The following is a 144,179-nucleotide window of genomic DNA, read 5'->3' as shown; positions in this document are numbered from 1 at the left end:
CACATATGATAACTCCACGGAAGCTCCTTGTTAAAAGTAAACTGGACATTTGTGATGATCAAGTGTCCAATAAATGCGTGAATTGTCCTTGTTGCGGTTTTTCATATTAGACCAACAATAATCGGAGAACAGTGGTGTCATTGCTACAGTGTTATTTCTCTCCATCACACACTTGGAGGACCACTCTGGTATGCATTATTTGTTTTGTACTTCTCTGAGACGTTCATAAAGTCATATTATGCAAAAGGGTAATATGCCAATGGATAATGATTCTGTAGTGTGCAGCAGGTCTTGAGTAAAAATAAATAAATTGAACATCGCGATAAGTAAAATCGTGGGGAAAAGATAGCAGCTTATGGCGAGGTTAATCGAGGTAATCTTTGTTTCTTGCTTTCATGGCTTTATTCGGGGGAGAGGTGAGGTGAGTTCTAATTTCCATGTGTTTTTCCATGTATCGATACAGTATCGCGTTCTACTTACAAAGAGACCACTGGCTTTCACCGGAAGCGGTGCTAGACTTGAGCTAGGAAAGAACAAAGAGAAATACCGCCTCATTTTACGAGTAAAATGCGGGCGTCATAGTCATTTAGTATTATTTATGTGCTCCGATCCCAGAGGCTACCCGTGTGTGAATCGACCGGTGGAAAATATTTCACATTCGACCTTCTCGCCGATAAATGAGCGTCGTTTGCTGTCGCACAAACGTCCGCATGACAAAACAGAGGAGCAATCTTTATACTGAGGAAAATATTTGAATAGAGTCCTGTTTTCTCTATGGATGGCAGGGTGCTCGCCAGCCAGGAAGAAAGTACAGGGCTGCCCTAAATGACGCAAGGACAGATCAATGAGATAGGTCATAGCTGCCGCATTTCCCTACTATAAACCATACAGTGCACCAGCGTCCAGGGCCGTCTTAAACGGTGATTCTGGCTCTAAAGCACCTCACAGTGCTGCCGAAAAGGTAGCTAACATCCCGGGGCACGTTGCAAATTATTGCTAGGCGTATTTTCCAACTGTAAACGGTAGAGTGCACCAACGTCTCGTTAGTCTGAAAAAATCTTAAACGGTGATGTTGGCTTTATAAAGCCCTTCAAAATGCTACCAAATAAGGAATAAACACTTTGGGTTAAGCTGTAAATTATTTGCTAGACAGTAATTGCAGTAATTGTTGCTTGCAAGAAAAAAAAAAGATGTGCAACAATATTTTTTGGCCGGATGAAGGAGCAATTTTTGCTTAAAATTATCTGAGAAAGCAACCTAGAAAGCAACGCCTGTCCTAATACATCATTGTATGAATCGCCAACGAACTGAGTGGAGCAAATTAAAAAGGGAAAGCGAGTTATAAAGTGCAAGCGAGTGACATTCGAATTTCGAACTACTGTCATAAGCGTTCAAATGCAGAGCCTCAGACGGTTGCTTCACCGAAGCTATCTTTTTAAACATGTCATTTATCATATTAAAGCAATGCTCCACCGAAGCAATGGTGACCGGGTTCTGATTATGTTATTATATATACTTTCTCGCACACTATGTTTTTTCTCTCTAGGTATAGCGCAGTTGACATATGGCGGAGTTACCACGACGACAAAATGACGTCAGGACCTTTCTTTTCATTTTTTTTTAACTTACACTACAAACAATCCAGGAGAAGACGTACTCGCAGTTCACAAGTCGTCGTCAGCTCATTGGGTACGGAGCAGCGCGAAAACAGGATGAACTACAAAAGACGAAGGCACACATAGAAGAGCGCTGCATCTTCATCCTCAAGAGAGTCAGTCTTCGTCTCTAGCTTAATGCTTGTGCGTGAATTCTAGCGGTGGAATACTTCGCTTAATTAGCGTTATTTGGTCTCTAGACATTTCATGCTCTCGTATACATAGGAGCATTGTCGGTCCGAAGTCAGCGCCATTGCCACACAGACGTCTTCTCAGCGCCCAGACGCGTGCTCGACAGGGCGTAATTCGGAGACTAGAATGGCTCGCTAACAAGCATACGTAACCGCGTCACGCATCACGTCCGTTGATCAGCGCAATTTTCTTTTATACGCCCTCTGCATTTTCGTTCTTCCCGCTTTTTTTTTTTTTTTTTTTTTTTTTTTGTTCACCAAGCGCCCGTTATCTTCTCTCCGCGCATGTCACGCGCTCACCCCGACACGAGAAAACATCACGCGCGCTGAATGCGAAGAGGAACCGCGTCTCGCCTAAGACGTCCGACACACATGCATATTTCTGAGAGAACGAGTCGCACGCGTTCCGAATGCTGCGGGCGACCAACAAAAAAAGCGCGCGGAGGCAGGTCTGCAAAGGGCCGCAGCAAGTTGGCGCACGCTACAATAGTGCGCTGACTGCGTCGGCTTTGCGCCAAGTTTAAGTAACCCAATTCCGTATTTTTTTGCTCTCATATTTTCATCGTAGCACATATTATTTGCTCCCGGAGTTCGGTAGCGGAGTCTTGTACCTAGCAAAGTTCTTGTGCCAAGTTAGGTATTGTTGTCCTATGATTTGCCCCACTAACCTGGTTTCATATGAGGATGCACTTGACAAGTGATGTACCGCCGCAACAGTAGTTGGCACTGCACCGCTGTAAACTATCTACGCGAAGAAAGGCATGGGATGAAAACTCGCTTATTTGAACTTCCGGTCAATATGAATTCATGCTTTGGTGCCGTGAACGTTAAAGTAAGCCCAAACTGACAATGCCGGGAGAGACGGCTGTAAAGCGTGCATGCACGGCACGTATAGAAACCACACCGCACTGCGGCACCGTAACCGTGCATACCTACAATCTCACCGCTCCCTTAGCGACGGGACCACATCTGACGCGTTTGTTCGTCTGTTTGCCGCGATATTGGGCCGCGGTAATGAGATGTGAGCCAAGCTCTTGAGTAGTTGTAGGCAGAAAACGTGGATGCGGTTAAAAGAATTCGACTTCTCTCGAGGCAAGCGTCTCAGAGGTCTACTTTGCTGATTTAGATGAGTTCATAATACGAGGTGCCTAGCTGCAATATACTGGCTAATGCAGTTGTAAAAAAAAGAAAGTATTGAAACCGCACTGATGAACTAATTTAACCTCGTCCAGCAGGGAGAAGCGAAGTTAAGCTGTGTCTGTGAAGCGAAGTGAAGCCATGTTTGATGCCAAACACTAGGAAATCGAGATAACAAGGCAAAATTCATGCCCAAGATTAGGGGAAAAAATACCGAGGTAAATTGCTGATGTCAAACACTAGGCAAACCGAATACCGATACAAATATAGATTTGCAGTAAAACCGAGAATTGAGCTGGTGTTGCAATATTCTTAAAAATATAACGCAACGGACAATGGACAAGCGAGTAGACGGGACACGCGCTAGTCACAAGGAATAGGAATGTACTAGAAATGAACTAAAGTAAAACAGAGGTCAGCAAGTTGGTGTGACATTCCTAAAAACGACAGCTCAACGGACAAAGGACGGTGCTGTTCCTGTCTACTCGATTGTCCATTGTGCTATGTTTTTAAGAAAGCTATTTCATGTCAAACAATAGGGAACCGATACCAATGTAGAGCTGGCTAGCAAATGCTACAGTGAATGCTGCTCTTGTGACGCAGCTATGGAAGAAACATAGGAATTCAGATTCGAAGCCGTCTCATTTAACTGGCACTGTAACAACGGAGGCGTCGTTCGAGGGGGCGGACTTCAACCGCCTGGAAACCCGAGCTAAGAACTTCCCCGCGTGACTGAGCCGTCGATGCAGAGGCACGAGGGTGAAGAATGTGACGCCGTCGGCAGCTACGCGAGGCGTCGGCTGTTTAACAATTGCCCTTCGAGAGCGATTCACAGGCAGTGCAGATATTAAAAGTATCTGAGTGTAAGAATACCGTAGCGATCTGGGTGCGTGGATTATTCATGATGGAAATGTACAGCGCAAAGAAAGACGAGGACAAAATGAAGACACATGGGACACACGCGAGCGCTGACTTGAAACAGTTTATTTGGATCCTTGGAGCCGTATATATATATATATATATATATATATATATATATATATATATATCTGAAAAAAGCCAACATCACACATGCCTACTGTGCATGTGTGATGTTGGCTTTTTTCAGCTATATATACAGCAAGAAATTTCCTTGATTGGTCGAGAGCTCGCTGACGTGGATAGGACAAGCGACCTGATCGAGCGCTGATTGGCCGCCGTACGTGGAGTCTGACGTCATGAGACCTCTTTCGACCAATCAGGAAACTTCCTGACAAAGGTCGCCAGTGTTTTGCTATGGTGACAACTCTAATTCTATCGCATTATTATGTGTGTTCGGACATCTATATTGTCCAATAAAGTACCTACATTTTTTCCCCGCAATCTTTCTCACCCTTTGCAGGGGCTTAGTGGTTACGGCGCTATATGGTGCCAAGCGCGCAATATGACGGAACGAATTCCTTCCGCAGCGGCAGCATTCCGATCGACACGAAACGCAAACGAATAGATGTCCTGCCTCATGCAAGTTCGTGATAAAGAGCCCCACCCGACTCAAAAGGAGTCCGGAACTTCCACAACGCAGAACGTCTCTCGTAGCCCTACGTGCAGCTTCGGCCTGTTGTACGCACATGTCATACCGGTAAAGCCGATTTATGGGCAAGTTGGTGACTTGTGTGTCCGTCCTCTCCTTGTCGATCTGTGCGCTAGTCCTTATATTTCGCACTGTTGACCTTCTTTATTTAGAAGGTTCTGTGTGCTGCGTGCTTTCTCAGGGCGAGCCGTTAGAGCAGTGATATTATGGACACTCCATGAGGACGTGTACACCCCGCTCCCTTTTTTTTTACGCAATCCGCTCGTACTGCCGAAAGCCGTTGCCATAATCTTAAAAAGAAAGGTAATATAAGCTGGCCATTGTTTCAAACGTGTCGGAAACAATACGCACATATTTTCGTACAAATTTGTGACACAACCATTCTTTGTTCAGCGTTCAGAATGATGTTACAGCATTCCATTTATCATCCATCTTCAAGTTGGAGGCTAGTTTGCGATAAGGATTCCAACCGACGACGTACGCCCCTCCAATTGCATGCTACTGATTATGACTGCAGGTGTCCACCGTGAAGGGAGACGGATCCTCCGCTTCTCCTTTCCCAAACCATATAAATAGGTTAACACTGTCCAACTTTGTGCTAGTCTCTCAATGCCAAACCGCCAATCGCCCCGCCTTGGTGGCACAGTGGTTAAGGTGCTCAACTGCTATACCCAAGGACGTGTGGGATCGAATCTCGGCCACGGCTACTGTTTTTAAATGGAGGTGAAAAGCAAGGCGACTATGTGCTGTGCGATGTCAGTGCACGTTAAAGAACCCCAGGTGGTCGAAATTTCCGGAGCGCTCCACAACGGCGTCTCTCCATAGCTTGGGTAGCCGCCAATCGTCATTCGGCAAATGTGTCAAAAAACAAGCGCGCTCTCGCGTTAACTCTTAGGCGGTGCATAATCACCTCCCAATATCTTTTTTTCTGAAGGCATACCTCCTTAATTCATAGCGAATCTACTTTTTTCTCCTCTCTTATTATTATTATTATTATTATTATTATTATTATTATTATTATTATTATTATTATTATTATTATTATTATTATTATTATTATTATTATTATTATTATTATTATTATTATTATTATTATTATCATTATTATTATTATTATTATTATTATTATTATTATTATTATTATTTTTACGCTGGCCAGATATGACTACTGCTTCTCTACGCTAAAAATCCCCCTCTCCCCCCTTTTCAATTCTTGGGCAAACCCAAGCATTGAAAAAGGCGAGAGAGGGGGATGCTTAGAGTAGAGAGGAAGCACTGGCCAAACATGACACTGACCAAACATGACTACTGCTTCTCCTGTACGTGAACATCCCAGCCCCCTCCCCCTTTTTCAATTCTTGGGCAAACCCACGATCATCGCTTAGCGCGTAGCGCGAACCCTGCATGAGGCTCTAGGTGTATTTCAGCTGTGGGCACAGCTAGAGCTTCGCTATATGCGCATGCGCACTGACGGCCCTTGGTGTGCGGTAAGTGGTGGTGGTATACGCTACGCTAAAGATCGCTATTAGGGGCTTAAAGCAGCGACAGCCTCAGGTAGTCAAGAGGAAGACACGGCACTACGCGTTTGCAGCGAATCAAGGACGCTTGCTGCCGAGGTCTTGTGCGGTCTTTGCGCGCGTGCCGAGCGGTGGCGGGTGACCCGCGACGTAATCCGCCCTGCGGCAATTAGGGGCCTCGACGCGTCGCCGTCATCGCGGAAGAGAAGAGATGGAGATCCCCTTTGAAAGCATTGTCCTCTCCCTTTTCTCTTCCGATTTTTCTTCCATTCATCACCTCTTTAAACTTTCGTACTATACGTTCTTTCGCTCCGGCAGTGGCCCAAGTATGGAATCTTCTCCGAGGCTTCAGGTTTTCGGGGCCGAAATGTCGCCGTAGCCGCACGCATATGTTGAGCAATATATACACTGCAGTGAATGCAAAAATGAGAACTGAACTGGGAGCGGTGACGGATATAGACTGACCTTCCGCTTGCCTTTTTTCGGCTGAAAAAAGCGAAACGAGCTGGCTTTGTCGCTACAACGCGGCGGCAGTGCCAAACTGCTTCTTTCTTCATACTACAGAGTAACGAGTAACGAACGATATGGGAAATGTTATACGGCAAAGTAGGGCTTGCACAGATGCCTCACAAGGCACTCGATGCATGGTATTTCCAGGACGGTACAGTTACCTCAGGTCTTTCTTTGTTAGGACCGTGTTATTTAAGAAACGAGAGAGCAAAGGCGTGACTGCGACTGCGTGAGCGCTGTGCAGGCGCTCACGCAGTCGCCAGCTAAACATACCGAGAAATGTTTGTCACTTTCTGTGAAATAATTTCTGAACGTAATTTTTTGACACGTTGTTTAATACCTCGATAACAAACGATATATCAGTCATATCGATATAGTAGGCGTTCGGTTTATATGCTTCATTGTTTTTTCAGAAACGCGCCCCTTGGCTTTCTCGGCAGTCTGACTTAATTGTTGCAGCAGCAGGACAAAGTTCAGAAGCAAACCTTTGCTATGCATCGGAGGATCAGACCTTTTCTATCGATATGTACATAAAAAAAAAAAAAAATCTACAAAGGCCCTCAAGAGTTCTAACGTGTAAGAAGGCGAAAACTTTGCAATGACTATGAGTCATGGCGATGCGTAATGTTGTACACCCGGCCAATTCTGTAACAGTGCTGCGCAACCGTCCACTGCCCAGCACTACTGCAATGAGCCTCGTCTGCTAGGCTGTTCTGACGTGTGCGAAGCAGTCTCTGCCACAATCGGCTGGTATAGGCATCGGTACCCGAAGAAGCTGCCACTACTTGTTGTTGTACTAATAATATCTGCAAAGAACACACATTTGCTATAAATACTTTGACACGCCCAATAACTATCTGCAATCATTTTTTTCGAAAAAAAAATATTGTCGAGGACATTGAAATATGAGAACATTGATTACCTCAGAAAGAAACCCCCTTGAGACAGTACTCGCAAATAGAACCGTGGAGGGGATGGGGGGAGCGTAATACTTGGGACGTTAGAAGTTTGCACCAATCAAAGCCCCAAGCGTACATCACTGAGCGGGCGTGAGTGTGAGCGAGTGGATGTGATTGTGAGCGGACATGACGAGTGCGAGTGTGAGTGAATGTGAGCGCACGGCGATGAGTGTGAGTGCGAGTGAGCACCTCCTCATGGTTTCGACCCATGCATAGAAGTTAGAACAAGCGCTCTCAGAACTAGGACCTGAAACTCGATTCGAGGGGCTTGCTTCCGACGGATCAGAACAGCCAAGCAGAAGACACTCGCTCAAGCAGCATTATTACGCAGGCTGGGCCGACTGGGGGTGAAAAGTAGGGTCAGCGCCCATAGGAATACATGGAACCGAAAGATTTCAAAGCAGTTTTCTCATTTCACGGGGCACCTATGATGTCGTTATTCAGCACAGAGCAACCATAAACATCCCAGAACAGATCGTGAAAGTATGAAATCTCATTACTGAGGCGAAGTATTTTTAAAGCACCGTGCAATGTATGGGGGTGCGAGTTGGGAGGGCGGCCCATAGAAACAAATGTAAACACAACTTACCGCAGCATTTTTCTCGTTTCTCAGAGTACCAGAAGTGGTGGACGGTAGTTAAACGGTGGCCATCGTTTTGAAAAAGTGTGCGACAAAGTATGCGGGGTCATTGTGGAGTAGCGAGTCTTTGAGATGAAGGATGGAACGGTAAATTTTGTGAAAAGGATATGCTTCCTCCCTATCCATGCGCCTGGTATCGATAGCAGCTGATGTAGCACGCACGCCCCTAAATACTTGCAGGCACGCCAGTAATTGTGCAAGACTGCGTGTAAGAAATTTAATCATGCGCACTCACACGCGCTATACTTCAGCTACCGGCTGCACAGCATGCATGAAGATGGGATCGTACAGTTATTAGTGTCAGGAGGCTATGGATATTTTTCTCTTGAGTGTCCAGTGAGGAATAGGCGTATACCTTGGCTGGACTACGTTACATTATTTGGCGCTCATGACAGATAATTTTCAACACGAAACATTCGCAGGTCGATAATACAAGCTGCAGAATCTCATGCCTGAATTCTTTGTTTACTTACTTGTTCACATGAAAGTCGTGGAACGTTATTACATGAGAGACCGGGATGTACAAGGTTGGAACTGGTAAGCGAGACAATCCGTATAAAGCGGTTGCGTGAATAAGTCGGCATCTTCATTAGTTCAGCTCATTTTGAATTGCGGGGCCTCTATTCGTCATGGTTTATTGATTTATTAGCACTGTAATATGCGCACGGATCATTCTCGTGAAAGCCCACCTGGAAGTCAAAGGTTTGTTGGTCACTTTCTTCTTGCATTGGTGCTCGTTACGCTGCACTGACAGTTTTTCATCACGTCGAAGCACGAAGCTTGTTATTCTCGGGCGTCTTTTCCTTTTGTCGCTTTATCGGCGCTGGAGCAGCAAGTCTCGCATGAACCAGGGCCCCGGAAAAATCTGCGAGTGAGTCCAACAACTGCGGGAGAGATATGGACTCCGTTTGGGAGCAAACACATGCCTGCTTTCGGGCAGCCAACGTACACAGTCACAAATGACTTCTCAACCGTTTCGGAACGAATGGAAAGTCAGACACGTGGCTGGAATTTCGCAGATAACGGGCCTAAGGCCTTATCGGTACTTCGACTCAACTGCTTGTCCGACGAAGCTGACATTTAAAGAGAAAGTAATAGAAGAAAACATTTCAGGGCATCATAAAGCTCCAGCCCTGCTTTATTTTATTTAAATGCAGTTGGGGGGCCACCTTCAAAGTACAGAGCTGCCGAACCTTCATTAGTGCTTGCAGCGAGGCGTACCGGCTGCCCGGCGAAAAGGCGCACGAGAGAGCTGATCGCGCACTGCTTGCCTCTACAGGTGGGCGTTATCGCGGATGCGTAATGGACGCGGATCGCAATCAGACGATCGAAAAAAAAAAGCGAAAAAAAAAAAAAAAAAAAGACGAGGAGCTAAGCGAACACTTTGATGTTAGCTTTCCCTGCGGCGCTCACAGAAGAGAAATGGGAGCAGAAGAAGGGGGGGGGGGGGGGGGGGGGGGAGGGGGCTTAGTGCTTCGTTTACAACGGCGAGAATTATGGTGCCCATAAATGCGAACATTCGGGCGGGCAGGTTTCAAGACAACCTATAGTTGTTATCAGTGATACCAGAGCGCGTTGAGAGCTATAATGATCGCGATACTTCGCCCGAAGTTTCCTACACAGACTACAAGGAGCTTTAGCGTCTGGAGAGAGTAACGGAGTGTTAGGACTGCTATAGCTAGAGGACGCTTTAGTTTAATAAGCCCGAAAGCAGACCTAAGGCGCGCAGCTTATTATTTGCTTATTTAGAATGAAAATATGCAATTTAGGCACAAGTTCTACCCTTTCCTTCTGCTTTTTTGTGTGTTATACCAAGAAGAAATGAATTAGGTGAGCTCTGCGGACATGCGCGCATTGGAAATGAGATACGTTGCATACAACATTGGGTCCTCCGACAGACAAGGCGCCGCGGTGCGGTTGAGCTGAGCGGCACAAAACGCTCCCTTACATAGTTTAGCAGAAGTTTCACGATCAGGAGGAAATTACCAATAGAGCTCAAGGATATACTGTTATTTTCGCTGCTTCGTAGCCACGAATGCCCAGTAGGCGTACCTGATGGGCACTGACTGCTGAATCCGAGCCCGGCGGTGGTCGTGAACGATGGGCGGGACGAAGCCAGGGGTTTGGATTTAATGTTCCATGCTTCCTGTGTGCTGCCTGTCATAGCGTACTTCATTGCTACAAACAGCGCTAGGGTTACGAACACCTTGCTGGCGTCCTCCTCAACGCGAGTGTATGCTGACACACATGCACCTATAGCTTAAGCATGCATGCCACCGGAACTTGTCACGATACCGCACGATCCAATGCTTATTTAGTATGGGTTAACGATCGGCTATGCACGCAATAATAGATTTGTCTTTTAAATGTGCTTGATTTGCAACTGCTCCATGGCGCGCACTGAGTGTAACCAAGTGACGCAAAGTTGGAATGGCGTAAGCTGCCTTATAACGTCCCCCGCGTGAGATAAGCTATCGTTTCCGACGCACTTCGCTCGTACTGACGCGCGACAACACGAATCAGCGCAGCTTGGAAGCATTTCACGAACTGAATCGTGATCAGGTCTCGTCAGAGCCGTGGTATTTACAGGACGTAGTTTGGACCTCGCCAGTCTTGCATATCACTCGCTCGCTTTGCAATAAAACGCGTCCTTATTCGGCCACCTTTAATCGGGTTCCCGTCGGGGACAAAAAACAAGCTGCTCGAAATGCTTAGATTCGAAGGGAAGGCGGAGAAAAACGAATACGCATAGTTTTTAATTTTGCTTGCCGGGAGTCACTGCTCGCGAACATCATTTTAAGACTTTAGACCGGTAGGAGAGTGCTGCTTACTTTTTCGTATCTAGGAGTAGTTATGTAGTACTTGCCTGATCGAGACAGATAAGCGAGAACGGGTTCTCGATCAGCTTCACTCTCAGCGACCCCATATGCATATCGGCCCGAATGACCCCGAGTATCTCAACGCGTATGCAGCTTTCAGCCCCGGTCATAAAAACAGCCGCCTGAGCATTACGCTACCCGCATACAGGGTGAAACCTGGCGACTACAAGATAAGAGACTAGACTGGTTCTTACGGTAAAAAAAGGAGAAAAAGCATTGATGTCGCGGTGAGAAAGTATTCGATGGAGACGCAATATGAGGGGGAGATGATATAAGAAAAAACATCCCTGAGCACGCTTTAGCCGCGCGGAGCTTTTTCGTCCTTATCGTATACGTTCTCAATTACGCACAGTGCCAAAGTTAAAACAATCCCGTGTTTCTTTCAGCCTGACAATGATGTTAACTGAAAGCACATCAAGATTAGAAAAATGCCCGCAACCAGTATTTCCCTGCTGCGACATTTTCGCTAACGCCTATGCGTAAGCTTTGACGAATGACTTGCTTGAAGTGAGAAATATAGGCACTTAATTGAGTGATAAGCCGAATGGATGTATTATTGTACCATAATAATCGTCCGTCCGTACGTACAGATGGACAGACAACATCTTCCTCGACACCCAAGCTCTACATCAATCTCAAGGAGGAAGTATTGTTTCAGTGCGAAGGAGGACGTTGGGGTCTCTGTTCACTTTAATAGTTGGTACTGTGCACCTGTGTCGTGTATTGTGTTCGATGCGCCGCTGTTCTATAGGTATCATGCATGAACTAGTCTCACAATCTGTTATCTTCAGGAACACCCATTTGCGCTGTCATGAGACAAAAGCCGGAGGCTCCGATACAACCGGCGCAACGCCCTGTCGCTTCCTCGTGGCCACCGTCACACTGCAGCCAACCTTGTCCTGCCAACGTCTATAATCTTGGATAGGAAGTCCCGGTTTAAGCAGGCTGTACGGACGTGCCTGAGTAGCCTATAGGAGTAGCCTGTCTGACTCGTGGTTCCAAGGATCCTGGTGTGTTCGATTTCCATCTGAAATGAGCTGCTATAGTTGGCAGCTCCTGCGAGTTCAACCATGACGCGTGGTCTCGTGACGTCGCACAATCCGCCGACCAATTCCTGGCCGGCTATGCCACCTGCCAACTACCACCTGCCAGATGCATGCTTGTAAGGAGGACCGGACGGGAGGACGGACGACGACTTTCTGGCGGAGTGGTATAGGCCTGATGCTAGTGCGCGAAAAATAATTCCCACTCGCACCCTAAATAGAGGTAACGAGGTGTGATATTTGATTCCGCCCTGTTTCGAGTCATGCCATGCAGTAGACGCCGACTTTCATAATTCTCTTCGAGTTCTCGTTTTCAAAAGTGAGATGCCGTAACTTCCGCAACAGCCTAAATAATCCCGATAACGTTTATTTCCAGGACGCTTATGATAACTGTCCGAAGAGAAAAGGTATAGGGCGGGTAATTAGACCGATCGGTGACTTTCCTCAGCAGCTCCTCCTCCCCCTTTTATTTTCATTTGTTCTCATTTATTTTTAAAGACTGCGTTAACCCTTGGCCGTCCATGTGCACAAACAGCGTGGGAAACAAGTCGTGGGAAAGAATGTGTTTCGAATTGGCATTTAGAAAAGCCGCGAAATTTTCCGAATTCGCATTCTTTTCGAAAGCGTTTACATGCATGTACCACTCTTTAGGGCAGCTGCCTTGTAGTTTACAGATTCACTGACTCCCCGCGTTAATTTGCTGCGTATAGTTCAATGCACTCTCAGTAGTATGCTCCTTCAGTGCAGAACAGGTTGGCACACAAGACATAATCGTAGTCGGTGAAAAGCTTTGAGAAGCATCATCTGTGCACGCTGACACGAGCAGCATGTGCGCTAATAGCATGCGGTGTTCACTTCGCATCACTTCAGTTGCCGACATGGCAGGCAATAACCTCCTGGCCCTGAAACTTAGGAAGCGCTCGTGCAGCAACTTATCAGATAGAGTTCATACTATCCCAGTTTGCCGCAAAAAATTCCGCGTGGTGGCTCTGAAGTTAGGGCGCTCAACTAGTGAAGCAGGAAGACCCGGTTTCGATCCCACCCGCGGCGGCCGCTTTTCGATGGAGGCGAAGCGCAAGATGCCCGAGCGCTGTACGATTGCCAGTGCACGTCAAAGAGCCCCAGGCAATTGTCTGGAGTTTTCCACCACGGCGTCCCTCTCAGCCTGGGTCGATTTTGGACTTTAGACCCCATTAAACCAATCCGTTTTATCTAAAAGCAAATTCAAAGGCGCTTGAACGAGAGCCGAAAGTAATTTGACAGATAGCCTTTAGTAACACCTCAGCAGTTCCAACTGAGATTAAAATACCCTTTAATGCTCTTCAGTGCACTTTGATAAATGCCCATTAGTTTTAACCGCGGACAAACAAGCTGCTACATGCGACAATTAGTGAAATAATTTTGATCATGCGCTCTCATAAATATACGTTAAAGGCATTAATTAACAAGTTGATATTGCTATTTGCCTGGCACGAAACAGTTGCGCAAGATCTATATCATAACGCGAATTAGTGCATATGGAACCAAGTTGCATATGGAGCAACTTAATGTTAGGGCACCGGGCAACTGTGTCACCGATCTCGCCCTCCTTTTGCGACGCTTCTGCAGCGTTTAGTTGACGCACTTCGCACTAACGGTTACTGCGACGCCCAGGGTATAATGGGCCGCCGAAGATTGGCCGCCGACAAATGCGGCCGACTTTCTGCGGTAAGGAGTGTTAGTGCGGCCTATAAATGGAAGGTAGGCATTAGAGGTGGCGTTATCGAGGGTGCCGGATTTCCAGCCGCAGGACTGAAAGCCCCTGGTGGCGAGGTTGGATAGACGCGCGGAGGGGGCGCCGAAGGAGGCAATTTCCGAACGCGGAAATTGTGATTATGTGAACGAGCCGAGAAAGACAGCCGTGGCACTCGCCCCTCCGGTGACTTATTTTGCTTGCCACCCGGCAGCCCACGGCTATATATATTGCAAGCCTTGATGTCTCTCTATTCTATATAGGCTGTCGATGGTGCGAGACGATGAAAATGCTGCACCATTGCTGCTGAAAGGACGGCTATTTTTCTTGCTGGCGAAATATATGCCGACCACCGTAATATCTATTGTCAGGCACGTACTGAGTGGCACGTGTGTGTGTACGCATGCGTGAAAGAAGGGGAAAGTTGGCATAGAAAGGGACAACATCGACCCGAGTCGCAGTTTCCCGCGCCGAACAAGAAATGACGTTGATGCAAAGACATCGCGAGGTTTCAAAGCATAATTTGGGTGCGGAAGAGATGACAACCAGGAAGACATTGCAATGCCCTCAAATCAAAACTTTCGCCACCATTATGGGTGATCGATTCTGTACTATTTACAACTGTATTAATTGATTACTTTGCATCACCAGTGATTATGCTAGCTCTTAATGTTCTTCATACTGACGTATGTACCGTGCTTTTTTTTTATATTTCGAGTACTGTGGCGTAGTTGTGTCATATTTTGTCGAGCTGTGTGGCGTCAGTGCACGTGGTTTTCTCATATTTATGCCATGAAGTAGCCGGCGCTGCTACGAGGCACCAACCGCCCCTTACTGTAAAAGTAATTTCCGCGAAGGGTAGCTGAGGAGAAGACTTTTACGGAAGAAACGTCGCACTTTGTAAAGAGAAAGCAAGAGAATGACTGGTCACAGACTGGTTTATTCGTGTGCGGTGATTAATGCAGCCCGTGTAGCTCACACCTAGCACGGGCGCGCGCGCAAGAATGATTTGTTTGCGAAAGAGGCACACCGGTCGTCCCGCGCTGTTCCACGCACGTGGACTGCCATCCGTCTTCGAGCGATCGCTCGGCAACGCAGCCGGTTCTCAAGCTAGATGCAGCTCTACAGGACCAAAAGAGTCGGGTGGAAAAGGGCGCTTCTATGTGCACGCAATATAAACAGGCAGGGTATTCACTACGCGCACATTGGCGCCCATACATATATACATGCACCAGCGGTGCAGGCGCTGCTCGCGAGTGGGGACTCCGTGGCTTCGCGCTGTCCGCCGCATCATGGAGCCGCGTGCTCTACGCCGCATTGGGAACCGGGTGCGCGGCCCAAATTTCTTCCGGCGTCACTTCCTCGCACGTTCCGGCGTCGGCCGTGCACCTTAACCGCGAGATGCTACACCCTTCCTCTCACCCACTGGGATTTTCTGCGTCGCCCTCTCCATCCCCGTCTAGTTGCCTCCGCATCACGCAGGGCCCCTTCTCCGCAGGCCGAGCGCATAGTTACAGGCGGGCGGCGGGCCCAACCGCACGCACGTCGGAGACGCGAACCGAGGTCACCGCGTTTCCTCTCGGCATGATAGCCCCGATTCGCGGCTGCGACGTCGGTGCCCGAGAAACGGCGAAGCTAATCGTTCGCTTCTTCCTGGGGAAGGACAACAACGCGCCGGTACACGCACAGCGGAAGGTGCATCGCACCATCAGAGCCTCGGTTTATGGCCATCATTTGCTGCAAAATGGATGAGCTACGGATCCGCCCGTCCTCAAAGCAGTGCACGCTGTTCCGTTGGTTCTAGGCGTCCGCATGGCCTCCCGATTCGATGGGCCAGACCACTTCGTGAAAGGCTGCCTATTCAAGATGATCGAGTTTCACGTTTTCTCATTCAGCAGGGCCAGTTTCTCAGGACGAGTTACTGAGAGGCAGTCGCAGGAACTTCAAACAAATGTCCCAGAGGAACGGAAGCGTGTTAACCAGGGATGCAAGCTGTCCCCTCTTTTTTACGCACCAGTAGAACCTGGCGCATAATCAGCAGCAGCAAACAGAGAGAGAGAAAAAAAAAGACGGCACTAATAACTTAATGGTAACATTTACCTTACAGCTGCAGGGCTTCATCCAGAGAATCAAAGTAGGTGCCGGAAAGGACGCTCCTCTCCCCGTGAGTGAATCACGTCGTAACGAACAAATGAGGCAAAAGCGCCTGCTTTGGCGCTCACATCGGAAATGCATGGACCGAAACACGCATGCGCGCGAGTGTTGATGGGCCGCCTTCGGCAACTAAATATCAGCGAACACCTCGCGGTGCTCCCTATAGCTGCCACACGAAGTATCGGGCTGAGTTGAACCATATACGCTTTATTGAAGCCTTAACATACGAGGCGCATACCCTCGTCCATGCATACGGAAAGGGTGTAGACGGAAATTATTCTAGTGCTCATTCGTACGCGAGATTCACTGGTCTTCCATTTGAAATTATTCCACAATATCATTATTTCCAAAGCACGTACATATCATCACGTCTAAATTACATAAGCAAGGTCCAGGAAACATACTGCTGGAGAGATCTATTGAAAACATAATTTTTTTCCCCGAACTACCAGGAAATGGAATCGACTTGATTGTGCAATTGCAGCTGTCGTATGGAATGATTCATTTGTTTCTATGCTGAATTCATTCATCTGAGTATATTCCAATTGTTCTATAATCCACCTGAACTATATATTTCTACCTCGCATTATTCTACCACCCTCCCTCACTGCAACATCGTACTGGCGCTCTGGGTGTTCTGATAAACAAATCAATAAATGCGGCATATATACGCGTCTTAGCGTTCTAGAGCCTGTAGCACGATTACGATATCGCCAAGGTAAATAAACTCGAGAAGCATTCGTTTCTGAATCATTTATTGTGGTGGGGGAAAATGATTTCAGGTGACCTAGATCACATGGGATGTCTAGTAGCCGTCGAACTTTTGGGTGAAGGTTTCGAGCCATCATGCATATGCGATCAGAATCAAAGGCATGGTCGTCATTTTACGCGGCTGCGAGCTTCAAGCGAGGAACAACGGGGGCTGCACGTGTCCTGCAGGTGTTCTCGATTCCCATTTCGACTTTTCACACGAAAGCAACAACCGTAGTTGGCAGCAACTTCCGACTCAAAAATGCCACCTGGCCTCGTGACGTCACACGCCCCGCCAACCAATCACTTCCCGGACACATCACTTTCTAACACACATCACCTGCCAGATGCATGGCCATCATTTTTCGACTAGGCTGAATGGTCGACGCCGCCGGCAACAAAATACATCGGGGCAATGTTGGAAATTATCTTTTCCGCTGATGCAAATTAAGAAAACAACAACACATGACAATTAAGACAGCTTACGTGTCAAAATGCGGAACCATTATAACGACTATGCGCCATGACTATGCATAATGTGTTTACATACACTGAACCTTACAGTAGGTTACTTGTGAAGTGCTGAGTAATGCTACGTAGCACAATGTATGCTATGACTTCATACCTTACGTTTCATTGTTTATCACTACAGAAGTTCTCTTACGTGCGGACATACGGAGCACGCTTTTCAATTCCAATTAAAATCACGCCTTCTACACTGGAGATAAGAAAACAGTATTTGTCCAAGTGAACCGGCACTGGCAACTACTACCGGTCCACACATACTCCGACTGCCAGTTTCGCGTGATAAATTTTTAGAAGCGAATAGCGTGCTTCGCTTACTCTTGTCCGCACCGGTATACGATGCGGCGCCATTCACCGATGGATGACGTCATCCGAATTTCGTGCCATGCACGCCGCCGCAGCCGGCTTTTTTTGACATCGGGATGTAAAATGACCATACATGTTGCCTCACATTAAAGGAACAGCGCTTGCACGAACCTTTCTAGTTTAGGGTAACACAAGTACATTGTGACAGGTGCTTGTCGACAGGTGGCCCTAGGACGTCGGTTTTGGAAGGACGCGGATTTCGCACCTTGTGGGACTCGCGATATATTTCGCATCACATTATTCAACTCATTGTGGCATTGGCTGCTTATGACGGACTCTGAAGGACTCCAGCTTTTTTTTTTTTTTTTTTTTTTTGTAATAAGATTTTAATGCTTTCGTATTATATTGATTCAACTGACAGCGGCAGGTGACTGTTGGCGTGTGGTTTTATGACGTAATTTTTAGTTCACTGGACTAGGGCTTTCACTCCGCCGAAAAACCGCTGCCTGTCCAGTCCTGCTCACCAGAACGCCTCTACAGGCAGGTGATATGACCACCTCCGTGCCTGCAATCCTTGTCAGCGCAGAACACCACTCTAGAGGCAAGCATGTAATTTTCAAGCTGTGGGCGGCGCAGCCGGCTTTTATTCTTATGGGACATATATTGATTTCGCATTAGTTAAGAACAACGGTTGCAAACGCAAGCATGGAACAAACGTACAACGTGGGTGCACTTGCGTACAACTGTGTAAAAACACACTATGGTATGAACCGTTACGTAGAGCAGTGTTTACTCTTGAGGTCGTGATCATAAATACCCCTCTTGTAAATACAAAGGAAAGTTGCTCTCGCGATCACGGAGTCATCCTAAATGCCGCGTGGAGGGACGTTTCTTTTTCTGCTAGGCAATGAGCGGAGCGTCTGCACGAGGGGCTTTAGTCTGCACAACCACGCCTGGCACATGCGTCGTCTGCGGTCCCTGTAATCTGCTTCGTTAAGTGATTCCTATCAGCCGTTAAGGGCCATGAAGTAAGAGAAATGAATGCTTAGATGTCCATGAACTCATCCGTAAGTACTTCTGCTGTTCCCGGTCATCCACAGGAGCAGTATTATAGAGGATGCAAATCGCCGGGAAGCGCAAGATCTGCGTTTAACCGTCTCCCCCCTCTTTTTTTTTTTTGTATATATATAGAAGCGCCTGCACAATGACGATCCGCGAGTGCATGCTGTTTCGATCTCGGAGTATCAAGCGCTCAGCTCATTTTGCTTCGTGCTTAGCGTTCATAGAGGCGCAGTAACAGAAACAGACTTCCTAGTTCGGCTATGAACTAATTTATAACACACGTTTTCAACACGCCGTACCATCAGAGTCATGCAGGGCAATGGAATCCCCAGCCGCCGTAAGGCCTCGCCTCCAATCGTTGACTCGACACAGCTGTAGTGAAGAAATTGTTGTTGTACCTTGCAAGCGCGCGACACCGCGTTATAACGAATTCCAGTTGATTAGAGGATAGTTCGTTGCAACTGTACCTGACAGGTGCGCGACACTGCAGGTACTAGCGGTGTTTTATTTTCTACAGAGTACCATGACTAACTTCTCCAGTGATCATTAAAGTGTGCCTCCTCCCATTCCGTCGCCGACAAAGCTCGGCGCATCATTGGTTGACGCCGGTTTTAGTAGCCTCAACAGCGATGCCGACAATAAAGTAAAAGAGAAGAGGAGCTTGCTTATACAGTTCGTGTCTGCTTTACAAAATGCTTACAACCTTCCCAACGTCGGGTAGCTCATGAGAACGCTTTCCCTGGAAAAAAGGCTCGTCTCAGTCAAGGTGCTGACTTGAACACGGTTCCACGCTCGATTCCCGCAGAGAGTTCTTATTCCCATTGCGAACGGTATGGCGACTAATTTATACGTCACAGCATTCTGTGAAAGCGGAGACGATGCTGCCTGTGTGCAATGTTAATTCACTAAATAAAGTTGAGGCTCGATAGCTGTTTTCTCATGCGCCGTACATTTGTAATGCTGATGGAAACATAGCGGGTGGTGGGGGCGAACGAGTTACTTCGATCGCGCTCTCGCAATGCACGCTGAGACGACGGCGCACAAAATGCTAGCTACGCGCTGCACAGTCTTTGCCAAAGCTTTAGAGCACAGAAGGCGTGCTTCTGAGCCATGCCATGTGGCTCGTAATGCATTCCCAGTATTCCAAATTTCCTGGAAGCGAGATTATTTTTTTTTTCCTACGTACTCTCTCCAACGGAAAGGGCTTCCATGATTGCCAAAGGAGAACTACTGCACGTCTCAGAAGCAGATCACCAGAGCTATGAAATTTTGACAAATACTGTACGCACGTTTGCTCCATAATAACCGCACGGCAGCCAAATTTCCCGTTCTTTTTGCACGTGCAAATGAGCGGACGCTTTACAATATTCGGCCTGCTCATGCCCCACGGTAAGCGCCTGTCAGCACTGGCAATAATGTGTAGCAAGCAGGAAGAAGATAAGCGGTCAGGAAAAAGTCTGTAGCAGTCCTTACTGGAAGTTTCATACCGTAATCTCTTGCCTTCTATTACAAAACCGCTGCGGATATAGCGAAGAAACGACAACCACTCTCATTAAAATCCATGAAAATAAAGTTTGTCACGTTAACATTGGAACGTTAACAGGAAGGGAGCTTCACGTCGCTTGTTCAAGCTGGTCGGCGGGTTGAGGCTGCTCTTTAGCCAGGTGATATGTCAGCAGAGTACAGCAGAGTACGAGTTCGATGCAATAAATACTTATTGAAGGACGTTCTCTTTTATCGGGTCGTGTTGTTGTGGGCGTGCCTCTCGTTCCTAGTCCGGCGGGCAGGTAATTTAAGGGGAGGCGGACTAGAACAATGGGGAGCAAGGCTAACAATGCACCAGGACTTAATCATTGCGCCCACTCAAGCAACCGAATAACTCGAGGCGGTTGTATCCCCTACAGTCTTCTTCTCTTTTTTTTTTTTTTTTTTTTTTTTTTTTCTCGCCGTTTCGGTTCAGACGACTTGGAGCGCACTTTCCGCGATATTTACTGGAGCGGAGCTCATGCACCCTCAGCAACCCTGCAACTCAGGCTCCGCCTCCTCGCCTGCGAAGGAAATATCATCGCTCGCTTTCCTTAACTACATGTCTTCACGCTCACCCGAGACAAAAGCGCGGAAAACAATTACCGCTTCCAGAAAGAGCTCGATGTATACCTCGCCAACCTCCGGACAAAACTGTTGCGTGCAATTGGAATGCAGAAATCAAAATAACCAAAGTAAATATTAAACCGCGAACGAAATAACATATAATGGGAGACATACTATATAAAGTGAGCCAAGGAAAACACTCTAGGAAGACAGAGAAATAGTAGAACAGAAGAAAACCACGAGAAAACAATGCCTTTCAGAAAGTAGAAAAGAACCAGCAGCTTAGGATAGGCGCATAGGAGGAGGCAAAAAATCGGCGCGCAGTCAGGAAGACGGATGGCAGGTACATTGCCGCAAAGCACGCCACGTGCTCGCCTTTACCTGTCTTCCCGTCTGAGGAGAAGAAGCCAGTGGAGCCCAGGTCTGGCCGACACGCGCTGTTCTAATCCGACGCGATCAGCTGCTTCCTCCTCTGAAGCCTGACGACGCTGCTTGTGCGGCGCTGTGGAAGACGCGCCAGGAAGCAGAACTGGGCGATCAGCTCGTGCCGCCCCGTAGAGTGCGGAGGAGGCTCCTTCAATGCTGGCAGCAGCACGCTGTAACGGGACCGGCTCCGACAATGCAGCCGCCGCTCTCTTCCTAGTCGGCCCGCTGAATCAGTCGGCCAATTTGGACATCGCGGCCGCGATGTCTGGCGTGGTCCTTACGCAGCTCTTCTGAATGTCGTGTCAGGCCGTTGTCTTGACGGCTTCGCGGTTGGAAGGTAAGCGCAGGCGTTCAGACAGCCGTAGTGGATAAGTGCTGGAATTTGGTGTGCAGCGGAGGCGTTTCTCCGATCGCCGGGTTACCAGATTGTTTCTTAGGTCGGCTTCTGTTCTTCGTCAGGTGTTGTTTTTCAGCGGCAATCACGATAAATAAGCTCGCAGACACCTAGTGCAGGGACTGTTACAGCCTAAATTAGTTTGTATAAGCTGTCTCTTATCAAGTCTTCTTGAGTTTGATCTTCTTTCGAACCATATAGCTCAAATGCGAGGCCTGTCGTTCAAGTGTATCGCGCTAATTATGGTTGGTAGTTGTCGGTACTATTAGTCCGTCGACGGCACACCGCATCGATCGGCGTGCAAAGTTGAAGTTGAGCGACGATTTGTTCAATAATCGTGCGAGCGGGTTCCTGCAACCTTTCCTTACTTCAAGGCACCCTTACTAGTTCTCGGAACGATACCTCACAGCGCGCCACTGAAGTTGTAGCAGCTGAGTGTGAAGAACACTACACCAACAGTCCACAACACCAGCACAGTACGGTAGACCCCCTCTGTTTGCGGCAATCACTCGTCTGCGCTCCCGGAGAGATCACCTCCGCTGAAAAGTGTTCTATCAAGCGGGCACGGGCAGGAACAGGAGCCCCCAGCGACGAGCAGGGACAGAGCGGGAGTCCTCTCTCTCTGCAGGTGTTATGCGACGAATCATTCAAGGATGGTCGCGCTGAACTACTTCGCCGGCCGAACAGGTGTAGATGGGTGGGCGCGCCTGCAATTCACGAGGCGCCTCTGTGCACTCTTGAAGGAACCACCACCTGCTCCGCAGTGAAGAGCGCGTTGGGATACACAAATCACGCACAGTCACCCTCGAGTCGCGACGTGTCCTCGGGGCGCAAGAGACGATGAGGTGGCCGTATCGGCTGTTCGGCGTGACCTAACTGTGTGGCTGCTCGGAGCGGCGTGCGAGCGAGACCTGCCGTAGACCTGCTGCCCGGCTGACTGGCACTGGGGGCACGAGCGCGTAACCGAAAGGAACGAGTGCACGCCGCGATGGACCGGAGGAGAGGAGGCTAGGGGAGAAGAGCGCCGGTCGCCGCCACCAGCGAGGGACGCTGCTTCTGCTCTTGCTTCTGCAGCTACACGGCCGCGCTGTGTTTGTCTGCAGTAGTCTTTCTTTGTCTTGCTATTTTCTTTCTGGCGCCGGCAAGGAGAGGGGATGCGCCAGACGACCGGCCTCGCACCGGCGCGTGCATCCAGCCGAGATGCATGGTCAGTGGCGTGGCCGGCCACACGAGGAGATGGCTACGGGCGTCAGGCTGCGCCGGCACTCCGTGTGCAACGGTGAACGGAGATGATGAACTTACGTGGGAACGTCCAGTTCCGTTGCGCCGGTTTTCAGCGGCCGGCCTTTGCCGAAACTCCCCCACACTGTAGTCGTCGTTCGCAAGGGTGTACTGTATAATCGGCCGACGCCGCACCGCACGATAAAGTGGGTGGGGAAAAAGTAGCTTGCGGGGAACCTTCAGCTCACTCTGAATGATGCGATAAGCCACAAAGCTTAGCTATACTTTTTTTTTTCTTGCTTGATGCTGATGCTTCTTTGAGAGGCTGTGTGAGTACGCTCGCCGCCTTGTCAAAACACATTTAGGATTCAGAGAGGATGGCTTACGCCTTTCTATTCGTCTGTGAACACGCTATTCTCCTATAAAGCATGTGCTCATGCCAGCGCGAAAAAACTCCCATATCGAAGGGCAAGTCTAGACAAACTCAAAACTCGAGGAAGGCAGTGGTTGATTACCTAGCATCTTTACCCGTATACTCGCGCATTGGCTGAGAATAGAAGCAGCAAAATTTGACGCGGACACCTTTCAAGGCATGTTCCGCGCGAGAATGCGAACATTTTATAATGACTATCCATAATGCTTGCACATACTGTGCATCTTACAGTGTAGTGAGCAGTTAGCAAAGTGACACTGATTAGCACAAAAGGCTGCAGCGACACGGCCGTGTCACCAGCCAGCTACCAACTGCTGGAGGCATATACCCCTGAGCAGAACCGTACTGTACGATGCCGAAGGTGGCAGAAGCGACATACAAGGCCCCACTTTAATCACGCTGTACGAACGTGCCTGCATTGCGTATGATTAGATAATCTGACTCGGAATGCAAGAGTTCAACTCCTCTCTCAGGAGACAAAAGATCTGAGCCCCGCCGCGGTGGTGCAGTGGTTAGGGTGCTCGACTACTGTGCCCAAGGATGCGGGATCGAATCCCGGCCGTGGCTGCCGCTTTTCGATGGAGGCGAAAAGCGAGACACCCGTGTTCAGCGCGATGTCAGTGCACGTTAAAGAACCTTAGGGAGTCGAAATTCTTCGGAGCCCTCCACTACGGCGTCTCCCATAGACTGAGCCACTTTGGGATGTTAAACCCTGAAAACAAAACCTCAGACGTTAATCTCCCATATCCCAAATAATATAAGGTGTGTGTGTGTGTGTGTGTGTGTGTGTGTGTGTGTGTGTGTGTGTGTGTGTGTGTGTGTGTGTGTGTGTGTGTGTGTGTGTGTGTGTGTGTGTGTGTGTGTGTGTGTGTGTGTGTGTGTGTGTGTGTGTGTGTGTGCGTGCAAACATTACTCATAGCCAGGACTGACAGTCATAATATTTTCACCAAGCACCGCCTGCCAGAGGCATGCTCGTAATTTTCATGCCATGCACGATGCCGCCGCCAGCTGTTGTAATAAAGGAACATATGATACTTTCGTATTAATAAGGTCCCTAAGCTTTGTATATATACTATACATATACGAATGAAGAGGTTGCATCCTGATTAGAAATGCCCCAACCTGCATTTGAATATGCATTCAAGGCAGTCCACAACGGCTCATGGGTCACACATTACTGTCCGCGCCAACGGGAGAAACTTGACGTGAACATAGCTGTTATCGACCAGAACGCTGTGCGAAATCAATCGACAGAAGGAGTTTATTAAGCCGACATTGGTCGCAGTCCTCACTAGAGGTCACAATCCCATGAGGTAAGGTTGAAACTTCATGGGGCTGCCGCCCTGATGCTGGGTAGCTATAAATACGTAGGCGATTGTTTATACTGATGGGGCGCGGATTAAATGCAGTCTTTTTATTTCTCTTGCAAACAACTGTTCATTTACAACCTAATGTTAAAATCTTGTACACAGGTTCGTACAGACCGCGATCCATGTTTTTTTTTTCTGGTCGTCTTCCTTCCTCCCCGCGGTCGCTGCTTCTTCTTCGTCAGGATGACCAGAAGAATCTTCTTTTTTACTGCGCATCGCGCGGCGGAGGTTCGCTACCAATTGTAGTTCTAAGAATAAGTTATTTATTCGCCATTGAAGGCCACAGTTGCGCAGTAGATTAACAAGCGTCCAATGTCGTTCTGTTGCCGCAGGTGACGAAATGGTTGGTATTATATGTGGGCAACCCCGTGGCCTCGTAAGGTTCGGCTCAAACTTCATAACGTTGCCTACATCTGGTCCCTACATTTAGCCGATCGGCGCTAGGACGACGGGTCCTAAATGAAGTATTTCAGGTACACTGCTCGGACTCACGAGAACAAGCGGGCTGTTCTCTTGGAGGCCCGTAAGGCAAGCGTTCCCTCCGCATTTCTCGAGTAAAATATGGATGGGATGCCAACTGCACGTAAACTGTTCTTGCGTAGGAGCATGCGAACATGATCCCCCCCTTCCCCCTTTTTTTCAGCACGAATGCAAACACGGCAGCAAGTACACATATAAACTGTCCTGCATATTCGTAATTATTCTTTATCGCTCCTGTGGAGGAGATTGTGGATCGAAAATAGGAAAAGGAAAGGATAGGCGAGACAGCAGCCCATTTAACGGCTCCTTTCGTGCAGTCCGGACTTCCGTCGGACAACAACCTTTAGGTGAAAGTGAAGACGAGTCTGGCATCCATCGTTCCTCCAAGTGGCTGCTTTCAACGGCAGGTGGGGGAGGAGGTTACGGACACCAAGCGGAGCAATCCAGACAGAGACGGTAGCTACCGCTGAAAAGCAGGGTTGTTCGTCTCTTCCTCCATAATAAAGAGCCCCGCTTCCACACGCGGCTGCGTCGAAACCTCTGCCGTGAATAGCATGCCTGATCTTCCCTCGGTGCGTATACGATGCCGCTCGACTGAAGCCGGCCGCAGTAGCGCATCCGCCGCTTCCTAGAGGAGCCCCGTGCTCGGCGGCTAAGCTCCGCTGCACGCCATTTTTCGCGGGGAATGCCCGGCGAACACGGAAGAAAGGGAAGCGGCCGGCAATGCACGCTGCCGCCATCGCATCATCACGGCCTCGCTTTATGCCGGCTTCGCCCCGAAGCTCCGTGCGTGCTTCCTTTCCTGCAGATTTGTTTTTTTTTTTTTTTCATCTCCGAAATCCTTTCCCACTGCTCTTGAACCTAGTCGTCGAAGGGATTAAAATAGCCCGCAAACAACTCTTCGTAGACAAAGTAAGACGAAAAGTGCATACACCAGGACGAGGATTCGAGCGTGGGCTGGGACTTTATAAGCCGGCAGATTTGTCCGCCGCTTCGATCTCTCACTGTTCCAGTCACGATTGTTTCGGTTGCGCAACATATCGCCTGCAGCCACGATCGCGACAGCGTGCATGGGTGCAATGGCGAGAGATTAAGATGCCTGGGGCTCAGTATTTGCGCTGCGGTCCATGAGGTGAGTGAATATCGACGCTTGCATCGTTATATATGTAGGCCGCTTCAGCGAACGTTTTCGAAAATGATGGAAAATAGAGAGTTCAGAATATAAAAAGTTCCGAGAGCACTGCAGAATCTGCAGAGAAGAAATGCGTTGCTGCTGCGCGCCCCTTGTCGAACACAACCAGCGTTCCGTTGAAAGCATCAAAGTGCATCAGCGTTCTATCATTGGTTTACAGGAAAGGCGAGTCACTGTATTTGTCACTCACGGAATCTCGCTGACACAATCTCGACGATGCGAGATTTTCACCATGAACCTAGAAAGGCTTTCGCCTTAAAAATATATATATATATATATTTTTTTATTCAGGAACTCAGTCACGGCGGACACAATGTGCTGCAGAACTCTTCTATCAATACTATTAACTAAAACTAAGGCATTGTTTTTTTCTTTATCGCAGTTGGGTGAATAGTCCCATTGGTGAGTTGGAAGCAGTGGACAAGATAATGCCATGTCAGTTTTTGAAACGAAGAAAAAGTGATTTTCTAGAGCTCTGCAGCGCGAGGAAATTGGACGTTTCTTTTTCTTTCCGTACGAAACAGAAAGTGAGCACAAGAGACGCGCGGGAAGCTCCGCGAGGACACGGCGTTCGGTGATGACTTGTTGCAGTTGTAACGGCGCTCAATTCGAAATGCAAGTGGTATTGCGCCACGTAATGTATACAGGGTGATCCACTTGTAGCTATAACACGGTCACTGCTATCAAAGCAGCATTGCGTCGGATACAGGCGCTTATCGAAGCAAAGCGATATATGCACAGTGGGACGCGGAGGTGATGCTTCGCATGGCCTGTCGCCTAGCTTTATGGAATGGCCGGGTCGGACGCAATGATGTTTTGAAAGCAGTGGCAGTGTTATAGCTAGAAGTGGATCACTTTATACATACATACATTTCTTCTTTTCTTTCTTTCTTTCTTTCTTTCTTTCTTTCTTTCTTTCTTTCTTTCTTTCTTTCTTTCTTTCTTTCTTTCTTTCTTTCTTTCTTTCTTTCTTTCTTTCTTTCTTTCTTTCTTTTTTGCCTCGTAGCTTGGTGCAAAGGGAAGGCCAACCATTGCCAACTGCTTGGCCGTTATTTTTCAGAGCGACAGAGTGAAACAAAGAGCAATGCACTTTACAGTAGAATAGTTGGAGTCGTTAGATGTCACTGGGAGCATTCGATTTTCTAGTCCGGGAATACTCGCTGACAGGTCTCGGCTTCCGCTCTGACGGGAAGCAGCGTCACTTGACCTTGGAAGCCGCCTCCATCGTTTGCTTTTAGTAGGATGCCAACCATCAGACACCACGACTCAGTTCTTTCGCAGTGACGCAGCGCGCACGTTTATCTTTTCGCGTGCGTGTAATAACAATGCTAGATAGCAGAGGAACAAATCAATCGGTGCTTTTCGCGTTTTACAGAACTTTGGCAGGGTTTGCTTGCAGTTCTGCTCACGAAGTTTTCCCAAGGGCGCAGCTCAATGCGCTCGAAAGCAGACGGCAGCGTTTCAAGAGCATATGCGTTAGCTGCTCCAGCATAAAGCGGTTCTATTGCGACGCTTTCAGACCTGCGCGCTGAAAATATCACTAAACAGGTGAAGAACTTCTGTACAGCACGAACAAGCAATCCGTGCTCGGGGCTGTGGACGCTTCCATGTGTAGTGAAATTCAAGACAAGAAAGCAAAGACGCAATATTCAAATGTCTCAAAGCTGCTTATAGAAAGCGTGTGTCTGTTTAGCGCACGATATCGTATGGAGGAACACGAAAAGTACTCAGAATGTGCTTGGAGAACTCAAAATGCTCACCGGCCCAGGTTCGAGTTGTACTGGTGGGCGGAGCTTCTGGGCTGCCCGAGTAAAATTTAACGCCGGACACAGCTGTCAGCAAGCAGTCCGGGACTGATAATCGAACGTATCCACCTGTGCCGAGAAAAAAATATGATTCAGTCGCAATCCACGGTGGCTGTTTGTAAGTTGGCACCGTAGTTACTGCAACATGTCTTCAGTCTTTACCGAGCTTCCTGCGAGCCTCTTGTACTAGTTTTGTGATCGTACCAAAAAGAAGGAAAGTCGGATTTCCTCCCGCCGCAGGGCTTTAGAAATGTGTTTTTCTTCATTTCAAAAACAATATTGCATCGTCTTATCCATGGGTCACGTCTATAACACGGCCATTGCACCCGGCCCAGCCATACAATAAAACAAAGTGGAAGGCCAAGCGAAGCTCCGGTCTCTCTTTGCTTACATCGCTTTGTATCGATATGCGCCTGCAGTGACTGTGTTGTAGCTGTGTGGAGGACCCTGTACTTGTTGCAAGAATCTGTGCGCTAATCGAAGCAGAATTTTTACAGCATACCTCTACTCTTCGCACTGCAACTGCCAAGGCCATTCTCCTGCGCGTTTGTCACGGAGCCTCCAGAGCGGGCCTAGTGCTCAGTCTCGCCATGGGTGAGATGCGTGCCAGTCCGAGTGCTTCAACGCTTCAACGCTTCGGCGCAAGCTGGCTCTGATCATCCAGCCGATATAGCGCGCCGAAAAGTAGCAGTGAAGAGTAAGCGTGATCAGCTCGACGCAGAGACCGTCAGAAAGCAAGAAGCTCGCGTAGGGAATATATCAGCATGACCATGTAGCCATGCCTAACAGACCTTATTAAGACGGAAACTTGAGCGATTTGGAAAGCGTTCGAAATCATATTTCCTAGCGCTTATTAAGACACAAGGGACATTGGTTAGATTGGGCAATAATAATAAAATAAAATGCCCAGCCCGTACCGTCTTGCGACACAGCGGGCTCAACTCAATTTGAAACTAAAAAAAAAAAAAATTAAAAAGGGACTTGCATTGCCGCACATATGAACAGAAGAAACGCTAGTCTTCAGCTGCCGTTTGAAAAAGCATGCCATTATAAGCAGTCAATGTGCTGGCAATCACACATGCGCAGATGGTGGGGGAGGGGGGGGGGGGGGTTGCCACGCTTTAGGTATGATAACTATTTTTTAGATGGAGATACAGAGATGGAGTGCTGATACAGTTTGGTTCTTTGTCTATACACAGGGCTTCGAAAATCTCTCGTTCTGTTTGCGTTCTGATTGTCACCAGTACGTGTGCATTCTGAGAGATCGGTGCGCAGGGTTTGGGCCGCCAGGACATCTTTTGATAAAGCACCACTTGCAGTGATCAGCGAGATTCCCCCCCAGCGGATATGGATCCCGCTGCCAAGCTATGTTCTTTCAGCCTTTTATTCAAGCATCGACCTGATTGTCAGATGTATATACCTTGCCACAAGTGACTGGGATTTCGTAAACGACACCGAGGCACGGAACGAACTACTTTTGGTGGTTTGTAGCACAATTTGGCTGCCTTGCTGCACCGTTCAAGAGAGGGCACAGGCGCACAAGCTTTTTTGGGGCAGTCAATGCGAGTTCGACGCCGCACTTTTCTGCAGACTTTTTTAAACGGTGCGACATGTTGTGCACGTACGGCATAGCCACGAGTCGAGTTCGTTGATGGGAATCTTCGCGGTTTTGTCGTCGTCCAGTTCTCACTTCTTTCAGTAGCTTTTCAGCCACATATGTAATGGCTTCCTCGGGAAATCCAAATTCTCAAGGCGAAGTTTTTGCAACGCCACGTTTCCAGAAATGCAATGCTGGCAAGTCTTATTGAGAGCAGCGCGAATGGCATTCATGGCGATACCTCTCTTTACAAGCTTAGAATGCGCCGATTGATAGTCGAGAATTTCTTTTCTGGTCCTCGGCTGATACAACCAGCAAACACGTGCTCTTTCAAATTTTATGCATATATCAATGAACTGCAGCCTATCGTCACTTGGCATTTCAGTTGCGAAGGTTAAACCCTGGCTTCTGGAATTGAATACCATCGAGCACATTCCCCCCATAACTTCCCTATTGTCAGACTTTTCTAGGGTCATTGCGACAAGGTAGTCGTCAATATCTAAAGATGCGTTTTACTTGGTCACTTTAATGGTTCAATGTTTCCTATCTTGGGCTTAGCAATACCATTTAGACCAGAGCTCTATCAAAATAGTCTTGGTGTGGAGTGCACAATACTGAACACAGGTTGCGCTATCTTTTAGAAACAAGTTCATTCAGCCTTGCGCAAGACAACGATGAGTGTAATCAGACAAGGTAGTAATTGAATTACAGTAACGAAACTACAGTAATTTAATTACTTTTCTCGGTAATTTGTAACGTAATGAATTGTCCTTTGATCTGGTAACTTAGTAATGCAATGAATTACTCTAGGGCCGTAGGTTCGCAGCAAAAGTAAATAATTCCTTTCGAAATTCCTTTTACCAAGTGCATCGCTGCTATTATTTCAATAAACATGAAAGTAGGACGACGAGGGGCAAGCCAGGTTCAGAGTAATACATCGGTAAAAAGAGACAAAATTGAGTCCATACTCCGAGTAGCAAGATGTAAGGCGTAAATTGGGGGCCGCTGAAACGGATAGATGGTGCAAGACGGCCGCGGAGTTCATAACTATAGTTGGGAGCGTGCACTGGCGCTCCCTGTTGCGTCGGCTGGGGCACAGTGGTGCCTTGTTACACTCGTCGTCCACGGGGAGAGGGAGGGGTGGATTGAGGGTGGAGGTAGGCAGGCAGAGAGGTCAAAGGCGTGAACATTATACTGAGTGCAACATGCCGAGGTCGATTCATGGGACCACGAAAGCAACGCATATCATTTGTGGGCTTCATACGGTGGAAACACCTGCAGGCCAGCAAGACGCTGGGTTCGACTTGAGCGCAATGAAAGCGACGAGCTTTAGCCAGCTCCTGTTTTTGTTCTTTTGTTGTCATTGTCTTATTTTTTGTAATGGCGCGTGCTGGGGGAAAGAATATGGGATTTGCTGTCTGTAATGGAATTTGGCGAAGACGAAAGAATGCATGTTCGTCGGGTCTGGAGAGAGGTTATTGTATACTACGTTTACTTATCTTTGTGTAGATGAAAACTAGAAACCAGAGTAGAATGAGAGAAAGAAAATGGCTACACGGTATTGAAAGAACATTGAACAAGGATAGAGGGGGGGGGGGGGGGGGGGGTAGCCTTAGTTCGCAAGTTGAGCCAACGTTTCGGCGTCTGAGCAGCGCGATCATCACTGGCAGGGGTTTAAATAGGCTTTTGCTCCTGAAGGAGAAAAGCTGGGGATGGGGAATGAGGAGGATGGGGGAGAAGACAGTAGGTCAAGAATAGACAAAAATGTTTCTTCCGTGCGCATCTTTCTGCCTGGAACCGGTGATCCTGTGGCCTGAAAAATAAAATAAAAAGTGGCAGCAACAGGAAAAACTACAATGCGGGTTGGATGATGAGTCAGCGCCTAAAGCTGGTTGGATGCTGACACTCCTTTCTTGAAAGGGGACGGGCATTCCAAAGTGTCCTGATAAAGGATACATCTGCAGTGGAACAGTTCTCAAAAGCTTTCCGCAAGCAGGGGAGGACAAAGAAATAGAATAATAACAGGTGAAGTGATCCACATCTGCCACGCCCTGAAAAAAATGAAAGGAGGCTCAAGGTTCAAGGGCCAACCAAAGCAGGACGCGATAAGATCATGACATGTTTGGAAAAACACGTGCAGCTGATGCTATTGCGGAGGGGGGATAGAGTGTTCATGTGTTGTGAATAAACTGCACAACGCTTTATGGGATTGTTTTCCCGATTAGTTATGGCGCAGAGGGAATATATTTAAGGGATTCTAACGTCCCTTTCGAGATATTTATTCCGGTTTGTTCCAATGTTCAAAATTTATAGATTAAATATGCCTCTATATTTTTTGTCCCTTGAAGATATAAAGCGTGACTGGAAAATATATAATTTAATTCCTTCGAATTTATGGTCTTTATGATTTAAATGCAGGGAAATTTCGTTCGGAAGGTATTTGCCTGTGTCTGCCCGATGGCTATTAAGCCTTATGTTCATTGATTGCCCTGTCTTTCCGATATACTTACTGTTTATGACAGGAGGAACATTCTAGAAGGTAGACAACGTTTTAAGGTGTTCAATTCAAGCCTGATTTTATGTGAAAAGTAATTTAAAAGAAATTGCATTACTTAACAGAAGTAATTCTAATTTAATGTCGTTACTTCTTGCAGCAGTTATTAGTAATGTAATTTATTTCCTTCTCAAAAGTAATTTTGTCATATATACGGAACAGAGTATGAGCTTTTCTACTCGTTCAAGTCTCTCGTAAGCCGCTGCCAGAAGGTCAAAAGCTGATGTAGGTGAACGGAATACGGATAATCTTTCTCTCGTGTACAGATCACATCCAAGCAGAAAGATGAGGATTAGGCAGCCTTCATGCGTCTCCAGAAGAGCCGCGTCGCACCTCACAATACAGCACCTACAAAGCCAACAAAGCGGTTTGTTTATTATGCAGCAACCTTAATTGGCGTTTTCCGCCATTAAAGAATAACAAGCACGCTGACCCCTTCCGCACGATGCAAACATACATAAGAGGCGGCGACGGCCGGTGCCATGCGATGCAGGCCATGTAATAACAGGTCGCGGCGACCAAGCAGGGTCCCCTCCACGAGAACCGGCGGGGACCATAATTGGCCGTGACCCAGAGAACTGCACCGGTCCGCTAAACGAAAGGGGACTGAACAGGAAGATGCGCGCTCACAACGTCCGTCCATATATGCACGAGCAGCGTTTGGCACCACTCAATGACCTTCATATACCAAAGAGCGCTGCATCCCCTCGTCCGTATTCCACATCCTTTAAACCCTCGCTACAACGGTGCAGCGCGCTGGAACAAGCGTATATAGGGCTGGCACCCGCAGCGGCATTCACATGCCATTCTTCAGGCATGAAGCGAGTGGTAGGATTGGCTGAAGCGCGTGTACTCTATAGATAGCTGAAGAGACAATCCTAAAGTTCTGCTTATTCACGATTATTGAGAGAATAGTCCTGTCAGTAAACCTACGACCGTTTTACATTCCGTTAATGTAGCGGCCATTAAAGATCAAATAGGAAAAGTTCATAACGTTTACTCCCCCATTTTGCCGCCAGGGCACTAAGTGGTCATCAGGGGTAAAACTAAAAATGTATATAGATCAACATATGCAGTATTCGTAGCAATGCAGAATAAGGACTGAAAGTTGAACAAAAACAGAGAGCTGGTGCACAAAAAAATGCCTCTAATTCCGCCTTATATACTCGCAATGCTGTTTGTAACGCATCGCGGGGTATAGTGTGACCGGTCAGCGCACAGACGCTGGCCGACGAAACTCCGAACAAACATTCCTCCTACGCTATAGGTGTCCTATGATTAGGTGTCGCCTGGTCTGCAGCTTCAATAATACTGCACAGTTTTAAGTGGGACAGCGCTCGAACGTAAGAGGAAGGTCCAGGAATCCGTCCCGGACACTATGCGGAACTTTCAACCCGTGCCCCTGAGTTGGTGGAGGTACCGAGCGCCCTGATGTGTATGACCGAGCTTCCTCCTCCCATTTACACCCCAAGCTTCTTTTCTTGTGCATTTCATTTGGACGCAGGTGGTGCGCTTTATCTTACTCTCCGCTGATCTCAGCACAGCAGTAAGACAATGCGCTCTTAGGTGGAACAGCGTTCATTTCGAGAGCGGCTGTTGTTGCATCATCGCATTGAGGTTGGGTGCCGCTGATAACGGCAAAGCGCCAGAGGTGGAAGCACAATGAGTGGGCGTGTGATTTGTAGCTTGTCGGCACTGGCGCGGGGAGCGGCGGCCGTGCTGCGAGATGCGAACCTTGAAAAAGAGGTTCACGGCCTGACCCTCACGTGTTCCTTTGATGCGGACATCATTATTCCTTTCCTGTGTAATGCGCCCGCAGTACATGGCCCACAAGAGGACTAGAGCTCGTTTCTCTCTTTTCTTTTCAACGCAGAGGAAGATGAAGTTTGATATACGTTAGCGTGTGAAGATGCACAATCAACACTTAAAGCTTAAGGCGGGCGATTAAGGCCCACTTCGACATTTTAGGAGAAACATGTTTTGATTCCCGCCTGTGACAGTTGCGTGCACTGCGATGTGCGTATTGTCGTTCATACGTGTGCGCTTTGCTGGAACATGTGAATGTGTGTTTTGATTTTCTTTGGTGCAATGATGTGCAGTGATGTGGTGCAGTGTGCAATGTGGTGTGTGTGCGGCAACAAACGTGGGCAACTCTTCTCTGCAGATGCGCAGATTTGTACAGTGACAACTAGTGTGCGTGAACGTCCCACAAACTATGTGCGAAGTCTGATACATAACTTCGATCATGACAAGGAACTTCGACTGCACTATGACATCGTCACCTTTTATTCATAAGATGTAACGACGAATGCGTTTACGTTCTGCTCACGACTCCCTTTAGCTTTAACCGGTCCCTGCTAAACCCTAAACAGTAAACAAACATGGAACCTACTATAGTCCCTGCCCGCTACGTGACACACACAAAAATGCTGGCTATTCCATAACAACTGTAACCTGTTCGCGGTGGGACTACTGCGCTGACTGCACTATTTTCATACAAAGGCGTTCGTGTGCTGTGCGATGTCAGTGCACATTAAAGATACCCACTTGGTCGAAATTACTCCGTAGCCCTCCACTACGGCTCCTCCTATCTTTCCACTTTCTCTCCCATCTCCCTCCCTTACAGGTGTCACGGTGTCCACGGTTCAGGTGTCCACGGAACAAGTGTGGCAGATATTGCGCTTTTCCCTTCCTTGAACCAATTATTATTATTATATGAAGATATTTCTCGAAATTAACAAAATCCTGAATTCGAAACTATGTGAAATTTTGCTGCATCCATATATCTTTGCTTTGAAAAAAAAAATGAAAACAGAAGTGGTTATTGCAAAAGCTTCCTATAGCAACGCCCAGAAGAAAACCTGCGAGTAAGCCTAAAAAAGCCGGATCCTGCTTATGCATAAAAACCTATTGCGGCTTGCTTGAGAAATTTTTACATTTTGCTAATTTTCAAGACAATCTGTTTTTTAAAGCTGTTATCATCGATTATGCAGCATTTACTTGTGAAGACATCAGCTGCCACACTGAACATTGTAGCGGCAATGCGAGCGTTAGAGGGCAGGGCGGTGTAATAGCGTACGAACACCTTGTTCACCAGCTCGTAGTTGCGTACTTCTTCGATTAGAGTTTATATGCCTCTATGATGCGCCGTGCTTCGTTTTTGATGCTGTGAAAAGGTACTGCAGGTAAAGCCGCTAAAGAGCTAAAAAAAATTGTCTGCACCTGTTTTCTTGGGAACCTCAGACGTGACTTCTGGAAAGGCCGGATCACTTCTTCGGCCACTGCTGTCGTCCTTCACTAGACACTCGTTCGGCCTCAAGTCTAGGAATTGCAACAGATGCCAGCAGAAGCTGCGCCAAGAACGAAGACAGCGAAGAGTGCAACATGCCAGGCAGCCATACGCACCGTCGTGCGGCCGAGAGAGAGAGAGAGAGAGAGAGAGAGAGAGAGAGAGAGAGAGAGAGAGAGAGAGAGAGAGAGAGAGAGAGAGAGAGAGAGAGAGAGAGAGAACTTTTAATGAGCATATAATCAGTAAAAATTCGCAGGAGCTGGGTGGTCGATGCCCCTAGTCCAGGGCTCCGCTGGCAGCAGCTGACTTGCGGACTAGCTGGATAATCCAGGCTTGCTGGTCCAGGTTGTCGCTGGTCAGGGCCGCCTCCCACTGCTCGTGTGTCGGGCATGGCACTATTAACGTTGGGTCAGGTTTGTCCTGGCATTCCCAAGAGATGTGATAGAGTGTGGGGCTTGCACCGCACCAAGGACAGTAACTCGTGTATTTTGTTGGGCTTATCTTATTTAAAATTTGAAGATTAGGGAATGTGTTTGTTTGTATTTTTCTCCAGTCTATAGCGTCCGAGGAAGGAAGTTGTTTGTGTGGTGGTGAGAAAATTCTTCTTTCTAACCGTAGGTGTTCTAGCCTGTCGCCGTAGGGTCCTAGGAGAGGGGTGAGGTAGGGATGGGGATCCGCCCGGTTTGTGAGAGCTCGGGCTAGATCATTCGCTACCTCATTTCCTTCTAGGCCTTCGTGTCCAGGTGTCCATGTAATTGTGTGCGTCTGGGAGATGGAACGTAATATTGCACGCGCTCTTTTGTGAGGTTTTCCGGCCAGGTAGTCCCTGCATGCTGGTTGGGAGTCCGTCACTACGTGTGATGACTTCTTTTGGTTGTCTTGTGTTTTTATGGTGATGGCTATTGCCAGCGATTCCGCTTCCGCAGGATCCTTGGCATAGAACGAAGCCTGAATAATTGGCCTCTTCTTGTGGTCAACTGCAGCTATTGTGAACTTGCCAGGTTCGCCGTAAGCCCCTATGTCCACGTAGACAACTTCCGCGTCTTTAGACAATTGTTTTTCCAATGATTTGACTCTGGCTTTCCTTCGACCCTTCTGTAACTCATGGTGCATGTGCTTGGGTATCGGGTTCACATCGATGTTGTTTCTTGTGGATGTCGGAATTTGTGATTTGATCTCAGAAGTTCTTAGTGCCTGCCATAGCCCTAGTTTTGACAGAATTTCCCTACCCGCCTGCGTTGTTGTTAGGCGTTGTTTCCGACTCTCTAGAACCGCCTCCTTGAGCTCCTCGAAGTTGTTGTGCACTCCGAGTGCCCAAAGACGTTCCGTTGATGTTGTTGGCGGGAGGTTTAAGGCCGTTTTATAGGCTCCTCTTATGATAGTGTCAATGGCCCTTTTATCAGTGAATCTAATTTCGTGATATGGGAGCCCGTAAGTAATCCTGCTAAGGGCTTGTACAAGGCGGAGGGTGTCCTCCTCCCTCATCCCTTTCCGGTGCCAGGTCACCCTTCTAATCATTCTGGAAATTTGGTTGACTGTGGTTTTGAGTGTTTTGATTGTATAATCCACTCTCAAATTGCTTTGCAACCACAGCCCCAAAACTCTGATCGTGCGGCCGAACAATTTGACGCAATCACATCGTTGCGGACACTTCGCCCCTGTAGAGTTCTTTTTCTGAAGATGAAATTTATTACCGGTAATAATACCGGCAATTATAAAAAAAATAATAACTTAATTACCCGAAAGTTCATTGCGTGATAAAGTAATATATTGATTACTAAATTACACAAAAATGTAATTAATTAGAAGCAATAAATTACCAAAAACTCCGGTGGACACACTAATTCCGATATACACCTACAAGAGCTACAAGAGATAAAAACTTGCAGCAAGCTGGTAATGACACGTGGTGCAGCAGGGTACGAAAAGCGACAGACATCGCAATTCACAGCGCGTGCGTGTTTTCATGGTTCTCTTTTGCACATCTCATTTTAAAATTAATTTGCCTCAGGCACCATTTTGGGAAACCTTCCCGTATCAAGAAGGTCAGCACTCGCCGTTTATTCTTCATTGCTTTTGACGTAAGCGTGCAACGATAGACTCTCGAGATGGCTTCCTCACTGCGTCTCAAAGAGAGACACGTGATTCACATATACGAAATAATCTTAGAAGAAAATGTAGACGTGAATCTTGAAAAAAAAAAAAAAAAAAAAAAGCTCACAGGAATCAAATCGGAAAGAAAATTTAGCTAGATTCAAAAGGACCGCGAAAGAATTTCTAAACTTCGTTCCTTTAATCCCAGTGATTTTCGTTTTCTGTTCGCACAGGATTTTGGATTGGAAAAGATTTATTGTCAGCAATGAGCGATTTGTGGGCGCTACACATAGATGGCCTCAAGACCGTTGCTCTCGGCGACCTTTTGAGCCCAGTCAGTAGCCCGAACTTGCGTTAACGGGTCTGAGCTGGCCAGTATAGCCTCCCACCGCTCAAAAGAAGGGACTGGTACTAGGTCCACTGGTGGCGGCGCTTTTTTGCAGCTCCATAATATGTGATCATATCCTGCTATTTCGCCGCAGTGTTTACAATTTGGATTGTATTGTGCTGGATACATGTGCGCTAACAGGAAGTCCTTCTTGTCTCTGATCAGGGCCGGATTATGAAGGCAAAAAAAAAAAAAAAAAAAAGAGTTCTTCGCCCTTTTACGGCAACTGCTTCCTTCGTGCACACGCACTGAACCGAAAAAGAGAGAGAGAGAGAGAGGCACGCCATCACTGCCCGCTGTAAGAAAGCGTCAGACGATCATCAACCGCACAGCGGCGTTTGGCAACAGCGGCTGCTACACTGTAGGACGGAAGGCCATGGCCGCATGTTTTGCGTACAAGGAGCCTTTCGGACTGCATAACGTCGCGAATACGCTGACGGTAGCGTTCCTCTATATCGCACCAGCCACTGGCCCTACGTCTGCCCCTCTAAGAAGACGGAACGAGCCGATTGTGATGTCGGTATGATCCCGTACTGCACGGCGTGTGTAGCGGACCGTTTCTGCGCTCTGTCCATTGTCCCAAGGTCAGCGCCTATTCCGAAGGCTGCTTTCAGGAGGCCAGACTGGAACGCCCTTTTGCATCGGCCCGACTTTCAGAGGCAGATGGTTGGGAGCTCCACGTCGATTATGGCGCCCCTTGCGGAGAGAGACATGAAACAACGGTATGTTTCTAACAGTGGGGCGAATGACGAGAAGCCTCGGTCGAGTGATGATGTTCGCCGAAGTAGCCTACCTGAGATGTCTGCACAGAGAGCATTGTGCACGCGGAATTAGGTCACGGGGGTCGTCAGAGCCACATAGATGACGTAAGAAGACTCCGAGAAGAGCGAACCGAGGTGACGAAGCGTCCAGGAGGAACAATGGCGAAAATCTGCGGAGCGCTCCAGTAACGCCATGGAAATCGCGGGTCTTTTACGGCGGTGCATATGTAATAGAAACCAAAGAACGATACAGGTTTGCGCTACTTCGGGAGTTTGTATGTAGACGAACTCGGTACAGGAGTACGGCATCCAGCACACTGTTGCTATCGTGAAAGCGTGGCATCGAGACTTTAATGTTCTGTAGATGCACCAATTGGAACCTGCCTCAAATGCTATCGCTTAGCGACATTTCGCTCCACTTTCAGAGAACTTACGCAGTGCATGATGGAGAAATGCTAGTCCTCAGAATAAACTTATATTTCATCTCATATCAGATAAAGCGGCTGTTTGAATAGAGCTAAATACCGCCAAAGTTCGGCATCGTTTCTTTTTTTAACGAAAGGGCAGCGCTGATTTCGGAGACAATACGAACGCGACTTCAGCTGTGGATGTCTTCGTAGCTTAGGCTACGCTTAGGACGGTGGCTTATCAATGACGTCTTGCTGATAAGAACAAGGTCACGGGTTCGAATCCGGGCGCGGCGGCATTCGCATACTGGTGGAGGAGGAATACAAAAGCGCTCGCGTATTGATATGCCTGACACTGAATAACCTCTCTTCGTAGAAGTTTATTCGGAGCCAATTTGTACGGTATAGTTCATAACCACTTCCCTCAATTCTGTAGGTATAATAAGTCACCTATTATTAGTTAACACACAGAAAAACTTGTACGTGGTATACCTGTTCGCAACGCATAACAGCACGGAACGTTTATGTACTCCTACAAGGGGAAAGAGGACGCGAGAAAGGGACACTTGCGCGGCACAAGTTCTCTCGCAGGGATGAACGGACCAATCAGAGATCTGCTCCCTGAGAACTGCAATAAGGCAAAAATGTGCCGTCGACTGCCGGGCTTACCGGCGCAAAAGAACGAACCTGCAGCCGATCCAAAGGCAAAAAATAAAACCGGCATGCACACTGTGCAAGCACACGCATGTCGCCGGCAAACTGCGTGCGAAGATGGGGCGAGTCCGGACCACGGAAACGTGACGTGAGGCGTGCGGGAAACGTGCGAGGCTGGTTAAGTTGACCCGCCGATGCATTCGTTAGATAAACAAGAAAAAAAGAAAAAACTTGCACATACAGGAAAAGAACAGGAAAGGAACTGGCCAGCGGGGAGGTGCCACCGGTGCCCAAGGACGACAGGGCACAAAAGCTGCCGTTGTTTCACTGGCCCCGTTGCCTCGCCGGCGTTTAAAGGGAACTTTGCGCGCCATGTTCGAAGTCATAGCGCGCGCCCTGCCACACAGCCGCTCATGTATTGTTCCCGCAACGCGGCCTCTCTGTTTATTACTTTTTTGCCCCCAAGCTGTATAGTAAAGCGTAGAATGTATGCATCTTTGTCAAAAGTACTGTCAGCGCTTCGCTCTCTGGAGCGATGTATGTCAAGCACAAAGCAGACGCATCTGGAGCGTTGTGCACGTGATAGCAACGTAACTCTAAACACATTCGCCATGGTTGTGGAGGCCTAGTTGAAGTGGCATGTGCCGTGTACTTTCCGTCAGTCACACGGAGGAAATAAAAAATGTGATCGTGGCACTGTTGCGAACACACAACTTTTCGCTACTTACATACGGGAGCAAAACGAGAGAAATGGAGATGAAGCAAAACAAATGAGAGATGAAAAAAAAAAAAAAAAAAGAAGCGTCAACAGGCCGCAACCGCTACGCTCTCCGCAGGTTCTGTCACTCAGATTAGGCTCGAAACAGCAGAGAGGAGGCACGTCGTTTCTGGAAAGCTTTCGCAGAGCGCCGGTGACGGTCACTGTCGTGTCGAGCAAGGCAGGCCTTCGCTCCGGCCTTTTCTGCGCTCGCCCTGCCCTTGCGCTTCGTCGCTGTGGAGCACGCACCGGAGATCGGTAACAGCGCTTTAAATCGGAGAACGCTTAGGTGCACCACGCTCGCATGCACGGTGCTTGTCGTACTTTGCAGAGCATACCTCGTCATTACATCTGTCACTAGATTGCATTCACTAAATCAGAATAAAGAAGAGGTATTTAGAGATATCTAAAACTTAAGTTGCTGAAGTTGAAGGGCTACCTAAATTAAGAAGCATAAAAAGAAAGGTTGAGCATGGTGACGACTGTCACCACACCGTTTGAAAGGGACGCTCTTAATTTACATCCATCTATCCGGCCGTCCGTCCGTCCATCCATCGTTGTTGTGGCGATTCTCACCAGCGCAGGGAGTCCAGTGAGGCCACAGCTTTGCTGAACGCCACTCTGCTCACTGCCGGTACATTCAGCCTGGCCGCTTTCTGCACTTCAAGCTGCACTTCAAGCAGCCGCTAATTTCGCTGCGTCTCGGTGGATTTAAGAAGTGTTGAGATCTCCATCCACTGGTTTGAGCGCTTCTATTCCGCTGCCTTGACTTTTTGATTATATTAATTTTTGTTTTAGTTTCTCGATTATGCCCGTGGTGCCGTCTCGTTTTGTTAACATTAAACGAGATACATTTCGTTTATAACCGCCAAAAATGAACCATTCGTTTACCTCTTCTCATTTTTACGTCTCTTTCCATTGGCGACGATATTTCGGTCAGCATCTTTTAAAGGGACACTAAAGACAGCCAAAGATGGTACGAAAATCTAATAAACTACATTTGGTGACACTGTCGCCGCATATCCGGCAGCAAAACATCGAATAATTGCTGATATATTGCGATAAGAAGTTGAGGTTTGTTCTTGTTCCCGCCGGTCGGATTCAAACTGTGGCCTCCAACTACGTAGTTGGAGTTGAGTGACGCACACTATGACGTAAGCGGAGACTCCGTGATAGCTAGCGAGCAGGCGCGGCCCGCGGCGTCGCATCCCTCAAGGGCCAACTTGGCAACAGCGTACTCGCAATGACGGCCTCAGCCGAAATAAATAAAACGACGAAGAGAGTAATTTACCGAGCGATGGGCCCATAAATGAAGAAAAAAAAAAAAAAACATAGAGCGCTTGTAATGCACAATACTTTACATGTTTCTCAAGCTTTTGCGCTCCTTCTTGCACTGTGTATAAACAAACCGAGCCCTCGGTCATCGCAACGCTTCCTGACATGTTTACATACAAATAAGATTTAGTTACCAGCAAAATAGTGTCCTCGCTGCTGCGCTTGTCAGTTTTGAAGCTTCGTCGCACTTTTTTCCTTCAAGGTTTGTGCTACAGCTCCGTGTTCAGCGAAAATTACATCCACGGTAGCAGAACATGACCGAAGTGCCGGCGCCACTACATTTGCCAGCGCTGTAAAATTCCACATGTTAAAATGGATCCAGTGCACAATATAGTGCGCATAGGCATCCAGAACATTAGTTGCAAGACGTGAGAGCAGGCAGCATGCGCCGATGATCAAGAAGTTGTAATTTTTAGACCGGTAGCAGAAACACTTTATTGTAAATGGGGTCATGACATAAAAACTAGAAATATTTCCAAGGTTCTTGTGACCAGAGAACACTAAAGAAAGACCTTCCGTTAGATCCGTATGGCATACGGTTCCTTCCAGTCGAGAGTGAGGGTGTTCCTTTGGATTTAGTCATGGTCTTGGGCCTCCACAGCCTGTGGAAAACAAGGATGCAAGTGCAACATGCAGATGTCAACACGCGTTCTGTACGCGAGAACTTTATCGAGTGTGTGCTGCTCCTTAGAGAAACGTACCGGGTGCTTTCTGATCCACCTGACTGGATCAGTGTGCTCGATGAACTGGCTGTCCTCAAGAAATTTTAAACCTTTCGTGACAGCCGAAGTCTGGTTGTTGCGAGTTTTACCATTATTATGGACCTTTTTTAAATTGATGTGAACTCAAAACAGGCAATAAAGAAAAAAAAAAAGCGGCGTAGCCGAGCGGTTAGCGCCGAACGTTACGGAGCAAGCAGTACTTACCGCTTCTGGCGGTTTTTTTTTTTTTCTTACAAATCGATTTTTTTTAACCTTTTGTAATGTATTTCTGGTGCTTCGTCATTTTTAGTTTTTACTTTTTACCCAAGGCCCTTTTTTTCGCCGGGCGACGAGCGCAATATATCGACGCTCTCCTTGGTATGAACGGCAAGTATGCCCCTTTTGTTTACGACGCCTGCAAATTGCACGTTGAAGGCCTTGTTGACGCAGTATATGTTGGTCAGATGTGCCATGATTTAGTGAACAATTGAATGATAATGCGTTTTTTCCTTCGGTACTTAGCATATGTATGCTTTTCGTGGCGTACGTAGCTGCAGTCAAGCGGTCAGGTCGCAGTCGAAGCGGCAACGGCGGCGATATGTTGGCGCAGAAGTGTGAACGAAGGAGTGTGTCGGCGGTAGCGGATTTCGCTCGCTCGTGCCTCCGAATGCTCAGATGGGAACAATCAAGGCGCATCTGCTGCTCCAAGCTCGTAATTCAGGCGCTGCAGGTTCAAACAAACTATCCGAGTGCACACGAAATGCCTGAGCCGAAACATAACCAAAACTGAAGTTGGCGCCTGTGGCGCCTCCAAGTATATTTTTGTATTTGCCTTGCAACGTTTACATTGTCTTTTCGCCGTCGTTTACGTATGATAAAAGCGTGTTATCATCTTTGAGAAAAAACGTACTACCGCATTCAAACATGCAACGCAATTCGCATTTGTCAGCCTCCGGGATCCCTAGCGCGTCACGTGATTTGTACTTGCGAGCCTCGGCCGTTTGGCTGTGGTGGCGATACCTGTATTTCTGTTATTCTTCTTTACTGCCTTATAACAGCTCTGTTTTCAGTAAGAGTGGTCTTTTTGTAATCAGGAACTGGCATTCTATCGATGCAAACCCACTTCCTTTCTCTCTTTAGTGTCCCTTTAAACCACCTTTCTTTCTCGCGTCGCTACCTCCACAAACGCACACGCCGCGTGTGCTTGTGAAGTGAGTCTTACCTGATTACCCTTGGATCACACTGCAGGTGGCAAGCTATGGTTTCATGACGTCTTGGCCGAAATATTTGACCGCTACTTATACTTTGGCTGAGGCGCGCTGTTGAGTCCAACTGACACACGTCGAAAATGCTCCGCCAAAGAGTGTTGGGAGCAGTGGGTAGCTTCTGTCACAGATGAACCTACCTTTAACTTGTGTACCCCTGAAGCACAGGGGAAGGAGGGAGGGCACTCAAGCACGAACAGCGTTAACGGCTCCCTCCCGCGACTCCTTTTGCGGATCCGCATTCCCGTCATGCACTTCGCTGTTCGTTCAATTACTAATTCCTTAATTTGCGCCTTTATTGCCTTACACATACTGCGTATAGCATTCAGCCGTAAACTGGCACAGTATGTGAAGGACCGTCCGGCACAGACATAAATCACCCCTTTAACAAAATCCTGCGAACGGGTTTACGCGATCTAGAAGTAGCTCGAGTTACTCGGATCCGAAGGCCCCGATGGGTTCAATTTCCGTCTCAAAAGTGACGCCAAGTTGGCAGCTCTGACGATCTATTTTCTGCATGTCTCTTGCGTCTTGGAGGCTATCAAAGCATACGCGCATGACTACAAACGTCGCAGCAATGTGGTGTTGTGTAATTTCGGACGGAAAGAAAGAGAGCTTAGCAGATCACATATTTGAAAATGACTTTCATTCGTCAAAATGGATATAACACACAAAATTATTAAAAATACTTCCATCGCGAACACGGAGACCGAATGACAACAGTTTCACACATGGCTGTTTATTACAATGCTTCCATTAGACTGTGTGTGTGTGTGTGGGGGGGGGGGGGGGGGGGGTTGGTTTGTTTTGTGGGGTTTAACGTCCCAAAGCGACTCAGGCTGTGAGAGACGCCGTAGTGAAGGACTCCGGAAATTTCGACCACCTGGGGTTCTTCAACGTGCACTGAAATCGCACAGCACACGGGCACCTTGCTTTTCGCCTCCATCGAAAAACGGCCGCCGAGGCCGGGATTCGATTCCGTGTCCTTGGGAACAGTGGCCGAGCGCCGTAACCACTGTGTGTGTATGTGTGTGTGTGTGCGCGTGTGTTGCTGACACTCATTGGCTACTTGACTCGTGTCCTTGCGGTGGCCATCTCTTCGCAACTGTATCGCGTAACTATGTTTCTTCAATGGTGCAGTATATACTCGAACTTCCCGTTTCGCCTTCAGCTCGTCTGGCATCTTTTTAAACGGCGGTTTGAGCTCGTCAAAGAATAGAACCTGACAGGCAGCACACACCCAAAGTGAGCCGACAGCCACTTACAGCAAGGAAAGCAGCGCGGATATATTTTAATGAAAGCGCACTTCTTCACGGGGTAAATCGGAAAACCGCGGAATGTATGGAAAGCCTCAACCTCTGACCTTTCCAGGAGAAAAAAATCTGTCTGAACGGATTCGAGCCCAGGAATTCCTCGTGGGAAGCGAGTAAGGAACAGCACTATCCAGCGCAGCACAGAAAAGATGGGAGTGCGCGCTTTTATATGTGCTCTTTACCGTCCTCGCTAAAATACATCCGATTGGCCGCTAAGTGGCGCTGCTCAAAAGGAAGACTGCATCATCTTCCATCCGGAAGTTGATGCAGGCGCAGTCACTGTTCCTGAAGCTCTGGGGTTTAGAGATACGAGTGGCCGGGTGAATAAACCGGCGGTGGAAACTAGCAAAAAACGACTGGAAGATTGGTGGCTTAAAAGCAGAGAGTGACATAATGTTAGTAATGTAGAAACAAAAATTCAACAAATAGAATGATGGTATAGTTAACCAATCTAAAACAATAATTAAGATATAGGGAGAAAAATGAGCATGATAGCTACTGCTACCACCCCATTTCAAAGGGGACGCTTCTATATTCCATCCATCCATCCATCCATGGTCGTTGAGAGAACGGAATCATGCTCTTCTATCCCATGATGAATTCACTAAACACAGTACTTATTGCCTTGAAAACGCTGCGCGACAAAGCCGTCGACACCATGTATGCAGATGACAATGCCGACCCTGTAGATAATTCGTCTCGATGTGCGAGCGACATCTGAGCTTTGAGAGGTGCAGGGCGAGCGAGGACTGAGAGGGGAACGAATCACATAACAGCGCGGGATCCCGAAGAAAGTCCCAATAATAGGTCAATCGCAGGCGGTACCGAATGTGGAGGTCATTTTCCGCGCACGACGCCAGATATCAATGGCGCTGAACGAATCGTCCGGAAGCATCGCTATATTCTGATCGGATGCACGAAAGGTCAGAAGGGCGACCTGATAGCAGCAGTAATAAAATACTTTATTCGGCGAAAGTACAGAAGGAAACCGAAGCACAGATACGAGGATCGAGTGCGCGCATAAACTCTTCATGTGGAGTTTTTTTTTGGCCGCTGGTGTCGAAGCGGGATGAAATCGCTCACGTCGGCATCGTTGAAAGGCTGGCCGATTCGATACCGAATCTACTGAATCGCGCTGGAAAGTCGTGACCGCACCGAGGCGTTTTGATAGTCGAACAAAAGAGCAAGCGCCACATTTATGATCCGGCCCTTCTAATTATAGTAGGGTTGCAACTTAAAAAAAAAAAAAAAAAAAAAAAAAAAAACAGCAGTTGATAACTATTATCAGTGGTACGCGACGTGTGCATTACTCCGCCGAGCAGTAAGCATAATCAGTTTTCAACATACAATACCAAACAAGCCAGCGGCACTCAAACTTCTGCCCTTTTAATTTGCCTTGACGGTTAGCTTTTATTTGACTAAACAGAAAAGTCCAAACAACTTTCAGTCTTGGAGGAATTGTGTGCGCCGGTTACTGCAGACGTAAGTTCTATCAGACTGTAGCCGCTTGCCATGACCTATCCGAGCAGCATGAATACCGCGCCTGAACAATGTGCGATGTCAGTACATGTTAAAGAACTACATGCACGTCAACGAAACTACTCAGAACCATCAACTAAGTCGTCCCTCATAGCCTGAGTCACTTTTGGACGTTAAACCTCTGAATACCAAACAAACCAATTGGCTTTTAACTGTCTCTGGTTTTGCTTGTTTCTCCTTAAAGGGGCTCTAAAGAGCTAGCGATATAGTTTCCCTATGCTTGGTATGTGAAAAAATGTCGATGTAAGATAATCTTCCCACAAGAATTTTTGAAATGCTGCATTTGGAAGCACAGTTATTTGCAATCAAAATTTGAATATCTGCCTCCTCTCAACTTTTTAGCACGCGTAAAGGCGGGCCCTCCTCCACGGGCTTCGCCCACTGGCACGTCATGACTGTCGGATTTGCGCTTTTACTTTATTGCTTAGCGCCACACGCCGCAACTTCCGTTTTGGCGCGCTTGTTTGCCTATGCGCCGTCGTGGCTCGTGGGCACGGTGTTCGTGGGGCACTCGTCATTGGCTTCATCTTCGGCCACGGCGCACATCGGCCTTCGGCGCAACTCAGAAGATATTTGTGACAGCCAATACTGAGAAGGCGTGTAAATAGAATCACGCACGCGTATGTGTACAGCGTTGCTCAGAGGTGTTCTGGTCACATGGCTCGTTTTTTCAGCCACAAGGTAGGACACTTACGGCACCACTGTGTCTTTCTCCTCACCATGCACTGCCATTTTTGGTCGTCATGGGTGAAGCACTTCACAGTAAGTCGCAAAAGCGAACTGTGCGGACTGAATATCTGCGAACTGAGCTGTTCGTCTCTACTTTATTTGAAAATGCAGCAAGCCAGGGTTCTGGCTCTACCAGGAGTGACATAAGCAAACTAACCATATCTTTACCTCATTAAAGAGAGGGAAAGAGCTCTTTACTGGGAAAATAGAGAATTCAGTCGGCATTTCAACCCGCTGACATATTACTCGACGTGGGGAAGGGATTTGGGCAGAGAAACTATAGGAGAGACATGCATAAAATGACGAAGGCTTAAAAAAATAAAATATAGATAAACAAATGTGACGACGTAGTTTGAGGGGAGATGCATCAGAGTGATAGGCAAGGGCGATGAGGTGGAATGCACTACAAATGAGGCGGCAAAATAGTGTACGCAATGATTTGATGCACGGAGAGATTAGAGTTTGTCTAGACGACAAATGTCATCCAAATAACCATTCTCTGCTGCCTATGGCAGGCTAAGTGTCAGTGTGTTGAAGCCCCTGAACGAGTGATTCCGTAAGATCTTCATAGTGTGCACATTATTGGCGTACGACAGTGTGCACGAGGCTCACGTGCTGTATACGGCACAAACAGAAGACGTAGCACGCGTCGTTTACTGTACAATTTGCCGCATAGCAGGCATGCCGTAGATGCGCGTGTCGTCTACCTGCTTTAAGTATGTGCCCAACTCAGTTCCGCGCTTGCTGATATCTTTCTTTTTTTCCTAGAAAAGAAAATGGAACAACGCTGCGCTGAAAGAGCGCGTGAAGTGGGGCGCACTTTTCTCAAGAGCAGCCTTCATTGCCAGCACCGTCGTTAGTTTTTCCAAAGCTTGCAAAGGTAAACTTGGCGCACTGCCCGGCTGTCTTCCCGTATACAACCCCAAACCAATGGCTGCACTTTGTCCATCTCCGAGCTCTGAACAGGAAACTCGTTGCCGCAGTTCCCACAGAAGAGTGTTCGCACGGCACGAGTTCGTCGCTACTCGCGCAATGCGCACACAACGTCGCGCTGTCCCACCGCTGCTTCGAGCGTCGATATAGACGACGAGAGGGTGCAGGAGTCAAAACGAGCTTCGCGTGAGCAAAAAGTTGCGTGGGGCGTTCGGTCCGACAGGCGGCTTCCCTTTATTATGCGTCCGCACAGCGAGTTCTCACGCTTCGGAGACAAAAGAGCAGCGCGCGCTAACGTGCAAAACACCCCGTTGACCAATATGCGCGCCGCTTGAGGCACAGCGCGGCAGCGGGGCCGCCGATACAGGCTGCTCTCGAGAACAAACGCTTGGGCGCTCGCTGGTTCATGCTCTGCAGTGCCCGTCTCTGTGCGGTGGCAGCATACGTGACACGCTTGTGCGGGCACAGCCTTCCATGGGGGTTTGTTGTTCTCGACCCCCCCTCCCACTTCATTTTTTCTCCCCGAAAATGACCTAGAAGGAATCGTCACTGGACCGTGTCCGCGAAGAAAGTACGAGAGACGGCCCTTTCAGGAGACCGCAGGCGATCGTGCAGAAAAATAACAACAAAGAGAGCCGTTCTCTAGCATGTTTTCGGGGCCGATCGGCGACGAAGTTGACGGAAACTAAGGACCTTGCTCACGAGCAATCGGACGATGCGCCTGCCGACAGGTAACAAGCTTCCGCCCCACGACGAGAGAGCGTCGTTTTAAGCGACACGAACCACGACTTGGTTTCAGCAGGAGGAAATTGTGCGGGTATAGAGAAGGGGGCGGCCGATGGGACGGGATGCTCACGAGTGGCCGCCATATTGGCGCTTGAGTGACAGCCCGACTCAAACTCGCGGCCAGAGCAGCGCGCACGAAGCGAGTGCATCATGAGTGCATAGTCGTAAATCACCATCGGCCGTTGCGACGAACGGTGCTCCCCGCTCGTTGATGGGCACAAGATTGCAGGGCGGAAGTTCGTGAGCGTTTTTCTTTTTGGTTCCCACTGCCCTGCCTCCGCTGATCCTTGACGTTTTCATTTCGAGCGGGCGGAAGAGGTTGTTACGTGGCATACACTCCGCTGGTACTTACCCATGTTTCAGGAAGGTACATTACAATATCGAAGTGAGGCATTACGTGCTGCAGCCTCTTTATAGGGACCATCGAACGCGTAAACAAAAACTCACGCGAGCGAGGACAGCGGTTTAAACTGCTCCATGTTAGCTGTTCTAGGATTACGCGTATACGGGTTCGGCTCGGTTGAAACGCGACCGCCGAGAGAGACGCTAGCTGTGCATCACGCACTGCGAGTAAGGTAGCTGCGAGCACCATTCCGTATAAAGTTAATAACCCAAAGTGAACATGACCAGTGCTGAAATTAAGCTGGTGCTGCAAAAAAAAAAAAAAAAAAAAAAAAAAAGGTAATCTTCATATATTTTGATATATAGCGGCGAAACTTCGAATCAACATCGGCTTACTGCTTGGCTCTAAGTTAGCATATCGTCGCGCCGCCAATCACTTTTATGAAGCTGGCCAGTGTTCAGAAACTGGAAGTAAGAGGAAAGAATTTTTACAAGAGAGCAGTCTAGCTATAGAAAGAGGACAATGATCCAGTGGATTCGGAAGAAAAAAAGAAGAAAAAAAAACTGTCAGGAGGGTACAGTTTAGATGAGACTGCCACCAAGTCTGTAAAATAGGGTCGATAATAATTATCTGTCTCTGTCCCAGCCGCATTTCAAAAGCCTTCAGCAGTTCATCTGCATCAGCTAACCTGTTGAAACAACCGAATTTTGAAACACTGCAACTGCGGGGAATTTCGTTAGTGGTATGGATAGCTCTCGATGCGAAGCACATACGGCACTGTAGTATCATTCAGTAACTTGAAAAACATATCTTATTTACAGTATATCTTCCACAGCTTTAGAGCAGGCCATTGCTCTAAATAATCGAGTTAGTGGCCCGAATCAAATATGAAAAGGTACAGGCGACATGAAATGCTAGCGCGAAGGGGACATGACGGAGGAAGAGGAAGGCAGACCCCAAAAGGCACGTGGTGATCGAGTTTCTTATATCCTTTTGGCGGAGTATTCAAGGAGGATACTCCGCTGCATTTGTAGTAACGAAGCACCCTCCGCAGAATCCACTGCCGGTTTCTTGGAATCTGCTCCGCTGGCCGAACTTAGCGGAGCCCAGAAGCAGCGGGGGGTGTGGTGCACGCGAATAACATTAAGAAGATTTTGGTGGCCGCAGCTAGCACAGGATAGGGATAATGAAGAACATAGGCGGAGGTCCTGCAGTGAATGTGTAGCTGGCTGCTGACTATGATGGTATCGCGGTCGTTACGCGGCCGAATCCACTATACCGCACCAACGCGTGCCCGCTCGCAAGGGAAGCGAGCCGAATAAAAGAACATAAAAGAAAAACGAGGAAACGGAGGAGAGAGAGAAATGAAAAGAATGAGAAATGCGCACTAATAATGCGCACGCACATCGGCCGGAGCACAGCTGCTGTGGAAAACAATAGCGCGGCCGGAAAGCGTGTGCGGGGGTGAACTAGGCTACTCCCTCCTTTGCGATTTGCGATTTTTTCTGCCAACGAGCGATGGAGGAAGGTGTTGGCCTCGCAGGAAACCGGCGCTGCTGCGTGTATGCGCCCGTGCACGCAGGCAGCACAACAGCGCGATGCAGCGGCGAGGAAACAAAGGCAGCCAGTCTCGTGGACGACAGCATCACCACGAGGGACGTCGGCACCGCCGTCGCCGCAGGGGCTGTTCCGGTGTCAGCAGCTCGGTTGTTGTGCTTTAACCTCGCAGGAATTACGCATAACACAGATCCACGGGGTGTCGTCCATGCAGGTCGCGTCGCAGGATATGTGACGTTGATCGTTGTTGGTGCGAATAAATGTGTGACACTGACGACTGGCAGCCGACACAGTTACACGTTGCTACGTGGCACGTTTATAGGTGCGGCAGCTAATCATCTTATTCGCAAATGCACTCGGTCAAGGGAGCGGTAACGGGACCAGCATCCCAAGACGCATGGTGCGTGTTTAACTAGCACACTGCATCGGCATCTTGCTGTTTATTAAGCGCGTACATAGCATGTCATCTAAATGTTTGACGAGTAAGATCACGAAGCTGTTCGCGCATTGAAAAGTGAAGCGCATGGGAGTGAGCAACGCAGAAACACAGGTCACACGAGCAGGGCCATAAGCATCCCGCATGAGCCTGGTGCGAGCTCGTCTTTAAGAGCAGGCATCTATACAAGGCTAGAATGCCATTACCGCCGATGATCATGAAAACAGTTGCTGGGCACTGTGGCTCAGCTGTCACTGCTGGTCTCCCAGGCTGATCAGCGTGAACTCCCATAGCACAGGGTCTGGGATTACTGGGGCTGCTTTTGCTTTCGGCATGCTCAGTGGCAGCCATTAGTTGGGGTAAAATAGGGGGCGAAGCTATAGCCAGGCGTTGGCTGCGCTTCCTTCCTCGTGACGTGCTTGACCAGCGGTGGCGAATTGTGCTAACGAGCATACCGTATGCCGGACTGAGGAGGCCGACGAGGCGACTACTCATTTCGAACCATAACAGTTCCGATCGACTCTACAGGAGAGGAAACGACCACTGATCTCACCCCTAAACGATGCCCCAGAATGCTTGGGCAGAGCTTGAAACCGTGTCGTCTCCGCACTGTTTCAACTCCCTCCTCCTTTCCTGCCACTCTAAAGGATCATGGCTTACAGGCAGCTCAAGGGCACCGTGGATGCTTTAGAGACGTTTCAGTAATGAAGAAACAAGCGCTCAATAAGTGTTTTCTATTTACATCTTTCATTTCTCCTCTACATCTAGCACCACATTCCCGTTCACAGAAAGGCACCAAGTTCATGTCCGACATCTGAATGCCGATGCATTCGAAAAAATAACGAAAGGTGGAGGCCCAAAGTAGCCATTTTTATTCCCCATTTACACAAGGCCTTGGTCTACATATCACGCGGCAGTTGATGCGTCCAAACACACTGCAGGAGCTCTTTGAACTGCTTTATTCACGGTCACTTTAAAATAATTTTTGCATAGCTGTATACTATACACAACTGGTGCAGAAACAGCAATGAATGTAAACGCGGGCGCGAGACAAAAATACAGATGAAATGTACTCCGAGATTAAAAGAGAAAAAATATGTCGTTCGCGCGTACCGAAATAAGACTGTTCACAGAAAAAAAGTGAAACAGTAGAAAATGAAAACGCGCACGCGTGAGACGAACAAATCATCATCATCACTGCATATATGATCGTTTTGCCCAAAAAACGTACCGGGAACGGGCACCTTTGGCGTCAGCCGCTTGCAGAATAAAAATATCCGAACACGCCCCTTCGGACAGTACGCGTATAAAAAAGAACTCTACATTACGTAAAAACATCGCGAACATACGCCTACCTAGCTCATCGTTTGTCACCTTCGTTGACAGACAGCACACGATGGCACAGAAAGACAAAACAAGCTATCCAACCGCACATGTCAAAAGTTTTCAAATCTTTCCAATGGGAACGCGATATCAACGGAAGACACCGGACACCGGACTGTCTGTCATTTACTTTGTATCGTCGCTACACTCGCCACGGTAAAAATCACTAATAATTAGGAAAAAGAAGAATGCGATAATGGTTCACGTGGCAAATTTTCGCCCATATGCCCAAAACTTCTTTTCTTTCCTTTTTCTTTTTAATTCGAACGAACGATTCTGCAGTGAAATAAACATGGCACAAAGCAGGCCGTCGCAACTCACTCTTCGGTGTCAAAATGAATCCCTAACTATGCATAGAAGAGGGTATGCTGCATCATCGAAGCACACAGCGCTCAGTGACACACAACAGAACAGCGCAGTACTCGTTGCTGGACTTGTTGGTTCGTACTTTTGGGGAAAGAACTGCAGCGAACACCAAAGACCAGAATGCGGAGAAAAGTCACGACCGTCCTTGTGTTCTGTACACGTCCGCATCCTTCGATTCCACTGCTATGCTCTCTCCTGAAGTACAGCGGAGCACTCAACACCCGCATGCAACCTCATAATACTGTACGTGATTAGACGAAGCTGTGTAATCTAGGTTAGTATAGTTTTCTGAATAGCCTCCCGGATATATTAACGTATACACTTATTAAACAAAACAGGTTAAATTCTGAGAATACGTAGTACAGGACACTGTCTTTTCACTTGCGGGCATTTCGCGTCTCGAATGAGAGCTTTGGAACGGATTCTCTCAAAGCGATTAAAGCATCTCGTGCAGTTGATGAAAATAATAACAATGACAAAAGAAGATAGTGCAGGTACAGATGGCATGAAGATATTCAGGTAAACACGAAGACAGAAATTAAAAATAAAACAAAGAAACGAGAAACAAGCGCCTTTACTCCTCCCGAGCACGATCTGTTTGCGCGCCGAGCAGTGAACGCGTGCTGCAGATACGCGTCTCGGGAACCTTTCTCATTATCGTATATGCTCAACTATGCTTTGCACAAGTGAACGACAGCTTGCTTGTCGGAGACAGTTGCTCGCTGTTGCAGAAGCGGGTCAATCTGTAGGTACCGTAAGATGGTCGTAGGGAGATGAGGACCGAATGGCATAATTATTGCGCACGCTCACTTCTGAGATCGACAAGTGCCTCTTTGCACACAATTTCGCGAAGAGGTCGAGTTTAACGACACGCTTCAAGTATTACAAGATATGGCGACGGCAATCCCCTGCTTTGCGCAAAGGAAAAAAAAAAAAAAAGAAGTCTTGGAAGAAAAAGAGAACAATCCGATATCACGGGACATAGCGACGCTCGGAAAGATTTGGATTTGGCACTCGTACTCGTGCGCAGATGGCGCGCGACATCAAATCATTTTCCATTTAAGGGAAGCCCCCCAAGTAGACATTCTGTACCTGTTGAAAACCCCTTTCTCGAAAGCGCTGAGGGAGGGAGGGAAGAAGGGATGAATTGAAGTGATCATAATTCTTAGAAGGGCGTGAAACAAAGCAGCAACTTTGTCTTCGGCACGTCGTCCAAGTCGCGGCCAGTGCCCACGAGTATTTGTGAAAGTACTGACTTGTCAATACGAAATCCGACACTACGCTGGGCTGCATTCTCAAAGCGCTAGTCCGAACAATCGAACTCTGCGGGTTTCATCTTCATTTTTCATAACCGCGAACAGCTCATGAAACCATGCTTTTGGCAACAAGCACGCCGTAAATATTCACTATGACTGTGACCATAATGTGCCTCCCCACCTTCCATGCAAAAATGGCAGAGGTACGAAGCTTCACTCCCTACGCTGACGACGCTCGCCCGATCGCAAGAATTGCTACGTAACGAAAATTGAGCGCAACTATAATAAAAAAGAAAGTGGATGGGGGGCCTCTGTGGCGACCTGTGCTGCGCAAAAGTGAGTACAGCGGACGACGTTGTCGATCTCCTTCGAGTGCGCACAATGCTTATACAGCGAACGCCGAGAAGCTGCCACGTGGGAATACGTTTCGCCCATCCAACGTGGTGCCCTCGCGCTAAACAGTCTTGCACGATAACGTACAGTCGTGAGTAAGAGTGATATACAACACTCAGCCGGTGGCGAAGCTCGGGAAAACTGGAGTTACTATAGGATTTGCCAGAGTTGCACGAAGGCGTAGGGTAAGCAACCAAGTTGTGCAGCAAAGCCATACATCGCCTTTGCGGGATCCGAACATCCAGACTTGAAAGCAGTGGAGGAGGAATTACTTTGGCTGTCCTAATCGAAAGTCAACGTCGCTACAGCTCGCACAGAGCACGGCACGACGTACCGATCACGGATGATGCAATGCAGTCACGGTGCCCGTTGGGTTGGTTTCACGGTGCTACACGGTTGCTTGGCGGCGAAAGAAAAGGAACGCGGAACTATGGCAAAGCCTATATAGTAACTCTAGAGAAAACTGCACCGAGACGCCATCTCACGCCAACCATAGAGACAGCGACACATGCGTATCGATAAAATGGGGCACCGCCACGATTGCCTCGATCCCAGATACCTGTTGTTAGATGGCGTGGAAATGCAGTTATTCTGAGCTCCGCCACTGGCTGCTTGTCGTATACCACTTTTGCTCACGACTGTACACCAATATACAGTTATGCCAAGCCTGAATCCGTGCTATTTTACAACAGACCTGCTTCTGCCGCGGGTCACTGTCTCTTTTCCGACCACTTCCGGTTCTCTTGGATTCCAAGCCTGGAACGCTGCATTGGTAAATTATTTTGGTCCGAGCGATCAGTGCATTCGTGTGGGAAATAATCCACGAGTGTTGCGAGCGACGTTAACACTGTTTCGGAAACTCCTCTCGCTGGCTAGCATTCTGCATATGCTGACTAAACAACGCTCAAGTACGTGGTGCACTGAGTTAATCACCTGGCGTCAACAGCGGCATTCGTATGCGATGACTTCACTTATAATTTTCTTTTGCGTGCGTGCGTGTACCTCGCGCGCAGCGTTTGTGTTCCGTGGAATCACGGTGTAGAAGACCGCGTAGCACCGCGTCATTTGGTCATTTAGCTGTGTGATGTGTGTAACGTAGACTCTCAAAGAAAGCGGATGAGACCCGTGCGCGTTCCGAAATGGCTGTCATCCAAGAGAAAACGGAGCGAAACGCATCGCTGTTCGTCACTGTTCCAAACACACGTTCTGGCGATTACAAATAAAAGCAGCAAGTAATGCCAACACGTCTTCACTTCTCGCATTCTCATTCACCGAGTCTTCCTAGCGTACAGGACGATGCACAATAATATTATAATTCACAAGAGATCTGCCTTAGCAGAGCACTTCCTGCAGCGTTTCTCGGAATGCCTCTCTTAGGACTAGCATGTGTACAGGTGGTCAGCGAGCGAAAACATCGGATATACACTCCCTCACTCACGCCCCATCGGAATGCATGGGCGAACGAGGCATAAACGAAGAGTTATCATTGCCGCCACTTGAAGTAAAAGAGCAAAAAAAAAAAAAAAAAAAAAAAAAAAAAAAAAAAAAAAAGAAAAAAAAAAAAAGAAAAGGAACACTGTCGCTCTGTGTGGCCTGCACTGACGCTATACGTCACGGCAGCGGAACTTGCTGGGCAAGTTCCACTCGGCCGTCTTCCTCCCCGTAACGGCTGAGGCAAGAAGCCGGCTTTGAACAGGTACGACTCTGAAGTTTGGTAATTCTGCGTTGCGCCCACGGCTAAGCAGGGCATGGCGCGTGTGCACAACCGCGAAGGCGTGCTAGGGACAGGGGTGGCTGCTCAGCGGAAGGTAAGCTTGCGTTAGTGGCGGTCTTCAAAAACGAGCACCAAGCGAAATGGGCTAACCGCAGCTCAAACGCGCTGCAAGGCTCGTCGGCGAAAATCTGGGTGCTCTTGACACCATCAGCCCTTGAGCGCCTTTCGCTTGTTGCAGACTTTCTCCGCATGCTTAAAGCCTACCCTAACGACAGGTTGTCCCGTCCGCCTCCAAGTGATGTGCACTGCCGCGCTCTTTGTGTCGCTATAATAAACAAAGTTGGGCTACGATTGGACCCGCGAGCTGATAACCAGTGACGCGCGTGTTCTAGGAAACACGCCGGACGCTTACATATAATATATACTCACATCGCCTATGTCGCAGCGATATCGCCGCAAAAGAAACCTGGCACAGCTTCATGAGAAATTGGGATTTCGTGGCTCGAAGCACTAGGAAAGTATGATCCGGTCTACCAAAAGAACAGTAGGTACAACCACGACACCATCAGGCTGACAAAGAACAACCGGCGGCGGTGTCAGCCAGGTTCAGCTATTCAAGTATAGGAGGCGCTGTTTCCAGCATTACCATGTTTGAGGCTGCTACTGTGAATATGTGAAGGCGACTTTCTGCAAAGCTATGCCAGCTTTCTCACGTAGACATACGCAGTGACCACGGTTATCTGACTGAACAGCTGCTAATCTATGTCGATGACTGTTCGCTAAGCTGTCCGCGTCATCCTCTAAGACTATCACTGCGCTCTCACGGATTGAGCAATTCGGCTCCCCTTCTAGAGATATGAGGCACTGAATTCGGCTTCAGCCGGTTCCCCCCGCTATAAGACGAGGTACCCCTGGTAGCTCTGTACTACGGGTCGGGCTCTGCTCCGGCACCAAAGGTAACCGCCTCAGTTACGATAGATGATATAATGCCTGGACGAAGGCTCCACTGTGACACCCGTATACGAAACATAAGGCACCCTGTCGAAAGATGGAGCGTGGTTGCGACTCAGTCGCAAAAGTATGCGGGCTCGGTCCATGTTGCTGCACAGCAGCCACTGTGACGAGGCTTTTTCTGAGAAGTTTTTCGCCAGCGACTGGCAGTCGGCTAGATGGCTTCACAACAGGCTGCCACAGTTACGCTTCGCCAACCACATCGTCAGAGCTTTAAATGAATTGGCGAAAAATCACCGGCTAAATATAATCACGCGAGCTCTGGGATGGTAGATGATTCTTCCACTTCGATTATTTTTTAACACTGGAAAAGATTGGCTACAGAGAGGGCATCCCTCTTGTGTCATTGGTTAAGAGCAATTGGTTAAGAGCATTGGTTACGAGCCAAGCCAGCCAGTGCATGGTGTGCGCTTTGGCCGGGGAACAAGCCTCGATGGCCAAATCTCTGCGACGTCCTAGGAAGGAGCAACCACGCTACACAGACGGCAAAGTGGCCGCTATACTTTCGACAGGATGCCCGACGGCGAAGACGAAAAAAAAAAAAAAAAAAAAAAAAGAAAGAAAAAACGTTCTTGAATTACGCTCTCCCTGCAAGAGGTAGGAGCATGGCCGCCAAGAGCGGCGGCGAGGAGGCACGTCACGTCTCGAAGATGTGCAGGTCCAGCCGGATGACCACTTCGCCCTGGTCCACCTCGTAGAGCTGCAGATGCTTGGTGACAGGCCCTGGGCTCTGGCGAGTCTCCTGGGCGATGTCCCAAACGCGAACCTCCGTGCGGCCCAGGAAGTCTTCCATTAGAGATGGGGGAAAAGGAACAAGAAAGCGTCTCAATGCGACTGCTCCGCTCCACGCTACGGCGACAGCACGACAGACACTCCAGGCACACTGGAGCTGAGTACCGGCCAGTAGAGAGTTTATGCATAGCGGAGATGTACTATATATAGTCTAGTCGACCAGCCGGAGACGATATCTGCGTGTACGCAGCAGGTACCACGCCGGTGCACATGCCCATGCCAGTATAGGCATCCGCTATGCTCTCTCGTGCGTACCATCCAGCGTTTCATATGTTAGACGAAGAACATGGAAGCCATACTATTAGACATTAAAAGGCTACCAGATTTTACATACGACTAGACCGACTCCGTAGTGCTTACGAATAGTTTATGGCAACAGCAAAAAAACACAGACGTGAGTACGCGAAAATTCGTTTCCTCGTGCATTTTATAGATTTCGCTCTTCTTTCATCTCCAGATTTTATTCGTCTTGCCCCGTTTGCCTGTTCGATGCAGCCGATCGGGACAGGTTATCTTGGCGGTCTTACCACAGCCGCTGCCACCTCGAGTTGAACGCCAGCATGGACTTCACTGCCCTCACGCTGAAGTCGCTAGATAGGGGCGCCTTTCCACTTCGCTGAGTCGAGTGGCTGAGGATACTGCTTGACAAACACTCGACGTCTTCCACTTGTTTCGGCGTCATTAAGAGCAAAGCAAAGCAAAAAGACGCTGACAAAAAGCAGCGCTGGACATACACGTAGAGAAATCATGCGCTGACCTCGTGCACTAGTCTCAGCTGCACGCACGTGCTGCGACTGGAAGGCAGTCTGTCGGAGGAGCGTGGGTATGCGCTTGAGAAAGAACGACAACGGATAAAATAATAAAGGGAAAGGAGAAAAGGCCTGCGCTGTAAGCTGACAGCGTAAAAAGAAGAAATCCAGAAAGACGAAAACAACATGACATTATTCACGACTACCTTTAAACATACTGTGCGCCAGCGGGTCATTCTCACTTACAGCGCCCAGAAAATAGAGCGCTTAAAAAAGCCTGCGCTGGTCTTTTTCTCGACAACAACAAGCATTGCGCGCAAAATGAAGCAAAAACAAAATAAATGGACGGTAAACAGCGGGCAGAAACGATGTATGCGCTATCAGCTAGAACCACACAGCAAGCAAGTAAATGAATATGCATGCCCTTCTCGGAACGGGGAGCGTGCCAGTGTGCGGTGTAAATCGACATAATCAGCCGGTGTAATTTGGCGTGGTGCTTTGCCATTCACGAGAGGGAAAGAATACAGACGTCTTTCCCCCTTCTTCCTTCACACTCACCCCATCCCACATACATACACACACCTTATACACTCAGATGCTCCACGCACCTCCCGCAGTTTCCCTTCACGGCGGACGTGCGACCCGATTGCATCACGAGGAGGCCGACCAGCCCAGCTGCGGCACCAGAGCGTCCAGCATTTCTCACGGTCCCTTTCTTTTGTCGGCTCTGTCAGTTCTATTCTTTCCGGGCGGGAAATACTCCGCGCCGGAACGTCACCGCCACTGTCACAGCCATCGTCACAGCCATCGTCGCAATTTCTCGGGAAAAAAAAAAAAAAAAAAGAAACGAATCACGCCGCGCCCGGCCTTTATTTTTATTCTTTTTCTTTCTTCCCTGCCCGCTCTCATTTCTCGCCAGCTCTCGCCTTGCCCAGTGCTTTCCGGGCGTGCAAACGCGCGCTCGACTGCGTCCGGAGATGCAGATTTCGCGCAGCCAGGAACGAGGAGGGTCGCTTTGATTCATAAAGCCACCGTGAAATAGCGCGATGTCAACGGGCGGCGCGCATTCGCGCGGGGACAAGCTCGAGCGGCTTTAGGCTTACGTGTAAGCACGGGCGAACTACGAGGATCCGTGACGGCAGAGTCGAGCGGGCTGTTGACTGGCTGTATTTCGTCACTGCGGGAAAAGGCGAAGAGGCAAGAACGGCTGAGAACAATGGCGTCCAGGAAAAGCACGTTGAATACGGAGCAAAACATGGACGTTTTTTCTCATACCTCGCGCAGCCTCAACATAGAGTTTTAAAGCAATATCTGTTGCTGTATACGCGCAAGAATGCGTGAAAGTCAAGTCAATGCAGTGGATCTACGTCCGCACGCTCCTGTGCGCATACAAAAAATCCAAAAGTCTTTTAGTTCAGGAATTTAGTTTGTATGCGCAAAAGGGGCTATAAGTACTGCAGTCTCAGTGTAAAGAGGGACTCGTCATGAGTTATCGTAAGTGCGAGTAATTCCAGCTCTGCACGCATGCGCTCGTAACCGCGCGGTCGGACAGCGCCCGCAGCCAAGCTAGCTCCCTGGGCTTCTTACCGTTGGGCGAGAAGAGCTCCCGATTGAAGACCGTCAGGCAGAGTACGTCCCTGTGCAGGTCTCGCACCAGGAACTGCATGGAGCTGTTCCACTGCGGGCTGCTAGTGCCGGCCTCCACGTGCGTCTTGTGCTCCTGGCAGGCCATGCTCACCTCGCAGTACGGGTCGCACGGCCCTATACGCGCACAGCATAACCACACTCTTGGGCCCGCCTTTTACATACATCGGTGAACGACAGCGCAAGAGCTCCTTAATACCACCATTTCCGAATCATCCCACGGGAAAACAAAAACACTGCGGTTCGAACTGGTCCAAATTCGGGTGTTTACGGATGGTAGCGCCACCCGCGGTCATTGTAAACTGTGTCCAAGTGCCAAACTTTGAGATTGGTGATAAACGCGCAATCATTTGACAACAAAATCAGTTCAAGAGATGCGGCAGCAAATATTTTTAGACGTGACAACTGTATAGGTAGTTCAGAAGTAGAAGAGAAAAGAAAAAGGCGGTTTTCTGAGTGCAATAACCAATGACACTGATGAAAATTAGCCTTTTCCGGCTGCTTTTATATGGCGCCAGACTCCATAGGGACCCAAAAAGAGTATACTAAAACTAGTCACTTGTTAAAGCGGAGCTTCCCAACTGGTATGACCAAAGAGCTCTGGTTTTAGCGTGGCCCACCATTACTATTATCATTTCACATCCCCTTTTCTGCCTCCGCAAATGGATAGTTAACCAACGTTCGACTACCGGAATCCGTACAAGGTAGCAAATAGATAAGACTCTTGAACTGTACCTCGGGAAGCAGGAAAAATTCTCATGTATTAACCATTATTTCACAAGAGGACTTCGTCTTCATCTGGTCAAGAAACTCCTGCCGAAACATCGGTGAACATGCATGAGGCTTTCTTTCCTCCTCCAGTCCGAAATGACTTTCTCAAGTTCATCGGCCTTCATCTGGGAGATGGTTGTCGACTGAAGTAAAATAACTACCGTACTTGCGCGATGAACGCGTTCGCATAATGAAAGCACCACTACGGCTGTCGAAAAGTCTTTTTTTTTTCTTTTGTTGAAATAACTATGCAAGACTATAAACAGTCATCGGTCGTGTTATCAGGACATCTTTGTCTCATCCTACAAGGACGGACCGTGAGGGATCCCAGAATCATTTTCTGCTGATTCTCGGATCTGGTTCGATCCACGGCCAGTCACAAAAGCTTCTCTGTTCGATCTGCCATAATAAGGATCGCAGTAACTGTTTGCGGTTGAGCTTTGAGCTGACTGACTGCGGTAAGGACTTCAGTCCACTTCGTGCTCGCTTTGGGTAGCATTACGACACCCTAAGCGAACAAGTGAGTTTCAAGAATTTTTTTTTCTTTACTGCGCTGAGTGTGCTGTCCTAATTAGACGCTTGTCGTGCCGGACGAAGTATCTATTCCACTCGTTCATATTTGTCCCGTTTCTACAAACTCCTTTATTTAACCTCACGTAATGAACGTACCCGCCGAGTTTCCAGATTAAAAAATAAAAAGCGTCCCCGACGTCAGTAACTACGGTGCTCAACTTACACATGAATAATCTCTGAAAGATTAAGTAACCTCTATTTTTAAACGTGCAGACCAGGTCGGGCGGCCAAAGCAAAACTTTCAGCTGAGGGTGCGTATTAACAGTTTAGTACAGATATGTCTTATCAGCACCCACGAGGAAAAAAAAAAAGAGAAAGTACATGATAAACAACAGCTCGTAACAGTAAAACAACAGCAAGAAACGAACAAGTACAACAAAAAGAGAGAGAGAGAGAGAAGGAAAAAGGCAAGCCATACAGAAGAACACGGGACGCCACCTCCTGGACGCTGAACACGGGCATTACGCAATGAGCGCAAAAACAGTAGCGACCACATGCAATGTGCCGTTAGTACCCGCCATGCGGCAGATCATCTGTACGTGCCATGACGTCACACATTCCGCAATACTGGCGCCACATGATCAGAAAGCAACACCAACAGCGGCTCTTTGATGAATATATATAGAAGTGTTTTGCAATATGAAGGCATGCTTGCGTGCGACAAAGAACAGTTGGCTAGTATGACAGATATACAAAAAAAAAAAAAAAAAAGTGGCAAGAATGACTGGCGTCAATATATGGGGAAGGGGGGGGGGGGTGGAGGGGCACAAGGGAAAGGGCAAAGACTGAAAGAAGTGGTCGCGGAGTGGACGAGAGGAACGCGACACAAGGATGGACTCGAGGTGCCCCTCCTCGCAAAAACTCGAGAGGACCGCATGGAAGTGGACCATGCCGTGAAGACAGGCTTTTAAGAAAATGTGACAATGATGAATGCTTGAGTCAGCGCTTTTTCGTTTTCGATGACAAGCAGATCAGAGTACGAGAGGGTCGCAGAAAAAATTGCACAATTGTCATTTTGTTTCCTTGAGGAAACGACAGGTGTCAGTCATCTACTGGGTATCGTGTTGAAGAAAAACGAGGTGGAAGAAGGGGTTCGGGGAAAGGGATTTACATGAATAATCGGTTCAAGCAAGTAGACTAATTTTTTTCTTTTTTGTCATTCGAGGCACTGCATGGTTAAAACACAAAACCTTCCGGCAGTAAACAAGTGCTAGTGAGCGAATGATAGCGTACCTTGGACGTCCTTGATGTCGAGATCGCATGCCTGCATTACGATTAGCTTTAACTGGCCAACTGCTGGTCGCCGGCTCACTGCAGGTGAAGTTACATGCAAGCGCACAACGAGTCAGTCACCACACCGAACGTGCAACGACACAAACGTGCCACTTCAAGCACCAGCTGCCGCTTTAGAGTGTGAGCCGCAGCACGTACAGTTGCCGCCCTTACGAACAAGAACGCAGCCCGAGGCACGTGAGCCGCCCAAGGCGTACGTGACTGTCGATCGTGTAGCGTCGTTACTGAGTTGTCGAAAAGGGAGAGTTGCCTAAACGGATGACTTGCATGCTAGGATTCGAATGCGACAGCTTAGGTGCTAAGTAAGGAATATGACAAAACGTGGCTAGAGGTAGTGTGCAATTTAAGTCGAAACGTCCTTTGTGTTCTCGCATCTTTTCTTAGCCACACCCACTAGGGGATACTGCGAAACAGATGGAAGCAGGGTTAACGTATACACGAGCGGCTCTGCAGCGGCTAAATTACAATTTTATTATACGTATGCCGATATCAACAACAACAACAAAAAAAAAGAAACGAAATGAACGGCTGCTTATCACGCTCATTTAAAACGAATATCCTGTTCGTGTAAGGCGACAACTGCACGCGCGATGCTGAGACAAAAGCACACATGGGCACCGACCACAACGTGCTGTTAGTGCGAAATGAAGAGCACCACGACGCATGCAGCGCTCGACCAGGGCGAGGCACCTTACCGTGTCCTGTTCCGTTGCTCAAGTTGCGGCCTTCGACTACGACAACTAGGAGGCGGCCGACGCCGCTCTGTTTGGCCGTTTTGGCTGCACAGCGCAGCGGGCAAAGGAAGGAAGCGCATCGTCAGTCGAGTAACACACACACAAACATCTTCGAGCACGCGTTCTGGCCCGACAAATTGGTGGTGTGCGCTACAATGAAGGTAGGCCTAACATATATTTCAAGCACTTAAATCGTACGTCAACGCAGGGTACTTGTGCAGCACGCGCAGTTCCTCGCTAGCTCGGAGCCTTAGCTCGATCAAGGCAGTAGCGGTATTTCAGTAGCTGCGAGTTAATGTGTTCAAACATGTGCGCATGCGCGTTGCACCTGTAGTTAGCCTCAATAGTCGGATGCAACTCAAGAAAACGGCAGATACTCCTCAAAGAAGGCCCTTCAGCCAATGAAGTCGACCGATTTTCGTGACGCCGCGGTTAACGAGTCGTAAATTGCCTTTAGTCTGCCACAACCTGCGTTTTCATGTATGCTAGAAAGTTATCCACGACACCATGAGAGTCGGCGAATCACTTGAAGGATAAAAGCCGCTTTTTTCTTGGTTTGCACGCGACTATAGTCCATTGTGCCATAGGCAGTGCGGGCAGGCCAATTTTATTTTTCCCACTCTCCAGCAAATGCCGCTAGCGTCTGACAGTAGCGTAACGGTAGCAGCGGAGCGTTTTAGCACAAAACAGACTATTATACTGCGCGCATCGCGAACTGTATATTGCCAGCCACCAGTATACGTGACAGTGACACAGGCTAACGCTCCATTTATACTCTAATTCATTACATAGAAACTATCCAATGCAGAACTTTAGCACAGAGCGATCAACTTTCGCGAGGCACCGTCTGTACATGCGCATGATGAACCGCTCAAGCGCAGTTGGCGATCCACCGCCCCGACAGGCCCGGCGCGAAAGCGCAAATGCGTATAGTCAGATAAAACTCAAAGCTGCACTAACCGCTACACACAATCCCTGCGTGACAGAAAACAGTCCGCTGTTAAAGCTCTTCTGGTTGCCTATAAAAGCCAAGCATCAGACCAGATCACAAGGGCAATAATTTACAAGCCTTTGACTTTTTTGGTCTGGTAAAATTTCAAGAACAGATTGCCTTAACTCTACACCAGAGTAACCCACGCCGCGTAATATAGCCCATGGCTGGCGACCGCTATTTTTTAAAGTTGTACACTGCTATATATAGTTCGCGCTGTAGGGCATCCGCGTAAGCGCATCACGGTAGCTCATCACGATATGCTAAAACTGTCCAATGACGCAGTTGGGCAGGTCGCGCGAAATCACTCCTGGAGCGACAGGGATCGCACGTTCTCTGAGCAAATGCACGAGAGGTCCGTTCCACGGCATTCCCCGAAACTAGTGCGTTTACGACAGAGCTCATTGCATTCAACGTTTACACAGGAGATCAAGTGTCTTCGCTTCGGAAATATAAATTTCTTAAAGCTCGCACAACAGAATCCCTGTGCCAATTCTCAATGATCACAGTGTGAAAATACCATCACCTAATAAAAAAGCTTTACAAAAAAAGAAGCGGGGAGAATCCAATATGGCGCATTACAAGCTCCTATCAAAGCTGCGTGCACTAGATTAGCTTGATAATTAGTGCTTAGCGGAAAGTGTGTGCAACAATGAGCACCAGATAATAACTAGATAATGATCACTAAGGACAGCTGCTCAAAAATAACGAGAAGCACAATTACGAAGATGTCAGACTCGAATATGTAAACGCATTTACTTATATGCAAGTCACAGGTGTCAATTATATAACAAGCATTGATCTACACAACATCACCTCTTAATGGAGAGATTTAGCACAGCTTTGCCGTAAAACACGGCTGGCCCATCAGTGCCCATCTGCACAAGTACTGTTGGCAGCTGGTGGTACACGTTAACCTGGTGACATTTGGACGCATTGAAATCCTCCACATACTAACTAAAGTTCTGGTTCTGCTTGACTTATACATTTGGCGATGGACGTAAAGGTTGCTTAACAGTATTTGCCCAAGAATTGTGCTCATACGCTTTACACAGTTACTCTGATAGTCAAACCAAGCATCAAAGACGGCAGAAGAATAAATTCTTACGAGAAAATAACACGCCAGGCAGTCATGCTTGCTCTTCATTGGCAAGCGATAAGGTTGCAGCGTTAAGTGGCGATTGCGTTGAAAAAGCATTTCAAGTGCATGGACGACGCCACCCCTGTACAGACTTTGCTCTTCCGGCTGCCGTTCATGATAAAAACCGAATGTCAGCGTCATTTTGTGTACGCATACGCCAATATGCACACACGGAATCACGATCCCGTTACGTCGAGGCCGGGCTATGCAAACATGCCCTTTTTCCCTTCAGCCTTCTTTTTTAATCCACTCTCTTCTAGTGCGTACACAGAGAGAGAACAACAAACGGTCGGATCACGACTTCTCCTTTGCACAGCCGGACACTTCCGGCACACGACGCGCACGCGGTCAGAACGCAACGCAACTCAGTCACGAATGAAACACTAGTGTAAAAAAGAAAGCAAAGAATAGACACGCGCGCGAGAGAGAGAGTCAGAGAGTAATAAAAATGAATAGAAATACGGAACAGTGGGAGTGAGGAAGGGAAATCATGCTCACCCGAGACCTTCATCTGCTTCGCCTCCGTGTTGCGATAGTTGTGGGCGGCTTCTTTGATCTTCTTGACCCACAGCAGCCTGCGCAAGAACAGAAGCGAAACATATGCAGTTCCCTTTCGATCTGCGTAAGTTTAAGTGATTTATTAAGTTGCCAACCTGTGAAACATTGTTTATTCGTTACCAGTTGATGCTTTGAATGATAAAATGTTGAGTGAACCTGGTTACTGACTATTTTACATGCTATGCAAGAAAGCAGAGGCAACACAACGTCCTCGCCTACGCCAATGGCCTCATCCCGCTGGCCAACGACCCACCAGAGAATATTCAAGTCTGCATTAACTGAGACTCAACCCAGGGCCGTACCGCGCACTCAACCGCAGCTTATATTCAACTCTTCCGGAAGCAGAGTGTATCCTATAGTATCCCTCGGTGGCCAACCGCCTGCGCGCGCCCACTGAGCCGATACCGAAGCGCGTCAGATGAACCACAATATAATCTCGGCCCTATCTTGCGCGTTATCCAGCAGCAGAGCTCACGAAATGCGCACGCGCTCCACTGAGCGGTCACACAGTGAGTACCGGGTGTTGCAGGAAAAGCGCTACATTGTTATATGTTTCAAAGCGATAACTGCTGAAAGAATGGCTCCGCTGGCTTGCGGTTAATGTCAGGGATGTTCCGCTTGTCATCTTGACGGTGAGAGACACCTGTCGCAAACTGCGCCATTTATTTTTTTCGCCCGTCTAAATAATCTCCCCTCGCCGCATCATTTAGGCCCGTGGATTATTCGCGTGTGATCATTCCGACACTCCACAGTATACTCACATCTGCAATTAGTAGTTACTACACTCGCAGATCTTCACCACGCAAGCGTATGGGCTCACAATGCATCATGGTAGTATATGCTCTGCATTTTGTAGTTCTATTTCTGGCATGCAGTGACGGCGAGCATCGTCGGTGCCTCTAAAATTTTTGCGCTTCATGAATCACTACAGCGATATTGGCCTATGAAGAATGTATTGGCAATTTTCACGAACCACAGGCGGCGCTGCAGCCGAGCCAAAATGAGGACTTCGTCCGCGATTTAGTCTGGGGGCAGCAACAAGATGTCTTGTTTTTTTCACTGCGATTGCGCGACTGAATCAGGCTCTTTATTTAAAGTTAGTGCAAATTTTAGCTGAATGCTTCGTATCAGTCGACGTAAAATGAAGGACTGGTGCCAGTGCCTGCAAACGTCCGCCGTGCGAGCGAAATCGCACACGATCGTCGTCCGCCTCCGGAGCGTTTATAGCGATGTCAAGATCGTGAGCGTTGGCTACGTCGGGAAAGTATCGAGCACATTCCAGATTTGATGTTGAATTGTTAGCGGCAAGCAAGAATTTGCGAAATAATGGCCTCATGCTGAACGTTTAACTGGTTAGCAATGGTTCAACTTTCTACTGCATAGTCTGCTTGGATTTCGATTCAAGAAGCCGCAGTGAAGCACCACTCGTGGCCATCCCTTCAATCGAGCAGCAGGCAACGTATGCATACATTCGTGAGCAGGCCTAATTAGGGCTCTGGAGCGCGGGTGCGCTGTGCGAAAAACACCAGCAAGCAACTGCCGCGCTTAGGGAAATGAGCTCGTTCCTTGCTTTCATTTCCAGTAAGTAATCATTCGCCATTATAAAAATGGTCTGCGGACTCTCTATTGACTTTTTATAGAATTCCTTACCATTATTTAGAAATACTGGTTTTGTTTATAAACTATCTATAGATTATATAAACTCTATATTCATTTGTCTATAGACCACCTATAAACTAGTTATACAACGAGGTCAGTAAGCACTATAATTTTCCTTCGTCTAAAGAAAATCTTAGAATCTATGCAGTATTAAACCTGTCGCAAAGTGTAGTACACGGCCATATATCTACAGATTGACAGAAGCGTATAGGCAGCCTATGGGATGTTTATTATTGTTATTTTTTTGTACGGGGGTGCCAGCTCTGAACGTGAGCACCCGATGTAAAAGTTTGCTTCGTTTGCTCCGCACAGGAGCGCTCTGAGATACGCCTAATCATAAGCAAGCCCTAGAGAAAAAAAAAAAAAAAAAAAAAAAAAAAACTGCAAGAAGAAAAAGTAAAAAAAAAAAAAAAGCCGGCACTTTATTTCACCTATTGGTTACGACGTGGTAGTTTTGCGAGCGTTACTGTTGGATCGAGGCCGCAGTTAAATCGACCAGAGCCGCGATTAACTGAAAAAAAGAAAAAAACAAAGCTATAGTGAAATCGATTCATCCCCTACGAAAATGAGATAGTCTCCCTGAAAATGTCGCGAACATGTCTTTCAGCTGCTGGCATCGGGAAATCAATGGAATGCTATCTCCAGGCTTTTCACCTCGCTCACGTACGAAAAGGCACGTGGCAGCGCTGCCCAGCTTTCTTTTCCATTACGTTCTCGGGAGTACATCACAAAGTGTCTGCTGCGCGGCACGAACCGGCCTCGCGAGTTCTCGTCAATGGATCGCGGTGCGGCCGCGGTGTGCGTCGATGGCGTGAAAATGGACATTTTAATGCAAAAATTCTGACCGCAAGGCCTGAATGCGCCGATAAAGCACTCGTAAAGCAGCCACCAAACGGTTCCGAGCGCTCTGATCCTGCTTAGATCAGTTCGCGGCATCACCGTAGTGCACGACAGTTTCGTGAAAATTGCCGACGCAGCCACACTTCCTCTCTGTTTCCTCGTGGGCGCTTGACAGTGGCAGTAAAGAGAGAGAGAGAGAAAGAACGGCGTACTTTTCGTTGGCGTTAGCAGCGCGGAAGACGCTCCGCGGGGCGTCTGGAACCGATATCTGGAACGTGTCGTCAGAAGGGCTGCCCCCATCCGAGCAGTCTTCAACCAGCACCGTGTTCAGGAAAAGAGGCTGGGCGGAAAAAGAACAGAGACACAGCAGAAATAAAAAAAAAAAAAAATATATATATATATATATATATATATATATATATATATATATATATATATATATATATATATATATATATATATATAGTCTTGAAGCCATAGGTAGCGTAAGAGGGTTCTAGCACAGCGTTCGCCCTCGCTCTTGATCACGTTCTACGTGACGCTGGCGGTAACAAAGGACGTTCTACGTCCGCCGCTATGGCTGAGGGTGGCGCTGGTGAACACTCTCAAGGTTCGTATACAGACAACACAAATACCCAAGCAAGTAGCAGGGGGGACAGCGGCCGATGTAGCTCAGTTGGTAGAGCACCGGACGCGATATTCGGAGGTCGTGGGTTCGGATCCCACCATCGGCACGTTGTTTTTTCTTCTACTTTGAGTTTAATTATCTTTCCCCTAAACAGATTACATTACTAATTTCTGTGATTATCTAAGCAAACATTAAAAAGAAAAAGACATAAAGGTACCATCCCCAACGCTTTCCTTGGCCTCGCCGACTGTTGGCTTCTTTCCTTGATATATATATATATATATATATATATATATATATATATATATATATATATATATATATATATATATATATATATATATATATATCAACGCTCCTCCCGTAACACAGAACAGACAGAAGCATTAAATTGGTCTATTACCGCGGGATACAATAAACACGCACTAAACTAGGGATTAGTTGGCGCTTATTGCGAACATGCATTTTTATTGTTTGCTAAATATTGTTCCCCAATCACCCCCCCTCTTCTCCTAAAGTGGCTAGCAGTATGTGTTATCAAATAAAAACAGCGCCCCGTCGAGCGGTGACAGGGTGAACAAATCCGAGCTCGTTACTGGCCATGTCGACTGTTGGCGCTATATGGGACCTGCGATGCATATATATAGTTTTGCCCAAGGCGTGCACTTTTTGTACCACGGTGACTCAAACGGCGCTGTCGCCGCTCGGCTAGAGCGCAGACTCCGTTGTACCGCGCACTCGGTTCGCCCACTAGTTGAAGCATGCGCTGCTCCAAGGGCACGGCAGCTTGTAATTCCCAGGGAGCCCCCACGAAAGTTGGTTTCGGTTCGCCTTCTCGTCCGGTTCGGCGCCATGTTATCCCTCCGCAGCGCCGAGAACGAGCTGAAACATTTCATGCTTATAATGCACACGAACCCTATTTATTTGAGAACCGAAGGTACAAGTAAGGTCATAGCAGATCTTTCTCCCGGCGGAAACGTATTAGCGTATGCCGGATCACAGTATGTCTGCTGCAGCTGGTAGTGTCCTGCTCTCCGCTCCACTAATGCTCTTTTCAGCAATTCTTAACGCGCACCCGCACGCCAACGAGATCCTCTTGTCTATACTCGGCGCACAGAGATTAGGTGGTGACATGCACTTGCCATTGGGTAGCAAAGCGTGCAAAATGTTCGCAGTGGCGACTTTAATAATTGCATCCTGGAGTGAAACCGGCCGCGCCGAGTGCTCAAGCCGCGTGTTCCCACGCATGTCACGTCGTGAATCCGTTTTACCGCGGCATTTGCATCGTTATGTAAACAACATCCAATGACGCAAACTTCGGGGAATCTCCAGCCATAGTTTCTCTTTGGGGAAACGCTTAAAACGATCGCAAGAGTTCGTATTTCCTCAATCTCCGCAGGCAACACGATCGAGAGCATGCTGCTTGCGCTTATTTCCCGTTCATAAGACGCTTGTTATCTCTGCCTTATATTTCGATATGAAAGTATACTTGAAGCACCTTCGGCGAGTCTTCGTGAATTTCCTTACGTTTGTTACAATTCGCGTTTCCATATATGCAACCAAATGCGTTGGTTACTACGTAATTTTGCAATAGTTCACTAGTGTATACAGTGCTAGGTATTTTTGCTGCGCTCACTGTTTTGCTTGATTTCATATCTCTTGAGTGCAAAGTAAAAAGAAAAGAGCTGATGGGCATAAGGAAGAATGAGAAACAGTGTTCCAAGGGGCGCACAAAGGCGCGAACAGCGCTTGTATAGTGACGTTTCTGTAAATATTTTCGGGCTTGTCCGAACCGCTTAGGCTTTAGCAAAGGTAGTAAACCCTCGCTTCATCGCGTTTCTCTCCTTTAAGGCTGTACAACCTATACATGGAACATGTTATCGGTACGACCTTGTATGCCGAAGCGTCTAATTTCATGGGGGCCATCTTAAATCATGGGACTTTTTGCCTTCAAGAGCAGAATGCGATACGTTGTAATCTCAAAATAACGGCTTGAGGGGCTAGTCTGAGAGGAAGAAAGTGCCACTATCCCCTTGGTAAAGAAGAGGAAGAAGAGAAGAAGAGGAAGATGATATTGGTCACTGCCATGTTTGGACGATGTTATGGTCTGCGAATAAGAGAGTGCCACTATCCCCTTGGCAAAGAAGAGGAAGATGAGACGTACCTGAGTGTAGAAGAGGAGGAGTGGTGAAGAGGAAGTGTTTTCAGATTCTTATTACAGTTGGTAGTGTGCGCGTGTGTTGTGTATCTTCTCTTGTTTTTGTGTTTGTTGCGCCACATATCTGAATACGATACGTTGTAAGGTTACGTTCGCATCGCGCATTCACCTTTAGTCACTTTTGAACCAACGGGCTTGCGAGGCCTATGTCCGTCTCGCAACCCGAAAGTATTCCCCCCAGAGTAACTCAGTATTTCACGCTCAACTGCTTTCCTTCTGTTACAGCAACCTCCTTGACAAATTTAGCGCCGATCCGAAGATTCCGCCCTGTTCCTGAATTTCACTGTTCCATCCAAGATTTTTTCGCTCACGGCCAACGAAGATGACGACGACGCCGGATTGATTCTTAAAAATGTCGCGGTAAAATGTTGAGAATTCAGCCGAAGAGAGCGGCGCTGGCGCGACGTACTGGCACGGCCGGTCTCGAGGGAGAGCGCGAGAAGAGAAGCGCTCTCTCCCTCGAGACCGGCCGTGGTACTGGCTGGAGGCGCGACGGGTCGCGTTGGGTCGAGGCGCCCCAGTAGACGTACATGAAAGGTGCTTGCGATGCAGAGGCGTAGTTAAATAGAAATAAAGAAAACGAAAGGGCAGCGAATTTCACTGGTGAAATATTTAATCGGGCGGTGAAAAGTGCCCACAGAAAAGCCGAGCTCCAAAATACAGCTCGCTATTTCGAGCTCGTGTTGCAGGAGGCACCTGTGTCGCAGGTGGCTGTAGCGTCATCACTGCTATCGCTTCTAAACAAAGGGCCGTCTTTTATGTTGCAGACAAGAGCAGAAGAAATCCCAAAAGTCGTAAAAACAATAGGGGACACTCAAGCTCCGTCTTTAACGGTATGACGCGATAGCAAACGCTCGCGGATGTTTCTTCACCTCCATTTTTTTTATTTCTTTTATATTATTTCTCTTATAGCCTGCCGGGCGATGACGTCATCGGTAAGCTCAGACGCGGCTTCTTGAAACTCGATGCGTCCCAGTGTGCGTTTAGCGGAACGAGCTGTTTGCATTCGATGCAACGCCAGGGGACTCCCCCTTAAATGTATTGTATTTTATTCCTGGCGTGACAAGCGACTGAACCTAGAATTTTCAGTTAGCTGCAAATATTTTTAAACCTATTATTTTCGTTTCTTCGTGAACAGTTTGCTGATCTGCCAAACATGACGCCGCGTCGTCTGCTGGATGTTCTGTGCACGAGCGACGTCAACCGCGACGCGACTTTTCGCGCAGCCGCGACAAGCGGATGTGGCCGAACAAACAGTAGTCGTCCCGCTAACCGCAGTTAGCACACACTGAGCTTTTCGATCTCTAGGAAATAGCGGCGTCTGTGGGCGGGGATTCAGATGCGCCCGAGTAAGAAAGGCGCACGAGCTGGCCCGCTCCAATAACATATGCATTGTACAGTGAAACACGTCACAAAATCATTCAAAAATGCAGTCTTATACGGCGCTTTTGACTTCGTGTACCACTCGACAGCGCAGCAGCAGCGTACTGTATAGCGTGTAGCGCGCTAAATATCGAGGCACCCAATGCCGTCTTAGCAGCACATCCTTTGCTCTGCTCGTTAACAGTCAGGCCCCAGTCGCATAACGAAAGTAGACGATAAGTAGACATAAGGCTTACTGCACTGGGTGCCGCAAGCTTACCGCAACGGTGCCGCCCGCGAACGCGGCGGACGGCATGTTGTTGCCGTCTGCTTCCCCCAAATCGTCGATAGGCTGCTTTGCATCGAAGCCACAGCGGACGGCACACTGTGATTGATCAGCAACGCGTTATAGTAAATGGGCTACTCGATTACCAAACTTTTTCACTTTCAACCCCAATGTTTCGCAGTAAATTATTTTCGGCGATGCCTTAACAGCGGAGCTAGCGTACAAGAACACGGGCACCGCACCGGCGGAAGCTGTTATGCGGCTGTGAGCAGAAACTCACACCATAAGGGGCAGCATTTCTCAAAAAGCATTGATTTTCGAAATCCCTTTTCCCAGCACCTACTATTTATTATTATTATTATTATTATTATTATTATTATTATTATTATTATTATTATTATTATTATTATTATTATTATTAAAAAGTCAAATTTTAGCATGCTTTTTTGACACAGGCGCAAGGGATCCGCCGTTATCACTGCCGCGGACGGCTTGCGGAAGGAACGGCCGGTGCGGCCGTCGCGGCCAACGTTTATAGATGGTCGCGGCAGTATATTTACGGCGATGCGTAGGGGCAGTGCTGCCGTCGACAGTGGCAGAGGTCGCACCAAAAGTGGATCTGTGGAAAATAACTAAATCGCGCTTCACTACTGTCTGTGTTCTGCTTTCAGAAGCATGCTGAGTACAGTTATTGGGAGTCATGTATAGCGAGTGCGAACACAGTACAGTGCATCGGCAGCTTATCGGCGCCGGCACAGCAGCAGACGACACGGTGGTCGGTGTCAGCATGTGACGTCACCAGGCATTTTAACATGGCGATCGCTGTCGGTGGGAAGAGCTTCTCAACTTCAGTCAATTATTTCGAAATAAAGTATGCGTCTCGGGAGCCCAAATTTCGGAAATAAAATAATGTCTAGTATTATCTGCCAGAATACAAAACTGATATATTGGATGACCATGGCATGACCTCTTTAAGAGTATGATGCAGAGCGTTTCACACACACTGACATTGTTTTACCCCCTTTTATGCATTATTTATTGTTTCTTTTTAACACCAATATTTAGCATTAGCAAACATTGGCTTTCCACTCTGACCATTTTGACATTTTGTACACTTTTATTTCCAATGTTTCATTTTTTAATTATTTCAATTATGTGATCACTTGCACAGTCTAAAGTTCCTTAACTAGCATAATCAAGCATTGGCTTTTCGTTGTGAGCATTTGACACATTTGAACGCCCCATACTGCAAATTTTAACTTTTCAATTATTTCAATTTATTCATTGATCAATTAAATTTTTAAATGTCTAATTAGCAACATCAAGCACTGGATTTTTTTTTCTGAGCATTTTGACACCTTTGAACCTCTGTTACCCATTTTTCAATTATTTAAATTTATTAATTGATCAATTACACATCTAAATTTTCTTAATTAGCATCATCAAGCGTTGGCTTTTTATTGTGAACAAGTTGACGCCTTTAAATCCAATTTTTTCAGTAATTCATTTTTCCAATTATTTCGATTAATTCATCAGTTAAACACTACAATTTTAATTGGTGCCATCGAGCCTTGCCTTTTCATTCGGAGTATTTTGACACCTTTGAACACCCTTTTCCCAAATGATCAATTCAAGAAACGAAAAATCGGGAAAAGGTTTAGTTGTGGGACGTTAAACCCCACGAATCAAACCTTTTCCCGATTTTTTTCATTTCCTGAATTCATCAATTAATTACAATGATTTCATTAACTCGTCGTCTCCTATCACAAAGTAATCAATCATCAATGACCAGAACCACAAATTACCATGATACTATGTTTTTTTTTCTTTTTTTTTTTTACGCAGATCCAGATTGTTTCTGAGACGCAATGCCGGCAACTATACTATGACGGCTTTTCGGCCGAACGAGCCAAGCTATCGCTTAAAAACAATCGCAACCGCGAACGTCGGTTTTTCTTGCAGCGACGGATCAGCGGCGGCTAGTCGTTTCCCGGCGCGCTTAAGAATAAAATGATAGCTGTGGTTTAGCTTTGATTGAACCGAGTATATCACGATAGCTTCACGCGGATACGCCAGGTAATGCATTGAGCTTTGCTATACGGTCAATGGGCTCACAGAATTCTGAACAGTCCCATACAAAACAAAACAAAAAAAAAAAAAAAAACTGCAAAAAGGGGAGGCAAAGCGTCAGCGAGGTCCGGCCCGGAACGGAAGTGCAGACTGGCGTTTCCCAGTCTGCAGAGCCTGGTTGCATAAACACGAGTTACATGAAAAATATATCTGCACTGCCTTGCCCGTTCCGGAGAACGTGGTCTCATATTGTCACGTAGTGGTGACGAGGTCGACGACACAAATGAAGGGGTCGATAATTGCACCAAAGAAACTCTTCATTTGGGCTGACTTGCGCCCGCAAAAGAACTAAGCAACTCGGCGGCGGCGATAGAAACAAACATGCTCGTCGATCGTCGAACGAAGAATGCTCGTCACACTCGGCAACGCTCAATTTAAAGGCTGCACAGAACAATCTAGATAACGTCGCAAACAGCTACCAGCACGGGCTGGAACATTGTGGAAAGACACCCGAGTGGCCGGAACCTTCGAGACAGATCTCGGTGCATCTTGTGCTACAACAAAACTGATAAAGGTGTGACTCGCGACATCGAGCATTAACAAACAAAGATTACGGAACCGATACGCGGTCCAGAATCAGAGTGATAAGCCTGTATGCCGGCGGCCGCCAAAAAACAACAAATACTGTTTTGAAGGTTTCGCGGCAATATCACCACCAGGAAGCGGGCACATATCATTCACCAGAACAATGGTATGCGTCGGATACGGTACATTAATGTTCTGCACGGAAGGAGACTGAGGACGCAAAGGGGACGGGTCCCACGGCCGATAAAATAGCCCAGAGATAATTTTATCCCATCATACATATCTTATCTTCATGGTTACACGAAAGAGCTCCGCTATGAGCAGCAGCCTTCGCAGTGAACGTATCTGATACCTGCCATATCGTCGTGTCACCCACTTCGATCAATGCATTCCCTCGTAAGCCATAGCTGCCACTTTTTCCTCCTTCGTCAAGGTGCCACGAAGGGACTTCGTCATCACCCGCCGATAATCCCCTCCGATCTTCGTTCACATGGTGTGACCACCTTGCTCTGGGTGAGTAATCTCTACCGTTCACTATGCACACATAGGGGAAGAACGCAAACAATATTAGAGAGTTTTAGCTTACCGTGATCCGCGATCCGCTACTGGGATCCGCCACCGCTCTTTCCACTGCGCATGCCCAGACCCCCCTTGCCGCCGACAGATGGCGCCACATACTGGATGTCGGCACAAAGACCTGCCGCGTCGGGACCAATCAGCTTGACCACCCCGCCCACGCGCGATAGAGAGCCACGGAGGCGGATCACGGATCACGATAGCTAAATCTCTCTATTGGCAGCTACGGCCAAAAACGTCCCGCGGGGGGTTGAACGGAGCACTGCGATGGTCGCGCATACGAGTGTAGCGATGCTTACCTGCGAACAATTTGTTCTGTTTTCCTTTTGCACGGTTTCTATGCTCCATAAACCTTCTCGCATGATATATTGCTCTTTAAGAGAAAAATGGTTTGGTTTATGTGGTTTAACGTCCCAAAGCCACGCAGGTTATGACAGGCGCCATAGTGGAGGGCTGCGGCAATTTCGAGCACTTGAGGTTCCAGTGCGCCTTTCTTTTCGCCTCCATTGAAAAGCGGTCGCTGCGGCCGGGATTCCATCCCGCACCCTTGGGCACAGTAGTCGAGCGCCATTAACCACTGGGTCACCGCGGCGGAGCTATCGGAGAAAACAAAGCTAAAGGTTTCGAAAACCGAGATGACAAATACGAGTATTACTGTTAATTCTTTTTTACAAGGCTTGAGTCGCTTTGCGACGTTACACCCCATAAAAAAGCCAAATCAGTTATACGCAGAAAATATTCAAATAATTATTTCGTACCAGAGACATTGTGCGAAATATTACTCAAGTACTTTCTCTCTCCAGCAAAGGCAAATGAAAAAACAAAACAGCGATAGCAATATTTCAATATGTTTCCTTTGTGCGCTTATATAATATCTGAACGAGCCCCTATTGCTTACCCACGCCCTACTGAAGTTACAAGATTGATAGACGTGCATCCTAAGATGTCGGGAGACCGAGCAGACATTGGACCCTGCATATACCCAGCTACACTCCCCACTATACGGGGGGAAAGTGAGGGGAGCAGGCGTACCTGCTTGTACAGCTTGAAGGTGGCGTTCATGGCCTTGTCGGACATGAAGACGTTGGTGATCCTACCGATGTCGCGCGTCGGCTGCGCCAGCAGCAGGAAGTCGTTGAACAGGAAGCCGATCAGCTCCTTGCCGCTCTTCACCTGCGCCCCAGGAAAAATTGACAGCCCCACGTTTGAAAGTGTCTTTATCTCACACTTAGTATACAATGCTTCGTAAGCAGCGGTAACCGTTTGCGGAGAACACATCTCAACGGAAGAGAAACTAAAAATGCCGCGCACCGACATTAGAGCAGGTTACAGGACTACACTATATCCGGCGCCCTCAGCGAAGGTGTGTCTCAGAGCTCACAGCGTCGCTGTAGCAAGCATGGTAACACGGATACGTAAATTAACTTTCCGAATGCCCCATCCGGCGACAAAAAAAAAAAAAAAAAAAAAAAAAAAAAAAAAAAAAAAAAAAAAAAAAGTCCTGTCGGCAAGTGGCGAAAGTACACGCCTGGACTATGCACTTCTCTATTGCGACGTCGCATTTATTTCTCGGCTGTCAGTACTCTTCTAATCTCGTCAAAGTAACTTGGCAGTGTTGGACCCGCCCTGAGTTTCTAACGGTCTACGCTACCACATGCCGCAAACGCGGAACGTGTACAGTCTAACGCGATAAAGAGCTCATCACTTCAATGTTATCCCACTCGGATTAAACTGTTTATCACCGTTTCTTTTCGCACGAAGGTTGCAACGAATACAAAAGCTTAGCTAGCAGGAGGACTCCTCTACCCTGTCCAGGCATGTCTGTCGCAGACTAAGTAACCGTCAGACGCGGAAAAATTTCTTGGTCCATTTTAGTCGAATCTATAGGGTGCTGCATTGCCTTGGTGAGTGATCCGGAGTGCAGGAACTTCCTCGAGCCGAGGATGTTGGTAAGCGAGTTGAAGACGAGCTTCTCGGAGATGCCGTTGCACTGGATGTGCACCTGCGCCCACTCCAGGTGGTCGGCGTTCTCGCGCTCCTTGACCGCCTCGTTGATCTGGCCGCACAGCTGCTCGGCCTTCTCCAGCGCTGCGTCCAGGTAGCCCCGGTCCGGGTGGCCCTCGTCCGTGTACTCGCGGATCTGCGCCGCCGCAATTACTCAATTACCTTGCTCGTTTCTAAAACTAAAGAAGAGTCCGGCAACTAATTCCGCCATCTTGACACTTAACGCAGCGCAAAAAGAAATATGACTGAACCGTATCACCACACCTGCTCACTGCTTTGCGATGCCCGAGTTAACGCCAACTCATCATCATCCTCAGCCAGGCTACACCCATCCCTCCAATATTAACCAGGTCCTGTGCCAGTTGAATACATTTGATCCCTGCAAACTTCCTAATCTCCTCTGCCCACTTATCCTTCTGTCGCCCCCTGCAATGCTTGAGACTTCTTTTGGAATGCAGTCTGTGACCAAGCCATTGTTCTTAAAATCTGGAATGCGAATTGTACGCCACACCTGCGAAGTGACGATTAGTGCCCATTGGACTTCTAAAACCTCCTCTCCGACGCTATAAGACGCTTACAAACCCCAAAGCCGGGCTTTATTTATTTTTGTAATCGTTCAGTGGCTTTCTGGCAGCGGAAAAAAATGTACATCAATGGTCGAAATTTACATCAACGGTCGTGCTACAGATATCACGTTTTTCCGATCGTAGGGTACATTGTTAAAGGAGTACAGACACCTAATTTTTGGATTCGAGTTTTATCCTTTGTAATGATGCGTAAGACATTACTGTATACGAATCACCACGTGTATTCGCCTACGACCGCTTAATACATATAATCGAATTTCTTCTCGCCCCTGTTTCGGTTTCAACAGCCAAGCGATGACTGTGATGTCAAAGTCCACTCTAGGTCACGTGAAGGATGAAAAAAAAAAAAAAAAAAAAAAGAAACAGCGATATAATCTTTCCTCTATCGTTATCGTTTAAATTCACTACAACGCTGAAGCCACCCTGCCCCATGAACAGGAATCACAGCAAGTGCAGAGTCAGCGATTATATCGCTGTTTTTTCATGCCGCTCGTGACCTAGATTTGATTGTGACGTCACAGCCATCTTTCGGCTGCTGAAACCGAAACCGAGACTGGTGAGAAAAGCAAATTCAATAAGCTATTTAGCGGTCGTAGGCGAATCCCGCGTAGTTGTCCATATACAGGAATGTACTACGCCATCAGAAAAATGCCATCAAAATTTGGTGTCGATACCCCTTTACTGGTCGACCAAAGAGCCTTGCGCGGACATGACGCACCTTTTTGATCATGAGAGGATACTTGGTCATCCTCTGCATGGGCTTGAGAAGGAAACTTGTAAAGGGCATGCCTCGCGTCCGCGGGTTCTTGCAGAACTCCTGCAGCAAGACGAGAAATAACGTCACGAAGCGGCTCGTCAAAAGCTTCAGCTTGGACATACGCGAGCCGAGCGAAAGACGCACCCTGGTGAAGGCTTTGAAGCGAGGGTCGTTGTCGGATCGCTGCTGGATGAAGGCCATGGACCGCACCTGGCAGCTGCAGAACCTCACATATGGATTTAGGTAAGGCAGCTGCAGAGGAATAGATGCAACGCCTTTGTTGAGCTGTGCGTGACACGCCGATTAATGCAAGCAGTTGGTGTACTACTGAGTAAGTAAGCGGCACTTCGCATAAAGCAGCGGGTTCAGTTCTCCGTACAGCCCAAACAAAATCAGCAGCTCTGCAGGCGCAAACATTTTATGAAGGTCGAGATAAGTTGAAATTTTCCTGCATCTTTGTTGCACTTTCTGGCCTCCGCTGTCAATTTGAATCGCTGTCGATCCGCTGTCGATCGTATACGGTCCCCACAGCGCACTCAAAATGGGTACAAGTGTGTTTTTATTTCGTTCTTCATAGCGGTTTCGCGTGAGACGGCAAATTAGTATCCTACGTTTTTGTTCTTGATTACGGGGAACAAGAGTGCAGAAAGATATTTCGCCTTAGGTAAAATTTGGTCACGCTCTGAAAACAACGGAAAGAGACAAAAATTCGCAAATTGCTGAGCCAGACGAAGCAAGGGCAAAATGTGAGGGAAGCAAGAAAAAAAAAAAACAAAAAAACTAACGTACGTCAACGTAATGGCGGCTTTTAGCATAACGCGTACAGCCACCGCTATCGCCAGTGCGCATGCGGATTACGCTGAAAGCCGAGCGCACGCGTGATGTGTCGGGACCTGTCAGCGCGTCCTCACTGGCGGCGCACAGGCAACATCGGCCCAACATATTGACAGTGTGTTGGCCACATCCGGTCCTACATAGGACAAGTCCACTTCCGACACAATCCAATGTTGGGCCGACGGTTCGTGTGTAAAAATATATTACACTGTGGCCCGAGCTAATGTAATGGCCAGGAAAGGCACGCGTACTATAGGCGCGGCCGCACTTACGTTTTCGCAGAGGAGGTCTCCGATCATTTCAATGACGCCGTTTTCGCTCATTCGCTGCCGCACCCTGAACGACCTGCCGAGCACAAAAGTGGGGGCCACCCTTGAACATCCACGCGCTTACAAAAACAGGATTATCAGCACACTGATGAAGAGAGCACAGGTTCGCGGTGCACCTTCACCACTTTGCACAGTTTTAAGACAGCCCCAACGGTTTTTTTTTTTTTTTTTTCCCGCAACTAGTCATCCCCCAAACACTTGATAGCTTCAGTAGATTTTTAAGTTCGATGTACACGTATAGATAATTTGGCACTTGAGTGGGAACATATGTGTTTCTTTATTCTTTCTTACTTCTCCATTATGGAGTAGAAACGCATTGTGTCCTGTATTTTTTACGTTTCTATAGGTTTGTCTCCGAGTTATCAAAATAATATGAACAAAAATTATGAAGATCCCTTGATACTTGCGACTGTACAATGAATACGTGAGAAGAATCGCTCCAGCTGCTAGCAGTGAAACCGAACCAGCCTCGCTTTCCGATGGCCCCACATACGCGCACAATTGTAAACCATACAATGCGTGGCCGACCAACGAAGTCCCGATGACGACCTTTATGACCTCTAACATATCTCGTAGAGCACGCGGCGTTGGTGAGCACGGCAGACGCCATAATCGCATCGCCAACTCCGTTACCGTACTAACAACAGAAGCACGCGATGGCGGTGTCGGCACCGTCCGTCTGCGAACCGCGTTCATGCGCGACCCCGAACGAAGGCCGTTGTACTCACTTGAGCATCTTGGTGTTGCTCATGATGAGCTCGGGCCAGTTCACAAAGATGAGCTTAACCTCCGCGTCGGACAAGAGCGACGACTGTTTCATAGGCCGGTAGAACACCTGCGGAGAAAGTGCGATGCCATTGACGACCGCGCCGAAGGCAGGATCGACAAAACGCGCCAAAGACCATCAGGGTCCCGCGTGCGATTCCCGTTTCGAAGCCGGGCCCGACGACCCTGCTCTCCACAACATTTTTTTCTCTTTGTTTTCCTTAAACGTTGCCGAATGGATGCAAAAGCGACGGAGCAAACAAGGGTTGTGCGAGTCGAGCCAACGACCTTCCTCTGGACGTCGCACGTGCCTATACGCACCTCCTTGACGAGGGTCAGGTCCTTGACGTAGTTCTCCTCTGTCGAGATGAGCTCATAGATGTGGCCCTGGCGTTTCTTCTCGCGGGTGGTGAGTGAGGTGCTGAACAGTATGTCTTGCAGGCTGCTGCCTGGAAGGCGACCAAATGAGAGATAACAGACACTGGTCAGGGGAGAGCAACTGGGATCCGCGAATAGGGAGAAGAGCAGCCGCAGTGTTCTGTGTTTACTACTCTCTCTCTCTCAAGAGAGATGATGCTTAATGTTCAAATATATCAACGATTCTGTGAGATCTGCAAGTAAGCAGCCTTACAAATCACAATCGACTGCTTCGGAGTGTTTCCAAAGCGAAACAGCGGCTTCTTGCGCCGACGGCAACACATCGAATTCCACTTAGCGCTTCGGACCTCCACATTACATATGCGCAGATTCTATCGAAGCACTTTTCAACTATAATGCGCCGACCTGTTCGCACCAACGAGATTAGGCAAACCAATTTCCATCGACCCCTTTCAAGTGACATTATTTTTGAAGGTACATGGCATACACGCATTACGTTGATGCACGTGTTAAACGGGAATACTACAGCCAAATCCCGCAATGAACAGGGCGACGCATGCAAGCAAGTGACAAATGAGCCCTTAAGTCGCGATTACTGAGCCCCACGTGTGGGTTAGTCGGTTCGACATAACTTTAGTGCGGAGCCCAACGAGCACACGGACGAGACAGAACACACGCAAGTATTGTTATCTGTATTGCCCTGACTTTTACCGCCACGCGTTGCATCATAAGGTCCTGATCTAACCACAAAATGTGCTTCTCACACACGGTTGTCCGCTTTTGTTTTTCCTTTGTCGTGCTTCTGTTTGCAGTAATAGACCCGAATAATTGCGTTTACACACCGAATGGCAGGAGCTCGGTGGATTTGTTGAAAGCCGTTGCCACCTCATCCAAAAGCGCTGTTCGTACTACACGCACAAGCAGGACGAACAAGCACCCCGACAAGGCATTGTGAAGCAAAACAACACACAGTGAGATCCTTACCCTGCGTCCAGTACTGTTCACTAAACGCTGGTCTACGGCCATCTTCAGCAGTGACCGATACAGGTGGCGTACACACTGATGTCGCCTCCCATTTCCAGCGACTAGCAGCGCGAATGTAAGCGTTTGCTGCTGTCCGATACGCAATGTAAACGACTTAAATCTGTCTCGAGAACCAAATTTTCGCATCCTTCGCGAAAGATGCACGAAAAATTGGCCCCGCGACTAATTTGGACAAAATGCCGACCATATGCAGCTCTTCATTGCTGTCTTATATGAGTCTCATTCTCTAGTGTACATGGAAGTCTTTCTTTTTCTTTTTGGTGGCCCTTGTTTCAGTCCTGGCTGAACATTCGGCATGCGTTGAATCTATACTTCCAAGGAATGCCATTTTCAAGAAAGGTCTACTGACCTATCTTGACCTGTCTACTGCCTTCCTTTCAATGGCGCAAGAGTGGGGCACGATGTAGTTCCGAGCTATCCCGAAAACTTGACTCACCGCGATGTAATAAGCCAACGAAGAAGCCACTGCTATTCCGAGAAATTTGATGCCAGAATGAATCCTAGGCTTTGAATGCAGCCGAAATCGCGCAATTTCCAGCTCGTGGAAATTAAGGCGCTGATGGATAGAGTAATCAAGCGGCTTGACTTTCCGCAGCGACGCTTCAAATAAGCCAGCAATGCCCTTTACCAGTACGTTTACGCGACCTTCGCGAAGGGGGCCAGTCGAACCCGCATAAGCATAATGAGAACTGCAACCAATCTGTGTCATCGCATTACTTTTTACAAAAAGAAACGCAAGGCGCAGAAGTTAGAAAGGGCAGACAGTATAACATTTATGTAAATCATATGTAAATTGAGTAAACACTTTCGTGTAAATCGCTGCCGATCACAACAGCCATCGCGAACTGTGATACGCACAGCGAGCAGCTGACAGTATGGTGAACGGAACAGTCCGTCTTCATGATTTTTCTCGATTTAACGACCAGCAGGCACCGCCGAAGCCAGATGGATCTGCAAGGCTCAAACTGAAATACAGCTCATGCTTCGCACTCGAAGCGGGCAATAGAACGGCCCTTCACGCTAGCGACCTTTCCTTACAAAACGTTCCTTGTCGCTTTTATCTTTCTCTTAGATAAACACCACAAAGACGGCGACGCAGAGAAAAGGATGAGCCACGATTCACCCTTTACGTTCTATCTCGATTTGACGCAATTCGCAACAACTACCACGCAGTATCGAATACAAGAAATAAAACAACTAAGCGCATCACGCCAACGACCTTTTGGCGGGAGGCCAACGACACACACCGACGATGGGCACAGTGTCCGCAATGCGTCACTGCACGAAGGCGCGCTGAGATCAAGCAATTGTAGAGCGCCAACCAAAGACAGGGCGAACGGGGGAGGACAGTCCTTGCGGTTTGTTCCCGAGGTGCCACTTTTGGAGGCATCCATCACCGTGAATCGCGCGAGTGAGGCCGCCTGCACGGACGCACAAGGCGGCGGTCCTTTCCAGTACCCTGGCCGCGGTCAATTGGCAGGAATTGAGTTCAAACGCCGAACGGAGCCCGCATGGCGTGCACGTGCCCTAGGCTGTGAATTGAGGAACTGGTCGACGCTGCTGTGTGTACACGAACGAACCAACGAAAGAGAGAGAGAGAGATGAAAGAAATAAGGAAGGTGGATGAAAAGAATAAAACAGAGTCTGCACCCAAGCAGCAAACTGAGAACGGCGCCCCGCATGACGTGTCGATAACAACGACCATGGCTGAATATCCATCTCACCAGAAAGGCCATTTTCTTCGAAGCTACAAGGGGCACGGGACGAGCCCGGAAAAAGGTAAGCCGTGCCTTGCCTGGTATCGAACAGGGTAAGAGCACTTGCGCTTTCGCGATAACTCAATGCGTTAAAAAAAAAAAAAAAAAAAAAATCTAAGCGAGACCCCTTTGTTCTTGCTGAGCTCGAGTGAAAGCCTTTTCGTACTCCAGCGCTGCACCCTCCCTTACATGGGTGAGGATCATCTCTAAGTTCAGTACTGTACGATGAGCCACTCGTAAACTCGCTCCGAGTGCTGTGAGGCTAAGTACACACGCTTAAAGTGATGCAAACTGTAGCCGCAGTGTCGCAAACCCGGGTACACGCGTCACCTTCCATCCCAAGTCACGGCAGTCCTGTTCACGTTGCAGAAGGACCGGAAGTAGCATTCATGCGGTGGCCTTGAACAGTAATTAAACTTTGATGTTGACATTCCATTTTGTTTTTCTCATAGCAAGAAATCAGCTTCAGAACTTATTTTTAAAGAACGTACTTCGAATATTAAAAAAATGCTCAACGCTGACCCTCAGCGGGGTTTCAATGCCTAAGGAGTGGAGCGTGTTCATTAGCTAACAACAAAATAACGAGCTATTAAATAAGGACTCGCGCTGTACTTAGAAAGGCAGAATTCTACCTTCCTCGGAAAATAAACGTGTCTCACGCGACTGCGTTCAAGTACAAGGGACGATGGTCCCCTGAAGGATTCGAACAGTCAACCAATCCGAGGCTTCCGCGATGTGTACGACAGCAGCCTTCCATCACTGCGATACTACACATTTTATTCCCACGACAACAATACAGTCGCCGTCCGCAAGTTTCCGATTTTACTTTTTTTTTTTCCGTAATGGCATAAAATGAACGCAGTTTGCATTTCTTACCATCTCCATTGCCCATGTCGTTGCTTGAGTTCCCATCCTTTTCCAGGGGGGTCTGTCTGTTACTTGAGCAAATGAATATGCTAGGTTTCCCCTTCTCAAGTAACAGACAGACTCCCTAGTAAACGACAAGAGCTCGGGAGGTAGTGCCACCGGTCCCTGAGATATAGGCTCTGCAAAGCCTATATATAGTAACTCTAGTGTTCGCGTGTGAGTGACGCCCCCTATTGCAGATAAGGAACTGCGTGCCTTGGTGTTTCGCGTGGAACCACTGCGGATCGTTAGAAGGTTTAGCATAGCAAGATTTTTCTTTTTTTTTTCTAGGCGACACCTGCGCAGGCTCGACAAGTGCCACGGAAAGCTGATCGTGATATATGCTAAATTACACTGTACACACACAAAAAAAAAGGGGGGGGGGCAGTGTGGCGCAAGGCAGGGGACAAGGAGCGTGAACGCTTGAGCGAGTTGGTCAGACTTGACATGAACGGCGCGGCAGAAAGAGACGAGGACAAGCACGTTGTCCTTGTGTGGCACTTGTGTGTTCTCTGCCTTCGTCTCTTTCTGCCGCGCCGTTCATGTCAAGAAGCGAAAAACCCCAAGAAGCAAAAAACCTGCATTATAGCGAACAGCTTGAGGACTTCCTCCGGAGGCGTTTCCGCCAGGTTATCCTAAAGTTTATTTCAACTTGCGAACAGCAGCAAATGCAAAATCATAGCGTGCAACACTATTCCCTTTTTTAGTGCTGGGAGTTTTGAGAACCCAGCAATGCTGCACAGTGGTCCACTTACGCAGGGACTGTGCGTGCAAATGGCAAGTACTCGCCCGCACCCAGAGCAGCTCTGGCTTGCAGACATAATATAGCACTGAAGCGGGAAGGGATATCCGCCCCAGAAGCGTCGTCAGTGGACCGCTTCCAACGGTTTTCCAATAACACCGCCGACAGAAGCTATATATGGCATTCGATTGTTTTGGGGCAGCCGTATTTTCTTCGTCTTAGCACCGTCAAAGTTACGGCTGTGAACCGAAATAAGTTCCACCATAAGGGAATGATGCAATCGCGGCTTGTGAAACTCTGGGGTGTTTCCCCATTGAAAAATTAGCCGGTGGTCTTTGGTGCCCCGCCGGGGTGGTGCAGTGCTAAGACGCCCGACTACTGTGCCGGAGTTCCCGGGTTCGAACCCGACCACGGCGGCTGCGTTCCGATGGAGACGAAACGAAGTGGCGTCCATGTGCTGTGCGATGTCAGCGCACGTTAAATATCCCCAGGTGGTCGAAATTGCTCCATAGCCCTCCACTACGGCTCCCCTTTCCCTCTTTCCATTTTCACTCCCACCTTCCTCCCTTCCCTTAGGGCGCGGTTCAGGTGTCCACAGAGCAAGTGTGACAAATACTGTCCTTTTCCCTTCCCGTGAACCAATTGAAAAAAAAAATTAACTGATTAACAATGGTTTGTGGGGTTTAACGTACCAAAGCGACTCAGGCTGAGAGACGCCGTAGTGGAAGACTCCGGAAATTTTGACCACCTGGGGTTCTTTAACGTGCACTGACATCGCACAGCACACGGGCAACTTGCTTTTCGGCTCATGTACAGCCTTGGTCAAAAGTCCTAAGGCCAAAAAATTTTCGCCTCAGGCGCAAAATGAAGCCATCACAGCGTCATTAAAGGCTACAGGGCCGTGAAATACTATGAGATAGTTCCTTGCTGTGATCAGAGATCATTTCCTAGAATTTTAAATAACACTTGTCTTTTAATGATGGCTTGAGAGCTCCATTCTGCGGCTGAAATGAAAACCCTTTGGCTTCAGGACTTTTGTACATGGCTATGCTCATCGCCAAGCTTGGATTAAATACATTGTGCGTTTTTGCATACGTAAAACCCGTTGTTCATCGGTCTCTTCGGCACGCCGGCTTTTCAGGGCCTCATTTCGACGTCCCTTCGCGTGCCGGCACGCTACTGTAGCAGGGTGTTCGTCCTCCATCTCGCGCAGTGCTGTAACCTAGGCAGGAGCCCGGGGGCTCCTATTTGTACATGTATGGAAGGATAGAATATAGGAGCGCCCCCTTTGAAACGCGGTGGTAGCAGTTGCTATCATGCTCGTTTTCTTTTTTATATCTTAATTATTATTTTAGATCGGTTAATTACACCATCATTCCAGTTATGAAATTTTTGCTTCTACATTACTAACATTATGCCCCTTTTCTGCTTTTAAGCCACCAATCTTCCAATAGTTTTTTGCTAGCTTCCACCGCAGGTTCATTCACCCGACCACTGGTATCTCTGAACTCCAGGGCCTCGGAAGAGTGACTGCGCCTGCATCGACTGCCGGATGGATACCATCCCATTCGAGTGTAAGATGTTCAATTGTTTGCATGGATTTACCACATACTGCACGTGTGTCATCTTTATGGTTAGATTTCTTTTTGTAGCTGCGTGTTCTAAGGCACCCTGATCTAGCTTCAAAAAGAAGGCACATGCCTCTTGAGTTTTCAAAGAAAGCTTATGGCAAGAAAGAATGCGCAATGCGGGCCATGCGCTACACTATCTCCTAGTGTACTGCACGTGCATACTGGATCACATACATACGTATCGCCCTGTAGCCCACACTGACGTCATCACACGTGATCTTGACAGCGGTCACGGGCCACTTGGTGGCCTACTTGACCATGCCCCAAAGTCACATGGCGACCACCAGGTCACGTGACGGTCGTGACGTGACCTTGACAGTGGTCACATGCCATTTGGGCAACGACCAGGCTGAACACGGAAGTTTGGCCTCTAAATCTCCCTCATAGTGAAAACCGTGCATACCCGACCCTACGTGACGATGACCCAAAGTCATGGCGACCACCAGCCTTAACACAGAAGTTTGACCTCTAAATTTCCCTCAAGGTGAACACTGTGCATATCCGACGGCTCGAACTACCTGGCGTAGTGAAGCTTTCGCTTCAATAGGCGCGGTTTGCACTAGAAGGCTGAGGCGCCATCTGTCTTGGCAACGACGTATGGGTCTTAATGAAGCTTTAGTGGCCGCCGCATGCCGGCACCACAGGATACGTTTCCGACTAGTCTTTGACCCCCCCCCCCCCCCCCCCCCCCCCTCCGCCTTCCCTCGAACACGGCGATGGCTTTTCGGCACAAGCCCAGTACGCTTTCGCGTAACATTTCGTCGCTTAGTGCGTCATGCACGCTGCGCAACGCACTCAGCGACGCATTCAGGAGTGGGCTACTGCGGCGCCGCTGCTTCGGTCACCTGTAGTGGTGTGAATCTGGACACCCCAGTCAGCGCCTCCTGCTCCAGTGATGCTTGAATGCGCAATCCAGGCCATGCGCTGCACTATCTCCTAGAGTACTGCACATGCTGGATCACATACGCATCCAACGGTCAACTATGCATGCGCAGAAGCACGCGGAAGTGGATCCTAGACAGTTTTCACACACACACACACACACACACACACACACACACACACACACACACACACACACACACACACACACACACACACACACACACACACACACACACACACACACACACACACACACACACACACACACACACACACACACACACACACACACACACACACACACACACACACACACACGCACGCACGCACGCACGCACGCACGCACACGCGCACACGCGCACACGCGCACGCGCACACACACACGCGCGCGAGAAATTCGGCTCAACCTACGCAATGAAATAGTTTGTCACGTTTTTGGGCCTGTAAAGCAGTTCTCCTCAATGCTGCGTTTGAAAACAAAGTACCTTGAACCACGGCCGGTCTCGAGGGAGAGCGCGCTCTCCCTTGAGACCGGCCGTGCTTGGACAAAGCAGGTGCTTACGAAGCTTGGAAAGAGTTATCGAGCCTTCAGCTTATCTCGATAAGAGGTGGTTGCAAGACAGAATGCATCTAGCTGCCATGGAAACATATCTCGACCCCTCAAAATTTTCTACTCCTAACGGCTACAGCTGTTATTTCTTCCCAAGGCTGCATCTGCAGCGCGTCAACAAAGAAGTGAGAAGGAATATGAAAACCACGCGATCGGAAGAGAGGGAGGGTCTGATTGGTTGGCGTCTACGATTGTCGCTTTCGAGGTGGCGTTCAAAGCCCCCCTTTTCCTTGCTAAGTGAACCTATGCAGCCCCCTTACTTTTTGGCCTCTGATTTTGGGAGCATAAGCTGTCAGCTATTACAAGGGCTTAAAGCCGGACAGAAGCATGATCCATGACAATGTCTTCGAAAGCCTTTATTATTGCTCCAGGCCACGAAGTGTGCACGCAACTGCCCCATCAGCAGCAGCTTGAGATAAGCTGATTCGGCACGACATGAGAGCAAGAGCGGATGCCGTAACAGCGCACGCAGTAAACAACGCTATCCTTTTTTAGGTATGTTGACAACAGCCCCTAAACAAGGAGACTATAGCCACAATGTGCCATCCCTATCCTTCATCAAAGATGCAGCTGCAAAGGCTATGATATCACGCACTCTGCAGAGATGAAAATGGCAATGCCAAGTAGCCAAATTCACCCCTCATGCTTTTAGTCTTCTGTTTGTACTACTCTTATCTGCCTCCATTAGGACATGCAGCCTGAGCAATGATGTCATTGCTACGGCTAGCTTGCCAGCACGACTTACTCCAACATCTGCCGAAATGGTAGAGTACCGAGGTACTGGTACACGCAAGCAAAAATTGCACCTACTCCCTCCTCCTCTGCCATAAGCCTTTGACTGAGAGGTGGCATGGATGCAGATGTGTCATTGGAAGATGAAACATCCTTCTTGCAAGCTGCTGACAATTTCAAGCACTCTTCAGCAGTTTAAACATCATCTCTAGTGCTAAAGAAACAACATTTGGGACTGGCAGCATTTCACGTTGCAAAATGCCTGCATTAAGTAATGACGCCACAACCTGCAGATGGGCTGAAAACCATGCATAGTGTTATGGTATACTAATGGCACTTCAATGTGACAACTTTCAGTACATGCAAGGTCCTCACTATTACTTGCACTAGTAAACAGAAAGGCGTGGGCATACACAGCAACTTCCAAACCAATCTGTTTCAAAGAAATGTAAACTACAAAATGCAGTCTACATTCTGAGTGTCGTGCCAAACGATTAAAAGCCAGCTACATTATAATATACTTCCCCTCTATGCCCACATTCGAGATAGAACCAAACTTCCAAAGCAGCTCCAATACAATCGCTCACACTTCAATGAAACCCTGAAGGCTTAACATTGAAGCACAATGCACAGTCTACACCATCACACAGAATGCTGCTATTGAGAAAGGTGAGGGGAGTTGCAAAGCTGTAACAAGCATGCACAGCTTACAGCTGCTGTCACTAGTGCTAAGCTGTTAAAGGTTTACGGTTATTGGTTAAATAAAGTCGCCATGATATAGAGAACCCAGCCAAACTGAAAGAAACTACTTGCTCACTGTATACCACCATTACAGGTGACGACAATGTTCAAGGGGCTGTTGTCAACTTTAGTATTCACATCTTGGCGCAACAAAAAGGACAGTACGAGAAACTGCAGGTAGTGTTTGACAAGGAACTTGACTGTGTTACGGCATTCACCTTACGTGACACATGTTCAGGTAGAAAATAAATATTACAAGTCAAAACAAGACACTTGATGAGAAGTGCATGCTGCACTGACACAGGATCCAGATGCTCCTCCGTTCAGCAGACTACAATCTGGCTTTCGTATTAATTGCCCAGCTAAGTCTTCCACCAAGCATCCCAACAAACTAGACTTGCACCACACCAAGGCTGAGGGAAATTCCAACTGAGCAGCCATGACAGAACACTCTGAACACACCTGGGGCAGCTGAAGGTAGAAATGCAATGGCAAACGTGACTATCGCGTTACATGCTCCATAGTGGTTGGAGTGCGGGGCAACATAAAGACCCCTTTAAACAAGTCGAGAAAAGTCCAAGCAGAACCAAACTTAATACACAAGTAACAAGAAGTCATGAACAGTACTTAACAATGCTCTCACCAATGCAGCTGGTGTTCTGTCTCCAGCATTTCACCGTTCGAAGGGTGGTTCACAGAAACTGCAGCAGAATCTTTTGTACTCAAACATACCACTGTTCAGAAATTTCTCTGCGCTGCTCGGATATAATCCTGCATACCGCAAAGGGTTTACTCTTAATAACTTGACACCATCCACAGCAGGTGATACTGATTTCAAAAACCACTCTCAAAAATCTCCCACCATCAGCTGCAATTTGATTGCTAGCCATGCTCCATGCTTGAATGCTAGTGCCATCAGTGAGACCACAACTTGCCTCAATAGCCTTGAAGTAAGAACAAACAATACCACCTTCATACTGCCATCAAGGACACTAATCCAGCCAGCTAGATTAAAAGCCTAACCGCAGAGGACAAATTAACTGGTATGCAGATTTTAAAGCTCCGTAGTGACACGTAAGCTATGTAGGACGCCACTGTGAAGGGTGTCAGGTTAATTTAGTCGGTCAGGGTTGCGTAACATGAGCTGAAATCGCACAGCACACGCGTGTATTCACATTTTGCCTTCATCAAAATGCAGCCGCAGTGGCCGGGATTCAATTCACAAAGCTGGGATCGGCAGCTGAACGCCAAAACAACTGTGGCCAGCCCAAATTTACTCCATTAGCTCGTAAAAGTATACAATAATATCTTGTAATGCCCCATTCCATTGCACATCTCACAAAAAAATAGAAGTCGGAATGCAAAAAGGTCATACACAGGCCCCTCAGGAACAAAGGCTCAAAAATCAAGGGTTGGTGGTCCAACATGTGCAACATCGGTTAGGTTTGAAGGGTTTAGCATCCCTCTGCAACTCAGAATGTGAGGGACAATGAAGTGGAGGACTTCGGATAAATTCGACTATCTGATATACTTTATTGTGCGCCTACATCTCAAGTATACAGGCGCCTTGTTTTTCGCCTCCATCGAAAAGCAGCCACTGTGGCTGGGATTTGATCCTGCGTCCTTGCGTTAAGTAGCCGAGCATCCCTCTGTCACCACGGCAGGCTCGTGCGGGACATTGGAGGAGCAGTTTGACCAAGAGAAGGGTAAATATGGGAGAACTAATATGACCACAATGTGTGCACTGATGATGCACACTTCAAAGTGAGCAAAATTCAGGCGTTTCACAGGAATTTAAGAGCGGCAAAAAGCCCCCCCCCCCCCCAAAATTTATTAAACATCTCTATTCAGCTGAAATAAAACAAATAAAAAAGAACCAGCAAAACAGTTTCCAACCCCCTTACTTACATATCTACAAAAAACATCTTTCACATTTCAACAGTAACCTTGCACATAAACAACCACTCTGGCAGAAGCCCAAACAAGCAAAAGAAGCTTTTCCTAAATTACTAAAGCTTCTTTCACTTTATTTTTGATTATCAGACACCGTCACGACAAGCACACTAGGAGGGCTAACGCGCATATGAAACAAGTGTGGCTACACACCAACGTTTTGAAGTACGCAGCTCATTATGCAACTCTGGAAGGGCAATTGCTTGAGGACAGCACATGGCTAAGCAATAGATATCTGACTGCACACACCACAAATAAATATACAAAGGTTGAGTGAACAGCCATGGAGGTCGGATAGTTCACAAGGAGTGTATCGGAGTGCATACAAGTCAATAGATTAACACGCACAGTACATCTCTCTATCAGGCCTCCCTCTCCAACAGAAGCATTGTACAAGAGCCCCTGGAATCTACTACCGCCGCCAAAGCAATTGCTAATCTTTGAACTTTGAAGAGGAAAGCAGGAAACCAGTTCATGCATAAGTTAGACAGCATACACGAGAAGAAACTGTAGCATCTACTTCTCAATGCTAGATGAACAACATGCACTAGGAAGTGCTGCAACTGTGTGTCTGTGAATTAGTTAGTTGTGCAAGAGGTACTGGTATGTTAACTCCACAGAAGGAAAGCTGTTTCTGTATAAAATCACAATTAAAAGCCAGCAAAATGATAACCGGGAACACAACAAAGCACATCTAAGTACTAAAGCAATGCATTAGTTGGATGTGTACAAAGCCAAATGTGGCCAATTGGTCACATAACTATCTTAGCAAATATAGTAACATGGCAGTTGTACATATTTTAGGGTGGGCAAAGAAAAAGAGCAAAATAAAGTTGCCCTGAAGTATTAATAATAAAGATTGCGCAATTAAGCTATGTGGCAGCAATGCGTGTAAACAGCCTATGATAAGAAAATGGTTACATATACAGCCAGCAGCATAATAGGTCAGATCAGGCTCATAAAATAGACACAAATGAGACGCATAAATGCATGTTTAAAATTTCTTTTTTCATATAAAACATGACAAAAGTACTCTAACACTTAACGAGCAGTGTCTCTGCAACAGCAGACATATAAATGCAAAGCAACATGCCTGGAAAGCAGCCTCGAGAAACCCACAGCCGAGCAGTTCAGACATGCACTGGCAAGTAAATGTGCACAGGCAGAGGAGCTATGGGAGATTCTCGCAAGTTCAGAGCCCCTACATCCGCTAAGTAGTCTCCCTCGGCACGCATGCGTTTTTCCCCAAGATGCTTTCAAGGCAAGAAACTAGCAAAAAGAAAAAAATCTAAACAGTGACTATATACTCAACAAGGGCGAAGGAGGAAAAGAGAAGAATGTCAATGAACAATGACGCCTGGCCACAAGAACTAACAGGCATCAGCCCAGTGCAACAAGCGTTCAGAGTCGAGAGAGCCTCTGCGGCATGGGCATATGTGGGGGAAAAAATAATAAAGGCGTGAAGAAGAGCGCTCCCAAACTTTGGCGCAGCGGATCGTGAAGAGGAGAGATTCAGAGTATGCACAATGTCTCAAACGGAGAAGGCGAAACAGAGGAGCGAGTGCTGTGTGTATGTACGAAGGAGTAGGAGGAGGAGTAGTAGGTTCCAGGGCCGGCTCATAGCGTGTCCCCTCTCTCTCAAGATTCGTCAATGGGACATCCTGCAGAGAGACAAAACACTAGGCATTACCCCCAGGCTGTTCAAAGCTTTACAAGGAAGAAAAAAAAAAAAAATATAAGAGCCAAGGACTGAAAAAGCAGCCAATAATTGCTTGGCAGATAGGTTCACCCTTGTAGAAAAGTCAAAAAGCCACAAAAGCCATGGTGCCAAACCAGGAGAATAAGTCTCTTATTTGTCTGCACCAACAAAGAAAGGGGCTTTTAATGTGGGGTTATGAGGAGCGGTTTAAAATAATTTGGTTGACAAAAATAAAAAAGGCACTGATCTGATGGTCGCTCTACTATCTTTCAGCTTATGGTTATTTGCAGCCAGCCAAGAGCACGCAAACTATGAGCAGACACAAGAAGCAGAAAGCAGAGATCCTTTCAACAATTTTGTTTCCAGTTATGCCTGTACGTCCTCAAGCAATGCCGATCCTATCAATAACAAAGGGTAGAAACCACCACAATTTGTTCCATGTCCAACCAATGCTAGAAGATAAAAACTATAGGCATGTGTTAGTCAAAGAAGGTGGAAAAAAAAAAAAAAAAAAAAAAAAAAAAAAAAAAAAAAAAGAAATATGTGACGCTAAGAGTAAGTCCATAATGAAAATTTCAACACCGATGAAGACAGAGCTCAAAGTACTTCCCACCACAAGAAAACAAGCATATTTGATACTTCTTTCAATTACGACTTTAAACTGGAAACAACAAACTGAATTCTCTACTGACCACACTGTCAAGTGAGCCATCTGCAATGCTTGAACTGGTTCCGGAACGTAAGGTGAGAAAAATAAAATTAAGAGATGACATTTGTCGCAATGTGTAGTACTATAAAGCATGTGGACGGCCTTTTGGTAGCAGTGTTACTTGTTTGCCGAGAACCCTAGTGAGCATGCCGAACGGTGACTGCAATGTGACTAAATCCTGTTCACAAGTGCATTGATAGGGCCACACAGACCAATGCCCTCCATTTGGTGCTCTTAGCAAAATCCCTAACTCCCAGGCTCTTTCTGTGTCTGTTGATGTTTGACCAGCAGTAAAGGATACACTTAGGGTCTTGAAAATTGCATCTAAAATTTTTATTTTTTTTTTTTTCTGAGCTCATGACATCAGCATTGAAAGGAACTCCGCTATCACGATTCTGAGTGAACGGCAGAGTAGCCTCAAGATACATGCCTAAAAGACTGCGCCGAAACACAAAATTTACTTGCAAAACAGTCTGGTGATGCCGGTATCCGTATGTTATACTTCTAGCTCATTAAAGCTCCATTTTCACGGACAGTAGCAGTGCCTTTGTCATCTGACTGCAGTGGCCTGTATAGAGAGATGCAAGCCAAGTTCATTTGGTCCCCAGTGTCCACGATACACTAGCACGAATTCAGGTATAGTATATTCAAACAAGCCCTTAACTTCTTTTCTCTTTTTTCCACAGAATTTATTGAAGCATGGGTGCATCAAAGGTGAGACATAATTATGGCTGTCCTTCATAGTAGACAACCATGCTGCTTAAGGCACAAGCACTGCCTTCACATCTAGCACACAATATACAAACTATAAACAGATGTAGGCTGCTAACCAATGTTATTTAACAATTCTTGTTTCCCACTGCTAAAGTTGTTAGCTGTTCATCTGTTATTCGTTGTGTGCAGCAATACGCATCAGCACAAGGCTTCTTTTGCAGCTGCTGTGAGAAAGCCCATCAGCAGCTGCCCGAATACTACTACATCATGAGCATATCTGCGTCTTTAATAAGCCAGATAGGCCAGAACTGCTTTCAAGCCTATTTTCCAGCTGCAGGAAACTTTAAACAGCATCTGCGCCAATGTTCCAATCCATTCAGAAGCCCATTCCTTAAGAGTGAGAGCAAATGGCAATACTATACTGTTATAAAGATAGCACCATGAATACCTACACTCATGGCTGGATAACCTGAATGCCAAAAAACATTACCCTCACTTGCTAATGCACCTGAAAAAAACTTGCTGCCAGGACAACAGGCTAGAACAGCACTCATCTAGCACGGTGTTCTTGTGCCAACTACAAGTGAGAACCAGCACTGTGTTCGAGTGCTTCTCTTTTATAAAGCAAGAAAATTTTCAGATCTCTACCACAACATCAAGAGCAAAGCTTTCTGATGTCAGGGAAGTATGTGAAAGTGGTCCTGGTATCTATGTATCTTGCTCTCAAGAGCCTAAGGTATGCCTGACCCAAGTGCACACAAACTGAAAGGGCTCATACATGGTGAAAATACTGCAAGGACGCTTCAGCCTCCAATCTTTACATTCAGGCCTCTGTACCTCGGCATCATGCTGCTGATCTTCAGAACTAAATTCAATGCCTTGTGGCATGCATGTCCAGGCAATGGGGGTGTCCGGCTAGAAACAAAAATTGTGACAGGGGAAAGGGGAGAGTCAAAGAGAGAGGCAGGACTCACATTTGTCAATGGGCCTGTCCAGGGGTTCCACGTAGTTGGCTGGGAAGAGACCCACCCGGCCTGCCAGCTCTCCTTTCCACCAAGAAGCGTCATCTTTGCTCAGCACAACCAGGATGTCTCCCTTTTGGAATGACAGCTCATCTTCTTGCTGCCCGATGAAGGGAAACAGGGCACGCACTTGCTCTGCAGGAGGCAAGAGTGGACACGAGATAGAAATCAGTCACAAACTCTCACTACTCATTGAAAACTGCACACTAAGTGCAGTAAAAGTTGGAAAGAGCACAAAGTTAGCAAATGTATTAAAAATGTAAATGTAAAATGTAAATGTAAAATGTAAAGTGGACACTCAATTAAAATGCCTCTTACAGTTCTCACATTTTAGTCCCTCAAAGCTAACATTCGCCCCAGTTTGGAGCACAAAAAAGCACTTTTTGGTGGGAACTCCATCTGTACTGAGTACTGAAGATTTTCTTGAAGTGCTTCTTTTGTTGTCCTTGTTGCTCAACTATTTTTATTTTCCCCCAAATTGCAATGCATTAACCAAATAAACAGGCCTTGCCCTTATCTAGTTAAGACTGAAGATAAGCTGCACACTGAATGGGCTACATCTTGCCATGCCGTAAGGTAATGACGCAATATTAATGAAATGAAGCTAAACTTATTTCAGCCGCTCACTGACTAAATGCCTGTTTTCTGACAGCTGCTTGGCTCGCCACTGGCACCAATGCCATTCAGTTTCACTTTCTCCAAACCCGTGAACAGCAAGCAAGGGTTAAAGTGAACCCTAATGCTTGGCCCAGGGATGACAATTTCAGTAAGGCACGAGGGTATCAAAGAAATGGATGCATTCAACTGGTGCGGGAAAAGAGTGATACACGACGTGCTGATGGTGAATGAAAAGAGCACACATATTAATCTTGCCCCGCTGCTCATATTTGTTTTGTGCAAAATCTCCCACACAAGACTGATACACACAAGTGAATAAAGAAAAAAAAGTTAAAACATGGCAGACAAAAATATATTAAAAATATGATGGAGAGGATATGGCTGGCACTTAATGCTTTCTGCACTTTGAGCACAACTACCTGTTTCAATGACTGGCAGTTTCTTTTTCTTTTATTAACAAACTGAAACCACAACTAACCTCCACGAGAGCTGGAGCTGAATGCCGTTGGGACGGGTGAGTTCCGACTGCTGTTTGCCCCACTTCCTCCTAAGACTTTCACGTAAGTAGCAGGAAACCAACCAGTCTGCCGCTTCTTTCCTTTGACCTGCAGAAGGAAACAACATGTAAAGCTCTGTTGATTTTGCCCTTCAACCATCATTGTCAAGAAAAAAGAAACCGAAACTGCACATCCTTAGAAAATGGTAAAGGGTGTGGAACAAGAGTTAATGAATAACCGCATGCCACAGTACAATCTGTACAACATAATAATGCAGTTTGGTTGATGAAGCTGGCCATGTTTATGCACAGAGAACAAGAGAAAAGAGCACCAGTCTGCTTTTGTATTATTCTTCAAGACAACAGTTACATTTAGAAAGATGCACATTGAATCTCGCTTCGAACCATTATTTGCTCTCGTCAAGTTGGCGTCTATGAGATGTCCAATTTATCCACGTCATGCATAAAAGGAGGAAAGAACTCCATGGAGTGCCTACCTGAAGTTCTCCTTCCCACCAGCCACTGTCAGTCTTCTTCCGCACCTGAATGAGCTGGCCCTTCTCCAATGTCAGCTGCTCAGGCCCCGTTGCCTTGTACGGAGCTATGACAGACACAATCTCTGGCTTCTTTGTTACCTTGGAGTTCTGAAAGGTCACACATGGATAAAAGTTTGACGTGAGCTGGTTGGCCAATAACCATCATGGAAACACACAGGCAGCCCAAGAAAGACTGAAAAAATGAGACACAAAACCTCATTGGCACACAATATCCCTTAAAAAGGAAAATTGTACCCAGAGAATGCCAAAGGCAAGCATGAAGTAACAACCTGAGTGCCTGTTCTGAAAAGCCAACCTTTAGATATGTACAAAATAGACCTAGAGCAGTAACTATATAACAATTTTATCCTGAAGGATGAATATATAAGAAAAGTGAAAATTGCAAAACCCAAACACTGCGTGGTTTTAAATCATGCTTTCTAAGGTTAATAAATATAATGCAACGAGCTCCATATCATTTATAGTAATGTTTGCACAGACAGAAAGGCAGAGCGTATCTGCCTTTTGCCCCATCGCCAGAGATCACTTGTGTCTGAATAAAACGTTGAATAATAATGATAATTATAAATTATCCCTTTGACTGTTTTTGCCGCACGGGTACTGCGCTACGCGCGTAGCGTTTTATAAATACCTGACACTGGGGGTGAATTTTGTTTTGAATATTCGACAGTCAAAGGGTTAAAGGTGCACTAAAGAGCTTTCTGCAAAATTTTGTTTTCACTTTTGTTCTCTCAGTTTCTCTGAATAAATAGTTTTTGTTGCAGACAACATAGTCATAAATTGTGTCCACGGTAGTAACAATAGGCCTGTAACCTTTGCTTTTACGAACTCAACCTTATCACTCTATAGTAGCCAATAAAAATCCTCTAAGCTGAGAAGACAAGCAAAGTAAACTTTACTGGTGTTGGTGGATAAGCTACAATAATATTTTGACAGAACTGCTACATATTTGTGCTTCAGAGAACATGTCCCCAAAACAATAGGCCCGATGCAAACAGACCATATTCATAAGATCCCTTCAAGCACTGCTCTGCGACGGCAGAGTGGCAAGCTGCCACGCTATTTCCTGAAAGGAACTCCATGCAGTGGATGACTCCTGCTCTAGCTGGCATGTTTTATCAGATTTACCTGCCAGGTTCACAGAAAAGGCATTAGGGAGATCTCGTTGGACTGGGGAGGGGGGAATGAAGGAGTTACTAGGGATTTATGTTGAATGAGTTGTTTTTATTTGGTTCAAAAGAGCGGGAATTGGGTGGTTTTTGCTTGAGAACCACTGACGTGCCACATCACTGCTCACTGTTGGGGAATCTTCGATGCGGCAGATGCTGCCCTTTACAGAAATTTCTTTGAGTACTGCCGAGAGTAACAGTGTTCGCCCCTGCGACATTTAGCCAAAAGAATGTGACCGAGGGTTGTGTCGGACATGGATGATCTGAACTAGGTGAGATTTTTTTTTTACAATATTGAACTGCCTCTCACATTCAGCACTGCTGTGTGGTATACAGAGGATTCCAAGCATTACTGCTGAGATACGGCTAAATTTCTTTTGCCCATCTGCGCCTTTCAACTGGGAGATGGCGCTCCACTGCCTGTCAGCACATTCCTTTTGCAGCACATCTTGGGGAATGTAAAACGCCTAAAGTTTGACAAATTCCGCTTCCAGAGAATTCAAAGCTTGGTCTTTCGACTCTTGCTGCTATAGTGGCAGTAAGACCGGAAACCACTCCACAAAGAAAAGCACATTCTGAAAGGACATAGTGTCGATGGATTTCAGATCTGCCACTCTAGAATTGCATTACTGCATTGTCAGCGGAAGGGAATTTGAGGCGAATATAATCGCAGGCAGCGATCATGTACTTCTGAACAGCTTCATAAAATTGTTCTTGCTCACTTGGCTTGAGTTTCTGAACGATGCGTTTGGCTTCCAGTCCCACCACAATGTCTTCATCATCCTTCTGTCCATCTTTGTCATGGTAATCAACTGTAAGTAGGTCCTTGTGTTCCTTTAGAAGGCATGGCTGCACAAACCTTGAAAGGAGGTCTTCAAGAAGCCCAAAAAGTAAAGATTGCAATGCGTGTATTTGAGGAGCTTGAGACTGCAGCCGACAGTTCAATGCCTCAAAGACAGGAATGGTGTTATTCAAAAAAAGACAGCACGCTTTGTTGAGGTCCGAGCTCAAAAACTTAAACAGCCTCTCTTCACGTGTTACGCATGGTGGCCTACTCTGGTTTACCATATCAGTGGCCTTAGCCTTTTTCCCTGCCACTGGTGCAGCACCTGCTGCCTTCTTTCTCTTCAATTTGCACGGCATGTGTTCCAGTTCTGTACTTTGCACCGACACCACTGGTGCCTTTGGAATTTGGTAGTATGCAGAAATTGCGCACTTGCGGCTTCTTTTTTCACCTCATGAAGGAAAAAACTCAACATAGGTCCCCATTGATTCATTAACCTTTCCAGGCATTTCCCAAGCGACAGCCATTGGGTTGGCGTGTGTTTCAGAAGTTTTCGGTACTCAATGTTATGCATTTCTCGGAAATGCTTCAGGGCAGCTTTTCTTTTTGCACTTTTTTCCAAATAAAAAAAAAATATCTACGAAGACTTCGCCCACCTTCGCTGGGAGACAACACGCCGCCTTTTCTGCTGCAATGTTGATTAAATGGCACGGTAAGCCAATTATATTAATGTTTTCATGGGTTTCAGTCAACGCTGCCGCTACGCAGCATGACGTTGGCATTTTCTGAGCCACAAGCTATGGAGTTAGACAATGGTATGTCCAAGGAATTCAGAGTATCGATCAGTAATCTGGCGATATTGCACCCAGTTGACTGGCCCTCTAGGGTGCTCAGCGCAAGGAGTTTGCTATCGATCACGCCCAATTCTTCAACAAAATACGTAACCACGATCAGGCTGTCGTTACTGCCGTCATCCATGGCAACTGAAAACACACACTTTTTCAGGACACTCACCGTGCTCTCTTGTGCGTGACGCGCTATTTCACCGACAATAGCTGCCGTCTTGGTTCTAGAACATGTGTAGCGCTTCACAACGTCAGACTTTGGGAACATTTTGCGCAACAGAGGTCCCACGTGCTCAGAGGCGCTCAGCGGGACGTTATGCTCCAACAAGAAATCGATAAACAAGCACTCCGCACGGATGACATCGCTGTCGTCTTGTGCACCAAAGAAATCTTGGAGATGCTGTTGCTTGTCTTTGCACTGAAGGTTGCTTGAGTGCTTCTTCGACGAAATGTCACAATTGCAAACTGTGCAAAACGCATGATGCTCGCCTTTCCGAGACGGCACAATACATCCAAACTCAGCAGTATACTGCCTTAGGAAGATCTGAAGATATTTCTTGCGCTCTTTGCTTAGCGCCATGGCCAAAGGCTACGTTAACGCGGCACTAAACAAAACACAAAGCACGCCTCTTGGAAACTGCACTAGACCACGCAACTGAGATGCCGAAGGTAACAAAGAACACAAGTAAACACAAAGTTGCCTAAGCAAAAATCGGTGTTAGTGCAGAAACATTATAGGCAGAAATTAAGTCACTGGAACTTTAGACAAAACCCGACCTTAGCGCCACGCCTGAACCGCCCCAAGCGGTGGCGGCGCTACAGTCTCAAACAGCAACGTGAAAGTAGTTCTGGCAGTTTTAACTACTGCGCTTGGCCGACTATGCTTTTTAGACCTTTCACTGATCAAGATGTCAATTGGTGTCAAGCGGTAGATAGCCTTGGAGCTATGTGGCCAGACTAGAAAAAGGATTTGGCCAAACGTGAGAGCGTTTCCAGGAGATTTCTGTTTTGGTCGTACAATCGTACAAAAGCATCAAGATTCGGGAGTCTCCCGGATAATTCGGGAGACCTGGCAGGTACGAATTTACAACGCAAAATCTGCCACTAACAGCAAGTTTATAAAAAATGCTCGGAGCATGTAGATGGAGCTTCCACAATTAAAAAAATGCATACAAATATCTCTTTAGTGGATCTTTAGATCAGGTCAAGCATGCAACAAAATTACTAAAGGACTTGCATGCAATTTTTGTGAGCCCGAAATACAATGCTGTGCTGGATGCTGGTACAATGCGAGCAAATTCATTTGTTTCCCAGCAGAGTATCAAAGGTTGCAATGTTTCTAAAGAGCAGAAATAAATGTTCACCAAACTGCACATGTGTCAACAGCTCACTGCTGATAGGTAAGTAGTAAAAGAACCACAGCAGCTCTGCAAGGCAGGTTTTTCTAAAGAGAACACACAAAAAAAATATTCTTCCTATTTACCTTCACCTTCCCATCACTTTGCGGCGTCTCTGGTCTTGCCGGCTGGAACATAAAAAAAAACAAAAACTGAAGGCTCTCGGTGCAAAGACACATTTCGGGCATGTCGACACAGCCAAATGAATGTGCTTACGACAATCCAAGGAGCGACAGGCTCAACATGTGTAGGCACTATGCTTTCAACATTTACAAAGAGTAATTGAACAAACAACCCTGCCCAGTTGGCAGGCAAAATCTCTTAACGGAAGCCCTTCCACCAATGCAAGCTGGCTTCTGGACAGCACATTGCACAAGGATCAAGAATATGGTCTGTTTAGTATTTTTCAAAGTGTCAGGTGATGTCGACCTATGCTTGTGTGGCAAGCAAAGATCTAATACAATGTGGCACATAAAGGTCCAATAAACTGAATGGCAACATTCCGGGAAAAAAAAAGTATGTAAACTGCAAATGTGGGGACATTTAGATTTTAAGCATACCACTCCAATGTCATAGGGTGAGAACAGGAAAAAAAAGGTGAAGACGGCAGCTGAGGTAACAGCAACAATAATAGGGCAAGAGTGATTTAGCAAATAGAATACGCAAAGGCATTCTGTGACACATGGTGACTAAAATGTCATCCTGTGGCAATTTGACGCACATGTGACACATGAACCCGTGAGACACCTTGCTTTTAAGCAATTTATTTGCAGAAACAGCAAAGAAAAAGGCAACATGCAACAGCAACAAAATACAGTAGTCCTAAATCACTTCATTTCACACAGCTTTGACAATATATAACATGGCTGCAAAGCTCACATGAACAGTGTACAGCTTTTAGCCACAAAAGGAATTGGAACAAAAATGTCATTCAAAACTGGCACCAACAGCATTCCAAAAAATGAACTTAATTAAAACAAAAAAATGCTTAGTAAGACCTAAGACCAGAAATATGAACTAAGAATGGTACATGTTGAACGGAAGAAAAGCACAAATGGGAGAACAGGTTAATGGCATGCAAGATAAGTACGGAAAAAAGAGGTTACAAGCACACCATAATCATAAGTAGTTGAACGAATTGGCAAAATGTTTGGTCACACAAACATATGAACAAAAGAGAGGCAGGGAACGAGTGCACCCCTAGGTAGTCATGAGGGTGTCTTAAAGCTTTTGAAAATAACTTGAAGCACATTAATAAGATGAGCTTTTCCAATCTAGAGGCATGGCACAGAAGTACTCCTCCTGCAAGGAGAGTTTCGTGCAATGCGGCATCAGCAGCGGGGGTGTGAGTAGCGGCCGATCAAGAAGAAGCCGGAGCTCAAAAAACCAAGAGATCTACCTCCGCTCCAGTGAGGCCCAATTCTTCATTGGTCGGCAGCGCAGAAGTTGCGCTTGGAGGAATTTCCTCAGCAGCAGACACTGCTTTCTCCTCCTCCTCCTTCAAGGAAAAGGACAGCAACACTATGGCCGAGTGGCAAAAGCACCGTGGTGCAATATGCCCAGTAGTAACCAGTCAAAACACCTCACGCAGAGCCGCACATAGAAATGGCCCTGCCACATCTGGTAACATGGGTGGCACTTATCTCCTGGGCTCAGAACGCAACCTGGTGTGCTTCAAGAGAAACAAATCCTCTTCATCTTCAGTGAGTGTTACAACTGTTCGTAAATTTTTTCCGATGCATCGCGTGGTGTGGCATAAGTTCCAAACCCCCAACACCACTGAAATATGAGACAAATGACACCACCCATGCTGTCATATATGGCAGACACGCACTCTAGTCGATATATTGACCCAGAGTACACATTTTCCCTAGATGACATATCAATAGTATATAATGAACATAAGAAAGGAAAGAGTACTGCTCAATCTGATACAAGCATAATGAAGCTCGAAAACATTCCTTTTTTTTTTTGTAATTGCATTAGATCAAGCTACTAATTTAATGTTGGCAAAGTACTGACCGTAGGAAATTTCTGGTCCCCTTTGATGCACTGCACATCCAGAAATGTGACAAAAGTTTACCACAATGTCACCAATTCAGTGTAAATTATGTAATGTACATATCAATTTCTTGCTAAACAAAATATGGTACACTGCGCAAAGTCAAAACCTGCTGAATTTTGTTTCCACAAAATTCTACCTAGTTTGACGAAACACTTAGTCTAATCTCGTTATACAAAACATGTAAAAAAATATCGTAAAGTAGTTTGATATCATTAAAACTTGTAACATAAGATTTTGTTAAAGATCCGGGCAAGTGGAGCACGACTTAAAAGATCACTTGCAATGAAATTTTCACTCCGTAAAAGGAGAGTTTCCATTGAGAGCAAAATATGGCGTTCGTTTGAAGAATTTCAGGAATTGCCCACGGGAGCCTTAGTTTTTCGAACCAGAACTGGAAAAAGGGCAGCCATTATCAACAGCCAGAAAATGTAGAAAGGGGCACAGTTGGACCCTGGTGCACTGTAGTTGTGCCATTTTGGCAGTTTGCTACAATTTCTAGAAACCTCAGCGAGTGGCCACCTATTATATCCAGGTTTATCCCTGTTTTCTGTACTTCTGAGGTGCATACCACGTGCACGGTCATGTCCCAGGTGGGTGCAAAGCGTGGTAATAGTAGTGGAAGTTATAACTACTTCCCCACAGTAACAAACCTAGGACCCCTAAGCCACCTTTTAGACAGCAACTTCTTACCCGACTGTATTTAATCAATTGCAACTTTTGAAATTGCCACTTTCCCTACTGTTAGAGATGCAATCCACTCCTTCCCAATAATTTTTAACCATACATAACGTAATAAGAGTAATGTCAGCCAACATGTAAATGTAGCTCAAAACAGAAAGAGGGGAATGACCCCCATTATCTGCTGTCCTCAGCCATGCCACTTCACTTGTGCCACACAGAGCACATAAGTTCTAGGTTCACAGCAAATAACAGCCATTGCAGTTCCCCCCTTACAGATGCAGTAACCTGAGCAACAATGCCCCAGATCCACATGTGGGGAAGAGGCAGCACTATCTCACCTTGATCTCTGGCTCATAGGGGCGCACATAGTTGCTGGGGAAAATCCCAGTCTGGCCAGCCAGTGTTCCAGTCCACCACTCCCCTTCCTGTTTGCTCACACTGATCACATCACCGGCGTTGAAGCTCAAGTCACCAGGCTCCTGAGACTGGTAGGCATACAGAGCAATGTACTTCTCCTCAGCGGCCACTGCAGAGGAGAATCAAACACAGGCTACACTGAATGCATAAACAACTATGAGATAAATTAGAAGCTTGTAATAAGGAAACAAACACAGGAGTTGCCTGTCCTTGCTGCAAGAGTCTACAGATTGTTCCTGAATTTACGAATTAATTGAACTGAACTGAAGTTTATTTGCATCACATCACATACAATGTGTATGTGACACTGGAAGCGGGAAGAAAAAGGTGTCTCAAGGACACCTTGACTGAGCCCCACGCTCCAATAGTGGCATCACACAACAGTGGCAGAACCGCTCTGTGACCCACACACACACACAGACAAAAAAAAAAAAAAAAAAGCAACAACAGTATTAATGCATTACTACGCAACAGGGTCAAACGGAAAGGATGAGGTGAAAGTGGCCAAAATAACTAAAGACATAGATAAGCAATTTACAGAGAGTGCGCACAACACAGTTAAAAAAATAAAGCAAACAAAGTAACATATTGTCTTTAATTATCATTGTTGAAGGAGTTACTGATAATGGTATGTATTGATTTGAAGCTAACTGTATTAAGGTGAATGTTCTGGCTGTGAAGCCAATTAAGTAGCCTTGGTAATCTGTTTTCAATCATTTGTTGTTCATATCTTGTTCTATAAGCTAGGTATGACTCAGCAGCACAAATGTGATTAAGATGCACTGATCTTGCAGCAACCTGTGTAACTTTATGCGTGAAGACAAACCACATGGCTATGCCTTGAAGTGGACCAGCACTAAGAATAACTTGCAGCGCAGTCGACTCTCATTAGGTCCATTCGATTTACCTTGCACTGCATGAACTAGTTCCTGGCAGTTCAGAAAAAGTGCCGCACTCATGCAGCGCCAGTTAAGCAGTGCAGGCATAGCGCGACACTAACGCCAAACTGAAATGAATGCTGAAGTGCATGTAGTGCAGACCTTCTGCTAGTCTAGGCACTTTGCCAGCTGCACGTCGACTTTAGCTCACCGATTGATCCTGCCTGCCTGCGGTTAGGCGGAAGTGTTTTGAAGGATGTACAGGCTGGTTGATATGGTGGAAAGCGCTATGAATTGTGCCGCATCATCTGCAGCCATCGTTCAAATAGTTATTGATCTGATGGACTCTGACAGTGAAGACGAGGAGTTCGACGATGTCACAATTCGAGCACTGAAGCTAACTATGTTGCAAAACAATAGAATTCCTAAGTGCTGCAAAGAAGTCGTGAGTCGCTACTGTATGCATAGCCATTCTCTTGCCAAACACGGCTTTCATATTCATTGATGATCGGCGTCAGCTTCGTCGACACGCCGTCTATTGCAATGCAAATGCTGCCGTTGTCTGCTGCCATGGCTGTTGCGCTTCTGCACAACCGGCACTACCCCCCAACATGGTGCAGGATCTGCCTGAACGAGCCCCGAACAATGCCTGCATTTGTTTAAAACGAACGATGTAGTTCGGAGGGCACCACATTGCATTGCCAAAACGAATGGCCGAGTGCGGCACTACATGAACTAGTTCAGATAGTGCAAGTAAATCGAACGGACCTATTAAGATGCACTCAGGTAATTCTTGGATAAGGCGAACAATGCAACAACATATGGCTGGTTCCTGACAGGATCAATGTCATTTCAGATAGTACGCTTGATACTGTTGAAGGAAGAAAAAAAAAATATTCCATAGTTAAAAGTGCATCCCTGAGCAGCCCCCACAATAGCTTCGTGCACCTTCGGGTAAGGGTGCAGATAAGCTGTTCTGAAAAGATGCGCATTTTTGGCCAGTGTGGTTGAGGAACCTTTGTTCCTGACTGTGCTCAGTGCAGATATGCGATGCCAGATTTCAATATTACGTGCAAGCCCATGTGATGTAAGTGCAGGGTGCACTTGTCTGCTGACTTGAGCCTAAATGCTCGGAGGCTAAATTTTCAACTGATGCGACATTGCCCCATGCATCACTGTGGCCCAGAGATGGCCAGATATTGGTGTCATGCGCACCCTGCCTATGGTGGATGGAAAAGCACACCTGCTCACAGGGCTGGTAACAACTATGCTGCGGAGGGAGAAAGAGGTGCACAGCTGGGTGTCTGCAGACCACTCAAAGCCAGAGAGAAAGCAAAAATCAAACACAAACAGTACTGACTGCTGCAGAAGAGAGAGAGAGAGTATATATATATATATATATAGAGAGAGAGAGAGAGAGAGCAAGAAATAAGATTAAGGGAAATCTGTACTGCACTGCTTACTCCCCACATGGTATAATAAATGCTCCTTTTCAAATATCAGCTCAGAGCGAGGCCACTTTGCCCACTGTTTTCATACAGCTTATATTTGGACATGCGTAGCATGCTAGCATATCCTTTCTTCAAGCCACATCTGTTAAGATTAAGACAAAACATTCACATAATCCCATTTATTAATGAAATACTAGCCAAATTGTCTTTTAGCACACATACCACCATCTGTGTTGGATGAGCCCCACCTGCTGTAAAGTGGACACAAGAGCGCCACAAAACACACAAGGACTCATCAGGAGCCTGAAGTGACAGTCTGCTTGAACACGTCTGCTAGGGGGCTGAAGGAAGTCTGCATTTGGAAACATTAGTGGTGTGTGCATATTTGATAATTTTGAATATTTGATCACAGTATTCAATATCCGGTTCAAATGTTTAGTACATACTTGGAATGTCAAAGTTTTCATCACGTGCGAATTGTATTTCTGGAACAGTCTTTTATTTAGTTATGGTTTTGAATACAGTGTAGACCATAGTTCCGCTCTATAGCCAAACCATTAGTTTAGGGTAAAATACCAGCCAGATGAGTAGCTTCTCTTTAAAAAACATCTTAATTAGCGAACAAAAAGTAGCCTACTACTATGTCCACTGCGTGCTCAGATTAGTTTTAAATACCTTGCGGCGCACAACCATGAAGATTACTGCGGCACATGGCGCTTGTTACCAATGCATGCCCAGTCACGCAAACGATGTGAGGCATTTCAGAACAAGATCTTTCAGTTGGAAAACAAGCCTCATGGTGAGGCTCGCAGAGTGCTTAGTGCACTGTTGTGACAGCCCATGACATCATACCTTCGTTACATTTCGGCAGGGCAGTTCTGTCACCAGGCAAATACAGCCGCTCACAAATTATTCCGTGCACGTCACAGAAAGCTAGCTGAGGGTCTGTTCTAGCACTGCCCAGACGTTTAATGCTTCACTACTACGCAAGAAATGCGGTGCTGCCATTAGGCAACCAAACCTGAACGAAGGCAAAATCACAATGCTTGCTTCCGCTCACTCTTTCACGAGAAGAGTGATGTGAGAGTGAAGGTAACTGTAGCGAAAGAAAGCATTAGCTGGGTCATAGTGAGAAAGCACGGTGCGACCCAGATGCATGGAAAGGAGAAACGCGAAAGAATGGCAAAAGAAAAGGTTATCACTTGCGCAATCTTGTGCAAAAAAGGAGAACTGCATGAAGACTGAAGGAGAGCGGAAGCAAGTGCCACGTGCAAAGCATGCACTTGTGTCGCGCCCTAAACACATTATGTGCTATGCCACGCAGGGAAGTGTACTTGCTGTTCCGAGCTGTCACCGAGATCTTTGAAACCACACTAAAAGTGGCATTTCACTTCATGTGACTGCATAATAAGCGGCATGGCTTTACACAGAGTCTTATGGGAGGCACACCGGTGGCCGGCTCTTTCCAGTCCCGCACTATAAGCATTTACGTTGTAAGTGGTCTCCATTTTACTACTGCTCGGGAAACATTGTGCACTGCAAGAGAAAGAACTTGCTTACTCCACATGTAGAACAGCTTGTGTTCTGCACGAGCAAGTTTCGATTTCAGTGTGTTGGGTTTTTAAATAAAGCTTTAGTGCAATATGCAATGGTTTTGTGTGTTAAAAAAATAAAGGTTTTGAATATGCCTACTCTGTCATTCAGCCTCTTTCTAGAGGCAGAAGTACAGTTCGTTGACTATTGATCCCAAGGACGCAGCGGTTGCGCTTCGAAAGAGGTGAAATGCGAAGTGCCTGTGTGCTGCGTGATGCCATCGTGTATTATAGAACCCCAGGTGGTAAAAATTTCCAGGGCCCTCCACTACGGAGTCCTTGATAATCCGTATCGCTTTGGGATGTTAAACCCCATAAATCAGAACTACTATATGAATTATTTGCTTCAAAATTATTGAAAGAAAATCCCTATTCGCTTCAAACAAAAATATCACTATTCACATACCTCTAGAAAACATACCAACCACTCACATAAATACATTTTCAGAAACTATATAAAAGAGGCACTGCTTCCAAAAACAATAGGCATCTGATAAACAGCTGCAGGTCACATTCACAGCTATGCTAATGGCAGAGCAATTTGGAGCAATTTTTAGAACAGAAAGATTCCCAATCTGGAGCATTTTGCAGCAAAAAAGCTTGATTTCGAAACACTCTGGAGAAGGAGGCTTTCAGTTTCTGAATCTCTCTAAGGACAGAAAAGTTACACAAAAGATGCTACGCTATATTAAGGTCATAGTCTGTATGTACACGTGCTTCTTACTGGATGTGGGCAAAGAATATCCAAAATCTTACCTGGAAAGTCAGATGGGGGTTCAGGAGGCACATCACCATATTCTTGAGAATCTGAGACCTGGCTGCTGAAACAAAACAAAAGTCAACCACTGCTTAGGAGAAGGCTTTGAACAATTTCTGTTCGTCTGCTTACAGCACACTACCAGTAATATACAGCGCACATGAAAGGCTGCCCTGTAAAGAAAGCCTTTTATTGCTCTCCTCTCGCCACTTCCAACGACCAGAATTGATTGAAATGACTGCACAGTGCTCACTTGTTGAATGTCTTCATGGGTCCTGAAATGAGCCTCACATAAGACTTCGGAAACCAGCCCACCTAAAAACGAGAGAGAAAGAGAGAGAGAGAGAGAGAGAGAGAGAGAGAGAGAGAGAGAGAGATAGTCAATGCCAAATGTAAGGAGATTTTTTAAAAGCACAAAAGCAATTCGCAGCACTGTAATGAAGCAGCATATCTTAAAACACATCCAGACCAAAGAAGAGGCAATAAAAGAGCAAAAATTTAAAGAAAATAGCAAACCTGATTCTAAGTTTGCAAAAAACAAAAGCAGGAAAAAAGAAAAAGAAAGCAATTCACACTTTAAAAAATGCTAGGCAGGTAGGTTACAAAAGAGACCAGTTTTCAAAGCCAAAACAATGCTGAATTTGAATTGAAAAGGGGGTACACATTTCCATGAGCAACATAGGGCAAACGTTTCAGGCGGAGTACACTTGCCTTTCCTTGGAACTCCCCGTACCACCACATGTCCTGCTGCTCCTTCACAGCGATGACATCGCCCTTGTTGAAGGTAAGGTGGTTTTCCTTCTTTGCTCGCCAGGGAAACAATGCCTGTGCCTGCAGGCCCTGAGGAGCAGCCTGCCCCTGAGAGGAACAACAAAGTGGGTCAGCATAAGAGCACGCTCTCTACAGTCTGTAAGCAATGCTGCCTTGTTCCCATATGGGCGGCCCTCTTGCACTGCTTTAACATGTTCATTTTGACACACAAGTCTGTAAACCGTTGCACCACAGCAGTCTGGAAAACAGCACAGAGAATAAAGTATGGTACAGTAAGGTGAATAAGATTTAACATCTCAAAGCTGCAGCTAGATGAAGGGATCCAGATTCATTTCAACCAACGGAAGTCCTCCAACATGCACTGTCACTGCACCAAGTTGAATTGAATTGAATATATTGTTTATTGCACACAGAACATGTTACAGAAGGTGCTGAAAAGTCATCTGGATCCTTAGCCACTATGGCTAGTGATGGATCCATTACAAACATTATTAATCATAAAACAATCACTTCAGGAGCAATGCTACAAACAATATGTATTTATAGTGGTTTCACCGCGCTAACACATAGAACAAAAATAAGGACAACACCACGGAGCACTCCGTGGTGTTGTCCTTATTTTCACTCTATGTATTCCACATTTTTACTCCGATGAAAGTTCCTTAGCAACGAAGTTCATGTACCAGACTAAATACATATTAAAATGGCGAGAATTGGCCCTAGTTGGTTATTCATAGTGGTTTCACCACGCTAACACAGAGTGAAACCACTATGAATAACCAACTAGGGCCAATTCTCGCCATTTTAATATGTATTTAGTCTGGTACATGAACTTCGTTGCTAAGGAACTTTCATCGGAGTAAAAATGTGGAATAGCGTTCCCTAGACCATCGCTCAGTTCCTGACAGAACTGGGTGTTAAAAATTTCAGCTACAGATTACTTGTTTCATGTGCTCTTTGGTTAAAATAAATTTTCACAGCAACCAAGAACTACGGCAACCTTGCATAACAGCACTCATGGGGCAACCACATGGTGCTGTCAAGACAAAAAGTAACATAATTTTGCTCAGGAAAGTGCACCCCAACAAGATGGTTTCTGTGCATTATCTCATAGGACTACAAACAAGCTGTCTTGCCAGAGCATGCTTTCAGGGGGGAAGGTTCCTTATCAAGCTCATTCCCACTGGGAGGGATGCACAATGCCAATGTAACTTGCTCACAGCACCTAGGTGGCTCAGAATCCAGCCTGAGCAAATCTCATATTTTACACTGAACTTGCTTCTTCTACTTTGATTGCAAAAGCAATGCAGAGGTCTCGTGTATGGCAAGCTATGGCAGCTCTTCTAAACTTTTATCTCATAACTTGTGTCCAAGGGAGGAAGGATAAAGGGTAGCATTGGTTTAACCTAGGGCTTCCTTACGGCCGGTGTCTAAGGGAGGGAGGATAAAGGGTAGCCTGGGTTTAACCTAGGGCTTCCTTACGGCTGGTGTCCTCCCCGAGTGAGGCACCGGGCGGTGATCAGGCAAAGCTCTTGTAGATGGAATCAGAAAGGAAAGAGAAATCACAAGCATCTTCTCTTGAGCTAGGCGATCACTGTCGCTGCTCTCACTACCACTGCTGACTGGCTGGTAGTCTTTTGTGAAAGTATGTAGCTTTGTGGCTTTTGTTTTTTGGCGATCCCTCCGATGTGCACTGCCCCCCACAGGCAAGACGGTGTGCATGTACGAAGTGCATCCGCTCGCTGACTTGAGGCATAAAGGGACACTGAAGGGGAATGATAAGTCTAATAATAGGACGTGATAGGGCACTACAGGCTGGTAGTTGTGTGATAGCGAATATGTTATTTTTAGCAAAAACAATGCTTTCACAACCCCAAAAATTGTGTAAATGCAAATGCCCGTGGCACCATCACTAGCAGATTCTTGCAGACGCCATGAGCAATGCAGATATGAGCATGCCCGAGAAACGTTATTTCGTCACCTCATAGGGCAACTGACGTCAAAATATGAAGACAGCAGAGTGGCAAGCATAGCCAAGGATGTGAAGTCACATATATGAAACAGCGTTAAAACCGATACAGGAGAGAAAGGCTGTATGCAAACAAGAGCGCTGAGTTGTTCTGCATGTGGCTGATGCAGGTAGCAAGGTCATAACCACAAGCTTTCAATGTCATTCTCTGTTGCGCTTATTAGGCAGCCAGTGGAGCTGTTTCGCTCACTTCAGACCTTCAAACTGTAACAAAATGATAACAGCCCCTCGGATCGGTTACTTTGCACAGGCTGTGAACTTGACAAAATTGCATTGCACAGTCAAATTTTCATTATTAGGCACTCACGTAGACGCGCGCATGCAAGCACCTCGCCAACATGTGAAGCACGATGCGATTATGTGGTCTTCCCCAAGATTTTGAGCACGAGAAAGGTGAATATGCTTTGAGATATGCTGACAATTATCTTAGAAGTACCACATGCATGCAGCATCACCTGTTGTTTAGAGTAAAAAAAAAAATTGCCAGCGCATGTCATCACGCATGGGGTACAGGAAGTGCCGGCCTGCTAAGCAGGGTTTCCTGCTAGAAAAATATTGAATCAGCTGATGCGTGTTCATTAAGGCTGTGTGTGCATTCCTTGCAGATAGCTATAGCCATACGGCGGCAGACTAGAGTTGGGCAGAACGTACCCAGATTCCTTTCCGCTTATAAACCACAGGGAGCGATTCATCAACATAGAAATTGTATTGACTACAGAAGAGTCAATCATAAGGGTCGCCTACAATTATACTATGTAGCTAGTGAACAAACTATTGATAACCGACAGCCCAATGTGCCAGTCGATGAGCAATGAGAGTCCAAGTTTCCTCTCAGTTGTGGTGTTGGATGAAATACACTGAGCGCGACTGCTGCTCGTGTGCTTTTGAGAACCTCTCAATGTTTTTGAGTTCTGAATTGGCCACCACAACTCAGGTGAAGATCACCTTCACAACTGCTCATGTCAAGCATTTAGTACACATACAGTGCTGTAGCGTTACGGACATGCGAAACATAGTGATGAAGTGCGAGCTCACTTCTCCAGGCACAGGAGAGGTGGTGTCCACACTGGGGGCACCCCGAGGCAGCTGGGTAAAGCAGGAGTTCTCCGAGGGCTGTAGAACGTCAGGCGCAGGCACCTCGTCCAGTGCCGGCTCGCGACCATTCTCCGGGGCCTCGGAAATTCCTCTGTAGCCAAAATGCCAAGTACACCTTAATATACAGCTCACACACAGAAACATTGGCAAGAGAGCATCATTATGTGACTAATTTACACTAGTACAATAAAACAGGCGCTCCCACAGATGTTTTCCCCAAAGACCAGGTGCTGTGGAATACAAGCTTTCTGCATTGTGCAGTGCTATCACAGCAATAGCAAAACAGAATGCAAGACATGTATTAATGTATACCGCTTATGCTGCTATCTACAAGCGGATTTTTTAGTTTTAAGAAACGATCATTCAAGGTAAGGGGGTTGGCCTCCACGCATAGCTGATTTACATGCATGGGTCAAAGCTAGCTTCCCCAAAGCCGCAGGTTTAATGTGCCCTGTAATGATGCCTGTTCCCGGGAAGATACACAGAGCTTCAGGCCTCAAAAAGTAGTCGATTCTTGTGTAAACAAGGTTCAGTAACAAAAATTAAATATGTGTGCCCTTCATCCATCTCACTGGCACTGGCAGTCACTTTCCTGAACAAATGTTGGACGGCACAAGGGTGAACTTCCAGTAATCTCCAGAGCATGCTGAAACCTGTAACTACTGGACCATTGGCTGTTCAATTCCCTGCTAGTCAGCCAGGTCTGCAAGAGCATAGTTCTCCACATGTTGTTTACTTTTTGCTCACAAGCTTATACCACCCTTTTACGTGCCAGACAAAGCCAAGCCAGCGAGGAAGTGGGCTACTCACTCCAGGGTCATCTTCATCTCGGTTCCCACGATGTGCACAGTCTCAGCTGCACTGGCCACTCCCCCGTTGTTGTCCATGGGGAAGCCACTGACTGGTGGTGTGGTCACCACCTTCTCCACGTAGGACTCTGGAAACCAACCTGTCTTGCCCTGCAGCTCTCCCCCGAGCCAGCCTGGTTCCCCATGCTGGTTCTCCTGAACCTGGTGGTGGCCGTCAATTGAGTTTCTATGGTGGGTACAATCCCAGCCATAATAATATGGAGCACACCTCGGAGACAAACTTTTGTCATGAATAACCTCTTGGGTATTAGGAGGCAGCTTTATATACCCATGCCAATGGTGCACTCGTGTAACCATCATATCCTCTCTACAGAAAACGTCAGAAACCGTCAAATACCAAAAGCATGCTTCATAGACTTTGGCTGCACTTGTACATGATGATGCATGCGCAACACTTTGCACAATAATGCGGAAACTTTAGCCACAAGCAAACAACCCACTTTCTAGGCGAAGAGAGAACTCAGCTTTCCTGTGTAGCAAAACCCCCTTTACCATGACTGTGGCCTGTCCTAGGGCACATTGCCATGAAGTTTTCAGCATTTCGCCCAGCTGATGAAATGCTGAAGAATGCTGAAAAGCCTCAGGTTGTGCAAACACCTAGTAAGCAGTAACGAGGCTCACCTACACTTCAGCCTTCTATCCCACCATTGTAATGGGGAAGGATTTTCCTATACTTGAGAGAGGCAATGGCTTTTGCCAAGCAACACTTAACTTCTTAGTCGCGACAGAAGCGTGCAGGAGAGGTGCACGCCACTATTCTGACAATAAGTGCCTCCAGTGGTGCCATCAATTTCAACCCCCAAAACAAGGTCGGCCACTATAGTGAAAAGATTTTCACTATGCAGAGAAGATGACTTCAAGCTTTGCGAAACGTCCACCAAACTGATTAGCAGTGTTCAGGAATGAGAAATACACATTTTTCAAATTCTTTGAAAGCTTGAATATTTCAAAGTGAACAACTTGCAAATTTGTTCGTGTAGCGAATAATATTCAGGTCGTGTAACAGGTTATATTGGCAAATAATTCAAAAATCCAGAGATTAGCGTGCCAACATTGGCTACTACACATTTAAGGTTACATAGTTCTCACTAAGCTCAAAGGGAGCGCCATTAAAATGCTTTCAGGAGCCTGAAAAGCACTTCCATTGTCCAGGCATCAAACAATTGATGCCACTTATTATATGAGCTGATGCATAGACACTGCAAGTACAAAACACCAATGAACTACTTTACATCAAGAAGAATGGTGAAAAAAAAGAAAAAGAATGCCACTGGTCCCACTTACCATGATAATGTCTCCTGGCATTATGGATAACTCATCTGCATTTCGCGCTTCAAAAGCGTACAGTGCTCTGTATTTAACAAGGCCGGTGGATGAGGTGGCAGAGGACGCTGGCTCAGTGCTTTCTCCTGAAACAATGACGAGCACCACAAGATTTGCTCAAAACTACGACGAAAACCGAAGTTTCTAGTCAATTCCAGTTCTGCCCTTTTACAAGTAAATCTGCGGTGCCAAGAGAAAAATTAAATCTGCCTATTTTGCCATATGCTTAATCATATTCATGTCATTCATATTAATCATTCAGTGCCCAAAATGTGGAATCATACATGGCCCAACACAAAAATTTGGCAATGTTAAAGCCCTACACCACTGCTTTACTGACAAGACAAACTGAAGTTGTGCTCAACCATGGCTAAACTGCTGATACAGCAGAAAAGGTCCATTCAATGTGACCCCTCAGTGCAATGCTTACTGCAACTCTAAAATCGCAGATTATTCACATGTTCATGTTGTGCAGTGTCAGCAAGGCTTGCTAGCATACCTGGCCAAGAATCAGCAGATGCAAACTCCGAATGATCATTCCAGGCATCCAACGTAGTGGTACTGTTCTTCTGCTTCTTCAATGCCTGTACTTGCTGCTTCTTTTGTGTGAATTCTCGCATCAACGCCTCATTCTGCAGTACAAGGTCCGATAACCTGTCTTTCAACTCCTAGAAAAGACGAAGTGAACGATGAGGAGCAGAGCGAGTTTCGTAAGCGGTATGCTTACCAGATGACTACACACAAGCACTACTATGTATGCCCGTAGACAAAAGCAAACGCACAACAAACAAATAAAAAAACTGGGCTGCTCTCACCTTCAGCTGAGCATTGTTGTTGTCTACGTCTTGCTGCTTGAGCACAGTTTCTTTCTCGATGTTGGACAGCGTGGAACGCAGCATGTTCAAGCTGATTTCTTTGCTGCCACAACTGTTCATTGCAAGTGAGTAATTATCTGCAGCAGTAAAAGGCAAGAAACAGAAGAGGGGAGGGGGTGAAGTGAACCACAATTATGATCACTTTTACAAGAAGACTACTTTCGGGTCGCCTACAACTGAAAGAGATGAACTCACTGTTGGTTCCGGCCACTGTTTTTAACCGACCCTGACGGCTCAATTTCTCTTGATTCAAAAGAAGCATTTTGTCACCAATTTCCTGAAGAGAAAATAAAAGAAGGCACTCACTACTCAATACATACTAAAGGGACAAAACAATTTTGCAACTGCATACAAAACAGTGAAGCTGAATTGGGGAAAAATGGCTGTTAGCCTTAAAGCTATGCTTCTATTTAACTTGTGGTTGCAGCCAAGAAAAGACTGGCAGCACTAGTTAAAAGAACCAGATTATTATGTCACAATTGTTTTCTTTCTGCGAGAAATTTCCCAGCCAAATGTGTCGCAGAAAGAGTGGTGAGAAAAGTGACCTCCTGAGACATTGCACTCCCACTCACCTTCAGCTCGAGCCTAGTTTCATTGAGTTCTCTCATTTTGGTGTCCCTCTCCACTCTCATCTCATCAATGCATGCTTTCATCTCAGCAACACCCTTCTTGGTATCTGCAAGTTTTTGGTTGGCCTCGTTAATTTTGTTCTCCTGAAACAAAAAGAAGGAAACGTCAATACTCCATTCCAACCCCAAAAGTGGGCACTGCACAAAATGGCCAGTTCAGATGGGGTTAGGCTCCCAAAAGTAGTTTATCCAAAAGTAGTTGTATTATTTACTGTCTACTAAGCAGACAGGAGAGGAGGGTGCAAAAACATATCCACCAAAGCCTGCAATCAACTATCCCAAGGAAGTCTCCAACACCTTTATACAAGCTTAGCTTGCATTGCCAACTATAATTTAAAAACTGAGATTTAGCTATCTCTACAGGTATGCTTAAACAAATGGTTGCCAGAACAAGGAGTAATTGCCCACCAGCCAAGCCAAGCAAAACAAGAATAATCAATAAATAAATGAACAAACTTATTGCTAAATGACAAAAATTATGCAAATCCGATGACCGAGGCCACACTATATTGAGTGTTTGCATTCCAAGCTACAAGTGATGATGATGATGATGAACTGGTTTTTTTGGCGCAAGGGCATCTTAGGCCAAAGAGCGCCAAACGCAAGGTGAAGTGTCAACTGAAGTTAATAAAATGTCCGATGTGTGGTGTTTATGATGAATTTAAAAACGGTGGTGTATAGGGCCTAAAAGTTATTTCGGAGTGCATAGTCTAAAAACAGTGGTGTATAGGGCCTAAAACATTGAATTTCGATGTATAGTGGTCCGAGTAAAAAGAAAAAGAAAGCTATCTAAGTAAAAGAAACGGGCTTACGCCCATGTTGATGAATAATTCCGTATGAAAAGCCTACTTTAAATAAATATTTAAAAACTCTATCTAAAGAGAACATTGGATCATCACCAAGAAAGATGGACGGATGTGTGGTTATATGTTGCTTGTGTAATTCGGGAAAATGATGTCTCCTTTGCTGTTGAAGTCTCAGACATTGAATTAGAACATGGATCACTGTTAGTCGGTCTCCGCATCTCGGGCAATGTGGTGCAGGAGAGTTTGTTAAAAGGTATGAATGTGTTGTATATGTGTGACCTATCCTCAGTCTGCACAGAGCTATTTCTTTGAATCTGTTTCGTTTTTCTGTAGTGTACCTGCCTATTGTTGGTTTTATTGTGTGTAGTTTATTCTCAGTTGCTGTGTCCCACTCCTCTTGCCATTGTTGTTGAATCATGTTTTTGATGTGTGGCTTGAGGTCCTGATATGATATGTTGTCAATGTCTGTAGTGTTTCGAAGGGCAGCTGATGCAGCAAGCCTATCAGCTGCCTCGTTACCTGGTATACAGCGGTGGCCTGGCACCCAACACAGTGTAATTTTAAATTCTAGTTTATTGGCAGACATAAGAGTGTTATAGAGAGAATTCAGGACTGGGTTCTTATTATGCCACTTCCAAAAGGATAGGGACGTTAAAACACTGAGGGAGTCTGTATAGATGATCGATGTCTGTATTTTATTTTCTATAATGTGTCTCACAGCTAGCAGGATTCCATGGCATTCAGCGGTAAATATACTTTTATGTCTGTTCAGTGTTTTTGAAAGTGAAAATTGCAGTCCATGTGCTGCACAGGACACTTGAGCAGACTTTGAAGCATCACTGTAGTATTCATCACAAGTGTACTTCGCCTGAAGTGACATGAAGTGCTGCTGTATGGCAATAGGGGATGCGTGCTTCCCCACTTTAAGAAACGACAGGTCACAATTAACACCGTGCATTTCCCAAGGGGCAATTAGGTCTTTTATGGAAGTTGTATGAAGACTGGTAACCGGAACATCCAGATGTTCAATATGCGTGGCAACTCTGATTTGGTATGGTGGTGTTAGGGATGGTTTTCTTGAGAAAAGAGCTGTGCCAATTTTGTCAAGCAGGAGTCGGCGACATGAATGATCCAGTTGGCACAGTACCTTGATAGCATAAGTTAGAGAAGTAAATTGTCTCCTTCGTTGCAGTGACCATCGGTTCGCCTCGACATAAAGGCTAGCAATTGGGCTAGTTCGAAAAGCACCCGTGGCGAGGCAAAGACCGAGGTGGTGCACGGGATCGAGCAATTTTAGCGCAGATGATGCTGACCCATAGACCATGGAGCAATAGTCAATGCGTGATAGAACTACACTATTCAGAAGGCTCAGAAGGCAGTCGCGGTCTGTGCCCCATGACCGGTGAGAAAGAATTTTTAGCAGATTCATTGCTTTGAGACACTTCAGTCGCAACTGTTTTATGCGGGCAATGAAAGAAAGTTTTTCGTCAACAACTACGCCAAGAAATTTGTGTTCCTTTTTAAGGGCTAGGCTCCGACCATTCAATGTTATGTTAGGGTCAGGCCTGATGCCACGCTGCTTAGAGAAAAGTACACAAACACTGTTTTCAGAGTTAAATTTGAACCCATTGTCATCAGCCCACCTGGACAATTTGTTTACACCTAGCTGAACCTGTCGTTCACAGATGGCCAGGTTGCAAGATTTGAAGCTTATCTGGACGTCATCAACATATGCAGAACAATAAATAGTTTTTGGCAGCACGCTTTTTAAAGAGTTCATTTTGACTATGAAAAGTGTGCAACTGAGAACACCACCTTGAAGGACACCATTTTCCTGTACGTACTGCTTTGAATATGCATTGCCAACACGAACTTTGAATGTCCGTTCAGACAAGTAACTTCGTATTGTATTCAACATGTTCCCTGTGATGCCAAGAGAGAAGAGGTTGCGGATGATACCATAGCGCCAAGTGGTATCTTATGCTTTTTCAAGATCGAAAAAGACAGATAAACAATGTTGTTTATGTACAAAAGCATCCCTTGCATAAGACTCAAAGGCAATGAGCTGATCAGCTGTTGACCGCCCAGCTCTAAAACCAGCTTGATTTTGATGAAGAAGACCATTGTATTCAAGGAAATGGAGAAGGCGACGATTAACCATTTTTTCAAAAAGCTTGGATAAACAGCTGGTTAGTGCGATAGGCCGATAACTAGCAGCAAGTGGGTTCTTTTCCCGGTTTTAATATGGGGACGATGATCGCTTCCTTCCATGCTTTAGGAAAGCATCCTGTGGCCCATACTTTATTATACAGGCAGAGTAGGGTTTCAAGAGTGTCCACATGCAAGTGCCTGAGCATTCCATATGTGATCCTGTCAGGACCTGGTGCTGTGTTACCACATGCGTCTAGTACAATCTTCAGCTCCTGCATGGTGAATGGGCTATTGTATCCTCCTGTGGATGGTCTTTTATCATGTATGTGCTTCCTCTCCTCTCTTGCCTTGTGCCGCAAAAAGGAATCTGTATAGTGCGCTGAGCTGAATATGTATTCAAAGTGTTGCCCTAGTGTGTCTGCTTGGTGTTCAAGAGTCACCACTGGTGCTGACAAGGGGCGTTGGGATTGTGCTATATCCTTTGAGTGCTCTTATCCTATTGTGAACTTTGTGTGCATCCGAATAAGTGTTCACAGAAGAAAGGAATGATGACCAGCTTTCTCGCTTGGAAATGCGTTGAACACTCCTGCCATTTGCCTTTGCACGCTTAAACGCTATTAGGTTTTCGGTTGTGGGGTATTGGCGTAGTTTCGACCATGCCCTGTTTTGAGTTTCACGAGCAGTCTTACATTCTGCATTCCACCAGGGTCTTCGTTTATTTCGTGGCTTACTTGAAGTCTGTGGAATGTATTTTTCTGCTGCCTCTATAATGTGCAGCGTGATCAAGCGCTGAGTTTCATCAACGCCTAAGTCAGTAACTGATGAACAAGCCAAAGATGAGTGTTCCCTGAACATCTCCCAGTTGGCTGCATATTCTTTAAACTTTCTAGGATTAGACGCATTTTCATTTTTATTACGAGCATACTTTACAGAGATCGAAAAATGGTCACTTCCATATAGATTGTTAATTACAACCCACTCTGTAGCTGCTAAGAGCATTGGGGAGCCAATAGCTAAATCTATGGATGTGTATGTGTTATGTAATATGTTGTAGTATGTTGGCTCTTTTGTGTTAAATAGGCATGATCCAGAGGACAATAAGAATTTTTCGATTAGCACACCTCGGGAGTCCGTTCTTGTACATCCCCATAATGGATGATGTGCATTAAAGTCTCCGACCAGCAGCCATGGTTCTGGAAGTTGATCAATTAGCTTTTCAAAACTTTCGCTACATAACCTATAATCTGGAGGAATGTACAGAAAAACTGTTGTTATTTTACCAAAAATTAATGCTCGTATTTCCACTGCCTCTAGGTCTGTATTAAGTGAGATGCTTCGGCATGGGATTGATTTTTGAGTTACAATGGCAACACCGCCAGAGGGGAGAGTGCTGCCTTGCCTATCCTTCCTGAATACGTGATACTGCTTGAGGAAACTTGTGTCTGCTGGTTTTAAGTGGGTCTCTTGCAGACAAAATATGTTTGGTTGGTGCTCGGCAAGGATTTCATATACATCATCCAGATTATTTAGTAGTCCCCGACAGTTCCAATAAACGATACTCTCAGTAGCCATTTTTGTAAGTGCGGGATGTGGATGAGACAGTGGGTTTAAGAGTCGCCGCCTTTATCAGGTGGCTTAACTGGCGTATGTTTTTTCAATTTGAAGGGGTCCGGTGGGCACCGCCTCTCATTGGCGGACTCCCTAGGCGCCACTGATGCTGCGGAATCCACGCTCACCTCCATCGCCTCTGATGAAGGCATGGAGGCAGGGGGTTTTTCCAGAGGAACCAAGTTCCTCTCAGATGTCTTTGGTGTCCCGGACGTCTGGGAGAAAGTGACCTCCGGGATTGCAAAGATTGGGGCAGCCGGTGGCTGCTTAGTGAGGAGCCGTGGTGGGAGCACGTCAGCAGCATTGCACTGCGTGCCCACCGTTACTAGACGCGGCCTGCCCCCTCTACGGGCTGCGTCAGCATAGAGAGCAGAGGAGAGAGCTCTATGTTTCTTCCGCGCCCCTCCGTATGATATATTCTCGGTAACCTTCAGATTGATCACTTCCTTTTCGGCCTGAAAGGCCACACAGGACCGTGAGTATGCAGGGTGTGTGCCCTCACAGTTCACACATTTGAAGTCAGTTGCATTGCAATCATCAGTTGCATGGTCATGTGTGCTGCATTTTGCACAGGTAAGGCGTCCTCGGCATGACTGGCTACCATGCCCGTACCGCTGACACTTAAAGCATCTGCGGGGGCTTGGTATGTACGGGCTAACTTTGCATCGGATGAATTCCACATTGATGTATTCAGGAAGTGTGCTCCGGTTGAAAGTGAGAACAATATGTTTCGTTTTTATTTCTTCATTCTTTCGCCTGATTGTTATTCTTCGTACTGCCCTTACAGCTTGGTTCTGTAGGCCCTCAAGGAGATCTGATTCTGTTTCATTTAAGAGGTCTCGTTCAGAAACCACTCCCTGGCAGCTGTTAAGACTGCGGTGGGGCGATACCTGAACATCAAGGTCAGCAAATGTCTTTGTTATGAAGAGTTTGTCAGACTGGCTTTTGTCTGATACCTCTATTAGCAAGTCACCAGATCTTAGTTTTTTCGCGTTATAATTAGCCTCAATGATGGCCTTCAGCGAGCTGGCTATCAGAAAAACTGATAGCTCGTTTACAGGTTTAGACTCTGATAATGAGCGCAGGACAAGGAACTTTGGAAAGTTTTCAGCTGGTGCCGCGATTTTTTGTGTCACTTCGGTGCGACTCCTTTTCAGAGGTCGATCAAGTTTTTTTGATGATTGTTTTTCCATGCATTATGGGTGGTCTAAGGGTTCCTATTATTCTGTCACCTCTGTTTCACCCTTATATGCAGAGGAAGGTCCCGGAGCCCCTCACCTGGTAGACAGGTGGGGGGCCCGTCGGCCGAGGCTTGACCACAACCTCGACCGCCACCGTTCACGGTTTCTTCCCTCCACCTTTCAACCTATTGCCACGGTACGGTTTACAGCTTCGGTATGGGGGCTCAGGGTCCGTGGTGGTGCCAAGCACCAACACCTAGTTTACCAAGCTACAAGTGAAGGCTCTGGCCAGTAGTGGGAGCAGGATCCATAGAGCAGTAGTTTTCAGTTCTAGATGTGTTGGGACCCCTTGTGGACCAGTCAAGGTGGTGATGGACCCCTTCAGACACAAAGAGGGAAGTAAAGTTGTGCAGACTGCTATGTTCGCGACAAGAGGTTATGCTGACGAGCACTGGGGGACTTTTTTGTGACTTACGGTTGCAGACCAAGCGTATGCCCTCCAGTGATGATTAAGCTCCTCTGGTTTCTTCTAATAGAAAACAAATTTACTACATCAAACAAAAAGAAATATAGATTGCTGGTGCTAGCGCATGGTAGACCACGGGATAGATGGCAGTCCATTCGGAACAACTACGTAAATAATAAACTGCGCTTTGTAAAGCCTGCATTAGGTGAACGCTGCCCCAGTTCTGGGAGAATAATTAATTGGTTCACAGGAAGGGAAAGGCACAGTATCTGACACTTGTTTCTGTGGACATCTGAACCCTGCCGTGAGGGAAGGGAGGAAGGTGGGAGTGAAAGTGAAAAGAGAGAAAAAGGAGCCGTAGTGGAGGGCTACGGAGTAATTACGACCATCTGGGGATCTTTAACGTCCGGTGACATCGCACAACACATGGATGCCACTCCGTTTCGCCTCCATCAAAACGCAGCCACCGGCGGTCGGGATCAAACCCGGGATCTCCGGCACAGTGGTCTGGAGTATTACAACTGCATCAATGTGAATTAAGTTAAGGCTAAACTGGCCCTTAAAATACACTCACTTAATAAGCCAGTGCGGCACTGCCTTCACAGGGCGTGGGGAAGAGAACATGTGACAGCGTTGATGCATGCATTCTGTTAGAAGGAATTACAACGCTCCCAAAAGCATGCCACTCGCTTGGCAGACAGCGGAGACACTTCACATTGCAGAACTGTCTAGCAGCGTAGCCAGACCTCAAGTTTCAGCGATGCTGGCATCAATAAATGCCCCCATACACACTCTCTCTCTCTATCTCTTGTGCATGCTCGTCGTTTTTACACTCCTTTCGTGTTTCTGCTTTGAGAAGCCAAAGTGGGCTCGGAACCTTCATGTTTTATATCTGCAAAACTATGTCTACCAAGTCAGTGCAATGGTGCAACCTTTCATTCGTTCTTTTTTTTATTTTTTATTTTTGTGGCCGTGGGTTTTGTAGGCCCTTATAATCGCTTCACGAACCCACTTATGTATGCAGTCCACCATTTGGGAAACACTGCCATAGAGCTATGCAAGAATGGACAACATTGAATTGATGGTTACTCCATGGAAGGCTCTAAAAGACTCTTTCCAGCCATGTATTTGCATTCCTTTCAAGTACAATTCCATGCTCTGTGACCTTTAGAGTGTGACGACAGCATTTACTGCATTTGAAAACAGCTATCCTGTAAGAGGATGAAGGGGCTTAGTGCATGAAAATTAGGTGAGACATGTACAGCAGCAGCAGCAGGCGAGGTGCTCACCACTTGTTCGATCTGCAGGGTGAGCGTCTTCTTGTGGCCCTTGAGGCGGCTGATGTTCTCCTGCTCCCGCTGCTTCTGCGAGAGGAGCTCCTGCATCCGCTGCTTCTCCCACTCCAGCTGCCGCTGCCGCTCCATCTCCCGCCGCGCAGCCTAGTGGAAAGGCATCATCCCCACAATCCAGCACTGAAGACAAACTGAAGTGTGCCTGGGGCGACAGGCTACAGTTTCCTAACAATGGGGCCGCTCTGGCTAAAAAGTGGGACGCCTGCAAGCCAGCCAATGACTGGCCAATATTGCAGTAAAATGTGTGCATCAACGAAGAACTTTTTTTTCTTTTGCACGGATCTAAGAGGCCATGCTACACCGCCATCACTTTAAAATGGCGGTCCTCCTTGCTGGACACATAAAAGGCAGAAAGATTTTTTTACTAACTTAATTTTTTCAGCCATAAATCGGTATTTTGTTGCCGGAAAAATGGTTGGTTGGTTTGTATGCTTTTATGTCCCAAAGCAACTCATCAACGAGAGATGCCGTAGTTGAGGGCGCCGAATATTTCGACCCCCTGGGGTTCTCAAACGTGACAACACATGGGTGCCTTGCTTTTTCACCTTCATCAAAAAGCAGCTGCCATAGCCGCGATTTGATCCCGCATTCTTGAGTTCAGCAATCGAGCACTGTAACCACCAGGCCAATGTGGCGTGGCTGTTACTGTTGCTGGAATAATGTGACCAGGAAGTCAGAGAATTGAATTTTACTATAGCCAATATTTGGATGGAGTAGGCGACCCCTCCATCCAAAGGTGTCCCCTTAATGGCAAAAAAAGCTTGACATTGATGACAAAATGCAAATTCACACTCACTTGCTATGCTGGCTGCAACCTCAAAGGCATGAGTTGCTGTATTTATGCATAAAATTCACTACAATGCAGGGCCGAGAATCCTCTGAGGATAAACTAACAAAATAGTTATGCTGTAAACAATGTATTTCCATCTACAACTAAACAATCAACTGTGTTTCCACGTCAAGGCCAAACACCAAGACTTCAAGTGTAATTCTGACAGCAACAAGGAGCTGAATCACAATTTCCTTAAAGAGCAACCAAAATATGGGGCCCCACAACCGGAGAGTGCGAAAAAGTGGCGGAAAATGAGAATGCCAAAAAGATAAGTGCCAACTTATCGTTGTCACCTCTCTCTGCTCGAGAGCCTTCCTCCTCTGCTCCTCTTTCTCCTGCTCAAGCTCTCGCTGCCGAGCCAACTGCTTCTCCAGCTCGAGCTGACGTCGCCTCTCTTGCTCTTGCCTGCAACGCAAGGAAATCGGATAACAATTACAAGAGGGAGTGTTATACCCTCTTTTGGAGGGCTGTTAGGGGTAGCCTGAATAAATAAATAAATAAAGGGCATATAAATGCATGAGCTACTGTGCAATGCAATTGTCCTCAAATCTTTTTAAAAAGTCCTGAAGAGCACCAGCTGCTATCACAAGGTGCTAAGCAGAACTGCCTGGCTTTACTTTCTACTTCTATGCCTGGTATGAATGCAAAATAGACCGCGCTGACAACTCGGCAATAAAAAAAAGATGTCAAATTCAATAATACAATGGAATGATATGGCCACAGTTGAGACGAATTTCAGGATGACAAAAACTGGCGGAATTCCCTGGCTGTAGTGTGCTGTGCTCAACGTGCAGAATTTCGGGCGTTCTGAACACTCCCACGCACCACCGCGAATGATGGTATGAAAGCACTAGCTGCCACTGAAAATTGAACACCCAAGTGATGCCTGTATGTCACAGACACCACCATTACCAGCCTACACATGAGCCATGTCATGAGTGAGCAGTGCCACAAACAAATCTAGTTAGTCGTACACAGAGCTATGTGAATGCATTTCTTGTCCTTCAGCATTCAAATATCATTACTTTTGAATGACGTGAATTGCAAATAATATGACTGCTTTTGCGATCCCGTGATATTCGTGCCATTCCGAGTCTACTGTAACAACACACTGTGCAAAGAAAGTCAGCTATAAGCTCTTAGGCTACATATGGTCCAAAATCAAGTTGGTAAAAAGAATTTTAAATGGGGTGAAAAAGGGGGGGGGGGGGGGGGTGAAATGCACATATTTGATTAAGGAACCCACAGGAACACTTTACAAGACATGCAAAAAGTTTTGTCAAACCCGGTGCAACAACACCTGGGCCAAGATTAAACATTTCAAGCCCAAACATAGAGCACATGCTAAGCATACCAAGGGCCTTATTTCTGATAAAACGCCACATGCTTGGGACAGAAAGGGGAGTACACACCGTATTCGCTCCCTCTTTTCCTGCTCTTCGCGCTCTTTGCGCTCCCTCTCTTGCTGCTCCTTGCGCTGACTTTCGAGTAGGGCCTGTCGCCGCTTCTCCAGCTCAGCCTGACCCTTTTCAAAGTTGGCCCGCCGCTTGTCCTCAAAGGTGGCCATGTTCTTGTCTTCCACTGACAACTCGCCAGGTAGCGTGCCCAGCAATTCGGGCACAGGACCACCTGCAAAGTTTGGCAGTAGGGACACCATGATGCCAGTGGTTTTTGCCAGCCCATTGCTATGCTTAGGTTGTAGAAACTCCCAAGGGCTGAGAATTCAGACACCCACACTTGACCTACCTCACTACGACAAAGGAAGGTTAAAAAGCGCTAGATAAAAGACCCAAGTTTGCCCTGTAACCTAGACCTACTACAACGGACTTAGGGTTGCACATGAAGTAGCCAGGAGGGCTCCTGAACAAAACAATAATCATGTTTAAAGGAAAGCATTGAGGCTGTGTACGCAGCATGAAGAAGAAAAAAGCGGCACCCCCAGAAACACGATCAATCACATGATGCTCATCACAAAGTGGCTGAAACAAAGGAAATGCAGCCTTCGATTAGCTGGAAAGACAAAAGCACTTATTGTCATGACAAAGGGAGACTATGGTACCAAAGCAATGGAAGCCATGTCAAAGATTTCCCAGGAGAGGAAAATGAAAAACAAAGCAAAATTGCTAAAAAAGTGCAGTCAACCTCAAGGCAGCGCGAAAAAGCGGGACTTAAAAGGTTGCCAAGAGGTTGAGAGTGGCCAAAGGGCTGTGATTAAAACCCTTGTTCAGCGTAACGATGCACAAAAATAGACTGCCCTTACAAGTCATTGTTGAGGACAAGCAATTTAGGCAAAATGATTTGTCACTGTACTTGGTTAAGACATGTAGATGTTCTTCCCATTGAATTTGAAGTAAAAGCGCGTATCAAGACGAGGACAAGGAAAGACAGGAGACACTTGAGCCCTAATTCGCAACAATTTATATTTCGAAATGCAGAAATCTGCTGTGCAACTGTTAGCTACATTTATAGCTGTACAGTATATTTATAGCTGATGTAGTAATGAACAATCTCATGAGGTTTCAGTCTAACCACATGAGGTTGCCTCTCTTGATGAGAGACGGTACAGCCACTGAACGTTAAGATCTTGATAGTAGTTGCCCCTCACGGTGTGTATAAACAATGCGCAGCGAGGCTGTCGTGTGCAGCATCAGGATGGGCATGCTTCTGGCTTCTTTTTCAACCATTCTGGCAATTAGAAGTAAACATAAAGTGATTTTTCTAGTGAAATATGATTTTTGAAACTGCCAGATTTTTCGGATGTTTTAGTGTTGGTTAACTATGCCAAGAAATGAGAGAAAAACAGAAAAAAACAGAGGAGTACACAAAGTTGGGAAAGCAGCACGTGCAAAATCAAAACAGGCACCTGATGACTGGACGCTGTCTGAGCGCTTGCGCCGGTATGAGGGTGGTATCAGGTCGAGAGGAAGCTTGGCTGGCAGAACATCCCCCGCTTTCACACAGTCCACCAAGTGCATGGCCAGAACAAACTCCTCGCATGTTAGCCGCCCATCAGAGTCTATATCAGATAGATTCCTGAAAGAACAAATGGGTTAATAATTATACCAAATTATAGCTAACCATCTCTGCCATACAAGCACACCTTACTCACAATAGTACTACAGAATGACTGTCAGCGCTGTTACTGTTTTCGCTAGCTATTACAGAGGCATGAGAGGATAATGACAGAATTGCTCAGAGAGTCTTTTCATTATAACCACTTAGCGGAACACTTTGTCCCAAGATTCCAAACCAGAATAGCAGCAAGCAAAGGCAATGACCAAAAAGTATGACTGATAGCCCACAGAACTCTCCAATAGTAGTGATAAGTAAACTTCTCCATCCTTATAACAATTTCTTTTTTTGATCTGTTCATGACTCACCATATCTGGGCAAGAACAGGCTGAGGCAGGGCTGATTGCAGTAGGATGGTCCGTGCCTGGCCTCCACCTAGAAACCCACTGCGGCTGCGGTCATGCGAGTTGAACAGCTGAGTGTACTTGAGTTTTGATGGCTGGGGCACAGCCCACTCGGTGAGCGCAGGTGATGTGGGGGCAGCGGGTGGAACAAAGGCTGCAGGAGGCGCCGGCTTTGGTGGAATCCCAACACCCATGGGAGGAACACCAACACTGCAAAGAGCAGCACGAAGATTGCAATGAGGAGTCACAGATTGAAAGACGAACTCAGTGAGACTTCCTTCACACTACCTATATCATTCCCACAGCCCAGAACAAGAAAAAGGTAAGAACTACCCAGATAATAAGTCTTCACATCCCTGCAATTACAGTCGCGCATCACTCTTACGATCCCCGTTAAAGATAATTCAAATTATGAACAATTTGACTGGGGACCAAGCTTTTTCAATGTATTTATGCCTCAGTAATGAGCGAATTCGCTGTCCGGGCAATGAACAGGGTGAAAATGCAGACAGCTAACTGAGAATCTTATATTCTTGTTGCATTATTGTAGAAAACAGTTCCAACAGTATCTGCAGTGAAGAAATGCAAAAGCCTGAGCACTGCATGAAAGTTAACCAGCATTCTGTAATTGGTTTACAGGAAAGGAACGGCACAGTATCTGCCACTCACAGAATCTCCCTGACACATCTCGCCGACGTGACATTTTTGACACTCATTACATACTTCAGATCACTATCACGCATTTATTTGGCTCGTTAAGTCAGAAACACATCCACTTCCAGTTGCCATGACGTCACATCTCTTGGACACCGACATTAACTGTATACTAGCTACTTCGGCGTATGACCAATTTTACTTTTACACTTTGGCTCCAATTAATTACCTTATCATCTTACTGGCCTAATATTTTTTCTGCAGCATCCTGACAATATTTTCTACCAATAACAAACACTCGTTTGATCCTAACTCTTCTAAGAAAGACACAACGGCTATGGACACATTCTGTATACCCGACCTTGCCGACACAGCCTAGTAATGCTTTCACATTAAGAATGCTAGTGCCTAACTCAGATGTTTCATTTTCTGCATTTTGAGTGCAGGATGCCAGAGGAATGCAGTGGAAAAGTGCACAGTTGCACTTCCCTGTGGTGCTTTAATGTTTTACACTACAAAGCTGCAAGGTTGACGCACATTACCATTTGCAGTATTGCACAATTGCTTCCAAAAAAAAAAAACTTTTCCTGCAGTGTGTGCTTCATAGAAAGCCTAATTCAGCTGTCGATGAGTTGTTGGGTCATGGTATGCGAACAAACGTAGTAAGAGTTAGGTGACCTAGCCATAATACACCATCAAGCAGCCATAATACACCACCAAACATAGCACGGATTGATAACCAACCGCATGAAGCTATACCATGTTATTTCAAGCATAACGGCAACTTTGGCAATAACCTTGGAGTGAAAACATTTTTCTACTTTCAACTTCACTGACCCCTACTATGCACAGGGGGAGGTCCTAATCATGGCATGTTCTTTTTTTTTTTCTGAATATATTTTTCTTACGACTCTATTTATGAACTACCCCTGCTGAATGGGTTCTCAGCAAGGCAAAAGTATCATCAAAAGTGCGGAAACATTGGCCATAAATTGAACTCTCTACTTTCTAATCCAGCTCCGTCTCACAGTGCTACAAAGCACTGCATGCTATTGCAAAGCCTTGGAACTCTTGCAGGGCTGCAACTGAGCTGTCACTATACAACAGGCCTTCGGTCAAAGAAATGCAACAAGAGTCGCACAAACCAAGCATAATGAAAAGTACTACTGGCAACAGCAGTAAACAACCTGAGGTGACATCCAGCAAACCCACAGATATGTGGACGTATCGCTCAGAGCATTACTCTGTGTTGACACAGATGCCCTGAATGATCAGTGGGAAGACTTTGTAGAGCGAGGACTTACCTCAATAGGAGAAGAGCATAAAGGGCACAAGCAGTTTGATTTCACAGTGCAGTAACAGATAAGGTTGCAGGCTCTGCACACACCACAAGTGATCTCACCCAGGGATCATTCCCATTGGTGGCGCTGCTGGGTGAGGGGTGCCAGCCAAGGTGGGAGGGGAAGGAACCATGGCGGGAAAGGCAGGGCCCGGCACAGGTGCTGGTACCGTGCTGACTAGAGGTTGAGCCACAGGTGAAGACTCTGCGAGAGAGACCAGAACAGTGCTTCAGACATGGGTTAGTGCGCGCATTTTGGCAGACGACCTCCCTCCTGCAGTGGTAGGAAAACTCCCAGCAGAGTATCAGTTTAGGGACTGCTCTTGGAGGTTGTGGTAAGCAGATCATATTTGGGCTATTCCTTTTTTGGTTTTATTTCGTAAAAGAGAAGGAATCTCTCACGGTTTTCCTAAAGCCATGCTTTATTACTAAATGTGAGCCTGAAACCCTACTGCCAGCATGCAGCAATCAACAGGGCTTCACAATGCACACAAAATGACATCAAAACCTCAACCCATCATTTCAATTGGTTCCCTTTAAGGCAACTCCGGAGGTTTCTTGATATTCTAATATTCTAGTAAAAATTTTACCATAGGTTCTACTCTCCATTCTGACGCATTCTACAAAATTTGGGCGCCATACGATAATCTGTTCCCGCGCAACACGGCTTTAAAATATGCCTTTTCATGGCTTAAGTTGAGAGTATTTCTACGGGCAACACCGAGTTTCTGACGTCACAAACAGTATACCGGCGTTACTGTCAACTTCCCGAGTGATTATAAAATTGTGAGGCTTATATTGAGCTACTTCAGACATTTTATGCAGTGCATCATGATTTCCATAATTTATTTTCACCATCCAACACACGTACGAGTGCTTTTCTAATACTGAGTGTGACGTCACCATTTCGTTACCTGGGACGTTGTTTCTAGCCGCGAAAGTAGTTTCCGTTTCAATTTGCTGTTTTTCTTTTTTAAAAATACTTCTAATCAAAATTTCGAAAAACGACTTTTTGTGTTGGAGTCAGGACATGCCGAGGAATGTAATTCAACTAAGAACACAAAATGATGAAAAAACCACCAGAGTTGCCCTTTAAATTATTTTCTAATTATGACACACTGGACACACTCTCCTCGGTTTTTGTACAAGGAGTCAGCCAAAGACAACACAAGACTAGAACCAAAATGAGGAAATAGTGCAGACTGATCGAAACAAACGACAAAATCAAGCAGCAAGAGTTCCACGGCCACCCCAACAGTTTTAGTTTAACACGCAACAGGCAGATGGCAACAACATGCAGCAGAAAGGAACTTGTTTGCATGACTGTTTACGGTATATATCAAAATATATGTCATAGTCTATGTGCAAATATGACACTAAGCACTATATTTGCAAGAAGATAGATGATCACCGAGAAAAAGGGAAGATTCTTACATGTCCATGAACCAGACAGCAGGGAAGTGACCCAAAATTAAACTCACTGCTTTAGACTCTCTATCATGAGACAAAATCTCAAAATGTGGGCATTTTCTAACTTCTTCCTTCAAATGCGGTCAGCACAGCTAGGATCGGACCCATGAACTCAATTCCAGCAGGCAATGCCACAGCCATGAAGTCACTGCAGCTGCCTCCCATAATCTCCTGTATATGGCCATTGATGGCACGGTTTAACCAGTTGCATAACAATGTGGACAATTACAGTACAACTGTAGCTATTAAAAGCTCAAACACAAACACCCGTCCACTAGGATATGTACTCACCAAGAGGGGGCCCGAAAGAAGTGGCAAAGTTTGTGGCTGGGAATGCAGTTGGCGACCGCAGGGTGGTTGGCAAGGTGGCAGGCAGTTCAACGCCCTTCAGCTTCATCTGGATTAAGTGCAGGGCTACAGCAAATTCATGCTGATTTATCCTACCATCCGCATCCATGTCAGCGAGGGACCTGAAGCAGTCAATGAGTAATAAACTCATCAATAGAACAATCAAAAGGAGCAAACAATTTTAGAAGTATCGCCATACTTTTGCATGCTATAGCATACACATTTAAAAAATCAAATTATTTTGAGCACAGTCTCTTTCTTCCGGTGCAGTTCAAGAGTCCACAAAGAAATTGTGACAGATAATAAACCTTTCCTTGCCTATAAACCAATTTAGAAGTTATTTTTAAGTCATGCATAAAGCATAGCTTAAAACACTTAAAACGTTAAAAACACATTGTAGGAATCTTTTTGACAGGGCAATTATTTCAGATTCGAAAGCCGTTAATGATCACTGGCAATACAGCCTTCCAGTGAGCTTATCAAAACAAATAGATTTAAACTTTTTGACAAAGCCAGAAATATGTTCTCTTTTATTCATTTATTTACTACAGATTCCTGCACCGCTCGAAGGCATTATTGCTGGGGGGGAGATGACAAATAACATTGTTAGAAACGCCAGTAATACGATAAAAATACATAAAAATGAAGAAAATAATGAAGAATGAGAAACATGCATCTAAAGGGGGCAACTGTTCGACGAACAAAGTGATGAAAACACTCAAAAACAAATTGATGAAGGAAACACACGCAAGAGAACTGGGCGCTACGTCACACATCTGATAAAAAAGCCCGAAATAAATTTTCCGTGCAGCACTCAGTGATGCCAGCTGGCAGTCGGTTCCACTCATTGATCGTCAGTGGAAAGAACGAGGGTTTATATACATCTGTCCGGCATTTTATTTCTCGGATCTTCCACTGATGATCAAGTCGTCTAGATAAAAAGTGAGGTTGAAGCAGGTACCGGTCTTTATCAATGCTGAGCTTTCCAAAATAAATGCGATACATGATCTGCAATCTGAAATGTTTTCTACGGTGAGCTAAAGATTCCCAACCAAGATGATGTTTAATAGACTTGAGAATAGATGAAAAGTTGTAATTGTTAGACACAAATCTGGCAGCATTATTTTGGACGCGTTCGAGCATGTCAGATAAGTAAATAAACTGGGGATCCCATACAGGGCATGCATATTCAAGAATTGGCCTTATGTAAGTGAAATACAGGAGCTGCTTTACATTTGAAAGCGCTTTGTTGAAATTACGCTTTAAAAAATTAAACATTCTGCTGGCTTTCAATGTAATATGCTCAACTTGTCTCGTCCACTTAAGGTTAGATGTGAAATATAGGCCGAGATACTTATATTCAGAAATTTTTCACAGGGAACATTATTTAATGAGTAACAGGTCTGTAGAGGGGAACGCTTACGAGTGAAAGAGACAAGTTTGCAATTTAAGTGTTCAAAGACATTTGCCATTTTGAGCACCAGTACTGGATGAAATTTAAATCTCGCTGAAGTTTTAATGCGTCAAAAGAACTTTCCACAACATGGTAAAGTACACAGTCGTCAGCATATAGCCGAACTTGGCAGGTGAGGTCAAGAATAATATCATTAATAAAAATGAGAAAAAGAAGCGGTCCAAGGACAGACCCCCGGGGCACACCTAAGGAGACGTTTACGGAATCGGAGTGACAACCATTAATTACAACACGCTGCATGCAGTCCTGGAGATATGAATGAAGCCAGTCAATGATATTGGGATGCAGACCAAGACAACGTAACTTATGTAATAATAACACATGAGGTACAGAATCAAAAGCTTTTTTAAAATCCAGAAATACACAATCAATTTGATATCCGTGGTCAAAAGAGGAAAACATATCATTACTGAACTGAAGTAACTGGGTGGTACAGGAAAAACCCATTCTAAAGCCATGCTGAACTGGCGTAAAAAAGTCATGAGAGTCAGGGTGTTTCATGACTGCGCTGTAAATTATATGTTCCAATGTTTTACAACACACGCTAGTCAGAGAAATGGGTCGGTAATTAATAACTTGATTGAAAGCTCTGCACAGATAGTTACACAGCATGAGAATGATAAGTTTATATAAGGCTTCTAGCGACCAGCGCGACATTTATGGCAATGGGGTTCCTACCTACTTCAACAGATGCAGACATGATATTCCCATTTTGGCAAGCCACAGGCTCAGAGGCAAACACACTGCTCCAACAAATTTACAGGTGTCTACAAAACTTTTAACTCAAGAGAAACCAAGAGAACAATCAGGCTAACATATGTATAGGACAGCACTGCTCCCACAAAACTGAAATATAAAATAACTAAAATATAGCTATGACTTAAAATATGACACAAAGTCTAATGTCATCAAAATTATTAGGCGTAAAAGACCAAAGTACCCACTCACACTACCAGTTAAGCTCTTCAGATGCCCTGTCTTCAAAGCATATTTGCTCTTGCGCAAGTGCCAACAATAAATGCTGGTAATATCCAGGACAGGCAGTATAAAGCTAATCAGAAACCCAGGCTGCTATTTTTAGATATGCTCACGTTGTTCCACATTTCCCTTTGATTCTCAATAAAAAAAGCACATCACTTGCTATCAGCACAGTTCGAGTGTATTTAACAGTACTAAGAGAAATCATTCATGCTGGAAATTATTAATTCACCAAGTGATAGAGCAAGAACGGAGCTGCACATGTATGCATTATATGCCCTCTAAACCTAGAATTCATAATAGTAATCAGATTGAAAGATTAGTATTGTACTCAGATATAGCTTTATTAAAGACAAAACTAGAGGCCAGAATCTCCAAAATCTCAAGAACTTTGCAGAAATGCAGGTGAGAAATAAATAATACAATCACTTGGGATTTAAACTAAATTCATGCCCAAGAAATCGGCGCAGCTACAGCATACATACTCACCATACTTTGGCAAGAACCGCAGCAGGCAAGCCAGACTGCAGAAATAGCTTCTTGGCTTGTTCACCTGAAATGGCATCACAGAAGACAATCACTATGTTTAAACTATGCTCTGAGTGGGTCAGAGAAATAACTCAAGTTACTGACATTCTAGTAGAAATCAAGAAGAAGAAATGGACATGGGCAGGACGTGTAGTGTGAAGAGAGGATAACCGATGGTCGCTTAAGGTAAATTGGATTCCAAGGGAGGGAAAGCGTAGCAGGGGGCAGCAGATAATAAGGTGGGCAGGTGAGGTTAAGAAGTTCGCAGGGGTCAAGTGGATGCAGCTAGCACAGGACCGGGTTAATTCGAGGAATATGAGAGAGGCTTTCGCCCTGCAGTGGGTATAGTCAGGCTGATGATGATGATGAAACTATGCTGTTGCAGGCCAGCAATAAATGGCAACAGATGAGCCCAGCTGTAGCAGAACTTTCCAAGAATATGGCAAAAAAGCACCCAGTAACAATACAAAACCATGAAACACATGCAGTGTCCTTGAAACACACGCACACACCTGTTATAAATCCTCCCACTGGCTGCATCTGACGGAACTGGGCATCGAACTTAGCCCGAGATTCCGGTGGGATCACCCAGGGATCAAAACCTGCCATTGTGTCGGCGATTCAGCCAGCCTGACAAAGCAAAGGTCACATCCTGAAAATAATGTGTCACACAATTATGGACACACCTAAATGTTAGGCAAACTTTGGTGATACATAACGCACAACCTAACCAAGCAGTACAAAGAACCGCACTCTTGTCATTTGAATGCAAGCATTCTAATGTTAAACGATATGGTCAATGAAGCAAGAACACGCTTCACAGCGATTTCGCTATGAAAAAACAAAATGTAGAGTGGGTCTCCAAACCACAATAAACTATTCTCTTAGCAATCGTGCAATCTGAAGACTAAACAAGTGACTAGCTTAGTCTCCGGCAGAAAGTCAATACGCGCAATCACGAATAGTTTCAACAGGATGTGATGCTTCTACAGGTGTTTCTTACACGAGTTTCACGCACTAGTTTGTTTCAAGGTCACGGCAGTTCATCGCGCTCAAAGATTCCGCTATCCTGCTTTTCTTTCCTTCAATCGTTCCAGTTTACACGACTTTGTTTCAAACAGTCATCCTTTTGTCGTTCTTGCAGTACTCGAGTTTCGTTCACGATTTCACAGCAGGGATTCAAGCAACTCAGTGGGTTTCGGACGTCGCACAATTATTGGTTTCGCGAATAAACAATACCGACTGAGCCCACTTCCTCTACGAGGAGCCGCTGTTCCCAAGTCTTCGAGGCATGAAAGGGGACCATTAGCCAAAGAAAACAGGAAGAGTGGTCACATGAAACGATACCTACAACGTTAACCATGAAAAGTGATTAAAAGGGGATTAAAATTCGCATCGGCTCGTCACACCCTTCGCTGGATTAGAAGCCGATCAATCGCACAAATTGATTGCAAATCGGACCGCAGGGATCTGCACAGCGTCTACACAAGCCAATTCGCGCAGCTGCTAGCTTCCGAATGGTCCACAGCAAACTCGGTCACAAAACTTGACACGAAATGGTGATGACCGAACGCGAGCAACGGGCGCATCAGCGAAGCCGGCAAAATCGATCGCACTTCAGGGACTAGTTCTAGCGCTACGCAGCAGCTCACGCCTGCGGTGAACTAGTGACCGATATAATGTGAAGTCTGCCGATTTTTCACGAAAGTTGCAACACGTCAAAACGCTCTATTATAAAACGCCCATATTTTGCGTGCGATGTCGAGCAGTCAGAACTAGGCTTAAGTTGGTATGATGGAAACTATGTTTGCGGGTTTCAAGCACCACTTGACGCCACAAGGACTTTGCTTACCAGGCTGAGTGGTGCCCTCCGTCAAAGCGGCATTGCCCAGAGGCTAGGTAAACGTCCCTGGTGTAGACACATTTATCTAAGGTGTTATGAATGAATAAACCCAAGGTAACGCCGTCAAAAACACCGCCCATCAACTGATCCAGCCGGCACCTTTCACTTACGGTTTCGCAAATTCAGGTAGCATTTCTCTTTATTGTTTTACAGCTAAATATTTCTTATGTATTTAATTTTTGCATAGAAACGTATCACATATTAACCATGATCTTAATCAGTACGAAACTGTTATGGCTTCAACCGCCTGCGGTGTTGCCTACTCTCGGTTTTTATTTTTCCGGCGCCGAACTATGCCGAACATTGCGACGACCGGCTACAGCACGCGTGACAACACCACAACACGCTATCTCTTATTCGCAAAAATTCTCCTAGCAGGAGGTTAAGAGAAAATTTATTACCATTAACTTACGCCTTAGCGCATCTAATACAGTTGCGGCGCACTAAAATATTTTGGAGTAAACCTGCATACTCCATATGTCAGCGCTGAGACGATCGAGTAATTAAGAGAAAATATTTGTTTTAATTAGTACAGTACTTTGCATTTTTATCGTGAAGACTTTAAAAAGTTTTTCAACTTCAACAGCTGGCTCATCTGTGGTGAAACTGCGCACAGAGTTTGCACATTTCGGTAACTTTTGTATCGTTGCAAGACAATACTGGCCGTACGCATATGCAATAATGCAATCGTCTATAGGTCGAGATCGACGAAGCGAAACATACAAACTATGGCCACAAACGCCATTTCCTCGCTGAAGGGCGGCCGGGAGGCGGTGGCGCCATATGTAGCCATGTCCTTTCTACAGTGGAAAGTGTTGCGAGGTGCGCGCGCCGCCCCAGCAGTTTCGTCTGCTTCAACTGAAGCGCTTCGAACATTTGCTTCCAGATTAGTGATAATAATAATAATAATAATAATAATCAGAAACAACTGATTTCATGAGCCTTTCTCAATAGAAAGGTGTCGTTTGATCTCTTGTCGGTATATCCAATTCAGCTAATGTCGTCTGTTTTCGTATAGTGCCTAGATTCCAGGCACTATAGTTTTCGTGGTTCTCGAAGTCTCGGAGGACGACATCGCAAAGTCAAGCTGAGTTTTTCTAGCTATATGGTGCGGAGTTTTTATCCTTCTGTGATGCTCTGACGTCTTTGTTCCACTGTGCTGTGGTGTGTGGAACAGCGGTATGCTCGGCTGGCAGTGCGAAAGAGAAAACGGCGACAGTGGTGTGGCTAACCGCCGCTCTTCAGCTTGAGTGGCTCTTCAGCCACAAAATTGTTGGCGGGTTTCGGTTCATCTATCTCGGCATAGAGGACTACGCTTTTACATCATGCACGACCAAACCAGGTAAGCATCATTTTGAAACTTGCCGCAATACAAAAGTTGCCACAAACGTCTGTGCGCGGTTTCATCGCAAACGAGCTTGTGGTTGAAGCGGGAAAGTTTTTTAATCTTCATAATAAAGACGCAAAATACACCTTCTTGCGGAAAATAAGTGCCTGGCCTGTACAAACTTCGAATGCTGATGCAATAAAGGGGTCTGCGGCCATCCTAAAGCTGGGCCGATTTCATTTGTCTCTGAACGTTCTGAAACATGGAGGATGTAATTATAAGCTAAGTTGACTGGCATGAAACGAAAGAAATAACCGCAACAGTTATTTAAACGTCTCTACGGTTCATAATTTAGCCATATATCACATCTAGGTAAAGTGTATAATCAGTGAAAAAAATAAAAATTAGGCTTGGTTTAGCTTGTGGTTGAACCTGGAGTTACGCGAGAACTACCTGCATGGCTACGCTTAGGTTCGGCTTGAAAGTAATGAAATAACTTTTGCACATGGTAGATTACTGTATGGTTTCATCTTTATTTATGCCATAGGGGGCACTTTTGACAACTAAAGTGGGATGAGGCGAAAGCGTATGTTGCGCGGTGGTCCGAGGCCCTCCACTACTCAATGCTCGGTTCAGCTCTCTCTCTCTCTATCAACAATCCGCCCGTACCCTTAGTAACATTTTGTAGGGTACTGGGAATGCAGCTTCATGCCTATAACACCACCTCTGTCATCACTCAGGCCAGCAACACCGGCCACTCCGTTGCACAATTAGTCCGAATGGTTGTAAAAGGGCACGCCGGCCTGCACGAAAAAGAATCTAGTCAATTGGCCCATGTCCTCGCGTTTAAGAAAATTATTCACTATATTCCTTGCTATACATTTACACAGCAGCAGGACACCAAACTCGCATCCGCACTCAATACTATGTACAAGGTGACTCTGCCGCTGCCCATTCACACCTCAAACTAACGCTTATACGACACTGGTATCTTCCTTCCTCTCCTATCCCCTATCAACCTCCACCGTGACCGCCAAATTGCTCGCCTTTCTGGGACCCTTCAGGGCCGGGGCGCTGGATTCTGGCAAAGGCTGGCATTCCACACATCGACTTCCCACTTCATGTCCCAACGGACCCCCTTCCCTCCAACTTGCGTATCGGCCCCATTCCCCTCAACATGATGACCGTCCTTCACGAGAGACGGCGACGAGCTAAGGCTCTTCATCACTTTCCCCCCTTCTCCACAGATACCGTGGCGTATACAGATACTACACACAGAGAAAACGCATAGAGCATAGATACTGTTGTAGCTAATTCAACGTGCAAACTTTTTTTTTTTTTTTGAGACGCTCACTGAAGTCTGCCCCCTCTAGTTAGTGTTCGTCTATTAGCGTACAATTCCCTCTTCCGGCCGCTCTTAGAATATGCCGTAATTATCTGGGACCCTTTCACATTAACCAACATTCACAAAATAGAGCGAATACAGCATAAGGTGTAGTTAGGTTTGTGTTCAACTCATACGGCCATGCGACTATCAGAGAGCTCGTGAAACGCAGCTGATTACGCTCAGTGATTGAGCACCATCGTGTCTGTCGAATAAAGTTTCTATTTCAGCTCGTAAAAGGTCACTATAATGTTAATACTTCTAATTATTTTGCTTGCTCCTCAGGTAAAAACACGAGACAAAGGCACGCACTGACAATAACCACCTTGAACGCTCGAAATAACTGCTCTAAATATTTTGTTTTTCGATGGCAATTACGGAATGGAACAAACTTAAAAGCGAGACTGTTACCCAGGATTCTGTACTAATGTTTGAAAAGTGCCTGTAAATGTTATGAATGTTATGAATTTGAGTGTGTTTATATGCTTGTATTTTGTTTTTCCCCACCCTGCTATGATCTGTTGTAGATAGCCGTATTTATAAATAATAAATAATAGATTCGTCCCACACACAAGGCCTTGGTTCCATCACGTATGCTATTTATACCCCAAACTCATCTGCTCCTCATGCCTACACCTGTGGTTCCTATCTCAATCCTCCCAGTACCACCACCCTCGAGCTTCTTCCTATGGTGCAAGCTATCCAGTCATTCCAACAGCTACCCGAACTGCCAATTATGTTGTCTACATTGACTCACAGGCTAGCTGCCCTCCGTTCTATTCAGAATAGTACACTACACAAAGACCTAAGCTAGGGTCCGGAAGAAGCACTGTTACTTCTTTTTCCAGCAAGCGTCACCCTTAGGTGGATTCCTGATAATACAGGGATTGTCGGAAATGACTTAGCTATTCAGCTAGCCTGCGACATTCAATACCGGGCGCCGACGATCATCTGGGTCAGCCTACCTATGGCTGCTGAGGCATTAGACTACAAACGCACCACCCTGAACAATTATAAGCATTCACGCTGTACCTCACCAATCTATACCTACGCCCCACCCTGACCTTACTGCACCTGAATCCTACATCCCTCGTAAAATCCAGACAAACACTCTCCTCACACCTGCGCGTCTTTACCAGTATCGCCTTCGTTCAGACCCCTCTTGCCCCAATTTCCCCTCCCTTTATGCTAACTTGGAATCCTGTCCCTTTTAATGCCCCGTCGCTGTTCATTCCTCCTTGTTTCCTCACCCCTCCCCACGCTCCTGGCGTGCCTGGCTGGCATCGGACTAATGGCATGATCAGCTAGCTTTGATCCGACAAGCCGCGGACTTGTTGAGCGTTTAATACTGCGCTGGAAAAATAAAGTGATTCTCTCTCTCTCTCGAAAAGCTGCTGCCGGGGTCTGGATTCGATTCCGCATCCTTGGGCATGACCGGACTCGAGCGGCGGCGGTGGCAGTACCAAAGGCACGGCCAGTCTCAAGCGGAGGCGACGGCGGCAGCCTCCGCTTGAGTCTGGCCGTGCCTTGGGTTGTGCAGTAGCGCGGCCTAACCACTAACAAGTAATCACGGCGCCGTAAAAAGAAAGTGCTTTGTTACGGGCATCGGGTCAGACTCGCGACCTGAGGGTCACAGAGGCTCGACTCCCATCTCATTACTTCAATTTTCTTCTCGGAACAGCTTATTTCATAGTCTTACATGTCATAATAACGTTGGAGTTAGGTTGTACCCTCTAATCATAAACTATATATATATATATATATATATATATATATATATATATATATATAT

General features: G+C 46.5%; 1 protein-coding gene and 1 non-coding gene across 8 annotated transcripts; one reads left to right on the top strand and one right to left on the bottom strand.

The window, feature by feature from the left end:
• Window positions 1-52,329: 52,329 nt before the first annotated feature.
• Window positions 52,330-139,784, bottom strand: Dap160 (dynamin associated protein 160). Of its 7 annotated transcripts, none has more exons than XM_084578363.1 (39): window positions 139,626-139,784; window positions 138,286-138,425; window positions 137,735-137,798; window positions 134,737-134,915; window positions 133,039-133,180; window positions 130,947-131,192; window positions 130,430-130,599; window positions 128,979-129,195; window positions 127,860-127,971; window positions 126,672-126,821; window positions 119,114-119,254; window positions 118,737-118,818; window positions 118,482-118,618; window positions 118,166-118,334; window positions 117,628-117,752; window positions 116,285-116,484; window positions 115,415-115,565; window positions 112,291-112,437; window positions 111,833-111,894; window positions 111,579-111,643; window positions 106,823-107,010; window positions 105,138-105,236; window positions 103,825-103,866; window positions 99,484-99,630; window positions 98,969-99,095; window positions 97,825-98,007; window positions 82,671-82,798; window positions 82,313-82,419; window positions 81,528-81,600; window positions 80,566-80,673; window positions 80,383-80,481; window positions 78,974-79,213; window positions 78,106-78,246; window positions 69,561-69,688; window positions 66,790-66,866; window positions 64,121-64,204; window positions 63,366-63,443; window positions 60,732-60,905; window positions 52,330-58,389 (listed from the first exon to the last, which is right to left on the bottom strand). In XM_084578363.1, exons 2-39 carry the CDS (start codon window positions 138,380-138,382, stop codon window positions 58,241-58,243), a joined length of 5,028 nt encoding a protein of 1,675 aa, XP_084434489.1. In that variant the 5' UTR covers window positions 138,383-138,425; window positions 139,626-139,784; the 3' UTR covers window positions 52,330-58,240. The 7 variants fall into 7 exon arrangements, with proteins under 7 accessions (XP_084434489.1, XP_084434633.1, XP_084434559.1 ...); XM_084578507.1 differs by having other exon boundaries at window positions 111,579-111,640; XM_084578433.1 differs by having other exon boundaries at window positions 138,286-138,403.
• TRNAS-CGA (transfer RNA serine (anticodon CGA)) lies at window positions 70,010-70,082 on the top strand. The gene has a single exon. It is a non-coding gene; the product is annotated as a tRNA-Ser (tRNA).
• Window positions 139,785-144,179: the final 4,395 nt, after the last annotated feature.

Source organism: Amblyomma maculatum, chromosome 1 (assembly GCF_055883805.1).
Source record: "Amblyomma maculatum isolate TAMU_Amacu chromosome 1, ASM5588380v1, whole genome shotgun sequence".
In the NCBI taxonomy this organism is placed as follows: Eukaryota; Metazoa; Arthropoda; class Arachnida; order Ixodida; family Ixodidae; genus Amblyomma; species Amblyomma maculatum.
The sequence above is the reverse complement of the archived record's forward strand: the minus strand, read 5'-3'. Positions and strand labels throughout refer to the sequence as shown.

Coding starts and splice junctions, on each gene's coding strand:
- Dap160 (XM_084578363.1), bottom strand. CDS start 138,382: ATGGCAGGTTTTGATCCCTGGGTGATCCCACCGGAATCTCGGGCTAAG. Junction 133,181..134,736: donor TTCTTTCGGGCCCCCTCTTG/GTGAGTACATAT, acceptor TCTCTCTCGCAG/AGTCTTCACCTGTGGCTCAA. Junction 66,867..69,560: donor GCTGCTAACGCCAACGAAAA/GTACGCCGTTCT, acceptor GTTCTTGCGCAG/GCTGCTGTGGGTCAAGAAGA.